The sequence below is a fragment of the Haplochromis burtoni genome, unplaced genomic scaffold (assembly GCF_018398535.1).
Source record: "Haplochromis burtoni strain Fernald_Lab_line unplaced genomic scaffold, NCSU_Asbu1 Contig_152, whole genome shotgun sequence".
NCBI lineage: Eukaryota > Metazoa > Chordata > Actinopteri > Cichliformes > Cichlidae > Haplochromis > Haplochromis burtoni.
Window position 1 is genome coordinate 775182 of NW_024582513.1, and position 144179 is coordinate 919360.

At 39.8% G+C, this 144179-nt stretch overlaps 1 protein-coding gene across 2 annotated transcripts; it reads right to left on the reverse strand.

The window, feature by feature from the left end:
• Nucleotides 1-1355: 1355 nt before the first annotated feature.
• On the reverse strand, nucleotides 1356-105522 carry gabra3 (gamma-aminobutyric acid type A receptor subunit alpha3). Of its 2 annotated transcripts, XM_005931930.3 has the most exons (11): nucleotides 104900-105522; nucleotides 75433-75530; nucleotides 49215-49336; nucleotides 45243-45310; nucleotides 28516-28736; nucleotides 20449-20531; nucleotides 19512-19655; nucleotides 17217-17369; nucleotides 14592-14797; nucleotides 6841-6879; nucleotides 1356-6695 (listed from the first exon to the last, which is right to left on the reverse strand). In XM_005931930.3, exons 2-11 carry the CDS (start codon nucleotides 75513-75515, stop codon nucleotides 6387-6389), a joined length of 1428 nt encoding a protein of 475 aa, XP_005931992.1. In that variant the 5' UTR covers nucleotides 75516-75530; nucleotides 104900-105522; the 3' UTR covers nucleotides 1356-6386. The 2 variants fall into 2 exon arrangements, with proteins under 2 accessions (XP_005931992.1, XP_005931993.1); XM_005931931.3 differs by lacking the exon at nucleotides 6841-6879 and having other exon boundaries at nucleotides 104900-105520.
• Nucleotides 105523-144179: the final 38657 nt, after the last annotated feature.

Here is a 144179-nt window from a genome sequence, read left to right on the forward strand (position 1 = left end):
CCCTTGTGCAGAGTTGCACGTCTGTGAGATTGAAGACTCCCCTGAGTGGCTTTTGGTGGACTAGACTATTACTTGAGGTTCAGTAGCCTATTCTCTATAATGGTTTTCATTAACTGAAATCAGACATTTATCTGACCAAACACTCAGTCACACTAGCAGAAGCATGAAAGCACTTTAACTTTATTTACTGTAAAGAACAGCGATTCCCGGACAAAAGGATGGAGACAGCTTGTCAGCAGCCCCACACAAACCCTGTGTAATAGAAAGGTGAAAGGTTAAAATAAAAGAGCTTATGCCTAACAGCTTTGCTTCACAAGTAATTAGAGATGAGCGTCCTTTACCACAGCAACCCATTTTTTTTCTTTCTTCTCTTTTTACATCAGTGAGTTCCATCCTTCATCAAACCAACTTCACGTCACAAAAAGAAGCGCATTAGCCCTATTAGCAAGTTAGGTGTCATCATCTACTGGCTTACCATAGTAACTGGTCTCCAGTTTGCATAAATTATACAATAAATTTACTGATGGCATGTGCGATCTATGCAACTTGGCATCTTACTGAAAGAAAAGCATCCTTTGTGTGATGTCAGGTCACTGGTGAAGTGAAAATAAAACTTATCTTTGATGCTTTACTCAGTGTCCTGCTAATTCCACTGGGCTCACAAAACATTTGTGTGTCATCACGTTGTTCCGAGATGTGTGTCGGGACTCTCATTTTAGCAAACGGAGTGGTTATCCCAGTGGAAGATGGTGTTCACTCGACTGAGTGTGAACAGGTCTTTAGTGTTGCTGTAGTCAAAGCCTTTTTCCACGTTTGAGCTCTGGGAGATGAACAAAACAGGCGCGCAGACAATAAAACAAAGAAAAACAAAGCACTTTATACGGGCTAAGAGATTTTTAGTGTTAATGAGTAACTTCATTTATCATTGCACAAGCATGAAAACAACCTTTTGTGTCTATGTCGTGGGCGGGGTGGTGGTCTAATTTTCTCAGGCGTGCGGTTGTAGCTAAATTTAAAGGTTGTAGTTTTACACATGACGCCGTTCGCGTGCAGTTGAAGGCACCTACAGGGCAGTCAGAACTGGACTCCAGCCAGACAGCAACAACTTTCAAAGTCTGTGGACAACAGCACAGCTGCCTTTGTCAAAAACACAAGCTAGTGTTCATCAAATGTTCATCATCAAAACTCTTGTGCTGTGCAGATTTTACTTCATTTTTAATTCCCTGCTGTCACTTCAGTTGCAGTTACTCTTTGTAACACTGATGCCTCCCTCCCCTCTAAAAGCCGTCTGGCAGTTTTTGGCAGTTTACTCATAGTGAAAGGCTCTCGAGGCTCTCGTTGCATTTTTTTTTTTACTTTGTAACGTAATGTGTGTAATGTAATGTCTGGCTCATGTGCCTTCTGGCCAATGTGCAGCATTAAATCAAGTTTTACAGGTAACCTCCAGTGTGTGTACATCTACCAACATTTTTTTGTGTGTAATAGAAAACTGTAATTTCATAAATCCTGACCATTAAAATGTATGGGAATAACACTGCATCTGTTAATTTGGACAATTCATTAATAGCAGGCAGCACATGTTAAATAACCATATAAATGAGGTACAACATTAAATATAGACTATTTATCATGACATATATTAAAATCGTCAGCATACACTTTAAGCCAGATGTTGTGCCCTTGCTGTTTTGTCTGATTTGTGTGTAATCTACAGTGGCTATAAATGTTGTGAAATATAATAAATTTTAGGTGACTGTGCTTTGACTTGAATGTGTGCAATATGTTTGTTCCCTGTAGGATGTCTTCAGGCTGTAACTGAATTTTCCCCTAATCAACCACAAACAAAAAGGACCCGCATGCACAGCACAGACAAACACACAAAGGGTTAAACAACAATAGTCGTCAAATGAGCCTCTAAAGGAGCATCAGGTGAGTCCAGCGTGTTGAAAGCGTGCACCTTTGAGGCTCGGATGTCACCAAGAAGGGCCTTTTAACTCCAAGACAAAATACACGGTCCTTTTAATCCTCATTTCCATTTGCTATATCCCATACAGTAAGCACATGAATGACAGAGGGCAACACAGAGTCCAGTCACTGAGCATATAGAGACCACTTCCTAACAAAAACACAAAGTCCACAAAGTTCCCGGAGCTGTCTTTGTAGAGGAAGTCTTTGATCTCTCAATGCGTAGAGACATGCAGTGAAATTGCTGGAGAGAGAACACAGTGTGTACGACTCTGCTTGCAGACAGCTGCTTATTCACAGTTAGGTTTGAAAAGTGCACACAAGGTACGGATCGTGTTAATAGCTCGATGAGTATTATCTCTACTGTACATCTTTATAATACCATAACACGTAGTGTTACAGAGCTCAATGTAAGACAGCAGTACTTATCAAATGTAAAAATAAATGACATGACATATCAATATTCACAAAAACTATCGGAATTAATTTCACAATATCTACAAATTCACAACTTAGTAGTACTATTCTGAGCAATTAGAATTGTTGCCATTTAGTTGAATCATTTGTTTAGTTTGCCTATTTTATCTACAGCTTTCTACGCATCAGGAGTTTTGCATAAATGCTGTTGAGGTTACGTCGTATAAAACATAGAATATTTAATGCTGTACTGAATAGCATAAATATATTAATATAGTAATATAGTCTTAATATACTCTATCTCATATGGATGACATGTTTCTGCTGAAGTTAACTCTGGCCCTGTGAGAAAAGGATTTACCACGTGACTAACACAATCATAGCAGAGCCTAAATGGCAACAGTACAGTGGAGTCCTGCTCATCGAAATCATCCCAGGAATGTTCAAATCAATCAATCAATCAAAACGAAATAAAACAATTACCACAGGTGTACATGCAGACTCTTCAAAACACAGTTTTTTCTTACAATTTCTAGTTTTAAAAACTGCTCAGATTCTTATTTCTGCACTATGACATGTGTTGGCTGCTATGGTCTTTCCAAGCAGACTGGATGACGATGATTACGCTGTAGTTTAGCGGCAGAGTGAAGTGGTCGTGGTCTTATAGCTCCAGGAGTGTTTTACCCTTGTTTGCTAGTCACAAACACACAACATATGTGGATTTAAATTTTTTTTTATAACTGACGAGGTGTAGAGAAGTATGTTATTCTGTAAATATTTACCTTGATCAGTACAGTCAGCACAGCTTGGCAGTCACACTAATTTCATGTTGTGAATGGGGTTAGACATGAGTTTATGAATGCTGTAGTACACATGAAATCACAAAGCAAATTGATCTTTGGTTATCACATTATACCAGATCCTGACATGACAAGGGTCTTTGGGCATATTAAGTAAAGTGACTGTTTCTGCTTAGAAGTACGTACCTACAGTACATTTATCCCACTACCCAGAAGAGTCATACACAAACATTAATGCTGTTTAGCAGCAGCCAGCAGGGTTTATAAACCCTCAGTGGATGTGTAAAATGGATCATTTTGTTTGAGACTAAATTCTAAAAAAAAAGAAGAAATAAAGAAGAGGAAACAGGGTGTTTTCATTGAAAAGTGTATAAATCAATGAAATGTATCGGATTAAAAAAAGCTATACTGCGCCGGGATGATGTGTGGTGTTCAGAAATATTTAGAGGTAATACGTATCATTAAGACACAGCGACGTGCTTCACCCTGTTTGTTATTATACATTTAATTTGCCCGATGAAATGAAATGAATTTCTATTCCTCGATTTCAGTGCAGAGGTTAGTATCACGCCTTATTTTGCCATTATAGCCACTGTGTTTCTAATGTCTGTATAAGGTTTACAAAGAAATGCACATGCTGTTGCAATTTAGCTGCATGTGGAAGAGAGAGATAGGGTCTAGCTTTGTGTGCATGTCCACATATGTATGGCTTGAAATTAGACGCACTGATTTATTGTAATGGCTAAAAGAGTCAGTGCTCTACAAATAGCCACTGATTACATTTTATGATAATAAAAATGTAAATATCTTATTTGTTCTTTATTTGATTATATATCAGTTTTTAAAAAATATAATAATACATCTTGTGTTAAATTGTACACATAATATATAATATATATATATTTGATAAGAATAGCTTGTTTTCATCATGTTATATGTCGGCTAAATTCACAACTTGTTCGATGTACTTAACTTAATTCTTTCAATCACAGAACAAAATTTTGTATTGTATTGTTGTTGTCCTGTATCTTCATGTATGAACTGGCTTAACATTATTTAAGATGACTGCAGAGCCAGTTCAGTATGTGCGAACTGTGCGTGTGTGACCAAATAAGGGTAAAAACACTCCCAAAACTCTGTACCAGCTGTAAAGCATAAACATTGCATTAGTATGCACAAATAGTTGGAATTATGCGTGTTTATACAGATGCTGGGTTATGAGAGGTTATGAGTAACTGGGATGAAGTACAACACATTGATACCAAGCCCTATTTCCTTAGTGACAAACACCAATATTTGAGGCCAAAGACGAAAAAACGTGTACAGACTTCACCATGCATTAAGCTATGACTGAACACTTCTACGTGGTTTGTATTAACAAACCTTTACAGGTGCCACAACACGGTTCACTCACTGTCCTAAGCTTACCACTGAAAATGGTAAGCTTAATGTATGAAAGAGTATCGAGTACAGTGGTTGTCAGAGCTGGTATTTAACATGATGAAAAACAGTTTGCTTAGCATAAAAAGCAACAGAAATGGCTTTAGAGTTACACCTGCATAAATGCTTAGCACACATAACACAGAGTGTCACAGGAATACAGACACCGCTAAACAAATCAGAGACAAATTCAATGCACGAGCGATCATTGCTCCATCGTTAGTGGCTCTTTGGCGCGATCAGAACAATTTGTTGTTGTTTTATTATTATGAATTTTGCAATGCAACTGTCGCCAGCGATGGCAGTGTCTCCGAAATGTGTTCAGAAATGCTGCATGACTGTGACTCGACTTTTACTACAAAACACAGTATATGGAGACAGTCAAATCAACACCGATCAACTTTACACGATAAAGTATAAAAGGGCAAAAAATACAGCACGAATCAAAACGCTTGTGCATGAGTGTGGCTACGGTGACCGATGGAAACAAAATAAGGGTGAAAAACAAAAACAATAAAAAAAAAAGGTTTCAAGGTGCCTGCTCACAGTTTACTTAAAGGGCGAGTGTCTGCTATGATTTAATGTGTGAAACGTGTCACGTTATTTGCATTTGAATGGCGAAAAAAAAAAATGTGTGAATTCGACTTCAGTCTGAGGTAATGGCGGTAGTTTGTAATGACTGCTCAGCTCACAGAGATGTCAAAACATAAATGGCACACGGACTATGATATATCCTTTAATATCTTTGCTTCAGCTTTTCACTAGTGCTGAAAGGTCTGTTAGCCTTCGGCACTCATGGGAAACATTTACACTTTATACCCATCTCCACCGGCGCGGTGCGTGATGCACAGCCCATACTGCACTACACTGCAGAGCATGGATGCCAGTTTATAAATGTTTGTATGTAATGTAAACACACAGACCGTTGTCTATATGTGTGGAAATGCAAGTGTAAGCATGTCAAAGCCTTTTTTGCTTCGTGATGTGTGTATTTACCAAGGCACGTAGCTTCTCTGTCGTAGGACATAGCCAATTAAACCTCAAAGAGCCACTGAACTAGAAAATGTACAGGCAGCCCAATGAGACGCGAAAGCAGTTGCAGATAATACTGTATTGGGACTGTTGAACTTCACCGCAAGCTGAAGGTCAGACACTGATGATTATTAACGATGTTCCTATGGACCTACACAGGCTGCCCCCAGCTAACAGAATAACAGTAAAGCGACCAGCAAATGGCTCTCTTGGTGTCTTCTGATGCATGTGTTCGTGTGCATGTCTGCATGCATATCTCAACTCAATGCACGTGACAGTCTTATTATTGGTAATGAGCTACAACGAGAACGTTGAACGCATGCTTGCCCTGACTTATCATAAGAAAAGCGCAAACATGTCCAAATTTGGTGGAAAATGCAATTTGACTACTCTACAAAACAGCAAGCCGTCAAAGGTACAGCAAAGATCACCGGGTTACTCACAACAGAGAACAGGGCCAGAGCTAAGTGTGGAGGGGACGAAACTAAAAAGAAATGCTGCACAAACACAGACTGACGTGACAATGTGCTTCCTCCACGGTCCACTACTCTATGTGAATCTACTGTATGGTCAAATTTGCCTTCCATCTATACGGACGTGCAAAATATCAGATGCCTAAGAAAAAACAGACACACAAAACATGCGCGCACACACGTACACACGCACAAAAAAAGATGTAATGGACTTGGCACACCGAAACCAAACCCAATCAAGCCGAGCATTTGGTCAGACTCAGTTTAGGTTGTTTGCCTTCATGATAGCGGGCTTTCTGTTGACATATGTGGCCCAGTAACCCAAGTTGAAGATGAAGAACAAAACTGGGAAAATGATGCGTGATATCTTGTCCACTTTGCTGACGCGGTTGTAGGATTTCTTGGCCTCTATGTAGGGATCAGGCATATAGGGATGCTTCGCCGATGCTCCCGCGCTCTTGGAAATGGTCGTTAAACCTTGATCTTTAGCTACGTTGATGGCGTAGGTGGTTCCGACAATGTTGAAGGTGTTGTTCGCCTTTTTGGACAAAGTCGCAGATTCTCTTCTCTGAAAAGGAAGAAGGAAGTAAAGCAAAGGTCGTTAGGAAGGGGGGGGCACCAGACTCAACCATACTTCCATTTGAACTCATAAAGAGGAAATAGAAGCAACACCACGAGACACGACACACACAAGAACAAAACAAAAGCCTAACCATATCTTTAATCCTGGCCATGTTAGCCTGAAACGGTTCCTGAAAAGAAAAGTAGAAAAGAAAAAAAGTTTACCAATTATATTAAAATTACCCAACTTACATACTGTATTCATCAGTATCTAGCTGGAACTACTTTTGAACATACCGTCAAATCAAATCTGCATCATACAAATCTGGATTGCAGAACGTAAAGGATCAAGATCGAAAAAAAGAAAATCATGATAGGAATAGTTCTGATTTGCATCATTGCAGAACCAGGCTGGACTGGCGTCTGATACTGCTAGCAGTAGCAGTAGCAGCACAGAGCAGGATTAGAAGGAAAAGCAAAATAACAGCGCCTGAAAACATGTCTGACAAACTGTATCAATGAGAGCAGCCAGACCTCTGCAGGCAAACAGATTGCGATACAACAAACACGACAAAGGCTCTGTGTGATAAAGCTGGCTGGAGAGACTGCCGTCTTAGTTCTACTAGAGGGAAATCATTAGACTGTCTTTCATATTGAAGTCGCACAGGGAGCCAGAATTTTATTTGCTAAATTGGTACTGGCTCAAATAGCTAAACTTGCATCACTAGAGGATCCTGTCAGCCTAGCGAAGAACAGTACAGCGCACACAGTAGATGTGGGAGAGCAAGTAGGACACTAAGATTGATTACCAGGCAGAGTTTTAGTTTCCTGTGTGGCATCCAGTGTGCGAGTCTGTACTGTGGTAATTTCCTTCACACCATTCATCCCCACTGTGGCCACTTTAAGAATCTAATTCAGTGCGTGTCTTGTAACAGATTTTCACTTTCACAGCTCCCCCTTTTCACTTTTGCTTTGAGCCCAGTTTTAATTTTTGCTCCACTTTTTTTTTTTTTTAGCTTCATTTAATTTTCCTTCCTTTTTGCTTCTCTCCATCTTTTTAATTAGCATAACTAATGTCCCCTCTACCCCAAAGTGCTTCACGGTGAATCTCTTACAGCGCACAGCTCATCACCAAATATTTTGTTTGGTCTTTATGCTCAGTGTTCACATATACTCACGAATGGAGGCACAGCAATGGTTTTACACGTGACAAGACATGTGCCGTGGCTATGTTCAGTGTCTCGAGTGCGTGTAAATCTCACAGGGAGTCCTTTTTAATGTCTGCCAGTAGGTTTTGCTTGTTTGTTTTTTTTTGACTTTGTACTGGAGGCAGCAGGATTGAGGAGGAAATATATTTACTGTCATAAGTGTTTCCTTGAGTGAGCAGGGCAACAGGATGAGTATGATCCTTCAACCTTGAGGAGAGCTAACAAACTTGCAGGCAGTTGATTGCTTTAAACATAGGAATGGTGAACCGGTGCTTGAAGCACCTGCTATCTTAAGTCAATTTGAACAGAAAAAGAAAGAAAGACAGAAGAGTCACACTCTTGCTCCCAGATAACCAGGTACCTTTCAATGATATTGATTCTAACCCAGAACGAGCTGCTCTATTGGAGGTTTCTGTCAGCAGGAAAGGCAAATTACTACAATATCACGCATCAGGGATACATCAATTGTAGTAACAATATAGCTCAATATGGCTACCCGTCACGCATCTTTAAAGAGCAGAAATTCAGTCATAAAATTTGTGAAACTGGATCGACTGCAAAATGGATGGAACACAGCAGATAGCCATCAGTCACTGCCAGTGGTGAGTGTCATGTCCGACAGTAGAATGACTTGGCTGATGAATATGTGTATCCGAAGTGGCAAACACCAGTCCTGAGAAATGAAGCCAAACCACAACTTGATTTCCTCTAATGGCCACTTGAGACTGGCTCCAAACGCAAGTCCACACAGACTCCTGTGTTTTCACAGCCTGCTACAAAAATCAGTTTTGGCCGCAATAGCTAACAGACACTCAATTTTAGCCTCGATAGCTAATGACCGCTATACCTTTTGCCACTGTACCTGTCAGGCGCTATTGTTTTAGCTTTGATTGCTAGCAGACAGTATATTTTTAGAGTTGATACCTAACAGATGCTATATTTTTGTCCTCAACAGCTAACAGATGCTAACAGATACTACCATTCTGGCCACTATAGTATCTTCACGGAAATTGTATTAGAGGCCTACGGTATGTATGTTTGGAGAGGGAGCTTCAAATTAATAAGTATGTAGCTGCTTTGAATGACAGGTGGGTGCTAACAAAAGATTCTGTAGTTGCTAACCGCCTGTTTGCCTTCCCCTGAGTTAACTTGAATGGCTAACTTGAGAAAACTCTCAAATGTTCCTGCGGTGCTGCCTTTAAGAGCATTTTTAATCAACAGTAATACTATGTTTAGTTCATTTGAGTTCTCCACCAGTCTGGAGAAGAAAGCCTGAATGAAAGTGGTTATTAGCCTGTATTTAGAAAACATAAATTGCAATTTTATGGTCGCTAAATAAGAGGTCAGTTTATGTCTGTTTATAGTGAAACTTTCAGTGAGTACTAAAAGTGTTTGGCCATCTCAATTTAACTTGCTGTACATTATGAAGGCTGTGTACCAAACTTCTAAAACCAATTTTCATACTGATCAGCGAATGTTCTGCACTTACACCTCTAAGCTCTAATAATACCATCCCAAACTGCTCAGTCTTTTAGACTATGGATGCTATCTGCACAGTAATGTAGCAAATTTTCTGTTCTTTTTTGCTGTTCCATTGTCCTTGTAGGTAATAATTTATATGGTCTAATTATTGGGGGAACAGTATGTAGCACTGGGCTGTATGCATGTTTTTATGAACCTTATGTAACAGAGCACATAATTCACTAGCAGCCACAGATTCCTGTGTACTATTCAAAGTCATTTCAATAGCTGCAGGCAAAAATACTCCATGAATACAATGCATCTATTGACCTTGTCTTTGTAACTTCTGAAAATTGTTGCATCAGAATTTCTTGATGAGTGTGTTTAAGTGTCCTGGGGGTAATTGTGCCTTGCTGTGTCCTGCTGTTTGGAGCTCAGTGTGTGCATGTGTGCGTGTAACTGAACCTTGTGACAGTCTGTCCCTCTCTAAGACTGGAGCTGAAGTGTTGGCGTAATAAATAGCCCCAAGTATGTGAGCATGTGGGTATGTGAGTGTGCAGACTGTCTATAGGGAGCCACGATGTCCCTGTTTGTGTTCCTGTGGACACGTTTTGACGTGAGCATTTAAGTGTGTATTTAGGTAGAGGCACTTGCACTATCGAAATTTGGAGGAACTTGCTAGTTGCATGGGTGGCCTCTCTTAATAATTATGTCATTTAGTTATGATATTATATATAAACATGAAATAGACCTTTCTGATTTCACTTAAGGATGTGTTAATGTACACTATATGGAAAAAAAAGGATTCTAACATTTTAATTCAGGTGTTTTCTGTCCTTTTGCCACAGATCTATGAAATCAAACACCTAGCCATGTGGTCTGCCTTTACAAACATTTGTTAAAGAAGGAGTCACTCTAAAGAGTTCACTGATTTCAAGTGTGGCACTGTAATAGGGTGCCATGATGGCAACAAGTCAGTTCGTAAAAGTGGCAAGCTATTCCACAAACAGCTGTGAGAATCTTGAGAACTGGATGAACTCGGGCAACATAAATTTACAGAGTGGGGCTGCCATGTGCTGAGGTGCATAGGGTGTGAAAGCCACCAACAGTCTGCTAACTCTGGCATTAACATCAGCACAAAAATGGTGCACCAGGAGATTCATGACATGGGTTTCTTTAGGAGAGCAGTTCCTGTAGGGTCTAGTGTGTAGGCGGCCTATTACATTTGTTAATATAGCATCGCATGGAAAACGCCAACAACAAGGGGTCAGCAATTTAGTGGTATTTCATGCTTGCTACATCAAAAAACTTGTACAAAAGAATGCTTCCAAGTATCCTCCTTGCAGTGAGGAACACAGCTTAACACCCAAGTATCTCTATCATTATTGGGACTGAAAAAGTACAAAAGTGCACCCCTGGCCTCCAGAAATGTCAACTCACCTTTGTTCTTTCCACCTGAGTGCATCAAAACTTCCAGAATACATTCCACTGACATGCAAGTGCTTGTGCTAATAAGAGATAATGAATTATTCTGGTAAAATGTTGATGAAGTTATTATGTACTGCAGGTGCGTAGACACACACATGCGCACACACACGCACACACGAAACCGCGATCACCCCTTGGCCGCTGCAGAGCAACCCACAGCCAGTGCAACCCACAGCCAGTGCTTCTGCCTCTGCTGATAAAACAGCACATGATATCCAACATAGCAGTGTCCAATCATGTGTCACAGGGTGCCGAGAATATGCAGGCTTTTCCAACCAAACTCCCCACCGGCTAATTTCTGTAATAACCTCACCTTCAGCCGGAGAGGGGAGAGCTAATTAGGCAGATTGCCTGTCACAGAAAATGGTCGAATAAAAGCAAAGGAAAACTACATCGATGCTCCATAACCAGTAAAGTAAATTAGTGCGCACACACTCATCTGTGGATCATATCTGAGACCTAAAAAAAGAAAGCAGCCTAAGGGTGATGAAGTCATCATTTGGTTCCGGTAGGAGTGGTGGCTGAAACCCTAGCTCTGATGGCTGCGGGGCTAGATTTTTAAAAAAGACTTACTAGCTAAAACTTCTCTCCTGAAGAAGAGGTTTTGCTTATGTAGCTCGTGCTCATTAACAGTCATTTTTCTAAATTTGCTAAAAAAAAAAAAGGGAAATATATGCAGTGCCTGATTGCTTTGGATTCCAGTAGCTCGTTCTAGCAGGCAGTGTGTTGGTAGTGCCACGTCTCCCTCTGTGACCCCATTCTATTTTATCTATCATGACAACTGCATGCTCAGCACAGTCCCTGAGAACACAGTCCAGGCTGTTGCCATTAAGACGAGCCATCAAAGAAGAGGGGCGGGGGAAAAAAAGAAAAAGAAAAGAGAAAAAAACCTCCTCTCTGCAGCAGTGTAACGCAGCAAATTATCCCCACCAACTGAAAAGTTCTGTGGCAGCAATATGCATTTCTGCCAATCGCTCCAAGGACCAAATGTCAAACTATAAAAAAAGCGGGGAAAGGCTGTACTGATTGTGTCAAACAGTTTGTACAATGGTAGCAGAAAATAGATTCGTGGCACTGTCTGTCACAGAAGAAATAACTTTCCCTTTATGTTGTGTCTGTGGCTGTGTTTTTATGCGCTCACAGCAATACAGTAATAGCACTGCCACTATTTACCACTGGCACAGCTTCATAATGTTTCTTATATGAGTCTTATATGTTTTTCCAAGCACCCCAGAAGGCTGTCCTTTTAATATAGCTTTGCTTATAAGCCACAGTTAATACTCCTTTTCTCAGTTTGAAATGGACTGTGTTATACATATATCAGGTAAACTCATTTTAGCTGCACAATTACTAACTTATATTAGTCTTTTTATGCTGGTGTGCTTTGTTTTTATTGTTCTAATGTTCAGTTCTATGTACCAGGTCTGTCCTTATTGAACTTAAGCTACTTCTTCATGCAGCCCCCCCTTTTTTAGATGAACTCACTCTGATCATAGACTGTATATAAAAGATGGGTGTAGCCACCAAGACCCTGTTTTGTTTTTTTTGACAAAAACAGGAAAAGTCTGACTGATCACCCCAAAGCATACCCAGCCTTTTGCTCCTTTTTGAGTCTAATGAGGACAGAAAGCTGTAAAAAGAATATCATGCTCATTCAGTATGACTTGGCTGGGGACTGCAGAAAAGTGTTTAGTGAAGTCAAAGTTTAAGTGAGCAGTAGGGTCATTTCCCCAAAGAGAGACTTCTTCTTGCATCCAGAGAAGTTGCCTCCTGCTGGCCACAAGAAAGAATCCAAACCTGAGCCACTTTAGCACTTTCACTTTTCAGACCTGGAAGCTACGTCAGTGTTTTATATGCAGTCTATAGTTCTAACTGGCTGACATGCAAAATGCTCCTCCAAGAATCTCTCCATGGTTCCAATGTCAGTGACTCACTATGTATGTTAAGAGAAATAAAGGTGATGTTCAGTACATGCTAAAGTCTTTTGCTTTTGACTTTCTAGGAGCATTTTTACATATGTCTATCTAAGGCTTTTGTAAAAGACCTAAATAACATGAGAATCTTATATCATAACAGTAAATGACACAGCCTGATTTTAAACTGGTATTTAGTGCCTGGTGAGATTGATGTTAAAAGAAAAGAAGACTATTTTGATATTTAATGTAAGTTTTTAATCTGACTTAGTTTCTTTCATTTCACTATGTCTGTGTGCCTACAATTGTTTTTGATTTAATGCTATCATTTACAAACACATGAAAAGTCCACCAGAGAGGCTCACCCTGGGCAGGATTAACTTTTAAGGGAACAGCAGAGTATTTTATGTGGGAGTAGGTAATAGATAATAGGTATGGATTTGTAAATGATTGGATATAATTATTATATTATTATATAATATTATACTACTGTACATATTTTTAACTAACTGAGCAGATTTTGAGAATACTTTAAACATACGACAAATAACTTCAAAAAAAGGCAGATGTAAAAGTGAGGTCAGAGGTCAAATGTGACATGACATTTAGATGCAAACTATAGTGTTAATATTTAGAACCTCCATATACTGGCAGCATTTCCTAAATCTTCCAATACAAACAAAGGCTGTGAAATTTTAAGCACATAAAGGACATTTTATGAAGGTCTGGCCTTATTTGATGACCATTATTATTATTATTTCAATTATTATCAATCAGTTATTATCACTTTGACCTTCAAATCATTGAGTTAAAGAAGAGGTCAGAGTTCAAATGTGACATGATATTTTAAATCTTTCTATATGTTGACAGCAAACACAACGCTTGCCATATGTTTTAAGTTATAAGACTTTTTGTCACTCTTCGACCAATAAATCACGAGGGTGACCATGAAGACCGTGGTGGATCTAAGACACTTTTTAATGGCTCGTGCTCTACACTACAAAAAAGTTTGATCAGAATTCATTGAAAACTTTTCAAGCTGTCGTGATTACAGACAGAATGATCTTTCCAGTAAGGTAATCATACAGATCATATTGCATTTAAAGGCTGAAGCTGTCATGAGAAACATGTGGCTTGATTTAGGTGTTTTTTTCCTTTTTGAACAACAACTTTTTTGGATACATATCTGGTTGTTCCCTCAATATAAACCATTAAATAGGCTCAGGCACGGAGATCTTTTTATTTTATTTTTTTTGTTTGGCTATTGATAATGTACAAGATGTGATTTATCTTCAACATCACGTGATTCATTTTAAACAATATACTATATAGATGTAAATGCACTATCTTTTCTGAGGAGAATAAGGCTGCATTGACTTTAGGATGAGAGTTGAACATATGCTGCCATCTTAAATCAGGGCCAGCGTCTCTGGGAGTTTACCTCTGTTTTTGCTCTCACTGTTCCGCCCCACTGTCTCTGTTCCATTTGGTAATGAATAAATAAAAGGTCTCTTTACAGGCTTTACAAAGTACTCCATGCTGCATTAAGGATACTTTCTATGTGTTTCCAAACTGCAATTTCCCCTCATCACTCCTCCAGAATCAAGTGAGATTTTTAGCAACTTCTTTTTTTTGGATTAATTTTGAATTTATTAAGCAAAGAAAAGTTGCGTAAGCCTTTCCCCTAAACTAGTTGCCTTTCATTCTGTTTTTGTCCTCACATATTGGTGATAGTTAATGTTGGTGCGCTGCGATGAATCAAAAGAGCAGGCGTCACACATCCATCTTTTTTTTTTTGATTACATGAAACTGTTGCAAATGAGAATCACTCACCCTTATTTCCATGCCCTCTTTTTTCCCATCCCATGCCCAGCTGCGCTTGGTGAAGTAGTTGACTGTGGCAAACTCAATCAAGGCAGAGAAGACAAAGGCATAGCACACAGCCATGAACCAGTCCATGGCGGTGGCATAGGCCACTTTAGGAAGGGAGTTTCTAGCACTGATGCTCAAGGTAGTCATGGTTAGGACAGTGGTGACACCTGAGGAGAGAATAAAAGATCAGCAGATATTTCATTATTTCTGAAATTAAACATTTGCGGTAATTCAATTCAATTTTATTTATATAGCGCCAATCACAACAACAGTCGCCACAAGGTGCTTTATATTAAGCGCAAGCAAGTAAGCAAGTGCCATGTAGTTCCTGTGCATTCAAGAGAAGGAAATTTTCTACCAATGTCTTCAGTCACTGGGAAATTCTCTTCAAAAATTGGATAAATAACAATGTGGCAGTGAACTGTCCCTTTAAAAGAAAGTTACTTACAACTCAGTCATGGTTTGTTTGGGTTTTGCTATCCTGGCACTAAACTCTCACTTTATACTGACCAACATCTCTTTAGAGATTTAAGAGAAAAGAAAGTTGCACTGCAACATAACAATAGTCTGGACTACGGCTAGAAAAAGAAGTGTTAATGTGTACTGTCTCTTTAAACCTAATATAAATTCACTTTCCTGGGTTTGCTATTAGGTGTAAGTTATAAACTAAAAATGATGGTGTAGTTCCCTGCATTGCAGAGCTTTACATAATCTACTGTATGAAATCAAAAAGTCTAGCCTCATACAGCTGACATAACTCAGTGGTGCATAAACATTCAAAGTACACTGGGTCAGTCTTGCAAGTTCAAACAATGAGAATGTAGAATCTCTGTAATGACCCACTACGGAGGATTTTTCAGGCTATGTTCTTCTGTTCAAACCAGTCTGATGAATGTATTTTCTTACTAGACTTATCTACAGTACAACGAATGAAAATGTTGAAAGTTTCCTTTAGCTTATACACAAACAAAGAGACATGCCATTGACCTGCATACAAAAAGCACAACCTGTCTAAGCTGCAGGATTGCGTGCAAAGGTAAATCGCTAAATGACACCACTTTTGAAAAATGAGCAGCAGATCTACATCTGCTAAAATTAATTAAGGCGAAAACGATGTCTTAAAACTTTCTAAATTTCGCAGATCATTTCACAACCTGGCCTTTACAGTCAGGGCGAATGGAAATGAAAGGTGGCTCGGACAATGTTCGCCCATCGAAGCGCATCGCTTTATCTGTTCCAACCTTTCTCATCTGATAAAAGACGGATACAAAGGAGGCTTAAAAAGGCTGCAACAAAAGAGTGATACATGGCTATTCATGGGCTGATTGATTTGCAGGTAATGCATTTCTAATCTTGACTTTGTTCCACCATTTACATAAAATTAGAATATTCATCTGTACAAAAAGCAGTCCTTATTACAACAGCAATTAACTGGTGTCAGAGACGAGGACATCCGGTGCTTGCGGTAACAGTGAGTAATGCTCTTATATAAAATGCAGGTATAAATCAAAAAGTATCGAGTCTTAACTAGAAATATAACTTGGAAGGTGACTGAGGATGCAAAAACAAAAAAGATAAATTAGATAACGCAGGTAATGACAGCCACATGCTCTCACAAACCAAGGGACTGTAAGCATGATGACGAGAAAACTAAAACCAACACAGCTTGAAACTGTCCACTGAGAAAACGGCACTGATTAAAATTACTATCATAATGTGAAGGAAATTGTCCCCTAAAAATTCAACCTCTTATGGGGCTGAAGTGATTCTTAGACGACTGTGTAAGAAAAATCTAATAGTGGGTGTATTTGTGCAGAAGTGAAGGAGATGTGGTTATTCAGACTGCACAAAGGGAGCTGGAACAGTTTTTATCTTCTCAGCAACGCTTTGCCTTGCATACATTTTTAAAATCTTTTGCGCAATGTATGCTTCTGCATGTACCTGTCTAAATGCAAAAATGCTAACCGTGTTTAGAATTACATAAGACTACTCATATTGATTATGCAGCGCAATAACAACAACAACTGCAGGAGAAGGAAAATTACATTCCTTATTTGAGCACCTTTGAGTTGATCACATCTGACGCAATGTTCTTAGCATGAATCGAGTTGGATGGACAAATTGAATCTATTATTATTCATGGCTTAAAGGGAGAAAACACAGTCAATTGTCGCGATGGCAACTGGGAAATGTCTCTATATTAAAGAGGAATTGTTATGAATAATAAAGGAAAAATATGACATGTAAATGCTTTAAATCTTGTTTTATGTTCTCTGTATTAACAGTGAACAGTTTCCTAAGAATACGTAGTGAGGATGTTAGTGTCTGTAGCAGAATAAAGTCAGAACTGATAAAATAAATTATTTTCAGTGCTCCTGTGCACCTGAATGTACTAAGCTAACTAAAGCTAAAAAAAGAGAACTTTTCATGCTCAAACCTTTTCAAACCGTTTACTTGTTTGCCAAGTCCTTAGACAGTGCATTTCTGTTACCTCATCATTTAATAGCCCTCTGATTAACTAGCTTCTTCAATGAATCATTTAATGCATTTATTTGAGCTGGATTTAAAACACGAGATAGCACTCACCGAATACTGTGCGCGCCGGAACGGATTCTCTGTTTAGCCAGAAGGAGACCTGAGACAGTATGACAGTCATGATGCACGGAAGGTAGGTTTGAATCACAAAATAGCCAATTTTCCTTTTCAAATGGAAATATGTTGTCATCACTACATATTCGCCTGAGGGGAAAAGAGACAAACAGAAAAAGATGGAGAGACACAGACAGGGTCATGATTATTAATATACTTGTTCCTCGCTCAGAGCAACACAAGGAAAAATATTTGAAAATTGATGCATTAATGTTTGAACATTAATGTGCATGTGACAAGACGTGAGCAGTACTGAGACAGAAAATGCTTAGATGCTTAAAATATTCCAAAGATGTTGATGCACACTTCCAAACCTTAAGCTACAGACTGTATATAAAAGATGGACACAGCCACTGTGTCAACACCCATTGGCTAGTTTGGCCTTAATGCCTCAAGCTGAGAATGCTAGGTCCTAATGAGCTGAAGGACTGCATTCTCAAAGGTTTCTATACCACATGATTTGATTTTGGAACAACAGGAGTCGCCACCTGCTGGCTGATAGTAAGAATGTAAGTTTAAGTAACTTGCATTGGCTCAGATGAGAAGCTATGTCCATCTTTTACTTACAGCAAGAGTTTTTAACCGTAACAGACAAAAAAGTATAATAATAACTAAATAATAAAGACTGTAAACAAACAGACTGGCAGATGACATCACATTGATGTCATTAATAAGACATATACAAAGTGTCACATTCTTTTAAGTGCACATTTACATGTTCCTTGGGATGTTTTTTGCTGTTCATATAAATATGTCAATTATACTAGCAAATGGATAAACTCACATCTTCTCCAACTGCCAGCTCTCAGTGCCATGTTTGCAATCTGTGTTACGAAGATAGGACGAAAAACAGATTTCCATCCCTGAGGTGTTTTTTTGGTTTTGTTTTTTTCTGAGGAGAATCAAACCAGAGCTGAACGGGCTCAAATCCTCCCATCCCCCTAGATCACTATAGTCCATTAGGTTTAAAGTCTAAGGAAATGAGCTTTTCCAACCGCCATAAACTGAAGTGGTTTATGAAAGAAATCGCACTGACTCTATCATGAATCTTTGGTACTTGTCAGACTTCTGTTGGTCTTCTTCCATCGCTGCAATTCTCCTGACTTACATTCAACCCACCAAACAGCACAAACAATAAAGATACTCTCAAGGAACGCATCCTCTGTAGAGTTAAACAGGTGCAGTTATTTAAAGGAGACACACACATACACACACGCACTTTTATTTCTTGGAAAACAGGAGTGCCATCTAACAAAGTGGATTCTTGGTGCTTTAGTCTCCAAAGACAACTGAAGTCTGACAGATATCAGCGACTCTGTGGCTCACCTCTTGAAAGTTTCACAAGCAAACAGCTTGAATGCAAAGGTTAAATCTCTCAAAACTGAGAGCAGCGTGGCTCGCTGGTAAGCTGTTTTACTCTTGTGATTTCCAAATGCCCCACTAAAGCAACTTTTTATTTTTAGCTTTACCATTACAAGCTCTTTGGTACTTTATCTAGTCCTATTACACCATTAACTAAAGCTGCTGATTGATGTTAGCGGTACATGATAGTGACTGATAAGTATAATAAAAATGCAGCACATTCTTGAAGGTGTTTGAACTCAAATGATCTATTACCAGTGAGATGCTGCTGCTGTAAATATTTTCAGCATATGTGAGTACCCTGCCCTCACCGTGCTATTTCATCCCTTTATATTAAATTGCTAACATAAGCTTTAAGCCCTCCAATGGGGAAATAACAAAAAAATGGATTTTTGTGTGACAGATAAAAAGGATTCTGCAACAGTTTTGAAGATAAGATTTTAAGATCAAATGAATATGCAATCAAAAGAAAGGGCTAGACGATGGTTATTATAGTTGACTCTTGGCTGAACCCCAAAGGAAAGTGAAAAAACCCAAAAAAACCTTTCACCTCTGGCAAACGTCTTCATATTATCTTGGTAAATATGCTGAATAGTTTCAGTCATCATTTTCTCGATGGAGCCAAACAATGCAAGATGAATTTAAAATGACAGAAACTGTTGAGAAACTGCAGACTGTTTATTATTTTGGAAGACAAATTACACAAGAGCCACTATATCTCAGTGGCATAGATTATATGCAGTTTATTTTTCAAAAGTGAGAATTCGATCACTTTTGAGTACTCAAAATCAACTTTTTGCCTGTTCCAGACAAACTCTGATTTACCTTACAGTGTATTCTATGCTGCTGTCTGTACCCAGAATGGCATACCTGTGCTGGAACTGATGGTTTCTTTGCCAATAACATGTCCCAGTAAGTCATATTGGTTCAGCCTGGAGCCGTCCTCTGCCACAGCGACAGACCTCTCGTCACCCTGGGTCCACAGGTAGATCACCTCATTATTTGTGTAAGCATCTGAGCAAACAGAAGACAGCCCCCAAAAAACAGACAGCATAGGTGAGAGATCAAAATATGGGTGCAATATTTTCTGTTTTTCTCCTACCTCTGCACATTGTAGGATTATCAGCATTTGCTTTGGCAAAAAGTTAACTGCTGACTTCAGGATCTAAAAGACATTTTTCCTAAATTCCAGTAAGTCATTCATGATAATACGCAGCGTCCATCCAGTATTGATCGGGCTGATAGACCTGCGGCCGATAATGATATCAGGTTTCACAAAAAAATTCCTTTTACTGTGTTCACCACCCTGAGATTTAATCCTCATGCTTCAGGGGATCACTGACTTTTCCTCCAGTGCCACTTTTTTAACTAAATGTATCCAAAATGAATGCTCTACCTATCAGCATCATTTTATGTTGAGAGATATAAGCATTGCTGCTAAAACATCAAACTATATCTAATGCTGTGTCTGAAACAGTAAATAGCTTATGCTTGTGTATGGATGGTTACATGCCCCGCACTATGAGCATACTGAAAGTAATTTAAGCACATTAACTGTCGCTGTGGCGATGCCTAAAGGGTGCAGCCCAAAGAGGGAGAAGATCTTTATTAATAAAATTTTCTCTTAACTGCTTTTGTTATATTACCAAACATCATACTGCAGTGTAGTTTTAGCCTTTGTTTTGTTTTTCTTCTTTTTTTATAGTTCAGGAAAAGGTTCCTAACACCTGCAGAGAACCATCCCCACTGTTTCAGATGTCTGATCTTATATAAAACACTTTTGTTTTGATCATCTGGACTGACTTACAACTTCCAAACTTCAGAGGACAGGCGTGTGCATCCATCGGGAAATCCTCCAGGTGCATGGGGCACTCGGCATGAATGGTCAACCTGTGGGGGCAGAGGGAAAGAAAATGCATCACTGTTCAGTCTGCAGGATGGTTGAACAGGTCATTATAAACAAATGATGATGCATAATGATGTCAAATATTTCTGCAGAAACATAATTTGGAGCATTTTCATCGAGATATGTGAGACATGTTGGGAAGGTCTTATGCAAATTGCTTTATCGTGCATCAAAATTGGCTTTCCCACAAATCCAAATGTAGACCAAATAATGCTTTAATCTCTGAGTTTATTTCAAAACCAGGGATTTGTGTACGTGTGAATAAAAACTGAAGGAGAACAGATTATATCCTCTCTCTCTCTCCTCCTTTGCATCACCACCCTGTCAGTGGTAATTAGAAGGCAGACATGGACTAAATCTCCAGAGAGCACCCAAATTTGTTTCAGTTGGTCAAATGGCCAGGCCACAAAAGGCACTCTGCAAGTAAACAGAGAAATTGTGCACGTTATCTCACTCATACATGTTTAATCAACGTCGGGGCTACATTTGCCGAGTTCAAACAACGCAGCAACTAATTAAATGCCATCCTTTGGTGCACTAACTCACACATAAACCCCCCAAACTGGGTTATTTAAACTCAATTATACCATATTTACCCTGTACATCCATTGAAAACTGGGTTTTTACTGGGTAGATTCTTTTGGTCTCACTGTTTAATGTTGCAGAAAGTCCCACAAGTTTATTTGTAGCCACAGCCTTAAAATGTGTAACATCGCGGGCTGCCTCCACAGACAAACTTTCTGTTTCCAATTAGCTCATTGTGTTGTATTTACAACAATGCCAAGCCTGTTTTTGCCTCTAACTCGCTTCTGTGCTCTCTGTTGCTGCCTCATTACTGATAAGTGGCTCACTATCTACACAAGCTAATGCTTTACAACATAAATGTGAGAATCTTTTGCATCACACGGCACTTAAAACCAACATTCACGCGCTGTACTTATACTCTGACAGAAACAAAGGCTACAAGAAGACAGAATGGTTTTGATTAAAGACAAAAAGGCAAGCTGTCTTCATACAGAGCTTACAACTATATCATCAGCCTTGCAAAGAAGCGCTTGGGCACAGAGGTACCTTACACAGCATGTGTCAGCAATTTATGGTACTCACAATGACAATGCAGACATGCTGGTGTTTTTTGGGGAGGTGAAGTCTGATAAACTTTGGCAACGTTTACAGAACCATAAAACACCAATGAACACACATTGAAACCTCTAAAAAAAAGGTTCCTTTTTCTGTCAGCCACTTCTCCTTAGCCACCCTTAGTAACCTAGTAAATGGTATTTTTTATATTCTAGAGGTGTTTACATTTCAGACTCAGGATTGTAATCAGGTGAAATGGACCACATGTTCCAATATATGATAGAGAGAAAAAAATTAACGAAAATAATAAAATTGCAAAAATAAAATTAGTACTAGTAGTTTTTTGGTAGGGTTGTCTAACATTACAGTGTGATTGCGTCTAAAAATTAAGTTAAATGTATTTTGCTTAATGTTTCTTTGCTGCCTTCAAGCCGCTGAATGGAATTCTTGTCTGAACCGACATTTCTGCCTTTCTTCTCTTAACCCTTCCTCTTGCCTTACAATTTGTTCTGGCATTTTCTCTAAAATAATATATTCCACTTTAATGTATTTAAATAGACCTAGCTTATTATACTTTCAAAGCCTTATTAAACCTCTCATGCCTAATTTTAGTTTTAGCATATATATATTAAAATATATGTATATATTTAAAATCATATGATAATTAAATATATACAGAAAGAATTGGCCACACTTATATGTGCAACCGGACAAAAAAAATAAAATGTATATATATTATAAAAAAGTATTATTTCACCCATCACTTATGCTCTGTTTTATAACCCGAGACTTATCAAATCAAACAAAAACACTTAACTGATTGACAGTGACTGATTACTCAAATTTAATTTAACAGTATTACTCCTTCCAGTATTAGTTTATTAAAGTACTGCTGATGACGGGTGACAGGAATTGCAGCACTGTTCATAAACCAAAGCACTGGGCAATTTGAAATTGGATCTGATGACTGGTGCAAGTTAAGTGATTGTTATTACAAAGTAAATATTGATGTGCAAAGTGAATGACAATCGACTGAATAGCTGTTAAAACATGTTACTAAAATATTAGTATAATTTGAGTAGAAAGCTTCATTTGGAAAGCATCGTTTTGATCTGCCCCCACAGAAATTCTTAATTTCTTGAAGGGCTTGAAACATTTGCAGGCATATGCAAGAACAGCCAGACTAGAACAATAATAAAGGAAGACAAAGCAAAGAATTAATGAGGCGACTGCTACCACTGTGCTCTTTTGAACAATGTGAGACATGATGGGTACCACCCAACTATTTTCTAATCCAGGACTGTGGGGGCAGCAGTCTAAGCAGAACCCCACCACCTCCTCCATTTCTTGTGTATGTGTGCATATGTGTGTTTCGGATATCAGAAAGCTTCCAAACCACCAGGGAGTAAAAATTTCCCAAGTGTGTCCCAGAACCTCATCGGAATCTTCTCCCTCCTGAACTCCCTTCTTAGAGGGAACCCAGACATCCTTCAGGAAAAGCTCATTGTGTCGGTCCTTTTGTTTTGCTCGCTACTGACTGGTTGTGGCCATAAGGGAGGGTCTGAACAGTTGCTGCCCAGAAAATCAACAGCTATGCCTTGTGGCTGTTTTCACCACAACAGACCTCTATAGCTGCACTGATCCACTGATCAACCTGCTCCTTCAAGGTAGAGTGATCAGTCCACCCTCTTCCAGCAGAGAACCATGTCTTCAGACTTTTAATCCTCATATTGCTTAGCTGCTCTGCAGTGTATTCACTGTGTACAATAATACAACACTTGCCTTCACAGATACCAGTTTTTCTATTTGTTTGATGCCTGTCTTTATTTGTTCATGTGGATCACACCCACTGCCATCACTGAAGTCTTTCTTTAGTTAAATACAATTCTTTCGTTAAAGTAAAAATGTATTTCACTCTGGAAAGGGGGGGGGGGAGACACATGAGTCAATATACCAAATGTTTAAAGACAAGACAAAAACTTGTGTCTTAGCAGCATTGCTTTTGTATTGTGTTGCTTTTATAGTCATATAGCAGCGTGTTAAGTGAAGCATTACTTCTCAGCTTTGGCCGTGTTGAAAGGGCTTTCTGGCATTGTAAATCCCCAAGTACGGCTGTACAGTTGTATTTGTTTTTGGTGGTCTCTAAGCTGTTAAGTCCACTTAGTAAATGATACATTCGCATACAATAAATTCTTGAAACAGCTTTTAATGACAAATATAAACCTGCATAAACCTCTCTCTCTTTAAAAAGTACACCTGAGTCTTCTCACAAATTAATATTAGTGAGGGAGAGAGAAATGCCGAAGAAGAAGCAAGGAGGTTGAGTTAAAATGAGGTGAACTGTAAATGAGTGACAAATGCTTTCACAAAAAATAACCGCAGCAGCGCTGGCAGACAATACCAGCTCTCTAAATTCAGAAATAATGATGCAATCCTGCAGAGCCGAGGCCTTCATAGCATTTGTCAGTTCAGATCCTGTAGACGTGCTGATTAAATGGATTTAAGCAGTTGTTTAGTGAGGAATGTCAATCAAAGCGGGGCGCTATGGTGACGCACTGTGCACTAAACTTCCCGTGAGACAGATTTATATTCTAAAGCCTAATACCTGTGCAGTATGTGGAAATTTAAGGTATCAGTCTCTCCTTGGGAGTGTTTTCCAGTACCTCTAATAACACAGCAATATTTTCATGCAGATCCCCTTCAACTAATCACCCAAAGCTTAAGATAGATGAAAGGTAGCCCTAAAATTGAGAAAGTTCTTTGCCAGTGCTTTCAAAAATACATTCCATATTAAGTTTATGATATGAGTTTTATGATAGAGTCAGTAAAAGTAGGGATGGTCTAAAGAATACTTTGCAGTTTTTCATTAGGGCTTGGCAAGATATCAATATATTTGACAGAATTTTATATAAGACATGACATTATTGATGCTGTACATTGAGCGCGCAGATTTTCACCTACATGCATTTTAGCGGTGCAAAACAGTTAATCTCTCTCGCCGACTGCTCACACATTAGAATTCCAGATCTTAGTGTTTTTACTTTTTTGGCTCAACTCTGCAATGATAGAGGGGGATGCAATTGTAAATTTGTGTTTATTTTCTTTATTCAGGCAGTAAAGATGGTTCACAACATTTGGATTTATGTAATAACACTATTTTTACTTGAACTATTCAGTTCATTTCCATTTTATTTATATAGCACCAAATCACAACAGCAGTCGCCTCAGGGTGCTTTACATTCTTAAGTTAAGACCCTTTAATAATATAGAGAAAACCCCAACGATCAAATAACCACATTTGAACATGCCCTTGGCGACAGTGGGAAGGAAAAACTCCCTTTTAACAGGAAGGAGGGGTAGCCATGTGCTGCAACCATTTGGGGATGATGGGAGGACAAAAAGCACACTGCGGAACTATGGTTTTAATGCTAATATTATATAATGTAATAATATTAAGGTCTCTAATGTATAATAGTGTTAATAATATTAAAGTATGCCATACCCCCCCCCAAAAGCATTGCAATGGGAAATACAGAATTCCTATAAATGAGTTTTATTTGCTGGTGTTTATTTTAGCTCCATAATACAACTAAGCTGGTTCCAAAAATGCTTTTGGGCCTCTAAGGATTATCAAGGATGCCAAGGATTATCATACTTAATCATGCAACTTTTTCATCATCTTACAATACATTTCCCTGCTTATTTAAACATGTTAGTCCTTGTAATACTACATCAGAGCTCAGGGATCTTTGTTGGCCTTGGCAGAACTGCCACAGCATCAGATCTACTCATGTGGGAGCACAAAATGATTTTTTCACCATTTCATTTTCACCCCTAAAAATCTATACTGACCTTGTGCACGAGCATCATAAAAACATTTCTGCAGCCTTTTCATGGCCTAGTGCAAAGCTGGTGAATGCTGATCGACAGGTTCAGTGTTTCCAGCCAAAGCAATCACAGAATTATTTTTGCTGTTATTCAGTACATAATGGTATTCAGTGACTATGACTCTCTTGCTGATGCTATTTACAGTGTACTTTACGCATGACATACACACAATGACACTCCTTTGATCAAGTGAGTATTATTCACTCGGCTGTCTGCGTGTGATACATATATGGGCCAGACTGGCTGCAAGTCAGCTATCTGACTCACAGACAGGTAAAAAGCACAATTTTTATTCCTAAGATGTTAATTTTCACCCTAGTGCCACCACGGTGTTTGCATTCATGCTTTTAAATAAAATGTCTCTAGCTATTGAATTTGCTGATATACACACATCATCTTGTAAAAGCTAAACTAGGTTCTCTCATAATCTTCTAACTTTTCTTTGGAATCCGGGACTATAGTTTCCAATTTTCTTTCTATCAAATGTTCATGTTCTAACTGAAAAAAATATGACAAACATTCCGATTTCATTTGATGAAGGATGAGAATTTTGTAAATTCTCAGCTTGAAAAATGTTTTCAATGATTCAATATTGACTATTATTGCTGCTGTTCCTCTAATAGCCAGTTGAGGCAAGCTGGGAAAGTGAGTCAATAGACTGCCATGTTCAAATATCTGTATATAATGATTAGAGCATATTTATGTAAATATGCCTCTATGTACCCTTAACATTGGGCCAATCTGAATGAAACTTTGCATGGACATGGTGACACATACAGTAACTTCCAGTAACTTCTATATGATCTTTAAAAAACCCATTTATTATAAATCAAAACTAAGTTTTTAAAAATGTTTTAATATTGGCGACAGAATTTTGCTTGACTTGACTAAATACAGGATGATGAATTTGAAAAACCATTACAGGCCTGGCAAAAACTGCCCACAGGCTGGAGTTTTGTTAGTCCAACAAAACAACATTAAGAAGCATTTTTACACACTGATACATAAACTACTGGTCAAAAGTTTTAGAACACCCCATTTTTTTCAGTTATTTATTGTGATTCAAGTTTTTTAAGTCCAATGCATAGCTTGAAATGGTACAAAAGTAAGTGCTCAGATTTAAAAAAATAAGGTTCAACAGGTTCAAGCACAGCTTAATTGTGGTAACAACTCTCAGTTTTAACTGTGAAGAGAAGACTTCAAGCTGCAGGTTTGACAGGACGAGTTGCAGAAAGAAAGCCATTGCTAAGACATCAGAATAAGACAAAGAGGCTTGCCTGGGGCATGAAACACTACCACTGGACTACTGAAGACTAGAAGAAGGTACTATGGACTGATGACACAAAATTTGAAATCTTCACTTCATCACGCAGTATCTCAGTATGCCATCAAGCAGACGAAAGGATGGTTCCACAGTGTGTGGCATCAACTGTCAGACATGGAGGAGGAGGTGTGATGGTCTGGGGCTGTTTTGCTGGATCCAGGGTCGGTGACTTGTACAGAGTGAGAGGCACCCTAAACTAAAACAGCTACCACAGAATTCTGCAGTACCCACTGGTTGCACCTAGTTGGTCAGGGGTTCATCCTACAGCCAGATAGTGATCCAAAACTTAAGTCCAAGACATGCCAGAACTACCTCAGGAAAAAAGAACAAGATGGTAAGCTTGAAAACATGGAGTGGCCAGCACAGTCTCCAGACTTAAACCTCAGTGAGATCGTTTGGGATGAACTGGACAGAAGAGTGAAAGCAGAGCAACCTTTAAGTGCCACACATTTATGAGAACTTCTGCAACAGATATATGAAAAACTTTCTGAAAAACATTTGATGTCTATTGTAGAAAGAATGCCAAGGGTGTGTTCAGCTGTTATATCTGTCAAAGGTGGCTACTTTGATGAGTCAAAAATTAGAAAAATTGGGGTGTTCTAAAAGTTTTTACTGGTAGTGTATAATACTACTACTACTATTACTACTAATAATAAAAATTATCCAGTCGTTAAGTCTGACGTCACTAGCCGTGTCTGGGCCTAAACTCCGCTGCAGGTCCATATATCAAACGATCACTATGGCATTACTGAGAGTTGAAAAACTGTCTAAAGTCTTTCATCTTTAATAAAGTGTGCTCTACCAGGTGTAACAATTGAGTTTAACATCCTGGCATCCATGAAAACGGAATTTATGACATTTAACGGAGTTAGAAGTTAGCAGGAAGTTAGCTTGCTAGCTTCCGTCGAAATACAATATAGCATGTCCTGACTGCGTGGTTTTGGAAACAAATTAAAACGTACAGCTCTGTTATCACTTCAAACATAAATGAAGAAAGAAAACTAAACAGCAGTGACGTTTGTAGGGTTACTGAAGTTTGGCTAGCTGTAGCTAATGATGTGCTACATGACCGCTAGCGACACAGTTATGTTAGTATAATATAAACAAGCTAACTTTTTTTCCACTCGATAAAAGTTAACATGAGTGCTGAGCTGTAGTTACATCCTAAGGTTTTAAAAACTGAGCTTAAATAAATGATTAGTGGTAATAAAAGCCGAGGGAGGTCAACAGTGATTACTGACTGTTTTAGGAGCTTTTTGAGATTAAATAGAAGAAAATACAAAACATTAAACATGTTAACAACACAAAAGCCATATTACTACTTTAGGCCCGGAAGTAGGATTCGTCATGTCATCACTTAACGACCGGATAGTGTATTTGAGGCTTAATGATAGGACAGGAATGCTGTCACAGTCAACTGTATCCCAAGCTTCCTAGCATAAGCTTATAAGGAAGCGAGTCACCCTTTCATACATATGGAGAACTTCTGGCTGTAAAAAGTGCTGAGTGCCAGTGGGTGAAATCTTTTATTATGCTTTCTTTTTTCTTTTAGGAATGTCAAAATAAGGATGCTCTCATGCCAAATTAAGACGGTTAATATATCTACTAAACAGTACCTGCAGATTTTTTTTTCAAGTGATGGTGTTGACCTCCGAATCACCACAAAAAAGGCTCACCTCATTGTGTATAGAAGCGTGCCGTTGTCGACTAGTCGTAGCAGTTTGTTAGGAGTTGTCATGTTGTGGGCTACAGATTTCTTTCCGTTGTGGAAAAAAGTATCAGGAGTCCAGATCTTACTGGCCAGGAGGTTGTTGAGGGGTAAAACCTGCATGGGCCCATCGAACTTCAGCCGCTCATCCCTCCAACTCTGGCGAAAGAAGACATCGATGGTGTACTCCTAATGGGAAGAGAGTTTGAAGAAATAGTTAGCAAGGCAACAATTCACAAAACTGGGAACATGGCTCTCATTCAAGCCTTACGATGCTCTTATTTGTGAAAGCATACACAAAAAAGGCTACATGATGTTAAGTTGAGCCACCTTTTTTGTTCTTTTAGTTCCACTTTTGCTTTTCCTGCTTTAATGAGTCAAAGTGCATTTCCTTTTTTGTGTGACACGATTACTGCTCCGTTAACAATGTTGTGTTTCTCTCACACTTAAGGTGTTGGAGCCTCAGCGAGAAAGCTTGTAGAACATCTGTTTCATGTTTTATTAATGTGCGACACAGTATTTCTGCATCGTCACCAACACACGAAAGACCAAACAAACTAAAACAAATGCGGAAAGTAGCTGTTCAAAATGAATTTATTTCACATTATTCATTCAATGGGTCTTGGTGTCCTAGCAACTGCTTTTCCTCGCCAGCTGTGTACAGCGGCTTTGCAGACAGAGAGCTGAAGCTTGAACAGAGTGAGATGTGGGGAAGCTATGCCACAACAGTGCGCAACAAAGGCACGGTCCACGTGTTGCTAGCCATTTTGGAGCTTTTTGCTTGTTCGCTGAAACAGCTCAGGTACTGTGAACTGTAACTGGCTGCCCCCCTGAGTGACACCTTGATTAAGTCATTTCCCATTGGTTTTAACAACAGGATCCCTTCATGCTCAGTGGGAGAGGGTGTGCAGCTTCCATTCAACACAGCAACAGGTCTCCTCTAAACAGCACAGGATGGACGTCTGTTAATTGATGCGATTGACCTCCTAAAGGCCTGCAAACTTGCAATGCTATACAATAATTACATCGCATCTGTCCTCACAGCAGTGCTCTAAATAAAGCCCACAGAGAGCTTCACAGACTGATAAAAGCCAGAATGTAACTAACGTGTGCAACCCTCAATCACTTTATTTCATCTTTGCCCCATTTATTAATTAACTGCAGTCTCTGGTTCTTTCTTTTTTTAAAATGGTAAATGGTCTGTATTTGTATAGCGCTTTACTTGGTCCTTAGGACCCCAAATCGCTTTACACTATACACAATCATCCACCCATTCACACACACATTCACACACTGGTGATAGCAAGCTTCAGTGTAGCCACAGCCACCCTGGGGCGCACTGACAGAGGCGAGGCTGCCGGACACTGGCGCCACCGGGCCCTCTGACCACCACCAGTAGGTAACGGGTGAAGTGTCTTGCACAAGGACACAACGAGAGACTGTCGGAGCCGGGGCTCGAACCGGCAACCTTCCGATTACAAGACGAACGCCCAACTCTTGAGCCACAATCACCTACTAAAGAGTTCAAAAAGTAAATCGTTAACTGTTTTTCCCATTAATTATGTCAGACTGATTCCTTCATGCATTAAGTTCTCAGTGCTGTCATCAAAGGACTCTCCAGGTCACAAAAAAGACTAATGACCAAACACATGTGGACAGTAGGGCAACCATGACACTGATTTATTGTTCTGTCCTGTGCATCTTTAACAAAAACTTTCCTGCACAGTCTAAGAAAGTTTGCTCTATCTTGGCATACAAAAAGGGAACCCTAGTAAAACATTTAAATCCCCATCGCCAAGGTTATCCTTTTGTTATGCATGTTAATCACGTCTTTATGAGATGCCAAATCAGGCCTCAATTAGTGTAAAACATGCAGTGATGTAAACTGACAATAGTGAGCTTGGCCCAGCTGGGGTGAAGCCATCATTTGTTTGTTTCTTTTGGACAGAACCTTCTGTAAACATGGGGAATTAATTTGAAGACTGAAAGACAGAAGTGAGGAAAAGTATAGTCAATCTCCACAAGGCCAAATGGCACAAACCATTCAGATGCCAGCTGGTGTTCCTCCAGGGACTGAGTGATTGATTTCTCCTTGACAGAGGAGACAGAGCGGAGCGTCTACCCAACAGTGGCTGTCAAATATCTTTTTTTACAGCAGTCAGAATCATGAATAGATTAACTATGGCAAACAACTCTAATTTAAAGAACCCCTTTAAACACATGACACAAGTATTGCAACTGCATTCATTATTTGTCTTCACATAATACACAGACCATTTTTACAAGATTGCTGGCATCTTGCCTTTACTAGAAAGATGGATATTTGGGGTGATTGATGTGCCCTGGATGGATTCAAAGTGAAAGGTGCAGATGCTCTGTCTTTTTTTTACCCAGACAGCCCACAAATAAGTACAAATTCCATAACTGTAAAAACATATTTGCTAAGGATGTATGTTTATTGCTGCAGTTAAAAAACCAATGACATCATAAAAGTGGCAATGGGATCTAGACTACAAGAAAATTTGTGGAGCATGCTGAGCTGTAAATTAAATCATTTGATTGGGCTCTGATAAAAAAAAATGTAAAGATTTGCATTTTATGGGTTGAAAATTCCTCAACAGGATGGATAAGCTCACCTTAAAACAAAAAGGTGCCTTTAAATGTTATGTATTGTGGACATGTATATATAACCTGTGAAGGACTGCTGACCTGTACAGGGTGTACTCTAATCTGTTCACTATCAGCTGAGACTGAATCTATTTCCCTGGAATCCTAGTTGGATATTCAGTTTTGAAAATGAGCAGATGAAGGGTCACCTTGTAAAGCTAGTGCTGACATAAAGTCAACAGCTTAGGACAAATCAGAGGTGGGCGGTCCACTTTCTTCAGCTGCCCATCCTTCAGTGGCAGGTCTGTGAAACAGCGCTCATTTTCAATTAATCCTCAAGGCTCCCGATTCACAGGAGTGATGTTTGGAGCTATAGTTTAAACTTGGACTTCTGATGTCTGTAGAAGCATCACTGTACATTAACCCTAGACATTAACCCTAACCTAGACTTTTAGATGACTTGGCAAAGGTAGCAGCTGGCAGGATGGGCTCCTTGACTCATTTTACTCCTCTCTTGGTCTCGCATTGACTAAACAATAAAAAATGTCCCTGCTTTTGACATTATTGGGGGTATAGCAACAACTCTAATTGATAGAGATGTAGTTTTCCGCAACAACCAATTTTTAGCCCACTGTTTGCGAGCAGATCTATTAAAAAATTCTAAAGCAATCTGCATGAAACTGTTACTTTTGGAGTTGACTGAAATTTGGGTTCATGAATTTTCAGTAGGATTAATTACCGCAGCAACACAGGAAAAAATGGGAGACATTCTCTTGATGACATACTTCTGGAAGCAGGAACTCAGTTCAGGCATGATGTGGAGGGAATAGTCAGCCTTTGTGTGGGTGTGCAGTCTTGGACTGTTGTTCTTTTGTAATTTAGCAGTGGGGTGAAGTTACAGTTTAATTACTATAGAAAGTAATTATCTAAGGCTACCCTTATTATAGTCATTACTTAATGTGAAAAAGAACTAAAGAAAGGTACTTCACAACAAAATACCGTAAATGACTGCTATAATCAATATTAGAATAACAATTAAACCAAGACTAAAGTAAACTAAGATGAGCTCACTGGCCACTTCACTGAATGCCCCTTTTCTTTCAGAATTGCCTTATTTCTTCATGCCATAAATCCACAAGGTGATAGAAACATTCCTCAGAGATTGTGGCTGCAGATGTGCCAGCTGCATGTTTGCAACCCATGATATGAATCTCTTGTTCCACTAAATCCCACAGGTACTACTGGATATATATCTGATGGTCATTTAAGTAAAATAAACTTAATAATATCGCGTTGAAGAAACCAATCTAAGATGATTTGAGCTTTGTCATATGGTGGGTTATCCTGCTGGGATAATGCACCTTTGTCAATGTGGTTATAAAGGAACGGACAACACCAATACTCAAATGATGCTGATTTGGTACTAAACACCCAAAAGATGGCAGGAAAATGTTCCACACAACATTACATCACCGACAGCCTGAATCATTGATACAAGGCAAGATGGATCCATGCTTTCTTGCTGTTTATACCAAATTCTAACTGAATGTCACAAGACTCAGACTCATCAGAAAAAATCAGGACTCGTCATGCTTTTCAAATCTTCTATTGCCCAATTTTGGTGAGACTCGCAAATATAGTTTCCTGTTCTTAGTATACACAAGTGGCAACTGGTGTGGTCTTCTGTTGCTGTAACATATTAGCTTCTGCATACCTTGGTTGTAAAGACTAGTTATTTGAGTTAATTTTGCCTCCATATCAGCTAAAACAACCATTCTCCTCTGACCTCTCGAATTAGCAAGGTGTTTTTGCACAGAGAACTGACACTTAATGGATATTTTCTCTTTTTCAGACCATTTTCTGTAAACCCTATAGACAGTATATGTGGGAAAATTGTAGCACATCATCAGTTTCTGAAATTTTTAGTTTAGCCCATATGGCACCAACGACCATGTCACATTCAAAGTCACTTAAATACTGTTTCCTCCCCATTCAGATGCTTGGTTTGAACTTCCAAAAGTCATCTTGACCATGTTTACATGCCTAAATGCACTCTTACTGCCATGTGAATGGCTAATTATATTTGCATTAAAGAGAAGTTGGACAGGTGGACCCAAAAAAGTGGCCAGTGAGTGTATTTTATGAAAGGATTCAGTCACAGTTACAAAGTCACAAATTATCTTTCAAGCCCTTAGTTGTTTCGAGAAGCAGCAATTTTCAGCTACGGAGCTTTGATGAAGCCTCTGTACCCTCGCTGCTCACCAAAGATAGCAACGAGCTGGGATGGACAGATAGATTAGACAGACATTTTTCTCACATGTTGTGAAAGGACCACAATGTGGCTAAACGGCGAGAAAATCTGGACTTTGATCTGATAAACACAGCGATGACTCCAAATAAATGCTAATAATGACTTTTGAGTTAGATGTGTAAGTACAAACAGTTTCCATTTGATTTTTTTCTCACTATATCATCAACAGATTTATCACCAGCTGCAGATGTTTGATAATAAATGTCCTCTTTTAATGGGCTTAGATGTAAATTAAATTCCTCCTAAACTGCCTGACTGCACCCCTCTAAGACCGTAAAAAAAAAGAAATTTCATGAAGTGAAAGCTTCAAAGGGCACAGCTGGGGTTATGTCTGTTTCACCATCTTGTGAGAAGGTTTACTGGGGAAATCAGATAAGGTTTCATTTTATTTGTTGCGTATAAAGAACACAGTGCATTATGGGAACAATTCTTAATAAAATCGAGCATATTTGTGTTCATGTTTTTTCTGCCTTGGGTACTGCAGAACCAAATGAACTAAAATGAATTAGGTAAAACCAAATCTCTGCCACTCTCTCACATGCCACAACTAAATGGGTCTCTAATGTTTTCAAGTTGGGTTTAATGGCTGAGAAATTTCAGTAGATACTGAAGGGCTCGCCACTGCAGTAAAAAAAATAATTCACATTAGTGAATTATGGAATGAAAGGAAATTAGGAAAATATGAACAGTTGTTGAGGTAGGATGTACACGGGACTGGGCTAAATGAGTCTAGATGTTAAAAAACAAGATCGAGTGTCTGGATCTCTGGTAATGGCAGGAAGGTTGTGTCTAATATCTGATAGAATATTAATGCAGCCTTTTATCATAAATTAATGAGTTCATTAAATTCTAAACATTTAATTATTACATCCTCTTGTGATAATGTCACTACGGCTTTGTTTCAAAATGTTTCTTTTCTTTTTTTTTCGTTTCAATGAGTTCTTTTTATCAAACGAAATCAGTTTTTAGCCAAAGCAACCTGAACAAGCCGTTTATGCCAGGAAATTTCCACTCGGTAACCCATGCTACTGTTATTCGTGGCTACAACTGGAGACATTTTTTCTTTAGATTAGCAGACTGGTTTGACAGGTTTGATTTAGTGCCTCTGACAAGATAGCATATTGTGCACAAGCGCCGTTTCCCCAATTTACTGTGCAGAAATGCTATGCGTGGTACACAATATGTCATCATGTCTTGTTTTTGACAGTGCACAGCAGCCCAGAGATAAGATACTGGTTCGCTGGTGTGGTAATGATACAGAATTAACACAGCTTTTGGGCCCAATTCTTCTCTTCTGTGGGCATCGTGTCGATCAGTCAGAGGCTTGATTAATAATTACAATTTCGCCTTTCTCTCTCCCCTTGCCAATTATTCTGTCTCACTTGGATTCTTGTTTGCTGTTCACCTTTCCCTGCTGAGAGTAGAACCTGCATGAGACTTGCATTGAGCTGTGAATCCCATACCAACTCCAATTATTGTCAGAGCTCACAAGCTTCTGCAGCTCTGAGCCGTAAACATGTTTTAGCACTTCACTGCATCACACTTCAAATAGGAACATTTTGTTCCACGAATATAAAGTCAAGTATGTAGCAGTAATCACATAAAAGCAATATGGAAATGGGACTCATTAGCAAATTATGACTGTTTGGAGCTGCATGCAGTGATGCAAACATGAATGAATTACATTTAGAAAGGAAATTTTGGTTTATCCATCATCACTACTACAAAAATAGAATAAATCCATGCATGCATGTTAAAAAAATGCATACGTAGTGTCCCCTGACAGTGTTTTCACAGTCCGCAGTAGAAAATGCAAGAAAGATTTATGAGAGATCAGGGTTTCCATCTTGTGTCCAATGGAAATCACGTGATTTAGATGGAACATATTCAATTCAATTCAATTTATATATCACCAAATCACAACAACAGTTGCCTTGAAGTGCTTTATATTGTAAGGTAAAGACCCTACAATATCAGAGGAAAATCCCAACAACCAGACATCTGTCGCTCTGAGCAAGCACTTGGCCACAGTGGGAAGGAAAAACTCCTTTTTAAAAGGAAGAAACCTCCGGCAGAACCCAGCTCAGGGAGGGGCAGCCAGAACAAAGGACACACTAGGGCTGGGCGATATGGCCTAAAATTCATATCGCGATATAATTTGAACCATGTGCGGTAACGATATATATCACGATATATTCTTTTCTTCTGTATAACGTATTTTTTCTGCACTATAAGGCACAATTAAAATCCTTTAATTTTCTCAAAAATCGAGAGTGTGCCTTATGTATGAATTCTGGTTGTGCTTACTGACCTTGAACCGATTTTGGCGTGCAGAAATCTGTTAAAAAATGTTTTAGTACAACTTTGGTAAGCCGCACTGCTTGATGGATTGTCAGAGCATTACGGCTGCCGTAGTGAGGAGCTTCGCGGAGTAATCTGGGTCCAAAACTCCGTCCATTTCAGGTCCCAAAGTCAAACGAACACTGAGAGTTAAAAAACGGTCTAAATTCTTTCATCTTTAATTAAATCATCAGCGTTGCTGCTTTGTCGGGTGTGACAATTAAGTTTTAGAAGTTACAGGAAGTTAGCTCGCTAGTTTACACCTAAACATTTCATACCATGTTCTGAACGAGAGATTTTTTGAAAATAATTAAAACGTACAGCTCTGCTACCACTTCCAACATAAATGAAGACAGAAAACTAAACAGCAGTGGCGTTTGCAGGGTTACTGAAGTTGGACTACCTGGTATATAATGTTGTGCTACATGATTGCTAGCGACACAGCTATAGCATAACTTTAGCACAGTGAAGCTGGAGGATGAACGCCAACTTTTTTTCCACTCAATAAAAGTTAACGTGAGGGATTCTGGTGGTCAGGGACAAATGCAATCGCATAGCAGGATGCTATACACGGGCCAAACTTCAGTCAGGAGAACAACTGAGATTATTCATCCACAATACGAGGTTAGTTATTGATATACTGCAACAATATGGGAATAGAACAGCTGCGAGAGAATTCAACATTAATGAATCAATGTTACGGAAGTGGAGGAAGCGCAGTTTTTGGCTTTCCCCATATTTCAAGAGTGATTAATCTCTTTGCTATGACTGTCACCCGCCATAATTTGCAGATGATAATGGTTGTAACCGCTGCGATGCTTTCGACCAAAACAGGCGCAGCTTGATGACATCATCAACATGCGCTATCGCGATAGAGCGATATAGTCAAAATCTCTATCGTTGGCCAAATTTAGATATACGATTTATATCGTTTCTATCATATATCGTTTCTATCGCCCACCCCCAGGACACACTATGGAATATATGTAAACTGATGTGTGGCATATGTATAAAAACTGAATACCATTATAGTAGATCTGCTATATTAGATTTATAGTGGCTCTGCTGTACTACTTTAACATGGATGTTTTTTTTTATCCTTGAACTTCCCTTGAGTTCTAGTCTGTATTTATCTTACACTGCCCTTTGGTGCAGTCCCTTAATTCATCCTGTTTGAAAGAAGCTGATTAGCTTTCCTCTATTTAACCCTCAAGCAACCAAGCACTTAAATGTAAATCTATATGAACACATTTACATTTAATTACAGAATCTAATGCTACTTGTTGTAATACTAATAATATTTCATTTTTAAAACCTGAGGTATGTTTGAATCAGTAATGCATTGCAGTATTCTGGTATTTTAAATGACCAGAATACAGTTTTCTCATCCTTTATAAGTGCAAACAAAGATTTTTTTCTGCAGATTTAACCTATTTTGTGCAGAAACATTCAAAATATTTAGATTACTGAAATATCTAGAAATATGGAATAACTGCCTACAAGCTCGAGTAAGGTTTCACTGGTCAAGTTCACATCTTGCGTGTATTTATGTTTTAAAAATCAATTGCATAAAGTATGACTTGTTTGTGGCTTTGCTCTGGGCTGCGTTGGTGAAGCGTTGCTCTGGTTCCATAGGCAGATTCTGTGTCAGAATGGTTGGACATCTCAGGGATACTACCTTCACTATCCGGTGCCAACTCATCTCCGTCCTTGAGCTGTGTTCACTGTCACTTTGGGCACTTTCAGCACTTTGGGAAAGTATCTGCCTCAAGGCAGTAAATTTTGATACTCTGGGTCTGTCTGAATGTATGAGAACAGGACATTTAGAGCTATCTGAAGCCTGTGCTATCGGCTCACTGCAATTTCAAACAATACAATGAGCTCCTTATAACTTTTCCAGTATTTAACATTAGATTTCCCTTAAAAAAAGAGAAGATGGCTGCAGCTGCAAGACTCAAAAGCATAGAAGCCATACAACAGTTTTGCTTGTAATCAAAAAAACGCAAGCCGCCACTGCTATTTACTTGCTAAGGGATTAGGATTAGGGATGGGAATCATGGGGTTTCAAGTTAGTAGTTCAGTTCCTTGGAATTGGTAGTCTGCTAGCCTATCGATCCTGCTTATCTCTTCCACTTTCACTTGCGCTACAATCAGCTGATTTCAGTTTGTGTGCTGAAGGACGACTATAGAGTTGCAGTCTACAGCGTGAACATGGACATTACTTTTATTTTTACTGGACAAAAAAACAAGAGTGTTATGGTGCAAAGTGCATCGGGGACAATTGCACTATGCGGCTAACACAACTTTGGCTCTTTGCAAGCATCTGCACAGACATCATGCTAACGCTAAGCTAGCCAAGAACCCAAAGTGACGTTAGTTGAGCCAACCCCCGCCCAGCAGGCAGACCCTAAACCTCAACAGGTATCAAACTGATAAGCAGTCAGACTCTAGCCTGTGTTTCTACCTATTCATGTTTCTAAGGTGAATCGCTGTGGCGATCACTTTAAAGTCTCTTTGTACTGGTTTTTGTCTTTGCTTTGTGTTCATACCTAAATACGAGGAGAGAGATCATATGTGTAGCCTCATTCAGATAATGATTTGTCTCGGTGTATAGATCTCTAGCCACATTTTATAGAGAAAACTTTATTCTGGGAGTATTACTTTAAAGACTTCTGTTCTGTGGCATATTTGTAATACATTACTTTTTTGGAGTAATGACTCTAATGCTGATCACAACAAAAAGGTGAAATACCTCCAACATTCACAAAGATTTGACCACACAGCATGCTATCAAGTTGCACGAATGTAATGTCTTGGATATGCTTCGTAGCGATGGTGTGTGGTGACATCGAGGCCAACGAAAACCCAGTGAGAACCGATAAGCAATTGAATGAATAAGTGATATCGATAATGGAACTGGAATAGCTAAATTCTTATCACTTCCCATCCCCATGAAGGATGTTACAGCCTTCTTACTTCTGGCTGCTATTAGAAGAAAAATATAGGCTTTTAGGTTGCAAAAAAGTCTTCCTGTTCTGCTTTCAAGTTGTTCCTGTCCGACACATGAATCATGCCGCGACACTGGGGAATACAATGACCTGTACAGTGAGTGGAAAAAAGCCCTATTTTCAGAGTAAAGGGGTTTTTTTTCACTTTTTTTTTTATAAAAGGTGGTGGTGATGACCAATTTAAATTTGGTTTATTCTCTAAAAATGGCATAACTGGGTTAGCAAGTCCTTGAATAAGGACAACATGATTGATACAGATTCCAGGAGTTAACCTTCAAATTTTAGCAGCACAAAGATTCATCTGTTCTCTCCAGAATTTTAACTTGTAGGGGGTTTGTTTTTGGAGCAAATTTTTTCTGAATTGTAAACATACAAATATAGGCTGTCATTTTTTCACATAACCCAGTAATTTTTATCCCCAGAAAATTTTGCAGCCCTGGTGAGATCGGGCCATCACTGCCGTCTTTGTCAAACCGAGCCTCAGCACAGTGCATGTGACAGCCTAAATCGCTTCCCATTTCATCAGCAAAGGCCTGTCAAATCCCACCATGAAACAGGTACATGTGCTGTGACACAGCATGCATGTGGATACGACGTGACTCCATTGACTTAGCGAAAGGGCAGGAGAAAGACACAAACGAAAGACAGAAAAAAATCCACCGGATCGAGTGAGAAAGGGGGAGCTCGGGATAGAGAAACACACCAACCTACTTACTAGAGATCAGTATCAAGATCGTAACCTACATTCTGTGTCTTAGTGTGACAAAGTGCAGAAATCTTCTCTTAGTCAGACATAACTGTACAAAGTGCCCTGCTACTGGCCTAATATTTGAATCAAGCACGATGAATACGCAGATGTGAGCGTTCCTCTTCTTCCAGTATGGGACACTAAAGGTAGATGTGGCGGAAAGGGGTACAAGTGACGTCTAAATGTGTGGCCCCAGGGCGAGCAGACATTTCTAGGACTCTTGATGTTACGGAGATCGGTAGTTGGATGTATACAGCAGAAGATAAGATTAAGAGGTCATTGAGTGTGCTCTGACTGTGAATTTCTTGTAACAGTTTGGAGAGAAATATCTCTACAAGTATAGTGTTTGTTTTTTCATGATCCCACATCAACCTATTGCCTGATCTGATTTCATGAGACTTTGTTTGGTGATATTGTTCTTCTTGAAATTGTTTGTTTCCCCTTATACACATAAGAATGAGGTCTAGTATGAGAACGCTTTTTTTTAGGAGACAGCGTTGCACGATAAGATACTTTAATGGCTAATTCAAAAGATATCTTATAGAGCTGGTTTGCCTTTTTGTTTCAGTGACTCTGCAGCTGCCTCAAAGTAATCAGTTAAACTGCGGTTAGCTGTAGACAAAACAAAACTCTCTTGTGTGAACACATCAAGGGAATACCTCAAAAAGCTTCTCTCCACCTCTGAAATACCTCCAAGATTAGCCGTTTCCTCTTTTTTAACTGACCTAGAAAAATGGTTCAGGCTTTTGGTTCCCCAGTACTGTTTACTGCAATGCCCTACTAAGAGGCTGTCCTGCTCCACGCTCATTCAGCTTGTTAGCCTGAAAACTCATCATCCAGAAAACACGATCCCGCGACCTCAACCTACTCTAGAGATGCCACCGTCGGCTCTGACGAGTGTCTTCAAAGCTCAAATATACAACCATAAAATAACCCACCCTATAGGATTATATATAAGACAGCACTAATTTTCTAAATTTGAAAGAAAAACTACGCCAACTTCACTTGTCCTAGAAGGCACCCGTCGATGTGGAGACAGGCACCAATTTCAGACAACTCCTTATTAAAATGCACAATGGGGATTTTAACCCAGCCTACTATTCACATATTTTCCTTGTACAGCAGTTTCTCTTGTCTTGTGTTATTTCTTCCTCTGCTTAAAGGAACCGAAAAAGCTCAGAGTGCTGATCTATGACCAACATTTGATTCATGCAATGCTACACAATACCTTTGAAGACAGAATTTAGTAGATAGTGTAGGAGGAGATTACTGGAGTATAAAAAAAAAAAGAGATGTTAATCTCCATAAAGTTGCTATCTGAACTGGACCCTTGCAATGTATGCACAACAATGCAAACACAACACTTTAAGCAGTTCACTGGTACAGACAAGATGCAAGCAAGCGAGAGGAACAAAAAGAGCGTCGGCACTACATATGCAAAAGATGTCCTATAAACACATTTGCAATGCAGATATTCAGACACTTGACTTTCGACGTCAGTTCCATTGTGGGATGCCTTTTGACGGCTTAAGCCTGATCATCTTTTCAGACTAGGCTGTGGAAAATCTTGAAAGGAAGTACTTGGAGCCGTTATGCAGCTTTCATGGAGCAAGAAAACCCAGTGTAGCCTGGGGCCAAGATGAGTCCTTCTTGGGTAATGACCTAAAACTGACAAGACAATGAAGAAATTAAAATAATAATAATAATATGTTGATGCTGTGTTTCCCAGGCTGCTACTCCACATACACTGACAGCAAGACAAAGGTGCCAGCGTGTGTGAACCAGCACTGACCTAGCTAACTGCAGCTCTGACCAAAGCATTACCACAAGTGGGCTTCTGTGTCCTGTGGTGTTTTCTGTTGATTCATGCAACTGCCAAGTGGAGCATGTGAAGAGAATAAAAGACTGGATCTAGAACTGAGCTCTGAGAGACCCCAAAGGTGACATGTCCTGAAAAAGAGAAAGCACTGTCTTCTGTACTAATGCAACAGAGCCCTTCTCTCAAAGCAGGGAAACTGCTGTCTTTCTCATATTAATAATCATACTCACCAAGTGTCACATGCAAACATTAAATGAGTAATCACTTTTTTTAGGCTAGTTGTAGGAGGAACATTGATATGTCATTAACTTTTAGTTGACATGGCACAGTTGTTAGCATACGGGTACTTATTCACATATAAAAATTTCCTCTTATTTTGTTTTATTTGTGTCCATATAGTGAACATTGATCCCAGGAAACTCTTCTAGCACTTTATTTGGTGTCTGCCAACACATGAGCCAAGTGTCTGCTTTATTGCTTAATGTTATGTTCACGAGCTAGTTACTGCCTGCCACTGGATTTGGAGCAGGCTGTGTACAGTGGGACAGATGTGTTCTGTGGCAGCTGGAATGTGGCATGTGTGAAAAGGTGGCTGTGAGTGCAGGTGTATCAAAAGGCCTGCGATATGTTGAGAAAAAAAATGCAAAGAACGAGTCCCATATGGAAATGCAGTATTTTACATGTGAATTTGATGATCATTGAAAAGTTATGGGCCTAGAGTTTTTGTTTGAAAGATACAGAGTTGTCAGCAGATCTGCACTTTATGAATGTTCACTTTTGCTCTGTGGTTAATAAACAAGAGTTTGCAGATGAGTCTTCCATGCAAACTAAAGACAACTGTGGCAAACTGCTAGCAACCAAGGAAACGGCAAGGAGGTTTTTGGTGCAAAACCCTCTGTCACTTGGCAACCTTCAGCAACAACTCATCAATTGGCCAGGGAATGCACATTTTTCCCTAGCGATCGGTTGTTGACAGGGGGCACCTGAATGGTCTCAGTGAAACTGAGGGTATTAGCGATCGATATCACAATGTCTGCCTGCAATCTCCAGCAACTGGCAGGGGAATATTCCTGTAACAGTTGGTGGTTGCCAGGCTGTTGCCTCTGATCTCTAAGCCCGTGTGACTGGAGCCATGGATAACCAAGTCAGTGTGTTAACAAAGAGCCTCAAGCTTTTCCAAGACGTTTAGAGAAGATTTATCAAGATTTTGATGTGAGAGTGTTCCTTCTTTACAACAGTTTGTCAGCATGTTCATGTACTGAAATGATGCCAGCACTGTTTGCAAAATACAAAAGACACAGCTGTTGTATCAGCCTTACATGACAGTCACATAGCTCATAGAGCACATACTTATGGATATGCTTATTTAGATCGACATAGAAATAGCTCATGAAATGAACTGTGTTTGATCAGAAGCTACACTATCATTTCATCTGTCAAATAAGCAGTGTGTTCACACTGTAGCTCACATTATGTTGAAATAAATGTTGAAAGACCGCTGTTTGAACATCCAATCAATATGCTGAATATTTATATATTGCAGGGCAGCACGGTGGTTAGCACTGTTGCGGTACAGCAACAGCAAGAAGGTCCTGAATTCAATACCACCATCAGGCCGGGGTCTTTCTGTGTGGAGTTTGCATGTTCTCCCCGTGTTTGTGTGGATTCCCTCTGGGTACTCCGGCTTCCTCCCACCATCCAAAGACATGCAGCTTGTGGGGATAGGTTAATTGATTAATCCAAAATTGCCCATAGGTGTGAATGTGAGTGCGAATGGTTGTCTGTCTCTATGTGTTAGCCCTGCGACAGACTGGCGACCTGTCCAGGGTGTACCCCACGTCTCGCCCTATGACAGCTGGGATAGGCTCCAGCGCCCCCCGCGACCCTGAAAAGGATAAGCGAATGGGTGAATGGATTTATATATTGCCCTTGTTATGTATCCATGTATATTGTCATTTTGTTGCTTAAAAGAGAACAAATCAAGCAAACAAACAAAAAATTACAGCAAAAAGAACAACTGGACCGACCCCTGGATGTGGAAAGGTGTTTTTTCATCATTAGACCACAACCTTTTTTTGACTAGTGACACATCACTATGCCGGCACTATACAGTATATAAATGGGTAAGTGCATTATACACAAATAATTTGTAGTCTTTTCAGGTATCAAATTTGGGATTAGAAGTCATTTAACTACCATGATTACTACAGTGGCAACCCTATTTTAAACACTAATATAATGAAATTATTTATTACAGTTACAATAATTTCTAATTATTAAAAGTCAGGATTATCGCTCAGTCACAGTAGAATAAGAACAGGATGGCAATTTTCTCGTGACTACCAAAAGCCAGTGCCTGCCCAGTTATTGCATTACATTTTCGCATTTGACAATCAAAAGTAAGTAGCTGAAACAACCACAGTTGACTGCAGAGTTACTGAACAGGTAGCAACTGGTCTCCAAACAGTTGAGTCCCGACTCTGGAAACATTTGCAAATAACTGTTGTCTAATTTATAAATGTGGACAGATTTCCAACACATCTGAATCAATCTCAGACCCCATTCAACTGATAGAGAGATAGATTTATCCATCCTGAGACACCAAAGTTGCTTGAAAGAAAGCAAATGACTGCAAGTGGTTGCAGGCCTGGTCTTTGAATCTAAAGTATTGAGATTGCAAGCTGACTGCACATGATTGCAATAACTTTGGATTGATTTAGGCCATTAGAAAGGTGTGTGTTGACTCAGGGATTGCATAGCATAGGAAAATAAAGAAGCCACCAACCACGTAGACTAATATCATTTCTGACTTGCATGGCGGTACCTCTTTTGTCGTCGGTTGGCTGGTCTCCTCCTCTTTTTGTTCTTTTTTTCTTTTCACTAATTAATTAATTTTCTGATTCTTCCAACAAATCTCTTCTTTTGTGTACTAATACTGACATTTAATTACTTCATCTCATTTAATTATATTTCATTTACTTATCTAATTATATACAGATATACACCCACTCATTTTATTTGTGTCTTTGTTACCCGGCACACTTAACCATGACAACATGAATATTTATGTGTCTCTGTACTCTACAGTTGAGTTAGTTAACATAAAGAACATCTGTCATATACCATTAAGGAAGTAAAGCCGTTCACCTTTAACATCCTCTGTAACCGTCTTCACACAAGTTTATGACATCCTCAGGAGATCCTCATCGACTCGCGTTCGAGTCTGACAGTGTGAACACAAGCTGCTGTAGAGGAGCTACGCTTAGAGCCCCAGAACAGAGTGAAGCAGAGCTCCAGTGAGACCGAAACACTCAAAGTTTGGCAAAAACGCACTAATCTTGCTATGTCATGCAGGCTGTCAAGCCAGCTCTGTGCTCAGCCTCGGAAACAAACCCAGAGCTCAAGGCGGTCAATTAGAGCTGCATGATCAAATATGTCAAATGCTGTACAGGGTCTCAAGACAACGCATAAAAATTCTCAGGCAATCGCTGCTTAAAGAGGGTCATCTGAGGCTTTTAAAGGCTGTGTTTTACAGGGAGACCACTTTGACAAGGAACAGCACCATCCGAAAGTTGTCTGCTAGTATATAACATAAATATATGTACACAAAACCATTACTACTACTACTACTACTACTACTACTACTACTACTACTAATAATAATAATAATAAAAAATGCATGAATAGCTAAGACCAACAAATCCAACATCCTCTACAAGGACCTTGAAGCAAAGATGCTTACACAATCCAAATGCCACACTAAGCACCTCTGCCAAACAGTAACAGGTAAAGGGATGAAAGCCTTCTTAGGTTTGATGATTCTGATCAGAGTGAGGAGGAAGCTGAGGAAACTGATACTCACCATGTCTGTGTCTGAAACGGGTCCAAAACTCGTGACATAGATGTTTGTCCTCACTTCTGTTACGCTCTCTGAGGAAAGAGACAACGAGGACCAGAACACATTACGGTCATTACTCAGTCTGTACACAAAAAAAGCATTGCTGGAGCTCTGTCTTTGTTAAGCTGATTGTTTGTGTGCATGACAGTGAAGTTTGCTGGTTGGATTTTAACTAAGCTACCTTAGAAAAAGCCTAGAGTATTAAACGGTTAGAGAAACACCTCAATTTGAAGGAAAAAAATAAAACAAATGCAGAAGACTTATGCATGCTCAGGGAGGAATTTGTGTCCTCCTGGACGGCTTAATACCTGGATTCAAACTGTCTTTATGGATCATTTCATCAAATCCGTGTTCTTGTAGCACAGGCTGCTGGTTTAAGAACATAATGCTACACCAATAATATAAGACATTTTCTAAAATACACACAGCACTGGCTATAACAGTCCTAAGGATTTGGCCCAGGAGTTGTTGTTTGTTTTTTTTCCTTCTTCCTTGACCTCAATTCGGAGGCAAAATGTTGCTGCGAGCAGCTTCACAGATGCTTCTGAAAGTTATCCATTCAGTAAAACTACCATTTGTTTGGCTCAAGCTCGTTTTTGACCACTGAAGCATAAAATTTGCTTTGGGCCACGCCCAAGTCTGTATCTTCAGAGATGAGATTCCCTTTTGACCCAAAATGATTTTAGTCAGCCTTAAAGGACTACTGGCTCAGGAATAATATGCAGCAGCTTAACATTAAGCATTTTTAAACTCAGATAATGAACACATGTTTTGCAGTTACACACACATACAAACACTGAGTCTGATTCTGTCATAACTCTATAAGACTTTCTACTGTGTCTATTCCTAAGGAAGATGTATTTCTTCAGTTTTAATGACATGCATCCTTGCATGTTATGTAACAATAAAAGCCCCATAATTGCTTTTCTGTCATAATGATTTATAGATGATTCCTGAATTTGCAACACCGATCACACTGATCATTATACGGCATGCTAGTGCAGACCTTTAATTGTGATATGAATTATGCGATGTGGAAGGATTGTTTCCAAACACGTCACTAATGATTTTAACATCGCATTAAGTAGGGCATGAGATGAAAGTCATGACAGATCAAAATTTGCCCTCTTCAGTGTGGGCTGAATCAGCTCCTCTGGGGTAACCGTGTAAAGCAGGCCCTTGGGCCGCTGGCGAGACAAATAGCTGCTCCTGGTGGTGCAACGACTAGAGAGTGATGAGGCTTTTCTCCAAAAGTGAATGGATCCTCGCTCTAACTGTGTCCCAGATCTAAATGGCCACCCACAGGTGAGGTCTTTAATCCTTTAGCAAAGACCCCCCCCTTTCCATCCCAAGGGAGGAGATCCACTTCCACATTAATCATTTCTGTGACTCAAATAGCTCTCACAAATACACGATTATCACAACACCAAGTCAGCAGTTTGCATGGAAGACATAGGCAGGGGAACAGAATGATTTGCCCTGTTTCTGTTTACAACAAAGCACTGGAGCATAGGGCAGAGCTAATAGATGCTGCTGAAAATAAAATGAAATGGCATTTTTCCAGTTTCTGCCCAGTCTGCTTGTCTGAGATGGTCCCACATGACTGTTTTTTCAGAAGGCATGGGGTGGCCAGCAGGAGGAAGATTGGTGCTTTTCTTCTTGTGCAGGCAGCAGCTTTAGACATTAAAGCGTCCCTGCTATACAAAAGCGCGGCGCCTGGTCTGTGTGAAGGGCAGATGCTCCTAATCTAATCTGCAGATTTAAACCTGTGTCAAATAGTTTTACAATACTTTACATTTAAAATACATTTTAAAATATATCATAAAATGTTAAATTTAAAATTTATATATTTTATACATTCCATATTTTTGATGAATAAAGAAATAAGAGGATAATAAATGTCACCACCTTCCTGTCTATTAAATATCAAAGAGGATTTCAAATATGAAAAATTCAAACAGGTCCCCATTCTGTGCCTTCATAAAAAGTAATAAAGCTATGATACACCAGTGCATAAAGCAACTTTAGAAATGTGTACACATATGGCACCCTACTTACATACAAATAACTGACATATTTTAACCAATCAGAATCATTTCAGCTTCAGTCCTACTAATTTGCTTTGCTTAGTGACAATTTTCCTAAAGAACTGTGAGTAAAGAGGTGTTGATAGAATTGTGCTTTAACCTATAGGCAGTCACTTCTGTACAGAGAGACACCTGATCATCTGTTTTGCCTTTGGAGATGGGAATATAACACGAACAACCTATGTTTGGTTCCTTTTCCTGGTTACTGCCACAGAGCCCGAGTCATCCAGCATGGTGGGCCTGTTGCCCAGTAGGTATGCTCATGGCATGTGAATCAAGCAGTAGAGCAGAATTGGACATTCCAGCTGACTGGCTGAGAAATGGTAAAGCACGTTTGAGCATGTGGGCTTGCTGTTGTCCTTTAGGGCACGGATATTTGGATGAAATGGCATCAATTAGTGGGATTTCCACTGACGTGTGTGCTTATTTGCCATTTGGGCATGATTGAACAAAGATGTTCACCCAAGGGAACGCACTTTTCCACAAGAGTGATGTAAAAAAAAATGCTCCGTATTGTCCACTAGCAGTGCATAGTGTCAGTTTGGTTTCATGAAGCCAAAAACCTTCAGTTGAGAAGAAAATTGAAGTTTCAGCTACACTAGTCTAATATCTGATATTTACACCACAAAGAAAATGTCAGTAGTTTGTTTGAATATATACATTTAGAAAAGAGCAACATGAAAATTGCATAAGGATATATAAAATAACCTGCACCCTGTGCATGTTGGGCCAATGGCACCTGTAAGTATGTGTGCTGATGAACAGGAGTGTGCTACAGGCTTGGAAGTTTATAACCTTCATAAATATGTGTCAGGCACTGCTGCAGCAACTGCTGACTGTGTTGATAAGGGGCCAAATTAGCCTTCCGACCTCACCTAACCCACTTCCTCAAGCACCAGTTTGAGATGTAGAACATGACACATATCAGTTATGTAACAGTTTTTTTTAAAAGAAAAAAATATATCAATTCTATTTATAAATAAATGTGTCTCCTATACATCTGGACTGAACCACAGTGTTCAGTTGGATCAATAAGTGCCTCAGTGAAGCATAGAAATGCTGCTCCTTAGACCTGCTCTTTTGACTAAACATAGTCAAAAGACATACAGTAATTAAGATTATTTTTCGCCAACCCTAATAATGGCTAAAGAGCCATAAATATCTGACACCTTGTAACCCATGCATTTAAGTCACAAGTTAAATAGATGGATTCATGCTTCACACACCCCTTGATTACAAAAACGCCAATAATTCAACTTCAACATTTTCTTTAACAGGACTCATATTCTATTACACAACTATGTTAATAAATTTTGCACTATAGCACTTTTTTCCCACTCCCTTAGGAAGATGTAAGTAATTCTATTCTGAAATGAAACAACATAAACTCCTGATATTTAAATTAAATGCGACTGTTACGCTTTATTCTACTGTACGCAATGATTCACGCATCAGGACGACAGCTTGAGGTTTACATCAAAGTTCTGTCTTTGCACAGTAAACATCACTCTGCAAAACACGATGATAATTTGCTACTTAAATCCAGAACTTACCCAGCACACCCACTCTATATTAACTAATATTAATGGGAAAAAGCCACAACAGTGAAAGAAAAGTATGAACATAAGTAAAATGACTTAATCTCACTTAATCTGCAAAAGAAGTTCAATTTAATCAAAAATAATCCATTTCATTAACGCAACAGGAAGGAAATGACATAGGACCTCCAGGACGAGTTAGTAGATTAATTAATGTATTTAATGATTTTCAGCATTTGGGATTACAGTGTGATTAACATTTTTGTGTATCCATCATCAGTACAGCTGTTTAGGAACTAAGCACTGCTTACCTCCCAACCCGGGACGGAGCCTGTTGTCATATCCATCCAACAGCCTGTCTAAGATTCGGGTGAAAATGGTGATGTTGTCTTTACTGTCATCAGGCAACGGCTCTCTGTGTCCAACTACTGCCCTGCAGGGAAAAACAAGGAAAAGAAAGTGGAGTTCAAGAATAACAAAAGCTGTCAGATTTAGCAAAACCACTGATGTGCTGACACTGCGTACAACAGTGTGAAAGCCTGCTGTTTGTTAGTATCTCCCACTGTCTCGACTGGGTGGACTCTCCGTTTTTAGAAAAAGAATACATTTATAGTAATGAGTTGTTTCCCAAAAAGAAAACACTCAGCAGCATTTTGTTAGAGAATTCATCATATGCTATCAACCATTAGTTATTAATTTACACGACCCACAATCCCCAACATAACAATACTGTAGTGAAATGAAAAGGCTACTATATGTGGAACAGTGATGAGTTAATGAGTACCATCTTTAATTAAGTTAAAATCCCCCTGGGAGCTGACCTATAATATAAAAGTAATCCTCGTCAACCACCCCTCCATGCCCACATGCACTCTTCCACATGCAGCCCTTCACACTTCTGTAAGGAAGGAAACGAATCGTGTATATTCCATGAAAGATCCTCAAAGGAAATCCCAGAAAACTGGGAAACTGTGTTTTCTCTTGACTTTCTGTAGCTTAATGCCTGCTAAAATAACAAGTCAATATAAAGAGTCCACTGGAGCTACAGCATTATCCATTAAAACACTTACTGGGTGAAGGTCACCTCTTTAAATGTATGCAATTGTAATTATTATCAGCTCGGGGAGTTAAGGATCTTAAAAATGGCATTCCTACACAAAACGCATCATAATTTTGAGGCATCTGGGCAAAGTACTTCAGTTTAGCTAAGTGGCCATTATGAGGGCATGTGTGGGCAATAAAAAATATCAATTAAGCATCAGGGTTCCTTCGTGTTCTAGCGATTATTCCCTCCTTAATGTAGTGGCACTCGTGTTGTACAATACACCAAGCATAAATGCTTTTAAAGCTTTAAAAAATGATAAAGTGCTGTGTTTATATTAGGCAGGTTGAAATGTGTAAACTCTGCCAGTTATACTTTATTCAGTGTTAAATTAAACATTAAAACCCTCTGGTTTATATAAAGGATACTGTGCTGTCAATATTACAGGGAACTTTGTATTTATATTGATTATGAAGGTAATGTAATGCGGCACAGTTAGCACTTCTTTTACAATGTGTTTTTTATTGCTTCTAACTTTCTTTTATGTTCTGCATTAGTAGAGAAAGATTGACTGTTTACTAATCGATTTCCTAACACTGTACTGGGGGCTGCGTTAAATTGTTGGCGCCTCACAGGGAAAGCATTTGGGTTGGGTGACTTTTACTGTGAAAAGCTAATGAAGCAAGATGGTTATTGCATAAAATGCATGTATGAAATAACATTTTATTTTCTTTTTTGACAGTGGATCAGTTTTAATTATGGACGACAGTAATAGAAGTTTAATGGGGTGAGCTCTTAGATGAAGAGCCGGAGGCGAAAGACGGCACACCTCCACTGTCTGCAAATTACACTTCCAATTATTTGTGATTGACTCTTTGAAACATTGTTTGTTGGACTTCACAGTAAACAGAAACAAGTTGCTCTTGTGTGTTTTAAGTATTTAACTAATCTGAAAGCTGCTCATTTTGAAATAAGAACACTGGGGGCCTTCTACCAGTACATAACTCTCACACAACACTACTGAGAAAAGTACCTGCAGCACTCAGTGATTTGTGTCTTTAATAACATAGCATTCAACATGTGCTGTAAAATCTTCCACTGAGGTCTCATACCATGTCTACAGTTAGGTCCATACTTTGTTTTCTGTTATTTTGAACATCACCAAATGCTGTGTTTCCTCCCTCGAGGCCTTTACTGCAGCTGCCTTCAGTTGCTGCTTGTTTGTGCTTCTTTCGGCCTCCAGTTTTGTATTTAACAGCAGAAAAGCTTTATTGGACTGAGATCAGGTAACTGACTTGGCCACTGAAGAATTTCTCATTTCTTTGCCTTGAGAAACTCTAGGGTTGTTTTTGCAGATTGCTTTGGGTCAGTATCCATTTACAATGTGAAGCCCTGTCAGTTTTACAGCTTCTGGTTGAAAAGTTCATCTTGGTTTTATCTGTCCAAGAAGTTTATTTTTTTCAGAACTTTGAAATGTCTTGTTCGAGAGCTGTTTGAAACCAGTGGTTTCACTTGGGCAGCAAACAGCTTACAGCCAATTGTCCGACTGGTTTTGAGCCTGAGGCTCAAGTAAAAATGGCTCCAATTACTAAACAGTTACTAATTTGTTGTAAACCCTTAAATTAAAGCTGGAAAGTATGCCCTTCAATCACATCTTGGTTGTTTGATTTAAAATTCACTGAGGTTGTGTACAAAAGTTGTGCACCTGGGACTAACTGTATGACCACGACAGGTTCACAGGTTTGGCTGTACCCCCGAGTATTAACAGCACATGCTCAGAAAGTCCCAAGAAAGTCGGAAACTTTCAGAGGGTTCATATCACTTCCCCGGGTGAAAACCTTCCTCAGTTATGAAACTTGTGCTGAAATGCTGCTGGTAATTTTAGCATTCAGGGTGGCAGCAGAGGGACGAGTTGAGACTTCACAATAAAATCAAATAGGGCCCAAAAAAGTTGTCTACCCAGAGGAAATATGTAAAATGGAAGAAATTGCCTCTGCAGCAATCTCCCTTGATGGACTTGTTGATGCCAAGCAGGCGCAAGTACACCGAGTTCACTAAGTGCACGTTTTGTTTGAACAACGACAGTGGTGTTTTTGTGCATTTCTGCTGTAACTGCACAAGATTTTAAAAAAATCATTAATTTTCTTCTCGTTTTGTTGACATGACACAACTGGAATTTCTGTTCGTCTTTTCTTTTCATGCCCTCATAAATGGACACTCTTTTCTATGCTGTATATTAGTTATTGTAACAAAATTGACTCTTCTAGTATGGCTCATCATTTTACCATTAAAAAAATATAAAAAAAGACAAAATCTGATTACAATGGATTTCTTTTTACAACCGCGTCCATCAAAATGACAGAATCAAAACCTAATGCCACCTCTGCACCAAGGTGAACATGGAAAATGGAGAATGCAACTTCCAGAACCGAGGGCAAGTGATAAGACAGATGATGTCAGATGTTTGAGGCTTCGTAACTTGTGAGTGCACTCCACTGAGACCGAGCCTTTTAACTCCAAGCTCACGACTTGAACCCCATCGAGCAGGGCATGGTTTGATATATTCCAACTGTCAAATAAGCACCTACCTCTATAATTATGCTCTGGCAAAAAAATATATTAAAATATGACAGCATAACAGTGTACTCATAAATATTTGAATGAAATAATACTGGATAATTCTGGATTTTCCATTCACGCAACTTATCAAAAATGGACAGGCATGTGTGTTTGAAGTAGCTCAGACACACCGAAAACACCAAAATACAAAAAAAGCTTTTAGAAATGGCTGGGAAGAGTTTAACTGCAATAGGTGATATCTCACTTAACATGAATCATATATCAAACAAAAAGCCTCTGTGGCCTCTCAGACGGCACCGATGGAAATTCAAAAATTAATGAGAACCCCTTAGTCGCTAAGAAACCGTTCGAGCAACATCTGCTGCACAAATATCCACTTCAGAAAAAAAACAAAGCAAATGTGTGGCGTGTAGCATCTGCATGTTTAACTGAAACACACACACTTTCTGTGACACACACACACACAAAAACACACTCTTGTAACCTCTTCCAGTAGGCGCCAGCTGTTTAAATTCACTGATGAGGACTAAAGAAATGGGACATTCCCTCTGTATTTGACATCATTTTTATTGAAACACGGAGGTTTTATAATCGTGCCAGCTGCTGTGTTTCACTCCCTCAACCCCCTTCATTATTCACACCATCTCAACACAAGTGCATGAATCCAATTTTAAAAGAAGCACAAAGAACCAAACAGCCATTATATCTGCACATAACAGGATGTTTGAATTTCAGGGGGGGGGGGAGTTGCAATAGGAGCAAAAAGACCCCCGAAAAAAACAATTACTGCTGTATGTCTTAGTTTCGTGTCAATGCCAAATTTGACAAATACTTTCTTTTATTAAACATTGATATTAGTCATAGGCTCAGCATATAAATACTGTTAATTATTAATGACTTCCAGGATGTCTGATCGCATTATTCTGTGTAGCTACTCTAAAGTTGGACTTTGATGGTTAAAAGTGAATTATGAATATTTGAACATGAGATGAGTGATATTTACCGATGCTGTGTGAAGACAGCCCGGAAAACTATCAGTAAAAGGCCCCAATTCATCATCAGATCAGTTTGCAACAGAATTGTGAGAATTAATTAATTTTCATTAGTGGCTGCAGGAAGACATGGAAAGATTAGTTGGACCTCGTACTTTTTAATTCTTATTGACCATTTTCATATCAAATGAGTGACTAACACAGACTAACACGACATTGAACACAAGTGGCTCGTGTTTTATTTACTGAGGCAGTGACTGTAAATGAAACCGATATGACTGCTCTAAAAAAGGTGCAGTGCGCTAGCGCACCGAGCTTCGGCTTGTATTCTTCTCCAGCCTGAGCAGGTTTAATAATAAGGATAAGTGGAAACAGCTGTGTGTGGGTGTGCAGGACCTTTAAGCTAACAATGGGCCCTTTTTCACAGTGGGTACTTGACTTGTATCTAGGAAGAGCACAGGTGTTACAACTAACTTTAACAATGGCTCTGTTATATCGTGCTGCAGAAAACGGCATGGCAGCAGCAGGAGCCTGAAACAGGAGTAGATAAATGGTATTCAATTCAAAAGGATAACAAACGTCTGTGCTTTGTAGTTCTTTGTTCAATTTGCAAAATTATCCATATGAAAAATGCATTTGAAATTCTCGTTATCCATTTTATTTTCCTGGTTGCTTCACTTCATTTGTAACATCGCCACCTGGTTCTTTGCTTTGTTTTGTCTGTGGGAGTGGACTGTACCAGTTTCCGGGGGTGTCTAAACCCACTAACTTGACGAAAATCTGACGTAATATGTGCATTTGAACACATGTTCATTTATCAGCAACACTAAGGCATTAAATGTTAACTCGTGGACTGGATCCAAAGGCCAGTGAAGTTTTGTTGATGAGAGGACACAGAGTAACCTTCAAAGCGCCCACCTTGAGCATGTCCTCTCTTTCCACACCGCAGAGGGTTTGAATATATTGTGTATTTAACGATCCTTATATCTGAGTTACAATGACTAGCTACTGCTAGTTAAATGAATAGACAGAGAAATGTAAGTAAAGACTTGTTAGTTGCAGTCTATTACTGCCTACATGACAATGGTACAGTCCATGTTTTTTTCATGTAAAATATCCATTTGTGTATTTATTTAAAAGGGTGGTGTAAGCCCATTTTTATGTTATTTATTTTGATGACACAAATTAAAAAAAGAATCGAACTGTGAAGTGTTACACTGAACGATTACTTGTTAACAACCATTAACAGGAGTCACTCTGTGCTTTTGGTCCTCTTGATAGCCGATTCCTACATATTTTCCACAAAAAGTCTCAGTTTCCCCACACTGCACAATTGCTCACTTACATGAAAAGGCAGACAGTGAGCTGCTATATCTCAAAATCCAGACAGTAATTAATATTTGTACACAACAGCACTACACTCCCTGTTAAAGTGATGACGACTGACTATTTTCTATAGACAGGAAACAAACTTGCATGGACTTTTGCAGAGCTTTATCCTCGATGTTTAGGAGCAGCAAGCACACAGTGTTGCAGAAACAGATTATAGTAAAGCATTTTACAGCCCTGAAATTAAAAACCCAACGCTGCAGCATTTGTCACCAAATTAATGATATCAAAAACGCCGACTCACTGGAGCGGCGAATGGTGCACGCCGTTAACCTGAGGTTGGTGTTACCATAGTTTTAAAATATTTAAAGCCTAAATTATAATATTTAATCACTTTAATTTAGTTTGGATTTTTGGCTTAGATTTTGACTGAGTACTTTTGCAGAGAAAGCTTTAATTTGGAATTTAAATTGGCTGTTTTGTCACTTCCATGGTTGCAGTACAAGGCAGGAGAGCGCATTAAAACCAAGCTGCTGGTGGCATATTTTCTGATGGCATCATTAGATGGGATAAACACGGGTATTAAATCAAGGGTATTCTGCCTCCTGGAGCACAAGGAAAAGTTTCTAACCTAATCATATATGCACAAACTTTTTGGGAAGTTTACTTTCTGTAGTAGACACTATGGATTTAAATGTTATCCTGTGAAAGTTTCTTAATTAGCAATGTTCTGTAAAAGGCGTCTCTTTAATGAATTATTACTTAGTCCCATTTCTGAAGGGCATCCCTGATTTCCAATATTCCTCAGCTGAAATGAAAGGGACTAAACATCAAAGGCCTTTGATACCTTTAGTGGCACACCATATTGTTTGTGAAAGCTAACCTCGATGTGGTCACTTTCTGCTGTAGTGTTAGCGTCTTACATGGATGACTGACACCCTGAGAAGAAGAAGCAGACTCGCTGGGCTGGTGGTGGGAACAAAATGCGTGTGGGCCCAGCAGTCTGAGTTAGTGGAACGGGCATGCACTGAGTGAGTGGACTGGCGCCAATCCAAGGTTAGTGCGCTGAACCAGTCTGACAGGTGAAGGATTGCACTCTTGGCCGGGGAAGAGATGTAGTGTTGGTCTCCCAGGGCATGCTGGTGCCTGCTGGCAGCCAGAAGGTGTGGAATGAGCAGCGAGGCTGGAGGGAAGTGAGCGGTAATGAGAGCTGTTCGGGTGGCAGGAAGAGATGAAGGTGCTTCATGAGCTGACAGAGTGATGGCAAATAAACCTTAGTGAAGAGGAGTAATTGTGGAAGCTAAAGTTCAAGTGTGCTGTTGTGTGCAAATGTGTGCTTCGCTCGGTGACGGATCTGCCTCGTTTTGTGGGGCCAGTTATTTTATCCCACAGCCTCAGGATGCTGAATATATAAAGCAGTTTCAAACTATTTGATTAAATCTTCGCTGTACACACAACAGGGACTGAATTTCATTACCAGCTAAAGGAGCTCTGAGGTTACATCGGGACTGGCCAGAGGAAAAGGTAACCAAATCAGATTTTAGAGAAAAGTTGTGATTGGATTTGAAGATTTACTGCTATACAGCTACCACCGACTTAAATGTCCCGTCACTTCCTCAGTGTGATGCATCCTCATTTCAAACAGGATGTCTGTGAAGACAGTGAGGGGCGAATCTCAAGTGTGAGGCAATGAGCTTCGGTGGTTTTATTAGAGAGAAGGGTCAGAAAGGTGAGGCCGCTGGAAAAGTTGTGAGGATTTTATTCATTGAACCTTCAGGTTACACCCACTTGTGCAGCATGAGTCACCTCTGAAAATGCTTTGTTCTCCTGAAGGTTCTCAGTAGCTTTGACCTAAACACAGCTAAACAAACCAAATCCATGTTGAACCCCATTTAAAAACAAACAAAAAAACAGCCTTTTCATTAACAAGAATGTGACTTGTCTAGCAATGAAGCAGAGTGCGCTGAAGAATACAAAATAGATGGACCTATTTGCTTTTCCTTACTGTCATCGATTCTGTTACAATGGTGGATGTTCATATTAAACACAGGCAAAATTTAAAGTAGCAGGTTTTTCCTTCCCACCATTCCCAAATGCTTGCCCATAGGGGTTCGTCTGATTGTTGGGGTTCTCTCTGAGTCTTAGCTTTACAATATCGAGTACTGCAATACAAAGGTGGCTGTTCTTGTTTTTTGGAGCTGTATGAATAAAATCAAATTGAATTGCTCTAAGGAACTACTTTCCAACTATTTTTTTCTACTTTTGGCCGTGGCTGATATTAACTGGCAGGGATTTCCTGATAGTCTTGGTAGCTGGGGATCAGTCCTGGAGAGTGAGGTCTGGGCTTCTCTGCTTAGGCTGCTGCCCCTGCGACCCGGCCCCGGATAAAGCAGAAGAAGATGCATGGATGAATGGATGGATTTCCTGATATGGTTATCACAGGCACAGCAAGAGGTGTAGATATGAGCACAGCAGCTTCTTGGTTCTAAACCAAATTTCCTAAAGAGCAAGGCACAAGGCAACAGTGGACCCAGTTCCTGTTAATGGCCAAAGTTTTTGTCTGTATATTTCACAGACATCAAATTCACCCCAGAGCCCAGGAAGCAGTGTGTAGAAACGTTACCTTGCTCAAGGGTACCTCAGGGTAGCCGTTCAGTGGATTTGAACCGACTAACTTCTGATCATGGGGCAAACACTATACCTACTGAGCTATTCTGGAATTTTGAGGTAGAAGCAACATTAAATCACTTAAAGACAAATGTCTTGTCTTGATATTCAAACCCAACTGCCAGTCCTGTCAGCTAAAAACAGGAAACTGAGGCTACCGTTCACACAGTGATTCCACCAGAATTGGATGATAGAAGATGTGAAAAATGTTGGTCTGATTTCTGCTGCGACATTGAGATGATAGGGTCAAAAGCTAGGTGTAAATAGCATGAAAGCATAGATCTATCTTTCCTTAACAAACAAATTAGTTGCCAGGAACAGTTTGAAACCTCCACAGCAGCAGGAAGAGGAGCCTCTTTTTCTGCAGTCAGTCAATCAGAAGAAAGTCAGCTTTTAGAGAGATGCATAAAGGGCCAGTATCAGTTAAATAAAAGGTTTTTCTTTTTTCTATCTGCAGCTTTAAAAGTAAATTATGCAAAGCTACTCTAGTGGAGTCCCAAAATAAAAAAAATATATTGCTGGAAAAGAGCAGAACGGGTCCCCTTTAACATTTGATGGAACAGGAGGAGGCAACAACTTGAAAGATGTCACATAGATGCTCATTCCTGGTAGATTACATTGTAATAACAACAGTGCAATGCTTTTCACACTAGTACTTGCAATGGACTTCATAAATTGTGTTTCATATGTTAATCCCCAACAGTGTGTGCCCTTGGATTGTTTTTAAATGAAGAAAGAAGAGCATGATTTTTGTTCCTGTGCACATAGTGAATACATACTTGTACACTGGAGAATTACAATATATATTGGACAGTAAATGCAGCACTCTACAGCTCATATTAAAGCAGTACATGTGGATTTGACGCACCTATTGTAGTGCTGCATCATTCGTATATTACCGAGAGCACCCTTTTAAAGTTAGCGGCTTGAAAAGCTGTTGAACCCTGATAATAGAACAGGAGAAAAGGAAGGAACAAACAAACGGTCTCGTTGATTAACTTCCATTCCAACAAATTTTTAATCTCTTAAGCATTTGGCTGCTGCTGCTGTTACTGCTCATGCAGTCTGAATTCCAAGTGGGCACCTCAGGAAATGCCACAGCATCCTCGTCCAACTACCTTGTCTCTATCTCAAATGTGCGTCACCCCATCTGAGTTGACGTGAGAGCTGCCGGATGACTGATAAGAATCCTGATATCCAAAGTGGCCTGACGACGCACCCGTTGAACTTCTCGCTGTCTTGCCGCTGAGAGCCAAAGGCGACTCAAATCGAATGGAGGGGATTAGTGAAGCTGCTTGGAGCTTTGGGAGAAAAGATATACTGGAAGCTGATCATTTTTCTTGACTGCAGCTATGGGAGGGACTGATTAATTTATTTATTTAAACATATGAAGACAAATATGTCCATCTTCCTGGGAAGAAGGCATGATGGGAAGAGATTTCTACATTGCTGATTAATAAATTTTGAATTTAAAGTTTGCATTTATGCATGAGATAACCTTTACATTCTTCATCTTCATCTTCCTCACCAGATCCTCCCACTCATATTCTTGCCACATCTACCAACAATATATTGATAATATTATCCGGCGTGGCATTATGCAGTATATTGTCCCTTGCCTTGTATCATTCATAGCCTTTTCAATGTGACTGATTTTTCTTTGTTTGCGTCTTTATTCTGTCATCCACTCGCCTGGTTTAAGCAGATAATATGCACCAGAGAGAAGCTGAAGTAGGAGGGTGGGGGTGAAGTGCTTTGGGTAATATCAAACGGTACCTTTGCCCGACTGCAAATGTCTCATCTGCAGTCATTCCTCTAGGCCAAGATTTCTCACATCTTTCACTCACTGTAGTTGAAGTGTTTGAGAGGAGCTAGTCAAAGAAGTTCAGAATCTGTTGGAGTGGAAACTGTTTGAAAATGTGATAAACAGGCGTTTAAACACATCAGAATGACAAAAGGCCTTATGGCCGTGCTAACGGTGTTCTTGTTGTCCATCACTTTCTTTGGGAGCATTTTTCTCATTGTGATGGCAAGCCACACATGGTAAGCTCCACACCTCACCGCCACTTTAGTTTACTTTGCAGTCACTACTTTAAATATATTCTACTTATTGTTCAATGTTGTTTCTTTATTAAATGTATTTATTTTTCCATCACACCTTCCAATGTTTATATGGTGTGCACACATATTAACACTGCAAGGTCAAAGTTCTGTTTTATGTTATATTAATACATCTTTCTTTGTTTGAGTTACCTGGGGTTTGGCTTCTCCTCCTGTCTGGCTAAAGGTGTGGCAAAGGACTGGGAGGCTGAAGTACCACTGACAGCCTAATTGGATAGCACCACATGCTTCATTGCCTGGGGGGTGTTTCAAGTTTGTTTAATTGTTTTGTATTAGTTGGTTATACGGCAGCCATTTTGTTTTCCCCCTGTATGTGTCATTTGGTTTAGCTAAACCAGTATTTAAGTTCCCCCTGTGTCATTTCAGCAGGTCAGTTTGTCTTATGTTTGTTTCAGGGTTTGTTAATTGTTATCTTGAGTTTAGTTTATTGAGTTGACCTCTTTTATTGGTCTGCCTGTTTACGTTTTTTGGCTTTGTTAAATATATTTTCATATTTTGGGGTCAATAAAACCCCTTTTTTTAAATTAAACACCTGTGTCCTTTATGCCTTACTGCTTGGTCCCTGATACTTATCATTTCAGATGCTGTGAAATTGTTGTGCACACACTCACTCCCTGTACAAAGAATCCATTTTACAATAACACCTTTTTTTTTAATGACATATTTATACTATATAAGTACCAGTCCATACCATCATTACAGTTATAAGTGCGATCATATTGTGCATCCAGTGCATTGGTTAAGATTCAAAGAAATAAGAGTGTCGGACTTAATATGTGCTAAATTCCTAGATTTTTTATACCATGCAGCCTGATAAATTTTCCTCTTACAGTCCATCTCATCCAATCATCTTTCTACTAAACCTTGAATCTTTCCCTATGCAGTTTCTTATGGCGCTCTTCCCACAGGAACTCCAGGCACTCCCCTGGCAGCTGGGCTGGAGTCCCTCCAGTATTTTCTCAGTTAGCCCCCCCTAGGCCTTTTACCAAGTATGCCACACCTGGCACTCTTTTTAAGGCAGGCACCTCGGGGACATTTTTAGTACTGGACATACTTTCCTAGTGTGTGTTTGGAGTAGATGCCAACTTAGGTTATGTGTCCACTGGGAACATTTCCTCTGAGCTTTATATCACTGTATTGACTTATGAGAAACTGCTACAGATTTCATACGATGTCGGGAGATTTACATTGAGTTTTTCACTCAGAGCAGAGGAGTGAAAGAAACCTTTAGAAAAAGGTTTTCAATAATTGTTCAGCATTAATGACAGGCATGTCCAGCAATTCTTCCCAACATCTGTTTAACACTAAAGAAACAGGAGCAGGCCAATTTGGAGCCTCCTCAGCCCATTGATTACCATTAGGCTTAAAGTTGGGGACTGTGGCACAATCTGTTCAGACAGAAGAACAAGAAGAGGAAAATAAAATCAATTGAAAAACGTTAATTTCCAGCTGTACTACCATCAGATTTGTCGAACATTGTTCTGTCTCTTGTGGTTGCTGTGTCATCGGTATTTTTGGAAGTTTGCAGTCCCAGATTTGCACAGAAATATGTATGTGACATTTCTGTCACCAGAAATAAAAGCTACACGTATATTACACTATGATAGGAGTTAAAACCATTAAAATGTAATTTCTTTAAGTGTACAGCAGGTGTATGTTTCAGCTCGTAGTTGCTCATTCTTAGAAAAACTAGCTCCTCTTTCCATTCAGTACACATATTCATCTTGCATGGTCATCCCACACACAGTCTGAATTCCCCAGTCCATCGCTGTAAAAGCCTCTGACTTACTTGATCTTGGAATTTAACAGTTTTCGCCTCTCTTCTTGTCCTTGATCTGTAACTAGCTTTAATTCAGTGCCATGACAACCAAGGTCGGCGAGAGGGCAGAGAAATGTCTTTCTGGTGTCCGTTCAGCTCGCAGACAAAAAACTGACTAATCAGAAATGATCGAGTTGCAGCGAAAAAGAAAAGCCAGAGAAATGAAATCTCAAAAATAATGAGAGCAAGGTCAGCATAGTTCAGTATTGCTGTCATAACAGCTATTTGAGTCTAATCAGATTTGGACTCCATGCAGAGATCCACAGCAAGGTTATACCATACTGAATTTAAAGTAACACGTGCTTTAATACTCCAGTAGTGATGAGACATTGCAAGAGGAAAGCCTTGGATGCTTTATTTGGAAGTATGCCACCACAATAGATATATGCTTTGGTGTAACAACTCCTTACAACAGGAGGAAATTATCTAACGTAGAGATATGATCTGAAACGTGTTGCGACACCAATCTGCTTTTGAGGCCCAGAGTTTCACCTGCACTACTGATATCATCGGGGATTACAAAAGCTCTACCAGCACCATCAGCAGCAATGAAGATATCAATTACAACTTTAACCCTCTCACATCTAAGTAACCCTAATCCCTAACTCTCTGCTTGCAAAATATGTAATATCTGGATTTTGCAAATTACTCTCCAAGAAAAAACATAAACAACTGACAAACTATTAGTCTTCATTATGAAACATGATTACAGCAGTCGTGTGAAAAAGAGAGATCTCGGAGTCTAAGCACATCATTTCTGCTTCCATGGGAATTAAAAACAGTAAGTAGCAGCCATTGCAAAATTCACCTGAACAAATCACAAAGCTTCTGGAACAATGTCCTTTAGGCAAGCGAGACAAAGTACAGATGTTTGGCCATAATACACAGCACTACAACTGTCAAGCACAGTGGTGGAGGGGCTATGGTTTGGGCTTATTTTGCATTCACAGGAAAAGAGTCGACCATGAACTTGTCTGTATACCAAAGTGCAGCCGACTCCCGAAACTTTTGAGGGTTACACTTAGAGAGCACCCGCGGAATAAAAAACGGCAAATTTTGGATGTGTTTCCTCCACTTCCATACCATTGATTGATTACGTTAAATTCTTTCGCAGCTGCTCCATTCCCATGTTGTTGTAGTACAGGGGTCGGCAACCCCAGGCACGCGTGCCACAGCTGGCACGACCATAGCTGGGCTAATGGCAAATGCCCGGTATGCCCAATGGTGATTTTCCGTTTTTATGGGCCGATGATTTTTTTTTTGTAACGGTATAAACAATGAAAGGTTGTGGATTGGCCAGATGCTGGCCGGTGTGTAAAAATAACTCAGTTGTTTGGTGGTGGCTATCGCGGAGCTTCCACAGATTCAGTAACATTAGCAAGTGGTGGAGGCCAGAGGTGGATGAGGGAAAGGGGAGGCAAGAGGAGGAGAGACCCGAGGCGGCCGCCGGTCCGAGTGTCAGGTGAACTGAATTTCAGGTAAGAGGTTATGTCTGCAGTTTATCTGGGTCAGATATAAGCCAAGTTTAGGGGTAGTTTATTTTCATTGTGCTTACAGTCAGTTACAATAACTCGTACTGCGTACTAGCTAGCATGATGGAGTTTCTATACAGCTGGGTGGGTGCTATGATGTTACTGATAGTGAACTTTATTTTATTCATAAGGTTAGTTAGTAGAGTTGCCAACCGTCCCGTAAAAAGACAGAATCGTCCTGTATTCAGAGAAAATATTACGCGTTTCGTCTTGACACAAAGCTGGAGTTATTCTGTGTCTTTACGCTGCACAGCTGCCTCGTCTTCTCTCATCCTCTCACCCTCCCTCTCCTGTTTCTACTTCAATCATGAAACTGTTCAATGATCAGCTGATCGGCTTTTCTCTCGTTTGTTTATCGCCCACTTTTCGCCAGAAAGAGGAAACCGCCGGAGGTCGCGTTAAACTACAGCAGCAGGTTTAAGCTTGATCAGCTGTTGTTAGAATTTATTTAATATTAATTTCCAGTATCAGTTGATGTTTGCTGGAGCCACAGCTGTAAAAGCTGCTGGTCATGATGTTGGTTTGGTTATCAGGTGGGAGGGAAACATGCAGATGAAACCAGGAGATGTCCTTACTGAATCATCAGAGCTGAACAGGTGATGGAGAAACAGGTTTATGTGTGTTCATGGAGCTTGCATTTTCACCTGCTGAACATCACTACCTGACAAGTTTAACTGTCTTCAGAGCATTGCAGAGGCCTTATTGACAGTATTTGGCTCTACATATCTGTGTGAGCAGATTTTCTCTCACATGAGTGTCTTCAGGTAGCCGTCTGAATGCTGGACACTCGGAGACCTGTGTCTCTCAGTGGGAGACCAGAGATCCGAGTGTATTAACAAACATGCCATATTGGCTCAGTTTATTTTTCTTATGATTGTTGTGAGGAGACCATAAATAGCATTTGCATTTTCTGTTGTACAGTTCATTTGCTGTTATGGAATTCTTGTTATGGATAAAAAGTGTCTTTCTTTTGTTTCAAAATAGCTGATAACTTCGCTGATAGCTCCCAACATCTGCAAATAAATATAATTCTATAAAGTGGTTCTCTATATTGTGTAACTGTTAATATAGAGTGTTATTAAATTTATTGCTAATGCAATCATATGACACACTGACTTCTGAGGAAATTTTAGATGGCACTCATCATCAGAAAGGTTGCCTACCCCTGTTGTAGTATATTAATGACTAACCTTGTATTGTGGATGAATTATTTCAGTTGTTCTCCTGACTGAAGTTTGGTCTGTTTACAGCATCCTGCTATGTGATTGCATTTGCTCCTATCTTAGTGAACCCTTATGTTAACTTTTATCAAGTGGAAAAAAGCTAGCTTTCATCCTCCAGCTTCACTGTGTTTATGTTATGCTAACATAGCTGTGTCGCTAGCAATCACGTAGCACATCATTATATACCAGCTAGCCCAACTTCAGTAACCCCACAAAAGTCACTGCTTTTTAGTTTTCTGTATTTATTTATGTTGGAAGTGATAGCAGAGCTGTACTTTTTAATTTTTTCAGAAATCTCTCAGTCAGAACATGATATATCATGTTTAAGTGGAAACTAGCAAGCTAACTTCCTGCTAACGTTAACGGATGTTAAAATTAATTGTTACTCCTGCAGCAACACTGATCATTTCAGTAAAGATGAAAGATGAAAGACTAAACATTTTTTGACAGATTTTTGACCACATAAAATCGGTTCGAGGTCAGTAAGCACAACCAGAATTCATACATAAGGCGCACCGGATTATAAGGCGCACTGTCGATTTTTGAGAAAATTAAAGGACTTTAAGTGTGCCTTATAGTGCAGAAAATATGGCATTTTCATTTTATTTTTAATCCTAGATATGCGTTTTGGTGCCATCTAGGATCTAGATGACAATTCCCACCTTTAAATTCAGAATTACTTCACAGTTTCTTTCTGAATATATTGCAGCTACAAGAGAATTAATTTCATGGGAGCACGCTTTGCAGTAAAGTCTACACCTAAAATCTCGGTCATACATGTCGCAATCCATGGAATTTCTAGCAAAGAAATGGGTGTCTATTTCTTTTTACGTTTCTTAGATTGTCATTATTTACTGATTAGGAATCCATCTTTAAAGAGTATACACAGCAGAATCTTGCAGCTTTTATGACCAACATATGTATCTCCATCTGACGGCGAGGTGAAATCACTGGAACGGCACTTTTTCTCTTCCTTGACAGAAGTGTTATCCTTTCATCGTTTTCCATCTCAGAAACACATGTTCTCCCGCCTTACTCTCTTTTCAACTTGATATCCCCCTCTCTGTTTTTAGCTGCCTCCAGCAGAAACAAACATCCTCCGACCTCTAAAAATGTAAATGTTATTGAACTAGTATATACTATTCACTACTGTGTCATCTATTACAATATATCCAATCATGTGTTGAAGGTAAATGTGTGAAGCAAACATTTACCATCTGACGTGACATTTTTCATGGGTGTTGGCAGAATAGCTCCTGCGGTAAAAGCCTGTGGTCAGTGAGTCAGTCACAGCAGCTACACTGCAACATCCAGGACATTCAACTGACCTTCCATGCGCACAATCGCACATCTGCAGTACTCAGATCCATTTGAGAATTAGAAATGAAATCATGGACTCTTAATTTGAAAATCAAACTAATTTGTCTTTAAGAGTAAGATGAAAAAATGTCTCATTATTTTTTTCTGAAGGAGGCCATTGATGTCCTGATGTTGGCTGAACTTAAACATGTGATGCGAGTTTTCGAAATAATGCTACACCCAAAGATTATCATACCTTTATTAATTAAAATGTCCATTATGTACTTTTTTTCAGTATTCAATTAATAGATCGATCAAGTCCTGTTTTATTTAGCGTTTGTACCAATAAACTCCAACATTAGAACCACTGACAGCTGAAGTGACCCTGATGATCTCATTAGAATGCCACCTGTCAGGGAGTTTGATATATTACATAGTTTTTTTTCTCATCTTTGCCGTTTCTGTGCATGAAAGCCTGCAGCATGCCACTGGAGTTATGTTGGCTTGCAATGTGCCTGCAAAGTTTTGCAATCTGTCACATAAAACAGCCAAGTGGGCTGGGCAAAAGTCACGAAGCTGTAAGCAAGTTGGTCTCAATTGTGTAGAATTTCTATGATGTATCAATCCAGGAGCACAGGTAGTAAATTAGGTAAATCCCAGATCTAGTGTAACAGCTGTGAAAGAGGAGATGTTCTGCAGAAAACTATAGAAGAATCCCCATAATTGTTTTAGTTCCTGTTTTAACCCAAGATGAGTGGTTGGTACAACAGAAAATCATTCCTCAAGAAACTGGTCTGGGTGGCAGCACGATCAAGCTCCTTTGGCATGTGCACAAAAAAGCAAGTTGGATCCCTACAAGCCCTACTCTGCTGCTAGCGTCACAAGGAGGACCTACCCAATGTAGCATTGTCCAAAAAACAAACAAACAACAAAACACAACTTGATACCAAAAATTCAGATTAGATACTCATTTGCAGCAGTATTTATACCAACAACTTCTTCACGCCCTCCAGTTGACAACTTCACACACAACCACTGCAGACAGATAGACACACAGCTCCGCCTCTCATTAGCAGCTAAAGTTGACGTCCACAACACTGAACAACATTTTAGGAAGAATTTCAAAAGTTCAGTAACATTGAAGTGTTAAACACTTTCCATGACCTTGATGGAATACTGACCTTAGTTGTTTAACTATTAGTAATAACCTGGAGCTATATTAGTTTTCTATTAAGTCATCTTTAAGGCACTAGGTACTGGTTAGGGGCTTTGGCTAATAATAAAATGATAATGTTTGAGCTATGTTATCAAGCCTGAAAATGCTGCATATTGTCACCTGTAAAAAAGTACTTCAGATACTATGAAAACTTACTTGTATAGTAATTTCTGTTGGTTAACTTACTGAATTTGTTAAGAACGTTAAATAACTATGTAGGTTAAATCTGCACTATGAGCTCTTGAATGTGATAGGAAAAGAAGTTGTACATATCTTGGTTATAGAAAATATTCAGCCAAATAAAAATATTATGTATATGCATCTATATCCACGCTGTAACTGCGCCACTATTTTCCTCCCCTGGGACCCAAAGTAAAATCAGCTGATTCTCTATAAGAACCAGATCTTGATTCCCATCCCTCTAAATGAATTATGAAGAAGTCTCTATTCTTTTCGCTTAATGCTTAAAAAACAAAAACAAAAAAGTCTGTTTCCATCTGCAGTACAAAGTAATTTGTACAGAAATATGTTACGTCTGAAGAATGGGCACCAGCTGGTTAATGAGAGAATTAGAAAAAATGGGAAGTGGACTGTAAACCCAGATCAACTGGCACACCTGGATGCTGTCTAAAGCTTCCAGGCAACATTGTGCTTGCCGATTTCAATGAGATGTGACAACCTGGTGGTGTACATCACACCACCACCTGCGACACCACATGTGCTAAAGCTACCGGTACAACTGCAGCTGAAGGAAGGAAGGAAGTACTATGTAATCGATTAATAATCTAATAGTCAGCAATATGTGTTTTTTCACTCTTTAAGGAAAAATTGCTTCCTGCTGCACAGCTTTAACTAGCCAGTCACTGTAATTTCCCATATAGTCATTGAGCCCATCATGTGGATACAAAACAGTTAATCTTGACCACATTTAAATCTGCAAGTCATTTAAAAAGAAATTCCTAAAGACATGTAGTCTCCCATAGCTAATTATAACCAGAACGACACCGGCTCCCATATTTTATGAATCTTTTCCTGTGATATAACAAGAATAAATGTGCACAGCTCTGACTGAACGGAAAACTGAACACACAGATGTTCTCGTCTTAAATTCAATTTCAAGTGTCGTATCGTATCAGCCTTATAAACAGTCAATATATTGAGATGTCTTGAAGGTGTAGGGCTGTGGTAAAAATAGCACTTTATTAGTGGTAAATAGATGCAAGATTTTAAATATTACACACCTTACGCACATTCTGTTTGCCCCCTTGTTGGCTGTTAAAACGGATTTCACTACAATACGTAGAAAAGACAGACTCAAAACACGAAAAAATATGTACATTTATAAGGTCTTCATGCATCAAGTCCAACCCACATATCAAAAATGCATTTGTAAAAACCACACACTGTTCTCCAAATATACAACTGTAATGCATAATGACAGCATAAGGCACCTTGGAATAATATTTCCACTTTATTCCAGATCAACATGACCTCGTCCAAAACATTATAGTGAAGCTCATGCATAAGACCTAGTAGCACCATTGTATTTTGTTCATCTTTCTGCAGACTGTGTTAAACATTTTTACCACGTTTAGACCAAAATTCAAGTGAGCTGCAGGAATATTTCAGGAACACTAAGGCTACGTTCACACTGCAGGCCTTAATGCTCAATTCCAATTTTTTGATCAAATCCGATTTTTTTGTCTGGTTGTTCACACTGCAAATAAAATGTGAAAGCAAACAGCTCTAGTGTGAACGGTTCACGTCCCTCAAAGCGGCCCCGCATGTGCAAAAGAAGACGTCGCAGACAACGCGCTCTGTTTCCGGAAGTAAAAATGGTGGCTACAGAGCTATTAGGTGTTGTTGCAGCAGTCTATCGATTTCTGCACAGTCGTAACCGACAGAATTTTGACAAATTAATTAGAGAAAAAAGGACACTGAGAAAAAAAGAGAGCCCGTGCTTTAACAATGGCTTTGTTTGGAGTAGTGGCTGCTACCTCCGTGCAGAGGTATATATGGACACGGAGTTGTTTAGCTTGAATAGAACTGTCTCCCCATATGCTAATCAAGTCCACTGACTCGCTCCGTCTCCAGTGTCCGCTGCCATGCTTTCTTGTTTGTCTTCTCCGGCGCTGATAATTGCCTTTTGTCTTGTGTCAGTGACGTAAAAGACGGATTTAATGTTGACCATTCAAACAGCAGTCGCTTTCTAAAACATCAGATATGTATCGGATTCATTACCACATACGAAAGTGACCCAGATCGGATTTCAAAATATCAGGTTTGTGCTGTTCAAACTGTCATACCATGATCGGATATGGGTCGCATAGGGTCAGAAAAGCCGGATTTGATGCACTTTCGCCTGCAGTGTGAACGTAGCTTAAGTTTTACTATAAGGTAAATATCACATTAATATTACTGAGAGTAAAACTTAATATGTGAGCAAGTTATGAGCTTGCTGATAATTATTTTTAGATAATTAAAAATGATTCTGTGGTAACTGAATTTGAAAGCAAAAGATACTGTGCTCCCTTTGATTTTGTGATAAAGAAATATCACAGACATCCTCACCACCAAACTGGACCACCTTCAGATCCCCCCGCCACCTGATCCTGGATCAAGGACTTCCTAACCAACTGGCCTCAATCGGTCCGCCCTGACTGTACACCAACCCATCCAACCAATGTCATTGTCACGTATGCCGATGACACCACTGTGGGTGGGCTCATCTCCGATGGGGATAAGACATCATACATGGGAGGTAGAGAACTTGTCCCACTGGTGCTTAGAAAATAACCTGAAGCTGAACGTTCTTAAAACAAAAGAACTCATAATAGACTTCAGGAGGCACAGACAGGTTCAATCTCCTCTCATTATAAATGCCCTGGTAAAGAAAGCCCTCTGCCATCCCTGGAGGCCATCGCCAGCTCCTCCTGTCTTGTTTGCATTTCTCTTGTTTTTTATATATGTATTTCTCCCGATTGCTATTTATTCCTGCCTCGTTCACCATAAATTATTCTTTGCATTAGGTTTTTTTTTTTTTCAGTAAAATGTTTCCCTTTGACTTCCACATACTTCTCCCCTGGTAGCCAAACCCTAAAGCTGCTCTTCTTGTATAAAGTCTTTGGCTGTTGACCAAACAGCTATTTGAACCTGTTTGCTTGTTAAATTTCAAGCAAATAATGTGTAATTCAGTATGTAAACTGTAATACTTCTACTGTGTTTTCTACTAAATAATAAAAAAAAAAAATCACTTTCAAACTGAAACAGCCCATGTACTCTGAGGAACAGAGTTCACAGATGCAGTTATGATGATGATCTAAAAAATAAACTTTGATGCATATCACTTGATGAAAAATACAAATTAGCTCATAAGATGTAAAAAAGTGTTTTTATACACTTTTTTTGGTATATCTACGTCTATATAGTCCATGAAAACCTATTGCAATCTTTTGTTCACAACACTGGAGTCGGCGTGACAATTTCAAAGGCACCGCTACGTTTAAGTATTTTAATCTGTACGGCTTGTTTATCCATAGCTTTACTGACTCAGACTCAACTTCAGAAGGGGTCGGGGGTGGATGTTGCTGGTGGCAAAAAATATGGGATGCACTGAAAATGATTGTGCTCCACTGAAAGTGAGTCAGAGCTTTTCCCAAAAAGAAAGGAACAGAACCCACAGAGTTATGTTAAAACAACAAAAGCAAAATTGAATCCAACAAGTCTATAAACTGGTAATATCTGAGGGACCATTTTAACAAGGATCACACATTATTTTCAACATTTGTGCATTTTCAGGAATGAGCGGTCTGTGTCTAACACCCAGCTGCACAGACACTGGGAAATCTATTCTGTCTTCATTTTGATTCATGCCTGCCGGGGATGTCAGCTAATTGGTTGCTTGGAACATTATTGACCAGATCTTCAGTATATCAATATAAAATTGACTGAAACTTCAAAGTAATTAGAGCACGGATCAATAAATTTTTTTCCCTTTCATGCCGTACCTGATCTAACTGTATATTTTGTCCATGATCCCTGTTCAGTTCTATATTAGCGTCTTGCTGGTGCTCTTAAAGGACCCAGTTTGGCACGGTTTGTGGTTGAGCTGGTTTGTGGTCCAAGTGACCTACAGCCCTGCCCCTGCAATTTTCTCTCTCTCCCTCTTGAGCCACGCCTTATTTTTTTATATTTTGCTAGGAAAACTGGAACTAGGTGAAGAGATTTTCAGGAATAGTTCCCCAGGCTTCTAGAAGGACATTCAAAACTCGTCTTTGGGTGCTGTGTGCTTTTTGTTCTGTTCTCCATCTAGATGATCCACTGTGTGTTTTTCTATCTATTTATCTATTAGTTCTTGTATAATTTATCATACATTTTTTCCCTGCTTCCTTTCCTTAAGTATGGCTTCTTGACAGCCACCCTTCCCCTGAGACTACTTTTGATGAGGTTTTTTCTGCATGTTAGATGGATCTGCAGAAGGCCAAGTTACACCTGTCAAGTACTATTGGTGGCTGTAGCTCAGGAGGTAGAACAGGTCATTTACTAATTGGAAGGTTGCTGGTTTAATCCCTGCCTGCTCAAGTCTACATGCGAAGTATTCCTGGAGGCAAGATACTTACCCCAAAATATTCGTCTATGCATCCATCGGAGTGTGAATGTTAGATAAAAAGAACTTCTGTGAAAGACGCAAGCTGTATAAAGCGCTTTGATTACTCAGCTAGAGCAGAAATGTGTTTCAAAAGAACCAGTCCATTTATTGTACCATCTATTTCAGACTTGAATTTTTCATATTTCTTAACAACGTGACTTTCAGATACCGTTTATCTGCTGTACATTGTGTTTCTTTGGCCTGACACTTGTTTGTCCTCCATTTGTTCAGTTTCCTCATATTTTTGGAGGATGCACTGCATATCATGCTGAGATAAATCAACTTCTGGGAATCAGCTTGGTGCAGAATTACTACTTCATGTCAAACTCTGCTATTTTTCTCCTTTTTAAAGCTTCAGCTAAAGAAATTGGAAAAGAACTTGTGTGTTGCAAAAAGGCTTCAGGTAAAAAGTGCCTGAGACGTCATTGGTTCTTTGCCAAGTTTTCTATTATGTGTAGACACAACACTGTTTCATCCCATAAGTGCCTTTTTATGGTCGAAACTTGAATGGCTCATAGGTCAGTGTTAAGTTGCTTAACAAACAAACTAAAAAAAATCCCCTGAATGTGAAAAAGGACGTTAATGTTCAATGAAAAACTTGATTGAAAAAAGATCTGTGTGTGTGTGTGTGTGTGTGTGTGTGTGTGTGTGTGTGTGTGTGTGTGTGTGTGTGTGTGTGCTCTTTGACCACTTGACCAGTGACTCAATTGTTCAAATGATTGAGGCCCCTATAACACTGGCTAAGCCAAAATAACTGATCAGCCAACTAATTAAATCAAATTAGAAAGGAAACGCGGTGTATACAATTGGCAAATCTTGACAGGTAACCTATGATTTGACATTAAGTAGATTCTCAAACCTCTGACTTTCTATTTCTTTTGACTCCTCTGAGAAACTATTTGGCTGGTCATTCAATCAGGAAAGCAGTTCCGCCATGAATACCTTACCCTTGTCCAGACCCGTGAAACATTAACCTTGACAACACCACTGAAACAGAATGTTAACTGTTGACCTGGTCACTTCTCAAAGTGATGCCCCTCTCTGCCCTGCTGTAAATAATTCATGTGGGATGAGCTTACAAAGCCAGCAGAGCCCAGGCAACTTCAGAGCCAATATACAGGCAAAGTGTACATATAGCACTTTCATTCTTATAGCTATTGATTATGTGCCATGTTATCCAGAAGCTTGGCAATAGATTACAAACAAAACAGACAACAAGATGGCCTGACTGTCGACACTTGTTAAGCGTCGACTTTATAAGTGGAAGGCAGAGTGGAAGCGAGGCAAGCTGAAGGACTGATGGACCTTCGCCATTATGCAGACTTCTCATTTATATGTGGTCCATGGATTGCTGGGAATAACAGCTTAATCATGCCCTGACTTTCAGTGTGGGGTGGGGAAATTTGTTGATGTGCAGAATGACAGATCCTTATATGGAGGATTTGTCCGTTACACCTTAATCCATTAGGAAAGTCTCCTGCTTCAACTGTAGTAAAGCCGATTTGGAGCTTGTTGATAGCATCAGTGGGCATCAGGGAGGTGGCAGTTCTCAGAGAGAAACAGCTTTGCTGATATGCAGATATTCTGGGAGCATGTGCAAGCTCATGGTCTGAGGATTATACCCAAAGTTTGATGGACAATTAAAATATACTTTTACTTTCAGATGCAAAAAATTCCATTTTTCAGTTTAGGTTTAGATTTCAACACATAAAAAAAGTCTTTATTCAAATAAGCAAATGTGAAGCCTCGTGTAGTACAAGTTAAACCAAAGAAAAATGTTTTAAGCAGAGACTGCTGTGCTACATTGCGTCTGAAATAACTGGAAGATGATTTTTAGTGAGTCCCTGTCACGTGTCACATCAGGCACATGCATTAAAACTTTCTCTGACTGCTCGGGCAGTGCTGCAGCAGCATGTGGGTAGGGCTGCTGTGCTCAAAGCCAGATGGCCATGCAAGGGATATGTGCTCTCATATCAGATATGTTAGAAACTAAACGTTAGCACAGTCTGCAGCCTGAGCTTTTGGATCATAGAGATATGGCTGCCTTCACCAGATGCTTTTAAACTGAAGTAAACCTTAAAATTAGATCAGTCTTAGCCAAGTACTGCAGATGAAGGGAACACCTTGTTTTCTAAGACCAGGGGAGTTTAGTCAAAACTTCGAGAAGAAAAGGTAACACTCTTTCTAAAAATGTGTGTTACGCCGGTGTGCTCCTGTTTGACTGAGTTATGGTACGGATACAAATTTTGATGCAAACTCTAGCTCGAGGTAGTGTGACACCTCCAGAGATCAGCTGTGAAAAACGTTCAGTGAAGTCACTGAGACACTGTTTACTGGAGACAATAAGTTTGCAAAATAAGAACTGTGTGCATGCGTGTGTGTTTGGGCCGGCTGAAAGAAGTAGGCTCCAGAGCTTCATGAAGAAGAAGAATGTCTTAAATAAAGTAATTTGCCTCTGGTTCTGCTGCATCTATTTAGATAAATGTCAAACCTTTTTTTATAAATACAACAATGTGGCACAAGTGCAGCTGACTGTTAGAGCTAAGTTCTGTCTTATATGTCTGGACACTTTTTCAGTCAGTTTAGTCTGTGTTCATCACTGACTAAAGATCTGTTGATCTACATACACTGTATGAACCTGGCTGAATTGAAAGCTACTTTAAGACCAGGGCACAGGTTCTTGTAAAAAGATGTCTTGCCAGGCTTGGCCAGCACCTTCCCCAAGTCACACATTTCTATTTAATATATGTAATTACAAGCACTGTGTGCTCCTAATAAGCAAGAAGAGCCAAGTGGCACAGTGACAAAGCAAACTGGGCTAATCCCTGTCACAGTGTTCTGATTTCCTTCCCCGACCGGCTTTCTTCCAGGTTCGGCAAGCCTTTCCTAGCGTGTAAAATCTTAAAGTGATTTACACTCCGTCGCGTCTCCCTGCCATAACATCCTACCTTATCAACAATGCAAACAAGGCAACCTGTGCAATCTCTGCGTTTGAAATTACAAGGAGTATGATTAAAATGACTCCTAGACATGCTGGAGTTTTATTTTTTCGCTGACTCGTAACACGCAGCCTGAAAAAATATGCACAGGATGCAGGAGTGAAAATGCTGTGAATGGACAATCATAGCTGTGGTGTGCTGCACAACGCAAATTAACTCAGCAGTCAGTGAAATTTAGACGAGTGGTGAAGACAGCACTAGGTGCATTTAGATGGGAGGGTAACTCACTTTATGTCTGTTCTGTTCTTGAGGACACATGTCGTGTATTCTATTTTAAGAGTCACAGTGCTCTGAGGTCCTTGGGTACAAAAACTTCAATATGTGCAAGGACAAAAGAAGATGAGTTTTTCTCTATACACTGAATTATTAAGCTCTTGCAGAACTATATACACAAGAATTGAGCCATAATTCTTAACATCTCAATTCAGGTGTTTTCAGTCCCACTGTCACAGGTGAATAAACTGAGCATCTGGCCTTGCAGTCTGCCTTTACTGTAAAAATATTTGGGAAAGAATGAGTCGCTCTGAAGAACTCATTGAACTCAAGCGGGGTGCTGTAATATGATGCCACTGTTGCAACATTCACTTTGTGAAATTTCTGCCTTCCTGGATGTTCCACTACAATCTCAAAGTGGTAGTATTGCAAAATGGAAGCATTTAGGAACCACAGCAACTCAGACCACGGAAAATTAAATGAAGACTCAACAAGTTGCCAATGCTCTGCGGACGGAATAAGTGCAGAGTAACAAATTTCCTCTGGTGTTAACATCAGCACAAAAACTGTGCAACGGGAGCTTCATGGCATGGGTTCCCATGGCAGAGCAGGTGCAATGTATAGGTGGTTCAGTAATCCATATAGCATTCCAGTTATTGCATCTGACAGTCACAACTAAGATTCTAATTTCATACATTTCTTAAATTTTCCATGCAAATAAAAAAGTTGGTTAGGCTGCAGAAGCGAGCCTGATCAAACAGGTCCTAAAAAAACCCCCACATCAGCAGCAGACACCCGATTACTGAACTTGAATGGGCATTACAGCGTGACATATATATTTTTGTGTACCTGCATTCAGGAATGAGGCTGAGGAGCAGGAGGAGCCAAAAGCCAATATCCACTGACTGAGGCTTCCAACGTGCAGCAGCCATAGTCTCTGCGCAGGTCTGCAGAAGGAAAGAGGAGACATAAGTGGATGGTGTTATGTTTGGAGACTCAACCAAAATATCCAGTTTTCCATTCCTTATTTATTCCATAATTTATTTCATCTTCGCACTCTGCACCACTGCACATATCAATATAAATATGCTATACATGTTGTTATTGCGACCTGTCCAGGCTGTATCCAGCCCTTTCTCCCTATGGTAGCTGGGATAGACTCCAAGCCCCTCGCGATCCCGAATTGAACAAGCGGAAGAGAATGGATAGATGGATGCTGTTCTAGTCTGTCTACTCTGCAAAATACATTGAGAGCAAAGAAAATAACAAGGCCCAATTCCCTGTATTTGTGCACATACTTGGCCAATAAATGTGATTCTGAATTACTCAGACTTCTGAATGTATTACTCACAAAATGTTGTCCGATCTAAGTCACGATTATAAACAAACAACATGACTACGCTATGATGAAATAACACAAACAACTGGACTAAATATAGTAACTCAGAACGTCTTTTAGTAGAAACCGTCCTCATCAGTGTTTTCTTGTAGCTGTTTAAAAGCTCCGGATAATAATGTTTTTTAACCCTTTTAATGATTAAACAGCCCTCTTTAAAAACAGACCTGGGCTATGTCTATGAAGAGGTAGAGTGGCACCACTTATTGGAACAGGCAAATGCAATTTAACATATTTCATAGGATATATTACACCCCTTACATACTACATAAAATTGATAGTAATTATTCCCCCAGATGCTTGAGATAAATAATAATCAAATAATCTCAAGGGTAATGGGGATCCAAATTGAACTGGACCCAAAACTATGGATTCTAGGTGACAGAGGTTCTATTAACGTGAATTACCATAGGTGATGCCCCAATATCTAAGTTGGATTATGTTCAGGAGTCTTGGTCTGAATTCCATTCTTTCTCAACTATTCGGTTCTTTATTTGTAGGTCTCAGACTGCCCTGACATACTTCTGTAACACTGTAACACTGTTTAATTCAATTTACTTTACAGTCTACTGCAAACTGTTCAGCCCTTGAGGTCAAAAAGCAGCTCCAAACCAAGTTGCTCCCTCCACCTTGCCTCACAGTTGGGGCTAGTTCTTGATGTCGATGCGCAAAGTCTCCTTTTTCTCCCACTCCAAAATACAAAACGATAGCAGCGCATGTATTTGATGAGGGCCACTTAGGAGAACTCTTTTGTCTGATCTTTTCAGAAAGGCTCTTGAGGCAAAATTGAGAAAATAGAGAAGATACTTCTAAAACAAAGCTTGTCTTGCAATTTGGACACAAACCCAAATCTCCTTCTTAAAATTCTTGCATGCAATGCACCAACAATCGACACCAACAAGCAAAAATATTTTCTTTAGGTTTGTAATAGCAATTGACTGATTCTACTGTGAACAAATATTTTAGCAAGTTGTAGAGATTTCTGCAGGTGTTTATTCTTTCTATTCTTTCTGTTACGCTTTTAAAATTACACAGTGTGCTCTTGGTGTGCTCTTAGTAGGACGCCCACACCTATGGAGAGTAGCTCTACTGAATTTCATCCATTTGTTGACAGCTTTTCTTATTGTGGATAAAGAAACAACAAAGTCTTTAGAAATGCTTTTGGAGGATTTCCAGCTTCTTCTAAGGTGTGATGAGAGCGTTCGTGATTGAAGCATGGCTGCACGAGTCATTCTTTCTCAAGAAAAGCAGACTCAGCAACTGGGTTTTGCATGGCTGAATTCACAGGGCAGGGCACCTCTAAAACTCACACTTCTAATCTCATCTCCTTAATTTGAATGCCTGACTTTAAATAGCTTTAGCACAAAGGTTCACTTATTTTTCCCAGCCTGCCTTTTGAATCATTACAATTTGTTCAGTGAAAATGTGAAAAGTTCAAAATTTTTCTTGCAACTGTAAGTACAGAATTGATTACTGATCAAACCAAACCTAAGACTGCTTTTCTTTTAAATTACTCACCAAAGCCTCAACAATAACCTGCCTGTTCTCCTGTGCTCGATAAGTTATATTCATGGTATTTATGGTGTTTTTCAGTCTTAAATTCACCCCAACACATAATACTGTGAGTCTGTCTATTATGTGGGTTAAAATCAAAAGACGCTTTATGTCCACTCAGTGTTTAAATGATCAGTGTGGAAGAAAAAAATGACACATTGTCCAAATAATACTCAGAAAAGCAATGTGTATAAATTTCCTCTGTGCTTAACGGGGATGGCCTGACTTATTTACGAGAGCTGGCTTCATTTATTCTGCGCCTTTATTTTCTTATCATAATAATTTCTTTTAGGACACTAGTGATTTGAAATGACATGGGCTTATAAGGTTCTTTTGCATCACCACAAAAACAGAACAGGAATGAAGACAAATGTGTCAAAAACAGTTAGATTTCACAGTATTTTTGCATTTTGCATCTCCTTGCATCAGCAGGTGATCTCAAAAGACACTCTTTGTATACATGTGTAACCTTGCAGAAGTTTTGCAGTTTAATGCACCAACCACACAAAACTGCAGCTTACTGGTGCACAGAGTAAGAACACAGACAGCTGTTCCCCATCAGCAAAGACTTCATTTTCTTCCGTGCTGGAAACAGTCCCCTCTGAGTTTCCGTTTGCTGATCCAAAACGAGCCTGGTTAGCACACCAGACAATGAAATAAGGCACGACTCTTTGCTAAAGATGTACACTTATGGAACTGAAATTGTAACCAGTAATAATTATTTTTTCTACATAATTATTTGACTACAATAGTCAGTAATAATACTGTTTATACAGCCTTCAGAATCCCTTTAAGCACATGCTTATTGTAAACTGCATGGTTTAGTACTTAATATATACTTTACTTTAATTAATGATTAGACCTTATCTCTTTAACAAGCATGCATAGGCTATATAAACAACTTTGCATACTGTGCGCTAATTAATGGTTGCCCAAGGGTTTTGGCTATCTGGGAGAAGAACTCAGGCCATGCAGTAAAACTGTGGCTGCCAGTCTAAGTGGGGCACAGGATGGGGAAAAAAGTCTTCAAGACATTGTGTGCATGAGAGGATAACCTAAACGGCTCTGTGGCAGCCTTCATCCTCTCCTTCATCTTCCTCCCTTGGGTTCTGCAGTGAAGTCACATCATCTTCCTGACTTCAGCAAAGTTTAAAATGTAGCTCCATAGGCTCAGCTGTGAACACGCAACATGCACTTGTTAGAAACTTGCTTTAAAATAATCTGCCGGAAAATGTGATGAGGTTTAGATAAAGACTGCTGTGGTAATTATCAAAGACAGCTTGTTAGTTTGTTGTTTTGCCACCACAGGTTTATATTCTACTTGTTCTGCAGGTGTGCAACACGACAGAGAACAGAGTTTAACACTCAACTCAGGTTTCAAGTCTTTGCAAATTGTTTGCAACAATGCTTCACTTTATCAAGAATTGTTATTGACTGAAATTCTATTATCGCAACAGTAACATTCATTTAATTTTCTGAATGTCTTTTTTATCCCTTTACTTTATCCCTTTACTCCACATCCAATTTACTTTATGATTTGAGACCTGACTGGAGTGATATTATTGGGCTCAAGCCCATCTGTAGACAAAGAAGTGATGCATGTGCTTAGTTAAAATTCAATTCATTGTTTTATTGTTTGTCATGAATGTCTTTGGTGGCAGATATTGAAAGTAATAGTTCATAATTGGATTAACAGTATATAAACACATGGTTTCCAGAATGAGCAGGCCCATTAATTCTGCTGTAAAAATGTCCAAACATCAATTTTACAAGGACATGTCTAACTATATTTATCCATAGTATTTAACACAGCACAAACTAGAAATGTACAATGACGTGAAAATGATTTTGTCCCCTGTTAATTTCTTAGATTTGTTCATATTTCTTATACATTAATGTTTCAAAATGCAGTCTTCAAATGATGATTTCATTTATAAAGGAGGAAGAAGTCCATCCAAAACTACCTGAAAAAGTAACTGTAACTGTGATTAGTAAATTCGTTTTTGGAAAGCTGAGTTCAGTTTCAGCAGCCACACCCAGGTTTGATTACTGCTACACATGTGGAATCAAGAAATCACTTAAACAGCCTCACAAAGTGAAGCTGGCTTAAAGATCTCAAAAAGAAACAAATCGTACCACAGCCTAAAGGAACTCAGGAACAGATGGGAAACAAAGACATCATCTGTGGTTATAAAGCCATTTCTAAGGTCATCGGACCTCAGCAAACCACAGTAAGAGCCATTATCACAAATGGAGAACTTAAAATAGTGGTGAACCTTTGCAGGAGTGGCTGGCCTACCAAAATTAATCTAAGAGCACATTCACGACCCATCAGGAGGTCTGAAAAGAACCCAGAACAACAACTAAAGAACTGCATCCAAAAACCAAATAAAGGACTTGGATATGCATGTAAATAAAAGCTCAAAAATGGAGATCTCTTCTCTCTGGGCCTGTCTGTGAGGGACATCATATAAACGCAACTTCATAGTGAAATCACGCACATACTGTGACTCTTTCCACAGCTGTTAGGCTAGAGTAAAAAAACGACCCTTTATTTATGCCTTCATGTCTATGTAACTATTACCTACAGCTAAACTGAAACTAAATTCATAAAATTCTAAATACATATTCTCAAAACAAATGATGCTGAAAACATACAAGCTATTATTACCACTCACTGCATGACACACATGTTCAGTTTGTTGCTTCATGTTAGGAACTTCTGCATTTGCTGTTGCACTCAAACAAACAGATTAGTACATGCACCTACATAAAACAGTTTCCCTTATACAGTATATGCGCTCTCTTTATGATGCAGAACAACTGCTATCTTAAAATTAAAACTGTCATTAATAATGCAGCTAATAAGAAGCGGGGCAATTTACAGAAAGGTATTACCTTGCATTAAAAATGAATGCATTCAAAAATTGGCAAAGCTGCTACTGAATGCAGTCTGAAAACACTGAGAAGATGAGAAACAAGAAGCCCGATGACTGAGGTACAGCAGTCACGCAGTCACATGAATGCACGCACACACGTGAAGCAGGCGTGTGGCAATTTCAAGGCTTTCATCATGCTTTTGTGAGATTCAGCCCTCCCTCTCCATTGCCACCGTACAGAGAGACTATCAAACCCTTTCCTCAGGGGAATCACTGATCTCTATGTTACCTTAGAGCACTGACCATTACAGGAGGAGTAAACAAATGAGTGGATGCAAAAATACAACTCGGGCTGGTGTTCAAACATGCAGTCGCATTAACAGTGTTCCAACCTGTGACTATCTTCCTACACTATATCTGCGATGGAGCTGAGGTGAAGTTGTTTCAATAAGGGTGTCTTAATATTGACTGAAGTAGCTAAGCACCAAGATAAGCCAAGATCCACATCTACTTTAAGTCTTTATACTGGCAGCTGTGCTTGCGAGAATTGGCAATTATTTTAAACCGTCTTTGATGCTTCTTGGCAGTTTGTCACCTAAATTTTTCCAAGACCCGAAGTAGCAAATAAAGAGATGCCTCAGTGTTGCTGCTGGTGGCATTTAGGACAAGCCTTCACAATTTCCTTGTCAGATTAAATAGCTAAGACCGCATCACAATGCAAACTGCAATGAACAAACTGTTTGATAAGTAGCAAGAAATCAGGCTCAGGTCAAAGTGGCTATGCTGTACTGACAATCACCTGATATCAAGAATAGCAAAAAAGTTTTCTTTGTTCCTTATGATTGAGTATAAAAAGTACCCAAAAACTGCTTTGTAACCTTTTGACTTGTTTAGGATGCATCCCACCTTTTCTCCAGTGACACGTGGGATAGTCTCCAGCTGGTTCAGAACATCTCCAAAACTTACCACTGCAGCTCTTGTGGGATGTTCCCGGTCTGCAGTGGTCAGTATCTATCAAACGTGGTCCAAGGTAGGAATAGCGACAGGGTCATGGGAGACCAAGACTCACCGATGCACATGTGGAGCAAAGGCTGATCCGTGTGGTCCAGTCCAATAAATGAGCTACACTACCTCAAATTGCTGAAGACCTGCAAAAACTGCTGGTCTGATAGAAAGATGTCAGAATACAGTTTGTTGCCTGCAGAAGAGACTGCAGACCAAACAGGGTGCCTATATGACCACTGTCCAGTGACGAAAACGCCAACAATAAGCACGAGCATCAGAAGTGACCCCCGGAGAAATGGAAGAACATCATGTGGATCGCCAGCTGCGTCGCTTACCTGGGGAACACCTTGCACTAGCATTGCCACAAAGCAAGAATGGCTCAGGGATTGTCTGAGGAGCACAACAATGAGTCTGAGGTGTTGACTTGGCCTCCAAATTCCCCAGATCTCAATCCTATTAAGATGACAAGATGCCCCACCTTGAAACTTACAGGACTTAAAGGATCTGTTACTAACATCTTTGTGCCAGATACCACAGCACACCTCCAGTGGTCTAGTAGAGTTTATGCTTCGACTTCTCAGGGCAGCAAAAGGGGGACCAAAAACAATATTAGGAAGGTGGTCATATATGCCTAATCGATGTATGCTTACAGTCTCTGTTACAAACCAGTGGCTGTCATTGTTAAATAAAGCATCACGTATACCTTTGGATGAGAAATATTACAGTGGGGCTTTTTTCTAACATGGAAACGCAATCCTGATGGTCTCTTTAAAGAAGAAAGAGACGGGATCTGAACATGTTTCCATGCCCACCTGTCACATAATCTTATCAGGACAACTGAACCAGAATTCAAGAGCACTCTCATTATTTCACATGAATTCACCCAAAACTGGGTTACTTGAGCAGCCACATTAGGAGGTGAATTGTAAATGTAGCCATTTGAATTGAGCTTGGTTCATGCAAATCAGCTGAAATGCTACTTTTAATCATTTCAACACATGTCATGCTTGAGGCCATGCCAAGACCCAGTGTCAAATTATACCAATCTTGTACTTAAGAAATGCTGTTCAAACAGGAAGCTGCAGTCTGCCATGCAAGATTTTGTTTTATTCTTTACACACATCACATTCGGTTTCCAGGCTCTGTCTCTCTCTTTCATTCCCTTCTGCGCTGTGTTTTTGTTAAAAATAATCCTGGCTCGTTAGCCATTAAAGATTTTATGTTCCCATAAAAGCTACTTGATGCCCTCTGGTACCAGAGGTATCATTTCCTTGTCTTCTAACGTCTGTCTGAAAATTGCATTGCTAATTTCCTGACATATATTACCACCTATTCGAGTCACTTCCACTCATACTCATCACTGCATATGTGTCATCTTTAAGGCTTCAAATGTCCGGGGTGAATAAATCTTTTGAAAATATGTAGACATTTCTGTGCCCTTAGGCTCAGTCATAACACGGTTTCACCACAAGTAGTCTTTGTAATTTGTGGCTGAAAAAGGGGAGTATTTTCTAGTTAAAAAGATGAAAATACAGAATATTGACTATTTCAAATGACTACGTTAAAAAAAAAATGATGACCTAATTATTTTCATTAGTCAGCCCATAAATTCCATAATCTATCTGTTAATTCATCTAGAAAGCATATGAGACAGCACTCTTATTAAGTGTCCTTAAGTCCTTTCCAATAAAAAAGGCAAACAGGCACTAAAAGGCTGGCTTCTATTCACTGTATACAATTCTGCACCAGATTTACCAATACCTGTCATGTAAATGAGGGCTCCAGCCGTCCCTGGGGCTCAGATTGGGCTTGAAAAAGAGAAAACGAAGGAGGGGGAATAAAGACATGGTGCTTTTGTTGGCAAATTAAAAATAGCTCGCCTAAAGTGACAGTAGACCTAAACCACTTTCCATTTCCTGCTCTTCTAACATTTGTTTTCAATTCTGCTGTCAGTCTATTTTTTTCCTGGGGATAAAAGCATATGTTATGAATAATGCAATCACATTTTACAGAATTAAAGGCTGTAAATGCCTTTGACGCAAAGGAGGTGAATTATCTGAATGGGCAACTATGCTGAGTGATAATAGGTGGTAAAATAAAAAGTGTCAGGGCCTAGTTTCCTACAAGCGAAATGTCACTCTGAGACAAATTTGTTTATTGTTCGTAGTTACACTGCCAGTTGGAACATAAAAGAAAGTGAAATTCAAACTGAAGGTATTATACAGGCCATTTCACGGTGTGCAAAATACTACCGCTGCAGCTACTGCACAGCCGGGACGACGAGGAACATTTAATAAAAACAGGAAATCTAATCAGCCAATAAATACCAATCACTCCAGTAATTGTTGAATTCAGGGCACAGCTCTATAGCTATCTAATCCATGTGGCTGTTAACTAAAAATAGCCCCAAATCCTGTCATATTTGCTTTGATGCAATGATTATGCACTGTGCATCTATCAGCAGTCTATTATTTACAACATACATCAAAAAAGACTCATTGCTTCAAAGTTGAGGGAATCACTAGTGTTCAGGATAGCAGGACACATTAATATCGTGGGGTTTGTCTAAAATCATATTAAAGCACAGAGAATTAAAAGCGTACATTCATGTGGAGCTACTCCCAGCTGCAAAACCAAGTGACAAGTTAGGAATTGAAAATAGCTTCATTCAGTGTAGTTAATACAGAGAAACCCACAGATTTAGAGTCGTAAGAAAGCACAAGTACTGAAACTGAATACGTTTCTTTCTCTTGAAACAGATCATTGACTAAATAAAACAGTCCTAAAGTAATGAAACAAAACAATCATGTCATTGGTAATTAATAGTAATAACATGAATACAAACACGAACAATAATTAGAAAAGATCAAGAAAAAACACATCGATTGGTTTGCTGAAATAACTCCCTACAGTCAGACCAGTGAAAACATTAACTGGTTATCAACTGCTGATATCACCAAGTGCAATGAACTCATGATCTTGTTGCCTTTGAAATGGTTGCTCTGGAAATGGGGACCAAGTCTGCACTCACTTTCAGTCTGTGACTGTTTTCAAAGTTGAAAGGAGGCTGCCAACGTACTTTTGCTGTAGTGTGATTGAGCTATTAAGAAAATAAATGAACAGTTAAAATAGCTTAAAGTAAACAACAGGTGTTTAAGTAGCTTAATGTAGCCTCCTGGATAAGGAATTCAAATAGCAAATGCTAGTAGACAGTTGGAAAGTTAGCAAAAATAACTTGATAAATAGTTCAAAGCGTTAGCTTAAATAAGAGCTGAAACAGCGTGGTCATTTGAAATATTAATGGTAAAACTTTCAAACATTTATGCTCTTTTGGCAGCTAAAATACTAAATAACGATTAACTGTATTTGCAAAATATAATGAATGGTTGAAAAAGTACAGTGAACAGTGAAAAATGGGTTTTGGTTATTATTTGCTATTAAGTGGCTTGAGAGTATGAATCCAGCTAAATGCAAAATGTGAAACTTTATTAGATATTGTGAAATATGGCTGAAATTTGAAACTGGAAAAACCAAAATAAAAACCATAAAATGCTTGAGAGTAAACTTTGCTGTGCAATCAGAATCAGAATACTTTATTAATTCCTAGCAAATGATGTATTATGTGTATTAATGATATGTGGTCCAGTTCATAATAACCTATTTGGAACGTGGAGTGAGTTCATCTGTCTGTGGCCATGTCTGACACATAAAAAAGTCTGGGAACCACCATTGTAAATGATTCCTTCTACAAAGCAGACAGGTGGAGCTCTAATAAGGGAAGAAGCACGATTTTTCTCTCTGCTTTGGGACTGTGTGTGATATAATGATCATCAGACTGTTCTCAACCAAATGATCAATGCATTGGGCTGCAAGGCAAAACAGTTTCTACTGGGACCCATCACGATTATGTTACGCCAGAGATAATTTGTCAAGATTTGGGTTTCTTCCTCACAGACATGTAATGAGAGTAAAATGAATCCATTATGAACACAGCGCCACATGACAATAAGTCTATGTTGCTGTTTTTAGGGAGGAGAGAGAACGATATATTTCATTCAGTTATTTCCATCTCAGTGCTAAGGCTTGGTTTACTCATTTGCAGAGTTGTTCACAAGTGGTGAAAGGAATGATAAAATTATGGCGTGAAACAGCTAAAGTGGCCTGATGGTCCAGTTTAATGAAAGCTAAACATATTTAATCGTGTCTGAATATAAAGCGAAGTGACTTCGAAGAGGTTTTATTAGTGCTGAACTTGGCAGGAATCGAAGTCTCTCACTTCCTGCTTTTACCGAGATCTACTTAAGGAAACATCCTCTCCTGACTGAATGTTAACAGGGCCAGAAAAATGTATGACATCAGTGGTTTATTAGCATAAAGGACATAATAAAAAATATATAACAGATGGAGTTATTTTTATAGAGACGGATTTGGACTTTTCATGCCGAGCGCACACATTTACATGACAGCAGAGAGGGAAAAACAGATATCTGGCTTCCAAAAAAATGAGACCAAAGTGGTTGAAAGCAAAACACTGTCACAGCCCTTAAACCTTTGTCATTTGATGTTCAGAGAGTACTCGAAACTTTTTCGGAAATAAAATGTACACAGTGTGGTGACAGTACGTGCATGTGACATCAAATGAGATTTGATATTCCACAAGGCAAAGCTTTCATGGGATTTAGCTTCTCTCGAGGAAACAAGTGATAAAACAGTGAGAGAAAGTGCAAATTCCTGTACATACTTGCAGCTACCGCACTGTTCAAATGCACCAGTGAGCCATATAAGGCCGCTCCCCGGCCAGTTTGATCAATTACGACCCATTTTTACTTCCCCTTTCACATGTAAGAGTGAGAGAGCAGAATACATTCACAGCCAGATTGATCCAACAGTCCCTTCGGTCTGAATAAAGCCGATTTGGCTAACACCTTGATTCAATATTTCTATACACCATCAAAAGTTCTCACCTGTCAAGCTACAAATGGGAAAGATCTGCAGCATAAAGCTTACCCAGTTGAGCACATTTGCACACATGGAGCACAGCTTCTCTATAAATACTGCTGAGTCGACTATATTTGAGATCCATTTATTAAATCTGCAAAGCATACAATAAAGAAATGGCTGGAATTTGATTCCAAAAGAGCTCAACAAAATGCATTCCCACTCTAACCCAGCAAAGTGAAGAAAGCTAATATCTCATAGAGAGCATCCCATTATTCACAATATTTTCCAGTCGCTATCAATTATTTGTAAAAGTAATTCCTATTATAAGAGTGGAGCTGAGAAAATAAATGCTGAAATCAAACATGATTATAAGGATACTGTAATGGGGCAATTTTGCCTGCAATAACATTCATTACTGTGCTGGGAGGAAGAGATTTCATCAGATAAATAGAATAATCATGTAAATCAGTGTGACTTTTACAATTATAACTAAACTAGTGCGGCTCTGCACACAAGTCAGCGCCGCCACAGCTTGAAAAACTGGAAAGCAGATGTTAAACCGGAGACAGGGTGGCTGCCTCGTAGGTGTAATCTGTCAGAGTTCATCAAGGACTCCTGGTGAAGAGCATTACCTTTTCTAGCACTGACCACCTGTGCACATGCGTTAACGCTGGCCTTGTTACACTGTGTGCAGCTCAAAGCCTGAACAATCCAGAATGAAGACCTTGAGTCTTGACATTTCCATTCTGCACCTTTGATAGAATCTCACTGATACGTCTGCTCTATCACAGATATATTTATCGCCATATGTTGTCCAGAATCTGCTGTTTATGTTTTTTACTTTTTACAAAAGACAAAATATTTCTGTCCTCTATGGTATCGTTGAGGATGTAAATGCTTTGTGTGAATAATAGAAAAATATGAATGACAGAAAAAGTTAATCAGTCATCCATCCAGCCATTCATCTTCTTAACCACTTAGCCGATTCAGGGTTGCGGAGAGGCCTATCCCAGCTGTCAGCTGTTGAGAAGCAATCAAGTAATTTTCTGCTAATGCAGTTTTAACACCATCATAAAATAAATAGAAAAAAGTCTTCACAAAGCTTTTTGGGATAACGAAACCAAGTCCCTGTTTGTCCAAGATCAGAGGTTGTTTAAGAGAAAAAATAACCTTAGATCACATAAAGAAATGAAATTTCCATCTGGTGTCCTTTCAAAAATGCATGAAATGCTACATGTTTTGATCACTAGAAGACTGATTGTCAACTAATATTTCCTTGAGCATTAATTTATCAAGATGAAAAAAAGAAGATTTTGTCTGAGGCACAAATTTTAGATCTACTAACAGACATCGAAAGTACCACATTTGGATCGTTTATAGTTCCTAATAAAAGCCACAAATTTTTTGCATGCTACTGGAAACGAAAACACGTGAGCTTTAAATGTGCTGCTCATTGTAAATAAGAGATGTTTTTTCTCTGACCATTAGCACAAATATATTCTTAGCAGAAAATAGATGTCAAATGGAGTATTTTCACACGGCTTAAGCAGGCAAAATTCCTTCAAAGCTGAAAGCATTACATGGCCAGCAAAGCAGGTCCCCACATGGAGGGAAATTAATATCCCAGTTCAGACTGTGACAAGTTCTGCATCTCCTCAATGGATTATGATTACAGCTGGAACAAAGTCTTTGCCCAGTAGGAGGCGAATCAAATTGGCTGACAATCAGAAGAAGTAGGCACCAGAAGGAAGGGATTGAGAAGATGAACAGTTTAAAGTATTGACTGTTTACAGAGTTCCCCCACTAATGGTAGATTTCTATTAGGCTGGAGACACTTTGATCATCTGATTTTTTTTGTGTAAATGCTTTATTTTAAATGCTGCTTTTTCTTTTCCTTACATATTTCTAAATTTTAAAAAATGGTCCAGTCGCAAAAATGGAAGAACCAATTTCATCATGGTGGCAGTCCACATCTGAGACTGTGTACGTCTTCTACTTCAATTAAAACATCCTTGCAGAAGCCATTATTGACGGTGGAGTAAGAAAAAAACCCCATATCTCTTTAGATGTATGTGAAAGCCGGACTGATAGATTTGCCGTCATCTTACTCTGAAGCTATATTGATGCTGCTGCACAGAACTAAGGCTGAACACAGTGAGACATGTTTAGCCAATCAGTTAACAGTGACATTGCTATGGGAATACAAATGAGCGTTGCCTGGCAAAGCGTGCAATAGATACGCCATGTACTGGCTCGCCAGAGAGAAAGGACATGTGAATTCAGATATAATGAAATGGGGAAGATAACGTATACGGTAGAAGATAAATTGCTCTGAGGCAACTCTGGGCTAATAAAAATAAGCAATAAGGCTCAAAGTCTGGACCCAGTTTCGTTACTATAAATCCATTTGCATTTAAATTATCACGTGAGAAATCAGATTTAGGTGACGATGCACCCTGCTAACTGGCCTGGGGTGGGGGTAACCTGCATTATTCATGTCACAGCATGCTCCACTTGTTTGGATGGCAGTAATTGTTATATGATTAACCTGCTGGCTGCTCGCTTGATACATTTTCTTAAGCACCTCGCCGATGTCTGATTGTTGGAGCAAACCAATCCTTTTATCGCGGTCCTTTGCCAATAAATTCAGGGGAAAATGAAATCGAAAAACAAGTAGATACAGATACATTGAGAGAGCGCTCGCTCACCTTATTACCGTCTAAAGTGTTGGATTTCACAGCAGCCTCAACACACTTGGTACCTGGAGGGGATGCTTTCAAGGCTTTCATCACTGAAAGAAATTTCACAATGAATCCAAGTTCATTTTTCTTCTCCATAACCCATATTAAAAATTACCATGCCAACAGTTGTCATCAAAGATTCGAAGAAATCAGATTAATCTCATGGTCATGTTATGAACTCAGAATAATTAACTGTAAAAGGCTTTCGAGGAAAGAATTTCCATTACTCAGCTATGAACAGTCAGTTGTTCACCGTCAGATGCCAAGTCACAGCTCCATCGAATACGCTTCCCAAAAGAGCAATGGCTGCAAGCCAGAACACAATAAATCATGAACAAGGAATCACTCTGTACAGAGTAGCTCACAATCCTGTTAATTTTTATCTTTCACATCCAATAAAGTATACGGCTAACAAGACAATTTTAAGATGAGGCCAGGAGCAACAGCAGCTCAGCCTCTCACACTTTCACACCGTCTAGTTTTGTTAATGAGCTGTACCATCCATACCATATTGAAGTTTTCAGGCACTATGTAAAATGCTTTTTCCAAGTGCTACTTCAATACATTCTGAAACACTAATGAACCATTACTTTAATCTGCCGTCACATCACAGCGGATTTCATTTTGCCAAGCTAGGTGTGCTTTACTAATTGGTGAAGGGCTGAATGGCACCCACGGCCTGGTTGCCGCAAAAAGGTTAAAAGAAATCATACGGTCACTATCACCGACACCTAAAACGAGTCACAATGTGCCACCTAGGAAACTTTTCTGCTTTATTTTTAATTATAACAATAAACGTGGATTGTCCAGTCTAATGGCTATAAAATAATGACATCGCCTGCATTTAGACTTGGCTTTAAATCTTTTACACCAGCTTGTTTTACATACCTGGGGAAATGAAGACTGAGATGCACAAACACGAAGAGGTAAGTGCTTTTATTTTACTCTGTAGGCTTTGTTTGGTAGCTTAAATAGCAGCTAGTGGAACAACTGGTGTACCTGTGAAAAAGAACCTCATTATCTAAGGAGACAAAGAAGGTGAAGAGGGAAAGTGAAACAAGAGTGAGTCTTGGACAGGCTTGCACTCACTAGAGAGAGGCCCTAGCCTGCAAAGGCCAAATGAAATTCAGACAGCATTAAGTTGACTAGTTATGTAAGGAAAGGTGCCTACTTATGAGCCTAATACGACTGGGTGTTTTAAAAGAGGACGTGACCTGGTCTTTTAGACAGCAATACTGACAAGTTGTCTGTTACCACTGCAGAATCATTTATTTGTTGGTCCATTAACCTAGTGCACCCTGACTTACATCAAAGCTTTCTAGGACATAAAGTGAGTCTGGAAAATGCAACAGCATTAATATTTCAACATAAAAGACCATTCATAAGAGTGACAGATAGTCCCCCAAAGTCATCAGTTAAACAGGGTCTGAAGAAGCAGGGCACAGCGCAAATATCTGTCCAACTTCATTTTGTCCGTAGAGTTGTGTGGTTCTTTCCATGTTTTCAGGTGCATGAGTGCAAAAACACGACTCGGGCTGTTCATTCTCCAGTGGGTCTTCCATGTCATTGCCATCAATCAAATGCTCTGTATGTCACTTTGAATCACTATTGTAGGAAAGACGGTCCGTGCATTAACATGTCAGGGATTCTTCACTGCTAGCTGCAGGGTTTTCGGAGCGGCAGCGTCAGTTTGTCAGACAATTTGCTGCTCCGGACCAGACCAGAATATTTCAATAACTGTCCGATGGATTGACGTGAAATACTGGACAGGCATTTGTGTTCCCAGAGGAGCGAGGCTGACTTTACACATCTTCTGACATTTCCTCTACAGCAGCAGCAAGTCAAAAGAGCAAATGTTGTACGGACGATGAACTCTAATGACTTACAAATCCTAAAGCACAAACATGAGGTTGACATTTGTGATTTGGAGCTAAATGTCTATTGAACTGGTTGCTAAAAATTTTGAAAGCGTACATGCCCCGTCCTCAGGATCAAGTCCAAAAAACTGTGCTAAAGCTATGACGTAATAGAGCTGAATTATTATATTGAGTCATCAAATTTAGATGCCAAAGACAGATGGTCGTGGTGAATCCAATATCGAGATAGACCTCAAGGTAAATACTGACTTCTGCAATGAAAAGAAGATCAATTTGGAACATACATAGCAAGGTTTACAAATTAAATCCCACTCTTCTTTGTTTTTTAAAATAATTTTTGAGAGCTAAGTCTTGTAACTTAAGAGTATCATCGATCATACTGAAAGGGAAAGTACTCACAGGCAGGGTTAGGATTCAGAGTAAGTAGAAGCTATAGTCATTACTAACATGAATGACAGCTATATAGCCCAACTGTAATTGGAATGCAAGGTTTCACTCCCAGGTAATAGCCATACAAAGAGCAGGAGAGTTCAGTACACGCACTATACTGGCCCAACAGAATAATTTGAACCATAAATCAAAAATCCATGCAGCAGTTCACCTTGAAGCTCTACAGGCTTGTCTTTGCCACTTAGTGCTAAATTGTGTTAAATATGAGTTCTTGTTTTTGTATCCTACCTAAACAAGGATATACTGTAAGGATTCAAGGATGTATTATATAACAATACACAATATAAATGTGCAGCAGAGTGAATGGGGATAGTTTCAAAGGCGAGACAGTTGTTTCATTTGCGGAAATAAATTGAATGTGATCTGTTGTTCCAGTTAAGATCGACCTAAATTTCAATTTGAAAAGAGCATTTTTAACATTAGAGAAAGTCTATTAATATCTTGCAAAGAATTAATTATAAAATAAGAAAGGAATAAAACATCAGTCACAACGCTTTACCTTGATGAGTATTTGCAGAAATATGCAATCTTAAAAATTCAACAATTTCCACTGAAACCTGAATAATTACCTTAATCTGATACAGATTACCCAAGTGAGCAAGAAGAATATTATTTCAAATGGTAATGTATTTAACAAGCACCGTCATCGGACTGAATTTTAAATAGGCAATTCGTATTTAGACTTATCGTCAGTCAGCCGAATACATTATGTAGGCTCTGGCTCTGCCATAGGCAAGAGCTGGCCACCCATTTCTCCATATGACACAGAGAGATATTACTGATGGTGTTCGTCCATGGAGTACATTAGGCTTGCAAGAAATAGCAAATCTTATCTCAAGAGCAGATGTGCTGCATCAAAAAAAGGCCTTACGTTGCAAATGTGGATCCCACAAATCTAAAGTAGCACACTGAGTTTCATTGCCTTCTTATTACACCACACAGATGGATGGAAAGACAACTTTGATCCAGAGACATTGCTACAGTGCACAAACGCATGTACAGCAAGTTATTCGCAGCATTTCCAGTGTCTCCTACCACTCCATGTTGTCTTTCCCCGGACTGGATAATAACTGTTTTTCTCTTCAGCTGGATGAGGTGCGTGTGAATCTGAACAGAGCTGCGATCTGCTTTGGGCCCTGCTGTGAGTCTCTGTGGATGAGCTGTTTACTGGCGCTTTTTGTGTGGCCAGTAGGATCCCACTTAGTGTGAATGATGGCAGCTGTGAGGGTGCCTCTGGCAAGTGTGACTCCGACTATGGCTGCTCGGTCTCATGTAGAGTATAACGCCAGCTGCTCAGGCTGAGTAGCACTCCAGTGAGCACGACCGATTGTGGCTGAGGTAAGCACGTCTCTGGCGAGAATGATGCTGAACGCAGCAAGGGGTGAGCACAACCCTGACTGTACCTCACCAAAAACATCATCTTGGTGCATCTGGATGCTTGAGATTGTCACTGCATTAGTCCAACTGTGGCAAGTGCGACTGAGTTTCTGTGGAAGGCGTAAGTGCAGGCTGCTGCCACGCAAGCTGGCAAACTGGTGAGGGTGATTTTGTGATCAAGGCAGCTTTGACTGCTGGAGCAGCAAGTTATCACTCTGGTGGAGTTTGCTGGTTGGGCAGAGGCTGCGATGAACACAACAACAACAACAACAACAAGTGTGACTGCAGCTGTGGTGAATGCGACTCAGTAGAACATGGTTCAAGCTACACTATTTCAAGCACAAATGGAGTGGTGGACTGTTGGGCTCCAGCACCTTCAGTCTGGACACACACAGTTGACTATTATTGTGGTTACAAAGGTAGAAAGCATCCATTAATTTACATGTGGCCAAGATCACTTGAATTTAGTTTTAGGATAAAACCAGAGGTTAATGTAGCTATGGCAACTGACTAGAAGATAGTTATCCTGACTTTGAAACATGTAACTTAAATAACAGATACAAGTAATTCATGAAGAACACTGGCTTTAATGGTCTTGGAAAAGAACTTATCTAATGCACACCAAGGACATCTACACAGGGCTCAGTTATCACATATAACATCACTACACTTCATAATCTTTGACTGGGACTTTAATCTTAACAGAAGTAACAGCTAACCTGTTTTAAAAAAGGCTTATATATATTTTTTTCATACAGAAAGAAGACTCCTTGTACTCTTGCTTTATTCAGGGCCCCAAAATATACACAACTAACTAAAACAAAAAAAGAACAAAGTTTTTCGCCAGCTTCATAAATCTTGGACAGCACCATGGTCGTAATTTCCTGACTTGTATGGTTGCCTTCTTTTCTTTCTTTCTGATAGAAAGTAAACTTGTGAGGTTACAGTCTGGTCTTAAAACAGCAGCCAATGTTCCCAGCAAAGCTGTGAGTGCTTCCAATTCCCGAGGCACCGCTCACAATGACTAATCTTTTCACTCGTCTATCAGTTCAAAGATGTAAATGTTTCAAAGTTCATCTGCTTCACAGAATGCACCTGAGATATACATAGTAATCGTACTATCAGCATTATGGAAAATGACAGTATAAAACACCGCTATTTCTGTCTACATTACCTAACATCATCAAAATTAAATATAGCTTCTACGTGTAATTCTTAATAACACTCAAAAAACCCATCGCAACAAAAACGATATCGTGATTGAGCGTGATTTTCCGCTCCTTCCTTCCTGCCTGCATTATTTGGTTACTGCAGCTTACTGCAGTCAGTCCGTGTAAGGTCACACCGCTTTAGTCTTTTGCTTTCAACACTGAGCAATCTAATTCACAAAAGCAGCCTTTTATCATGAAAAGTACTTAAAAAACATTTGCTGCAAAGTGGTATTTACCCATCAATAGAAAAATCCAGCTAAGCACAGAAACATTCAATCAATTAGTCAAGTGGCAAACAATAATTGTAAGCATTGATTACTTGGCATTTTTTAAATTATAGCTCAGTAGCTGCATTTGAATTGACGTGCATCTTGAGTACATACAATTTATTTTTGTGCCCTCTCTCTGAATAGACTTCAAGGCCAGCAAAACTCCCAACAATGGCTTCCAGTGAGTTTGTATTCACTAAAGCTCCCCTGCTCTTTTTTCCTGCTTTCCTCATCCATAATTGAAAACTTTTAGACTTACTTCTTGAAAACTCTGACCGTAACTCGTCACACAACACTAAACACAGACCACTGGGCAGTTTATTGTGTGTGTGTGTGTGTGTGTGTGTTGCAGGTAAAATTCAAGTCAACTACATAAAAAAAAAAAATAGGAGTGAGCTCATGAGGGCAGGAACGGGCAATATTAAGAGAAAAAGACGGCATTCTTTTTTATGATACGCAAGCTTCCAATTTCACTTCATCCTCATTTTTTTTCTACTGAAAATGTAATAAACCTGACTAACATCTGAATAAGCATGTCATGTCATCCAAATACTTGTGCAATACACAAATGTATAGAATAAGAGACGAAGCCTTTGTTTCAATAATAATTACGAAACTATAGTCAGTTAATAAATATGAAGAGGATAGCTCAAAAGGTCTGAAATTTGAAAATGCAGGTTTAAAAAACATAAACATTCTGCATTAAAATCTACAATATACAGCAAGCTGTGGGTAGAGAGAACCGGTGAGGCGATACATTAATGATTGACTAGATGACTCAAAATAGCCAGTATATCTGTGGTTACTGTGTGGGAAGGACCTGGCAAAAAGGAGCAGTATGTTATGGAGGTTATGGGCTTGTTCATAGGCATTGGTATTCACAATGACGAGGAAAGACAGACCTCAAAAGGTTCTGTAGCTTCAGTCTTGATGCCAGATAACATAGTGCACCTTTAGAGCTCTTTTCAGTCCAGACTTAGGCAGCGTGTTGACCTTTCACATGGAAGCATGTGAAAGGTCAACAGCACATTAGATATGGATGCTTTTGGCTCACTGGAGTATGTGATTCATAGAACTTCATGGCAATAAAATATAATGTGTCAGAGGTGTTCTATTGGATTGAGGACAGGTGAGCCTGGTGGCTAGTCAATGGTATCCATTCCAGGAACTGTTTGCACTCACCATAAGAGGACAGGCACTGTCATGTACCAGGAGGACCCCGGGACCCAGAGCACCAGGTAGGATGTGTAGGGACTGACAGTGGATCCAAGATTACATCCCAAAATGTAATGGCAGTCACAGGGCTGTGGCCCAGCCTATAGAGGTCTGTGTCCCTTCATGGATATACCTTCCCACACTACCACTGTCCCACCATCAAACCGGTCATGTTACCACGTCCTCTCTGGACCCTTTTTTGTCTGTCACATGTGCTCACGGTGAACCTGCATTTATCTGTGAAAAGAACAGGGCACCAATGGTGGGCCTGTCAGTTCTTCTATTTTCTGGCGAATGCTAATTGAGCGTCAGGATGCTGGGCAGAGAGCACAGAAACCAATGGAGGATGTTGTGCCCTCAAGTCACCATGTTTGTGATTTTTTTTTTTTTGTCAGACACATTTACATCAATGGTCTGCTGGACATTGTTGCGTAGGGCTCTGACAGTGCTCATCCTGTTCCTTTTTGTACAAAGGAGCAGATTGCAGTCCTGCTGATGGGTTAAGGACCTTCTGTCCAGCTCTCCTAGAGTAACTGTCTGTCTCCTGGAATCGCTTCCATGTTCTTGAGACTTCGCTGGGAGCCACACCAAACCTTCTGGCGATGGCATGTATTGTGCCAGACTACCTGTAGAGCCTCTGTACGGTCCAGGCATCACCTTATGCCACCGGTAGTTACACTGACCCTAGCCAAGTGCAAAACTAGAACAGTCTGAACAGTCAAAAAAGATGTGGAGGGAAAAAATGTCAATGGCCTCCACCTTTAAAACTATTTCTGTTTTGTGATTATTTCATTGTTGCCCCTCTAGTGGACATGTTTTTAATTTCATTAACACCAAAGTAGCTGAAACTGATTAACAAACCCCTCTGCCAACTCTATCCCACAAGTTTAACTGTGAATATGCATCAACAGCCCCAATTTGCTTAGACAATATCTTGAGAGGAAGCTGTACCTGGAAGAAACCTTTGCAGGCACAAGGAGAACAGGAGAAAAGTCCGCCTGGTGGGGTTTGAACCAGGAACCCTCTAGGGATGAGGCAACAGTGTCCTCTCCACCACTGTGCCACCCAGTTAAGACAACAGAATCATTGAGCTATATAATTCCACTGACAGAAAATGTACTGCATCTTTGCAGGACTGCCAGCTCTTCCTATTTTAAACACGTAGCAGAAATGACCACGTTATCTGGGGGTCACTCACGACAGGTTTTACAGGAGGACAGAATCACCACAGCAAGTCATTCTGTCCTCCCAGGGAACTGTGTTCACATTCTTGGCAAGAAGTCAGGCCTATTCAAGGTGGGCGTCTCAATCCAGCAAAGTTGTCACCTTGCCTGTCTGCGGTTTTCATTGATATGTGTCGAGGCAAAGCCAAGGTCTGACTCCACAGCTCAGGGACATTACAGTGGTATTCTTGCTGATTACAGAAAAACATCATCTTTTCATCATCTTTTCCACAGTTGGGTTTGCTACTCACATTTGTGCACATCGTGTGTTAAAGGCTTTGTTTTATATAAATATCACTACCCTCCCATCACTCTTAGAGGACAAACTGACACTGCTGACAGCTGGGATTGCTGTTTGTATAGCCCTAGTTTCACAGTGAATAACCCTTCACAGGTCTCTCCTTTGGCTCTTGTATAAAGGTTTCATAAAAGTGTTTTTAGTGTAGTATATATTTTTTATGCAAGATGCACTATCACATCAATAAAAGCTTGTGGCAGGCTGCAACCAAACAGCGAAAACCTGAGATATAAAAGATTTTGTTTTTGATGTATATTGTGTCTACAATGCACTTTCATGGGCAAATACAAAATCTAATAAAGTGGCACTGTCTCTTGATAAAAGTGCTTGTTAAGCCATAACATTTTAGAAAATCCATGCTTGCTTTTTTGTTGCCTCTCAGTAAGTTTTGAATATTTATAGCTGCAATAAAAAACACAGCAAAATGATCTTTCAAATATCTAGATAGCATTTTAAGTGCTCACAATGACTGCTTTAATATTGCAGCGCCTGCTTTGTCTAAGCTGCTTGAAAGCTTTTCACTAAAGTGAAAGGACAGGAGCATCCCCTCTGTTTTACCATCTCACTGGACGCCTGTTTTAGCATTGATTTTTTTTAGAGCTCCTAATGTTTAGTAGTCTTTGAATGACCTAGCCCTGGCTTGTCTCTGAACTTAAGCTGCCTTATGGCTCGGTGTGCAGCCTGAAATCCTCAGACAGCAGCAACCTGACAGTTTTTCTGTCAAGGTTAAAGACTAAAGGTGACCATGCTGTTGTTGTCAGAGCTCCGAAAACTTATGAGCCACTTTCCAGCAAGATCATGTCACAATTACAGCTTTTTTCTTAAAAAAAAAAAAAAATCATCTTTGATATTTATTCTTCTTGCATCCCTGCTGCTTTGACGGCTCTCGGGATGTCGCATTTCTTATCCCTAAATGACTCCCTTTTTTTAAGGCATTTATGTTTGTCAGGCATTATAACCTAGACTAACAAATTTCCTGTGGCGAATGGCGAGAAATCTCATAGTCACAGTTGTTGACAGGAACACTTTATGTTGTAATATAAACTGTAAAATCCCCTTTTGCATCTTAAAGATATGTTTCAGCAGCTATAATGACACCTACTCTATGTTTGTGCACGGCAATGCAACAGTGATGTAAAATAATCTGTGAAGAATACATTTTTACTGTGCGGTACCTGGTGTAATACAGTGTGGGCTTAGATGACATGAAGGCGGCCAAAAGCTACACACATTAAATAAAACCAGACACAATCATCTGGCAGTTTGTGATAAAAAACAATAAACACTATGGTTTCAGAGAGCAAAAAGACAAACTGTCTGCATGCAAATATGCTTTGAATCACATAGAAATCTCTACAGTACTTTGCATAGACTATGTCTTAAAGGGACAGTTCACGGTGCCAAAATGATTTACATATTTTCCCCTCGCCTTTAGCGCCATTTATCCATCGAGATTGTTTCGCTGCAATTTGCCCAGTTTTGGGTCTATCTGTTGTACAGATATAATGGGATGTGATGGCAGTTGCTTGGGGAGCTCAAAGCACCAAAAAGTTACATTTTTAAAAACTCAGCAACAACGTCTCTTTCCAGAAATCTTGACCTAGTTTCTCAAAAGACCACAAAGTTGCAGTGAGTACTTTCATGTATAAACTACTGAACTACAACACTTTTGCAAACAATATTGCTCTGGAGAAGAAAGCAATCATCAACCAATGACAAGATGCTCATGCTTCGACTACTCTGACAGGATGTAAATGATGAGTGTGTCTTCTTTGACTGAGCTTTAATGTTAGCTAAGTGTAAGCTCTGCTTGACTGCCAGATGTAGCTCCATTTAAATAAAATAGTTCTCACATGAAACCACCCATGGAAAGGTTTGTGGACTTTTTGAGAACCTTGATCATAATTTCTAAAAAACAGATATTACTGCAGTTGTTGCTTCTTTTTTAAAAACTTACGAACACCACAAAAACATGGCACCCAGTTCCATTATAGTCTCCTCAATAGGGCAACACACACCAAAACAAGCTACAGAGACAGGCAGAGACAGGCTACAGAAAAGAATAATGTATATTGGACAGTGAGATGGCTGTGTGAAAACGTCATGAAAACTTTTGAAAATGGATGATAAGTAAAGATTTACTCTTCAACTTTGTTATGAGTTTTGATTAGTCGCTACCTAAATAATGTTTTACATATTACTCCACATTTAATGCAATAAATTACTTAATTACTCAGCAGAAAAAGTCATTTGTTACACTAGTCATTGGATTACTTACACATTACTGCATTATTTAAGTATTAGTTGATATATCTGATTTTTTAAAGGACCAAATATCGGTATAACTTTTAAAAATCTTATATCAGTCGGGCTATATATTCTTGATAAATCAAATTTTAGTGACACCTGAATGAAGCACGCTGTATCTTAAAGCCCAAGATGTCATCTTAAAACTGCTTGTTCTGCAACTCGAAGGTATTTTACTACCACACTAAACACAGGCAAAAGAATTAAGTGAGAGGATAAAATACTACTGTTTTCCATGCTATTCAATATTCCAGCTGAGACCTACAGTAAGTGTTATCTTAAGGGCAGTGCCAAGCCTCGAGTCAGCGAAGGGTTAGATAAAACGTCTGTGGGTCATTTGCACGTACACATTTTTGGTAGATAATATGAAGCCATTTAAATTGGTTCAAAGCCCAAACTCAACAGGCACCATCTAGATGAAAGGGCACAGTCAGATTTTGCCCTTGCTCTTGTGTGTTTGATTATTCTGCTTTTATTTTTTATTTTTTATTTAACAGCTCAGTCAAAAATATGCATAAAAGGACTGCCAGTAGAATTACAGCAGCAAACACCAGGATGTTACATAATAATGAACAAACGTGCATGCCCCTCACATTGATCTCTTGTATCTTGATGTTCCACACACAGTCCCACTTGATACAGTAAAAAAATAGTCAAATACTTAAATATAATACTTAAAAGAAAGAAAGAAAGAAAGAAAGAAAGAAAGAAAGAAAGAAAGAAAGAAAGAAAGAAAGAAAGAAGAGACAATTAAAGCATCTCTCTCTCACCCCTCAGGACCTTTGGTTCCCAATAATCCCCACTATCTTCAGCCGAAAACACTATGTTACCAGGGCAACAGCTGCATTGATGGTGTAGCTTCATGGAAGCGTGTGTGACAAAAGCGGTACCTGAAGCATCACACTTATAATTGCAATCAAGGCAGACCTGTGGCAGAGATGACTGGGGCTGAATTATTTCTGTGTCTCTAAGTGTGTGGTTTAAATTCCATACATGCACGACAGGAGACAAGAACTAGTGTGCAAGAAATTTATGTAGTCATGTAAATCTTTGCCCGTGTGCCTCCACTCCCTCTGCACACATTACACTTCACTGCATTTTTTACCAAGCACCTTGATTCATGAAAAGTACACTTGCCGTCTTTGCCAATAACCTTTAAGCAATGTTTCTCAGCTTATCTGGATCATAACCAAAAATCAGGCTACTCAATGTCTTTGCTTTAAAAAGCCAAAAATACCTTTTAGTCGACTGCCAGCCTCGATCAAAAGCCCCGATTTAATACTTTAAATCCCTTCCACTGATAGATGATGAAATAAATGCATGACTTAGGTAATTTCTTAGCGGACACACGCATTTTTAAAGTTATAAAGAAAGAAAGTATCCTTCTTTAAACACCATTTCAGATCCTGAATGTCTATAACAATCGCTGACATTTTATGAGTATCTCAGGACCTGCAAAGACAGTCTGCCTCTCAGGAACAGGCGGTCCCAATATGAAGCTTTAGGCTCTTAGAAGATTCTGACATTTGAAAGATTTGACTGTCAATCTTAAAGGTCATTGACAGTGTGAAAGACGCGTGGGGTTTTGAAGAGTGGGTGAAAATAAGTCAGAGCAAGGTGACGCTATATGTTATACAACCTTCAGCTTCTTATGCATTCAAGTCCTTAAATGACAATTTTATTCCAGGGATTACAGCATACAGATTATATAGAGACTCCAAAGCTGAAGAACGTTTCATTTAACTGTAACTGTGTGCCTGACACAGACTTCATTTGGGTGCACTGCTCAGATAAATTAAAGATCACTCATTTGAATGTTTTGTGTTTTTAGTATTTTCTCTGTCTTGTTGGCCGGGTTGCTGTTGCAGCTGTCCTGATATCATTCGAATATTTCCTCAGAGAAACATACTCCAACTTCAGCATCTTTGACTGCAGCTGGTGATAGCGATCCTCCACTCATAGTTGGAGAGCCACTTTAAGGCCAACCTGCAGCAGATGGGTGAACTGTGGCGAATATCATCACCAGCTGCAGTCCAACATGGTGGAGGTGGAGTCCATCCACAAGATAAGAGACTCACTGGAGAGGCAGCTGATTATATTGATTTGTTGTGCGTACATCTATATCCACCACCCCACCCCACCAGTACAAATCCATTCAGCTGGAAACACTGAAAAAAATAATGAATTCATTAAAGATAGAAGTGTACCGAATCCTGCAACATGCTGAATGTTCGTCTAAAGGTTATCTTAGCCTTTATGAAAAACGGCTGAATTGAAAGAAAAAGAAATCATCCAAAAAATAAAACATCATGTCTGACCTCTGATGATCTAACAAGAAAAGTTGGAATTGTTGTTGGCGCGTTGCGCAACTACAGTTCGGGCTCCTGCAGTCTTTTATCAAACAGCAGATGATAATTTGCTCTGCTCATAATGCACTTGTTGAAAATGCTTTATGCAGCCTTGGCAGGCGGTTCTCTACTTCCTAAATAAATGACTGGGATTTGCGTTCCACACATGATCATCCTCGTCAGGACTGTTCTGTCTCAGCCAAAAATACAGTAATAAAAGTCACCGCACTGGCGGAGGCTTTAACATAAACTACATTTAAAGGAGCAACTGCTCGCAGGGTGAAAATCAGTGACAATCATGGGAATTAGCATAAATCAGCGGGCGTCTGGTGGTAACGTTATTCCTGTGTGAACGGAGCTTCTGTGATTAATCGTCTCTCGTGCACAGAAATGGGGAAATGATTGGATCTCACATTAAGGGAAAAAGACTAAGGCAAGTGCAATTCTTGGAAGCTCCAAGTATGCAGACAAAGAAAAAGAAAGTTAAGACAAAAGAAGTCAGCAGCTTCAACATACTGCATTTCTTGACTTCATCGAAAACAACAACATTAGGCTTTTCCTGGATGAGGAGAGCATCCAGAATCTGTGTGCTAACCCTGCTCTGCCTTCCCATGGTCCTGCTTTGCTCCACCTCTCATCATCACTGTCACTCTGTGGAGCCAAGCTGTAAAATTTCCCCTCAGAGCTTATTGGTCGTGACTGACACTGTCCTGGTCGAGGTTTCGGTGTATGTGGATGGCTCTGATGATTACCTCTTGTCAGCTGTTATCATTATCATTCTCTGAGCGTTGCATCATGCCTGACTCCTGTGCCCACTTGACCTGTGTGGTGGAACCTCAGAACACACTGCCATCTCAAAAACAAGACTAACTTGTACGGAAATTCAGTGAAGTGGAGGGTAACGCCATTATTTATGCAGGAATTATTTTCTTTCTGCTCACAAAATACAAACTCACAATTATATATGTATATATATGTATATATATGTATATACATATATATAAATATAAACACTTATACTACTTTTCCCTGGGAGCCATTACCCCCATTTATTTTCTAATCACTCAAGATACTTTGCATTTTTACTGCATCACGTCTTACGGTGCCTCGAGTAACAATAATGCAAATCCCTGCAACAGTCTGCCTCTGTCTTTTATTTGCCTGCATCTGCACGCTGAATCCCAACAATAGCAATTACAAAACAGATTCTCTAATCACTTCAGATGCGACGGGTTCACACAAGTCTCACACAAGCACGGCACATCCATCTGTAGCTCTCGGATGAGACAGCACCTTCTCCTTCAAACAAAATCTGCTCTGGCTGACACATTCCCTGCTGGACAATAAATCTGAGTTTACTTCCTTTTTCACCACACACCCATGCACTGCGAAAAGGGTTCTGTGTGTGTGCGGAGACTCTCTCTCCGTATGTCTCAACAGATGAAGAAACTGGCTGAGAAAAGTCATTTACTTGTGGTCACACTCACGGGCGTCATCGCATTACGAGCCCTGTAGCGTGCAAGACTGAGAGCCGGATGACTGTGCATCAGATCAAAACATGAGGTGTGGTAGGAAGAAAAAAAACATTCATGCATGATGTTGCAGAGGAGCAAACGCCTGAAAAAACGTGGCAACATCAGGGTGAGGGAGGGAAAGGATGAGCACCATTCAGTGCTGTGCTTGAGCGACGCCTCCCAGGTCTGGCAATTAAAACCAGCTCCTGGCCTCTGACACAGGCTGGATTCAAGCGTGGAAAAGATGAATGCAAGGATTCATGCAGGTGTACCACAGCTCTTCCTGACGTGTGTCTGCATATGGAGCCTGCTTGTTAACCTTTTCACCGTGACACTAAAAAAAAAAGACATGCAGGAGCAGATGTCTGAAAAGGTGCCACACTGTCTATTACAAAAAAGGAAAAGATCAGAACCAAAGGACTACCCTGTCAGGGACTCCATTCAGCACTCTGACAGCATGGATACCATTTGTTGTCACCCTTGTCTCAGGCAGCAAACAAACAGGAGATGCAAATTCTCTAATTGTGTCTTGTTTGTGTGTGTTGACCCAATTTCACATGATTTTAAAGAGGGGCTGGGATTGCTGGATTTACTTGTGCACTTGGGAAGCTCATGTCATTATTACATTTGCATCATTCCAGCTGGACATCGCTCAGCATGTGCGCCCACTGACACTCCATAAGCTACACCACGCGTGGCTAACTGACAGAGAGGATGACGAAAGAGATAGTCGTGTTCCCTCTCGTGTTGCGCTACGGCAAAAGCACACAACTACGCCGAATTTAAATGATTAAGAGCAAGAAAATCGTTTAAATAAGAAATAAAAAACGCGCATGCACATGGAACTGTTTTTCCACTGTCGTCATCTCTTAATCTGCTTTTTTTTTTGGTAAACTTGTCAGTCCCGGTGAATTAAAGAAAAAAAAAAATACTGATATTAATAAAAGACAAACCGCAGTGGTGTTTATTTCACTGGCGGTGGAGTTGAGACCCTTCGCTTTAATGGAAGACGGTTTTTAATCCAAGGTTAAGTTAGCCTGTGCTCAACAGTCTTGTCACAGGTTGCGGTAGCTCGTTCCGAACACGATTCCCAGCACGCGGGGTCAAAGCACGAGCCCGGAGTTCCTGTGCAGGTGCGGCTTTTTTTTTCCTTCTTTTTTTTAATCATTACCAGAAACGTCTCGCGCGTCTTCACCGCTAATTGCCCATTAAGGGAAAGTAACAGCCGCTCAAGCAGTAGTGTCGCATTGTGCTGCTATTTTGACTGTCCTTAGAAGTCGACCTAAGCTTTTAAATAAACAAACAAATAAATAAAATTCAACCACCCCTGTGACAGGTGTATGTCCACAAAAACAACCCCCTCACATTTGTTGCTTACTACTTTAATTCGCGGGCGAAATCGTCTTGGTTGAGCAGAGCCAGAGCTAGTCGCATGCAAGCCCCGCATCCCCCTCACCGTGCATCCTTTCCACTTCAGCATGCGAGGGGAGACCTGTTAAACCATCAATTATACTGCGGTAGCTACACAAACAGCAGTTGTTGCATGTGAATGAAACATTGCCGCTGAGCCCATTTGCAACCGTCTCCGGCAATTATCCTGCCGGCGACGTGTGCGAGATCTTAACAAGAAGAAGAAGAAGGAAAAAAATCGCATCACAGAAGACACAGCAGAGGTAATGACTAATAATAAGAAAAATAACAACAGTCTCACCAGCAGCAATGAGGATGATGTTCCTGCTGTTGTGTGTGTGTGTGTGTGTCTTCTCTCTCTCTCACTCCTGGCTTTCCTTGGAGTTGATGAGGTTCTGCCGTTTGGTCCGACTGATTTCTCCCTCAGCTGTTACCGGCCACTGGATTTGGATAATTTTTCTCTTTCTTTCTTTTTTTTAATCCAGCGGTGAAATAACGGGGGGAAGCGGCGTCCTCTCGCAGAGCTCTGCCCTCTTCAAACTAACCTTCCCGCCCCCTCCTTCTGCCCATCTCAGATTGGCGCTGGGCGGGAGGGGCAAACCTTGAACCCGGGGGCTGGTTTAGGAGGGGTGATCTGTCGCGCTGATCAAATCCCGCGTGGATGTTTGCGGGAGGGCTCACTGTTAACTGATCAGCTCGTCACTGATCTTCCCGACAGCTGGAAGGGGGCTCTCCCCCCCAGCCCCCCAAAACACACACCGCCCCCCACCGCCCCTCTTGTGCAGTTATTGCACAGCAACCTCCCAGGCGAGAGGCAGCAGTGAGTGGGCCCACTTACTCCGGCGGATTGAGCACTGACGCAGGTGCCCAAGGTCCAACCGCGACAGACAAGAGATGCCAAGCCTAAGAGCTGCTGCTGACAGTGATACAGCAATCTCATCTGAGTCATTGCAGTGGTAGGAAATGGGAGCAGATCATCCCCACTCTGTGACCTTGGAGGGGGGATGTTGTGGTCTGATCAAGGAGTGGAGATGGGAAAAATCTGGGCAAGGCAGTAGGAACACAAGACGTCTCAACCTCTGTTTGAACAAAGTGCCCTTTTTGCATGGCGCGTAATGCCACCTCTAACCTCTGCTCAGTCAGCAGCAAATAGTACAAGACTGCTCTTGTACTCTGCAACTCCCGGGTGTGCCGTGCCATACACAAATCTGTCAAGAACAGACAAAACTGCTGCAAGTGACCTGCCAGTGAAGCCTGCATTTTAAGTCTGCAGGCGATATAAGAACCTTTTTTTTCACAGTTCACAGTACAAATCCGCACACTTCTGTATTTCTGTCAATAAAAAAGACCACAAATTGTGCCTCCTGTCAGTCTTCATCTACTATCTGTTGCTTACATCAACTGTGCAAAATGGAAACAGTGCAACACCAAGTCAACAAATTGTTATTATTATTATTTTTTAAACGAAATACACTACACAAACTTTCACTACATCCACCACTGCTTTCCTGGAAAGAGGGGAATTCCTCGCTGTGTGGTCCAGCCTAAGGCATCTCGCATCTTGTCCCTAATTAGGTTTCGTTGAAAGGCTTTTCTCCCCGCTCTCACTGGGGGTCTAAGGTTGGGGTGGTGTGCCTTTTTCATTTATCATTTTCATTTATTGTTTCATTGTGAAGCCCTTCGAGACTGTAATTGTAATTAGAGGCTGTAATAAACTTGATTTGCTGGGAGCTGCTGTGGGCGAGGGGAAGGAGAAGGAGAGAGAGGTGCTGGCCAGTTCTTCAAAGGAGCATGTGAGCTGAGGAGAGAGAGCGCTGGTACAGGATCCAGGCTGCTTCTCAGCCACGCATCCCAGAGCTATAACGTTCCCCACTCGGGTGTCTACATCACGGACGCCACAAGCCGCGGAAGCTTGTTTGTTTGTTTTATGTGCGCGTAAGAGTCGACGCCTCGCATAAAAGGGGACCAGCCGAGAACATTTCACATCTGCTTCACTTCTTTCCCACGGCGATAAAATGAATTGAGCACAATGTGCCATTTCCATGCTTTCTGCAGTTACCAAGTGCTTTATAGTTCGCCTTATTTCCCTCCCCCCAAAAATTCCTTGAGCCGGCATAATCATGTCCTCCAGCTAATAATTATAAACTCTGGAAAGACCGACACTGAGGTGTGTGTGTGCGTCTGGGCTGCTTTTCTTAATTAGTCGGACAAAGATGAATCAGCCTTTTTTTCTTTTGGGGGGGGGGGTATGCAGAAATAGGACCACAGTGTATTTAAAAATAGATTTGACATGTTTTGTGTCATTTAAAGAGGAGTCACTGTCCATAGTTTAGTCGCAATTTAGTAACTCTCATTGCTTGATAACAACAGCTTCTGGGGTCACCCTGAATGTGGCACTTGTGCCTCAAGAGGTGCTGCTGGCCTAAAAGTCTGCTCTCAGCATCCCATGTGAAGGATGTGAATGTACATAGCCAATATGAATATGTTGTTAAGCTGTCTCATTGTTACATCCAACCCTTTGCCGCACCTAATGAGTGTGACCTTTTAGACATTTCGTATTCTCGAATATGAGTCTCCATGCTGTGTTTTTTCTACAATAATGATCTCATACTGAAAATTCAGGCAAAGGTGGCTCACTTTCCATTACGCCGTGTGGATGTGTGTGTATATGTAGCCAGGTCTGAGCCACAGGTGCACAGGTTTTCAGAGGCTCCGGTAAACAAGTGATTTGTGGAACCTGATGGCTTTGCTGTCATGAAGATGGAGCAGGGTGTTGTGTTCTTGCAGATGTGTGCATTGCCCTGTCAGATTAGATCATCACTGTAACTAACCAAGTGCGGAGCCCCCTTGTGGCATCCTTGAGCAGCTGCTTAAGTAAATGAACACTCCATTCCATCACCATTCATAAAGCAGGAGCGTGTGCGTGGTGCGTTAAATGTGAGGAAGCGGGGTATTTAGAGATGAAACCTTCCGCGAGTTTGGGCAGGAAACAGAACGCATCGACTTGCCATCATCTGATCCTTATTAGCGTTAATTACCTTCACCATTTAGTGCCAAGCATTTCATTGAAGCTTTCAGCGCTTCATTTACGGCTCACCCCGTCTTGCGGCGGTTCTACAACACCGCCCGGCCACTTCCTGTTCTATCTCCTCTGTCAGTAATCAAATACAGTAGCTTGTGGTGTGTTTCTGCAGACCTGTCTCCTATGACGATGACATTTGCAGGCATCTCATGGCACCCTGGTCGTTTTCATCTTGAACTGTGTGTTATTCTCATGGGAGGAAAACCCCCCCCGAATGGAAAGCAGAATCTATATAAATGGACATTTGACACAAAACACCACATCCAACTACTGCATGATGCCTCAGCTGGAGTGACTGTTTACTGAGGAAGTGCTGGCATCATCGCCTCGAAATCAAGCCACACAAATCATTGTCAGCCCTGCAATTAACTGAAAGATATTGCTACTTCATTAATATGTCCTCACATCATCCATCAGTCTATTTACTTTCAGCAGCTTTGCTTATCTCCAGCAAGAAACAGATTTTTTGGTGTGTTTGTGTGTGTTTACGCGTGTGTGTGTGTTTCTTTTGTCAGAGCGCTGGGGTGGAAACATTCAGTGTGTGTGTGGGTGGGGGGGAAGGGGGGTCAAGAGGTCCTCCCCCAGGACAATTTGAGCATCAGACTTTTCATTACCTACATTCTGGTGAATTTTTATGCACCACTCTGTACCCTTTCTGCTCTTTCTGTTTATGGTAGAAATGTCCGGAAGTCTCTTGGCCATTCTGTGTCGTTTTCAAATAGTTATCATCGACTTTTCTCGTGGAAAACCTCTCAACACACTTATAGACACATGCTTAGCTCTTCCACCCTGTTTGCAAGACTCCAGATGTGACAGAGAGCACAAAGAGTCGACAGTTTTGTCGGATATTAGGCTCCGTTTGCTTTGGGGAAGTAACCTGCTTAAATCTGCATGAGTCACCAGTTCACATCAATGATAAGTTAATTTATTTTAATTTATTTTAATTTATAAAGCCACAATATCAGACCTCCTACTCCTACTCCTTTTCTTTATGGCCCCACTACGATTATAAAGCTGTCTGCCCTGCTCTCCAGAGCAGAGTGAGAAGACACTGTGTTGCTGCTGCTGCTGCTGGAGATCAGAGCACTGCGTGTGCATGCGGTGAGGATAATTAAGTTTACCACCAAACATTCAGTGGTGGTATGAACTGATTTTCTAGTTGTATTTTGGGAGTGAAAAACAGACCCACTGTTAAAGAAGAAAAAAGACACTCAAATACAACGGAAGCAACGGAAGCCCAAATGGCCAGCTGCCCATCTACAATTCCAGTTTCCACCTACTTTCTTTCCCTTACACTATGCTATAAAACTGTTGCATGGCTTCCCATTAGGCCTCATTGATAGGGCCTGTTTGCTGTGTGAGTAATTTTTTTTTTCTGTGCCCACATTCGTTTTGCAGTTTCATTTAGTTAGTGACTTTGCTGGGGTGAGATTTAAATGTATAATGAGGCCATGACTACCACTTGCACAAATAAAAGACTCGGCAGCAATCTGAATTCAGACCATTTAGCTCAAAATAATCCCAGATGGGACTCTGGCATTTTCTACACAAGATGTGTAGCTGCTCTGAGGACAAGAGGTGCTTAGAGCCAAATGCACTACAGCAATGCTTCTCAATCCGGTGCCTGGCGCTTGGGCTACAGGCTGCTTTTCTGTTCCATCAACTCCTTAATTGAAGCTCATCGCATTTTTCTTAGTATTCTGGTCCTTAATCAGTCCTTGATTAGATGGCTGAAAAGAAGGCCAAGAACTTATTTAAATAGAAGCCCGTGCGCAGTCGTCCCCAGATGTATATGTAAAACAGGTCTCGTGAGACTACATAAGTATTTCTTGTCCCAGAAGTGTGTTGAAGCCTATTTGATTGTTGAGCACAGAACAGAAGTTTATATTTGGTCTCAAAAACAGTCCTCCAGAGACCGCACAGTTGAGCTATTGGATCAGACTGACTTGAGTTCCCAGTAGTGAATCTGTGCTCTTTATTTTACAAAGAATTGTTCTAACTTGCCATGATACAGCAAGGCTTAACTGATACATACACAGATACAGTAAGTATTTTTATATTTATGTACAAATGTACTGTTTATTAGATGAGAAGTTATTATTACGACCCAGGCTCAAAAGCTGCAACATAAGGCAGACTAAAGACTCACACAACGGTTTGTAGAAACATTGGTTTTATTATATATTACTTAGTAATCTAACCCCCCACCCACCTAAAATCTTCATCCTCACCTCTTCAGTTATAAACAATCAACAGCTAAGCCTTAGCAACACTCAGAGTCTCTTACGCTGTTGCTGCAAGGCATGCAAGGGAGGCAGAATGAGTGTGACAGCGTGACCAGCCTATGTCAAAAAAGCTGTGGTAAGCAAAATTAATATAGAGAATCTGTGAACTGTGTCATCCTCATATTTACCAGAACACTTATGCATTTCTTCTGCATTTGGAATAACTAGAAGTGTCTAGCTGAAGCTTCAAAAAACTTAGCCTCTCCAAGGCTGTCTGAGCTGCTGGGGAACGCTCCGACACTGTGAGAAGGGTCTGGATGTTCACTGCTGCATGTGGCAAAAGGAGGAAACTAATGTTCAAGTGGCTGAGCGAACTTACATCTCAGACCTCTGACATTCTGACAGGAGACAAATGCTCAAATGAGATTTTGTGTTGGCGCTCAGTTTACAGCACTTTGTACTCACAAAACCCTCAAAAGTCTGACGTGCAAAAAGGCAAAAAACACGAAGCAATTTCATAGAGTAGAAAAGATCAATTCCAAAACTATCGAGATATGGTTAATCAGCTAAAAATGACAACATCTGTAAACAGCCATAAGCATTCATTCATAATCATTCATTATCGCTGATTATTACCACTAATAGCTAAGGCTACTAATGGACATCTCCAGTCTTATTTTACTACCAAAAACACTCAATCAGAATCACATTTTACAAGTCATGAACTAGGTCTAAGTATTGTTAAGCATGGCTTTGGAAAAATATCTTAATAATTAATAATTATTCTATAAATCCTTGGACTTAAATGTTAAAAAAGTTAAAAAAAACAACCTTTCCTTAAATATGAAATGGTTTGAAGTGAATGTGGAAATTCGTAGAAAGCAATAATTTTCCTGACATTTTACTGGAAGATATCAAAATTTTTTTTTTAGGAAACTTGTATCATAATAGATCCCAGGGTTCAAACTGGATCACACAGAACTCCTTCTGCGTAGCTACAGCAATCGTAACTGCTAGCTCTCGGTTTAAGCTGCTGTTGCCAAATAGAATAATAAGGACACGATGAATAATGCACATTTAATGTTAATATTAAAGGAAAGACATTCAGTAAAAGCTCAGTTCTGTACGAATGCCACGGTGATAGTGATACAACGATGAATACTATTGACAGTGCTCATAAAATTCTAATAATGTTGGAAGAGCAGCTGCATTCTAAATGTCTCTTTCTATTCCAAGAGAGAATTATGACACACATGCTTCGTATTCTAGTAGTGAAATTGGTAAAAGAGTTTGAATCTACGAGTAGTGGTTTTTATTTTATTTTATAAATCTCTATGAATCAGGGAGATTTAGAAGGAGGACAAACATCGCAGAGGGTCCAAATTTTGAAAGTCTGCACGTTGTAGCGGTTAGCCTTCTGCATGTCTGCTGCAAGGCCACTTACATTAGAGCCCTGCTGTACATTTTGCACTTTTTTTTCTTAATCTTTTTTGATGATGCAGATGCATGCACCCTGACTGGATAGCCTTAGTAAGATTGTGATTTTGAGCACTATTTTATTCTCTTAACATAAGGTTTGATCTTTCACTTGTAGACTTCACATAGTGTCTGTTTCTTAGATGTGCATCTTCAGACTGGCCCTGATGATTTCAGCTACATGGAGCATCACTGAAAGAGAACCTGCCTGCCAGTCAGCTCTATAGGCTTCAAAGAGTTTGCAGTTGTGATTTGGATTTTATGAAGCAGAAGCTATGCTTTCATGATTTTGGGTGTTGGAGAATACCCAGAAGAATGACTTCTTATTTCCTGCAGCAGTCATTCTGACACAACAGCTTTAGATCACTGAATTACACCGTGGATCTGACATCACCCTTTCATTTGAATCAAATGAATTTGTTACAAGTTAACAAAACTCGTTTGTCCATATTACGTGAATGTAGGGTTTTATCTGCACAGATTTCCTTTCGTGATTCTTTCCCTCCAACGTTTCATGGCAAAGAAAGTTTTTTATTTAACAAACATTGCTTTCTACAAATCCCTTGTTGTAGACAAGGTTTTCCATGTTAAGTAGGAAAATGTTATGAATTCTGAAAATGAAGAGGAAAAGAAGCTTATCTAGAAAAAGGGGAGACACATGAGAGCTATCTTTTTGTAGATACAGCTGGCGCTGGCAGCACTGGCATTAGCTACGCAAGGATGTAGTAATTCAAAGTAAACCAAGAGAAATTAATTATTGATGTGTTATGAGAGACAACCATACATCATTATGGCGTTTTAGATGGAAAAGCAAATAAGAAAGAATTATAGAGTAGGCATTAGTTAGGCCAGCCACCAGGGAAAGGAAAACGCGAGTATTAAAAACATCAACTTGCTATCCTGCCCATCACTCAGCTTTCTGTTTACACTGGAAGGCGGACGCTTTAGATCAGGCATATGGAAGAAAAAAATTAGAAATATGACAAAAACTAAACAAACAAATAAACAAAAAACACGCCCTGACCCTGCATCCAAGGCTGAACACACTTTACATCTTAAAAAAGATGTGGATGTGGCCGGGCCTTTCATCAGCAGCCAAAGGCATCTTCAGAGGCAGATACAGAACAGAAAAGCGGGTGGCTGAAATGGAAGAGAGACGACTTTATTGAATCTGGGACTCAAAGTCAGGAAATTTATCACGAGCAATGGATGCCTTACAGGAATAGATAATGTGCTATAATATGCATTTACCAGTCATTGTATTTCTAAATGCATTCATCTCTGTTTGTGGGAGTGGTGGAAAGTTTATGTTTTTATTAAGATGGATAACCTCGACATAAATCACTGTTAGCTCTTTTAAGAAATTTAATGAATACTATTATTATTTCCAGGAAATAAAATAAAATTATTGATTATTGCCCATTTTCTGACAATCAATAAAACCTGTCTGATGGCTGGAATTGATCAACGTGGCAGGAAAGAGAGGCTGACAGGAAGGGTCGTGACCTTTACAATGACTGGAGGAGGCGCGGTAATGAAAGGCACAGAAGCAATTATCTCGTCAGCTCCGGGTTTCTCTGTATGATCAATGAAACAATATGGCTTGATGTCTACATCCACCTTAAGTCTTCGGCGCACCCCTGAATGTACCGGACCTGTCAAAGTGAGCAGTGCTGTATTTTACCCCGAGGAATTTGGGTGACTTTAAGCCCAGATTCAAATGTCACAACTCAAAGCACATCAGCAAAGCCTCAGCACATACTAAAGGACAAAGTTACAGTTATCAAAGGGAACACTTTCTAGCACACACACACATATACAGAGATACAAAGAAGCGCTGGTTTGAGAAACATTTGTGTGTCTCAGAGAGGGATGCATAGGTGTGACAGAAGATAGCATTTGTGTGCAGCCAAGACTGTGGCTCGTCTTCCAGTGAAGCATATTAAATCAACAAAACCAACTCCATGGAAGGGCTTAGTCATCCTGTGCTGCCTGTTTGAATAAAAAAGCCGAGCTATACTTGGGAACACTCGCTGTTCTTACTCCAAATAATTGTTCTACACTTTGGAGTTCTGCACCTGTTTGTGGGTTTGGCTTTTAATGTCATAATTTTTTTAATCAATTTTTATTGTTTACATATGGATATCAAAATGAACAATGACAACAACGAGATTCTGATTTGTTTTTAGAATCAGAATACTTTATTAGTCCCAGGGGGAATTGCTTTGTTACAGACGCCCACTTGAAAGTATAAATATGAGAGGTAGGACACGTAAACCCTATCCCAAAAAATTAAGCAAAACTAAGGCGCTAACTAAGATAAAAGAATAATATGTAAAGTAAGGACAAGATATTACAAGTGAAAATAGTCTTAAGGTGTCATAAAGGGGTCTTATGAAGTCTTGTAAGGATTTTGTGTCCTTTTGCAAGCCTAACAAAGGAAGATCTCTTGCAACATGACTAGAGTAAATCACAGAAACCTGCATATTAACCTGTTGCCAGTCTAATAACAGTCGTGAATGCCAAGACTTGCGGAAAAAATCTTCCAAATCCCCAAACAGAATTAGGGTTTGACTTTATTTGCAGCGTATTTTCTGACAGCACTGAGAAAAAAAAGAAAAGGGGGAAAAAAGGACTGTATTATAGAAGTGAAACTATACAAGAATTAATACACAAACAGCACCAGTGATAGAAAAAAAAGGTGAAAAAGCTCGATACCCTCCTCGTACATGTAAGACTGAGAAAGCCATCCCAAGAGCTGGTTAGCTTTGCTTTACAAAATAACTGGAAACCTTTTAACACTGTGTTAAATGGTGAACATTTGGGTTGCTAGTGAATGCAAGTTGTGACCTTTAGATGAAGCCAGAGCACCTGTTTCTCTTTTCCCCCCCAATATTTGTCCTAAATTATAGCCTACCTCTGGTTGTAGAGTCACATATAAACATGTTTAACAAAAGCATCCAAACCAACAAACTATGTTCTTAACAAAGAATATATTTTTAAGTATTAGATTCTGTTTCACTGGTTCTGTCCTGATATAAAGATTTCTTTGTCTGCTGTGAAAATCTCCGAAGCTGCTAAATTATACAAAGGCTTATATTGCTGTTGGACTTTAGATTGCTATTGACCCGAGTGCTTCTTTTATTTTAGTGGATCCAAATGTTTAAATTTCTCTGATTGCACTGCTTCACAGAGCAAAGATACTCTGTGCACCGAGTAAAAAACTTGCATGCAATAACACTATCTGGATATAGCAAAGTGCAGCGGAACTGTTATTTCTCTTTCGAAACTCCCATGAGGGATAATTACCAGAAAACAGAATCCGTTTTTTTACTGTTACTTGTGCGCACTGATAATGTGCACATGGCCTGACATTTAAGGAGCCTATGTTGAATTTGATAAATGACTATTTTGATAATGAGGCGGCTGTTCCATCACACTGTGGGATGCTGTTGTGAATAACATATACAAACAAAATACCCACTGTTTGATGTGAGCACAAAGTAGGAGTACAGCAGTGAGCTGATTTGCTATACATTTAAACCCCTACCACTGGGACAATGGAGCTCAGACATCAAGGTGGGAAATGCAGACTCACACCCTGAAGATATCCACTACCCCACTACTGATCGGATTCTGTGTGGAGGAGAGAATGAGTAACACTCTACCTTAGGTAACACAGTGGGGAGTTTTCCCAGTGGCACGCACTCACGCAGTCACACAGTCAAGAGTGGTCTTGAACCCACACTGAAAGCAGCATTATTTGGCAAGCAAGAAAACAAAAAGGGATAAATGGCTGGTTTTTGCTCTTATTTTTGATGGTTAAGGTTTCACTTTTTCCTCCACAGTTGAAAATATAAATTGTGGGGGTGGCTACGCACCTCATAATGCAGTTTATTGCTTACTTCAGTGGTTGGTACAGTTAAAGTTCAGAAAATCAAACCACAAATTTATATAATAGCAAAGTACAGTCAGGTTGTACTGGTCCTAATGCTTCTGGATACTGGTGTATCCTGCTAAAATAACTCTAAAACCAATGCATAACATTTTCTACAAACATTCATGAACCTCTGAGGATGTCAGTAAATGTTCCCCAGAACTCTAGGTTCACATTTATAGTTTAATGTCTTGGAAAGTGTTTCAGTTTTAATTGCAGTGATCCCTGTGGTTTCATAACACCTTCTGGTTCACATTTGTACAAAGTCATGTTCTAGTTGCTGGGTTGGAGGGTTGCGCTGTTTGATCCTGTTGTCTACAGCAACACATGGCAACAAAACTTACAGTCTGACCGCAACGTTAAATACCCAAAGCTATAAGGTAGCACTTGACAAATCTCAAACACAACAGTTTGACCTGCAAGATCCAAAGTTCAAACAATTAATCAGTTTGATCTTATCTTGCAATTAAGAAGACCGTGTGTGATTCTTAGCCATGGTCCGATACTATAGTGAGACCCCTGTTTGCCAAAAGGTTTCTGAGGACACTGAGGTCTTGATTTCTGCTGTTTTGACTGTCCCACATATCACTGAGCCTCTTTTCATCTTTTTTTTTTCCAACTACAAATGCATGCTAACAAATTAGGCGCTGGGGATGGTCTGCTGCAGATGAAAGAGACCGCAATTGACCATGTAGTTCGTCTTTATAGAGAAAGTTTAACTCTTACCAGTCAAACTATTTGATTGCAGAAAAAGAGGTGCTGTCTCTCATTTGGGGTTTTGCAGCATTTTCAGTTGTATGTGGAGGATGGTAGCAAATATCCTGTGGCATGTACAGAACACAATCCCTTCCAGTGCCTCATTTCATTGTGTCTTTGTGTACTCCTACATTTTTATCTTAGAATGAGTATGTTAGCATATCGATCACTTATTTTTAGCTAAAAGAAAGATCTTACTAGGACACCTGTAGGCTGTTATTGGGAATCCACATCAAATGTGGCTTAAAGGAAAGCAGCAGACTTGAATCATAAAAAATACATGGACTGCTGGGGTTAGGCTGGATAGATACATTTGATAAAAAAGAAAAACATCTCTTGTGAGTGCCTGGCAGGTGAAGGATGTCACAACTATACCTTTGGTATGTGGATCCTTTAGTTGACATGAATGCCACAGTGTGACATTTACCTGGCCATGGCGCTTGTTATCAGGCTTAGTTTTCATTAGACATTAGCTGTCCTAGCCCTACAGTGTCTTTCTAGTGTATACAGATGACAAAGAACGATTGACTTTGCACTGCACAGCTTCGTTCCACACTGTCTTCCAAATGGGACTTTAGTAAGTTCTTCTGACAGAGGACAAAATATGTAAAATAAGAAATATGAAAAATAAATACATATGGTAGAATTTCTGCCTTACAGTGTGCTCCCAACACATCTTTCTCCTGTTTGGAATAAAAACTGACATGTTGCAGTGCACTTCATCTGACAGCATACTGTAGGTACACTAGGCACAGCAGTGCAGATGGTGGAACAGAGTATAAATTGGGAGAGCTTGTCAGGGATCTTGCCACAGACATCAGTGCAGTTAGTGTGGAAGAATATAATGTGTAAATTTTGTTTTCTGCCAGCTGAGAATGTTCATCCCCACAGTGAAGGTTGTCTTTAATTTGAAACTGCACATTTCCTGCAGGATCTCAATCTGTTTTATAACGTAACATCAATTTGGCTTTTATTATAGAGCTTAAAGTGAAATACACAATGAAATGAGAGAGACAGGAGGTGGTCTCATATTGGATTTAATTCAGTGATGCTGCTTTCAGGCTAGATACTTCAGTGACCTGACCGGCAAGAACGCTCATTCTATTCTCTCTTTTTAATGATAACATGAAGAGGATGGTTCGTTCTTTCTCCTTCTCCTTTATTATCCCTTGGTGACCTCAGGAAAGCAATCCTTGCTTTCATCTATTGTGGTCTAGATTAGTTGAACTTATCATGGACTCTATTCTCAGTGATTCAAGATGCCTTATGCCAGAGCTTCCCAAAGTGTGGGGCCTGCCCCCTAGGGGGGTGCAGAGCCGTATGAAAAGAAAAAAAAAAAAAGAACGCTTGGACAGGAGATGAAGCATAGCTGAATATGTTTCCAAACCAACTTCCTTCCAAGCCAAAGACTAGAAAATATAGTGAAGCATATCTTCCCTGTGGATTCACCTGCACAAGTGCCAAGGAAGGTCTCCCCTGCAGAATTGGTTTTCCCTGCGTCGGGAGCACGCGCTGGGCTGTCCAAATCACGGACAAACAGTATCCCACAGTTGTTTATGTTTTTAAACCCATTTTGCACAGAGAGGCATTTTTTTGAAAAATGTATTGATAGCAATGTTGAATATTATTACACAGGAAAAAAAAAACAACTACACGTAAAACTAGAAAATGCATTTTCTGAAGAAACTGCAGTGTGGATGCTGATAGCTGAATGTTTTGAGCTGAAATGAAATAATTGCTGCATGTTAAGTTAAAAATGTTGAATGAGATGAAAAATACAGAAATTTTCACCTGAAAACAAAAGTTCAGAACTATTGAAAGCTGACATTCTAACAGAAGAAGTTAAAAAGTAGGCGAACATGTTTACAATGTAAATTAGAAAAAGCTGAGTAATGACAAAAGAAAATGTAGAGTCAGAATACATCTGCATAAAAAAATTGAAACCTCATATTATTTTAATCACTGAATGACTGAAATGTGGGAAAACAGACAGCTAAATGCCTTAAGTCTTAATCATTCAGTCAGAAAAAATGATTCTAAAAGTCATCATCTGACTCCAAATGCCCAGATCTGAACCACCTGCGTGCGGAAGAAAAATCCACCAATGAACAATAAGTTTGAATTTAACAGGCCAATCAGAATACCCTATTTAGTTGGCCTGCTAAAGTTGCCCACTTTTGCTGCTTAAAATGAACAGAAAAGTCAGGCGGAAACAAATCGTTCCCAAATGAAAAGTACAAGTCGTATTGACAAAATTCTTTCACCGTGAGCGACAGCAATTTCTAGTCTATTGAATTCTCAGTTTTCATGCCTGTGGAGTTTATTATATGGACGTGGTGACAGTGGAAAGACACCATGCTCTTCTGATTTTCAAACGAACCTTCTAAACCATTTAACATTAGAGTCCATGGAAGAGTTGGAGGGAGGAGGCTGTGCATTGGTGACATTTACGAAAGAACCATAACACCTAGTACAATAATAAACACATTGGATGAAAGAGGACAGCGATGGCTACGTTTTGAGGGTAAAATCATACCTGTAGAGCAAACGCTGCGGACACAGCAGCAGTTTTAAAAATGATTTTAAGATTAATTTTTTTGCTCCTCTCACTCTAGCAGTTGAGCTGTCTCACTCTAGCCCCAACATTCCGTCCCATACACACCAATTATAAACTCTGAAACGGGTGAAAAAACATCATGAAACTTAAACTGGAACTGAAGAAAAAGTGTAATAGATATTGAAAAGATAAATACAAGTTGAATAGTTGAATGTCTTGTCTTCGTTTTAAAGTTTGAATGGTGGCTCTACGTCAACGTATGTGGAAGTAGTAAGAGTTTAAAAATGAGTAAGTTGAATGAGGATTTGAAGGGTCTCTCCATTGAAATACATGGGAAATTTTTGTTGAATAAAGTTGAATAATTTAAAAAACAACATAACAACCAAAAATGAGAAAAATACAAGCACACATCTCCAAAAGAAGAGGAATCTAATGGTGCTTGAATGGTTTTTCTAAGTTGAATGGTGATAAAGGAAATAGCATACAAAAAGCGGGTCTACTCTGTGACCAGTGTTGCCAACTTAGCGACTTTGTCGCTATATTTAGCAAGTTTTCAGACCCCCTTAGCGACTTTTTTTCTAAAAAGCGACTAGCGACAAATCTAGCGACTTTTTCTGGTGTTATTGGAGACTTATTTATGACGACTTTTTGACGTGAAAGCGGGTATCGCTTTTACTCTCAACAAGCAGCGGGTGCTGCCGTGGGTACCTCGCCCGTTCCAAAGTGCTCACGGGCGGAGAATAGTCCCCCCCAGCTGCTATCAGGGCAGAAGATGTTCACACCTATGCCTCCGAACTGCAAACGAATGCTTTTCAAGCATTCACACTAAATAGAAGAAAGAATAGAAGAACAATACTGTGGATTCTTAATCAACATCCACACTAATGATTACACCGTGAGGCCTCTGCCTTTCTAAATGGAGGGACAGTAACTGTGTGTGTATATGTAAGCAGGTAAAACCTGCAGATAGTCAGATTAACAGTAACAGTATTTTGTCTCTATCTGCCATTCTGCAATTCATCTCATGTAAACAATAACATGGCGCACAGCGTGACGTGAAAAAAGGCACATACCTTTGATGTTGGGTGACGAACTCTGTATTCCTCGTCCACATGTAAACGCAAAAAAAGAGTTTAAAAAAAATCTCAGTTTTCGGTGATTTGAAACGCCGTTTACGTGTAAACGAAAGGCCCAAACACATAGAAACAGCTGCGTTTTCAAAAATACCCGTGTAGGTGCGGATGTAGCGTAAAAGAGTTGTTAGTGTATTTTATTACTACCTGTAATTTATTGCAGATTACTTGTATTTGTTTAATAGTTTTACTAAATGTTTGAGGTGTGAAATAAACTGCAGTGGAGTTTGAAAACTAAATATGGGTGTATGTGGTTGGAGGATGTGTTTGTGCAGAGGAGGGGTGGGGTGCTGCCACTATATGTTTAAATGAAAGCATCAGGATCATATTGTTACCATATAAAGGAGCTCCCGGTATGCTCTGAAGTCCAGTGTTAAATTTTTACTTCTTGTTCAGCTGTTTTCTTTGCCTGATTTATAATTTTCCTGTATTAGATAGAAAACACATTTATATCAAAGGTTCCTGTAAAACATTTTTCAGTTGTTTATTCCTTAAAAAATATCTCATGCCAACTGAGGTATGTCGTGGTAAAATGAGAGAGCTGAACCTTAGCGAAGGCGAACGCTGCAATCAGTTGATTTCTTCATGTTTGATAACCAAGGGTGGGGATAATCTACTTCTTAACTTCTAGCCCCCAGTAAGCTCTGTGGAATTGTTGAGCACTTACTTTCTCATCTGGTGTCCCAGGAGCGGTGAGCACAGCTTGATAATGCAGGAGGATGCTGCTCAAACTCCACAGCATGTATCTGCAACACGATCACAAATTGTAAAGTGTGATTTCATTAAAAAAAGAAAAAAAGGGGGAAAAAAAAGCAAACCTCCCATAGTTTACATCACAAGGGTGGCTTAGGTGTAGCCGTGCATGCATGACTCTCCCAGCAGCATTACTGAAGCATCAACTGCCAAATGCCAGAATATGTGTTAGACATTTCTTTTTATCTAACTGGAACAATCCCCCCAAGCCTGAAATACAGCTAAACTTGGCAGAGAGCGGGATACAAAAAACTGCAACAATCATTGCAATCATTATAACTGAAATTATATTAATTTTAATACTAAACTGATCAGGTTTTAAATCACTGATGACTGTGATGACAAAAGGAAAATAAACAAACACTTGGTAGCATGTCTATACTAGGAACACACAAAAGCCATTGCTTGTTGATTGTAAAGCCACGCAATGAAAAGACTTATTTGCTTTAGATATTCTGCTTTTTCATAATTAGATATTCAAGTAAAGCCATTCGGAACTTGAGTGTCAAGTACCTTGTATACAGTATCTCACTTTATAATTTACTATTTTATTTTGTAGTCTTTGGTACTTCGTGTCTTGTCTGTACTGTTACTGTATATCTGGCATTTTCCTTGATTATGTTCAGCTGTGTCCTGTTACCGACCGTCCTATTCCCTTGATTAGTCCTCAGTGTGTGTGTCTGTGTGAGAGTATTTTTTTTTTGTCATTCTTTTGTATTCACTGCCTTTCTTTTTTTGGATGTTTATTTATTGTATCCACATTATGTGCCTGTAGCTTTCTGTTCTTCATCAGGTGGCATTTGGGTCTTAAGCTCACAATTCATGATAATTGATGCAAAGTGCTTAAAATTTGGTGGTTTAGCCTACTAAATAAGGTTAACTCACACGTGAACCTTATTTAGTAGGCTAAAATATTACATGTGCATTATGGCTTTGTTAATGGCTCAATCCTGGGTGCTGATATGATCATAGTCTTTGCTCATCACATCCCAGCACTTAATAAATGCTTTGCTAATTCATTATGAATCCAAGTAAGCTACAGGCCACAGTTTCCTTTGAAGGCATACCTGTTATTCAGAGCAGCCATGCCTCTATCTTTAAACCTAAAAAAAATCCAAATGGGTAAGCTATAAAATAAATCCCTCTCTCAGAGGTCATGAAGGAAGAAATGAGTTATAAAGCCCAAAAACCATTATTTGTTGTTTTGCTGCCAGTTTTTTTTACTGGACATTTTCACAAAAATTGCTAAATATCAGTGAAAATAAGTTAATTACACCTTTAAATGAGATGTCTTAATATAAGAAAAAGAAATGTAATTTCGACAGTATGTCTTAGTTTATCTACACGATAAAGAAATGCTGCTCGTAAAAAAACAGAAACTTCTATAGCAGATGGTGGAAAAACCAAGAACTCTTCTGTCATTAAATTGTTTATCTATTACTCAATTACTTTGGTATAGCATGACTGAGTTTCACAAGTTTCATTTTGCATTATAATAGGCTTTTATGAGTTAGTTTATTACATGTGCTTCATGCTTTTTTTTTTCTAATGAAGCAAGAAATGCAGAAAACATTTCTTGCTTTTTAAGTTGTACTGCACTTGCATACTTAAAAAAATAAAATAAAAGGCAGTTCACTGAACTCCAGATATTCATGGCCCAAACTATGAATATTCTTCATTAAATGCTTAAAGGGTTTCACATAATCTCTAGATCCTTCCATGTTTAAAGAACTGCAGGTCTGCTAATGTAAGAAATGTAAAATCAAAAAGGTTAAATCAGGGAAATAATATAATTTCGTTGACTTAAAGGCATTTTACTTGGTAACCAATTACTCCAGCACCACATAATCATATGTTGAGCTGTAAAGTTGGGGATTAGCCTTGGCCCATTTTTCCCTTTCTCACAGTACACAGAAGCTTTTCTACTTCCTCATGTGTCTTCCTTTCCCCTCTTCATCCTGTTTCTTTTTGGCTCTTTATTACAGTACCACAGCCCTCAGTGATCTCACAGGAGCCCAACACACACATGATAATTTAATCGTGCACTGGTGCGGCTTTAACACTAAGCTTTGATGGGAAGCGCTGCACAGCAGTAAAGCAGAAGGTATTTTAGTGTGTGTATGTGTGCTGTTCTTAGCATTTTTGTACACTTTTACAATTTTCTACACCGTTATCATTTCAGTATTTTAGCATTTATACAACCCAGTGTCTTTTTACCTTTAAAATATACTAAGAAGTACTGTGTTAAACTGGTTCATGCGACTATAAAATATAAGCCTTATAACGAACAAGAAAGTTTATAATGGAGAGGTGAGGTTTTCTTTCTTACTGCCTGTAAAGCTCTCACTCATAGTACTGTGGCCACACGGGTTCATTGGTCTGTCCTGTTCACTCTGGGACTTATTCATTGGTACACTCTAATCTGCAGTGGCAGTCTGGGTCTGTTTCCTTGCTATTTGTGCTCTTGCAGCACCAGAGCACTCAGTGAAATCACTTCCCATAGCTACAGTAATTGTTTTTGCTATCAGCACCTACCATCCAAACTGAATTAGGGAAAGCTTCTGTGTAGTCTGCTCCCTCTCTTTTTTTCTGACAGCTGATGTGACAGCAGTTCTTTGTGATGCCTTTCTTCCATTATTACAATAGTGGTGTGATGGATATTCTCATGTTGTGTTCAGGGCTACGATGCATACATTCACCAATGCCTTAACAAAGAGGTTGTTAGTGAGTGCAAATAGGTTGGAAGCTCATATGATGCATTATGTAGCAAGTTGTACAGGTAATCCTCTTAATATTGTTAGTTACACCTCTGATTTTCGCTGTATGATAGGTGAAAATATCCACAGAAGACAACTGCAGACATACTGCATACTGTACAGCTTTCATGGACAAATACAGGATGAGACCTGGAACCAACTTGTTGTCATCCTTCAAAATAAATGGCTGCAATATTTAATGAACCTCAAGGGGAATGGCTGTAACCAATCTGTCCTGCTTTAGAATTCAAACAGAGAACACTCACCCTATTTTAATTTGATGCTCTTTCATTGGTGAACTGCAACATATCACCACAGTCTCCAGCAAGTCAGCTGGTGGTGCAGCAGGGAACATGATGGTGATATAGTGAAAAGGGGTAAATGGAGATGAAAGATGGAACAACAACAAACATTTAATGTCAATTTAAACAATACTGTATTCATGATATGTCATCACTAGAATTAAAAACTGTTCATGCTTCTTAGTTTTTCTTAAAGGGCAGCAGATTTTGCACACAGTATGCTAGTATTTGGCAAATTTTTATTGATTGGTCCTTTAAGGTTTTATGACAGAACAGCTTGATGCCACGCTTGCAATATCACAACAGAAATGTATGTGCACAACATGTAGAAGAGGCAGCTGGTTTCAGTGGTCGAAAGAGTGCTAGTAGTATTTCTCTCCTGGAACAAACTTCTTCCCTGAAATATTTTTTTCATGTCACTCTTTACTGCAACTGTATTAAGTTTTAATTAGCTGTAGTATTGAAAATGTTATCAGTGCTTGCTGGTATTTAATAAATTGATTCATTCAATTCAATACACTTAGGGAATATTAAGCAAATACTGATGAATGTAAAACTGCCTGCCTAGAGACTCTGGGCAGACATAAAGTAAGATGTTTCATCCAGGACAGAGCAGCAGTATATATATTACAGAATCGGCAGGTTTAGCCAAATTTAAAAGATAAAGCATTTTTATGGACTACGTAAAGAAATGCATTTATTTTATAAACAGGGAGCCATCCTCTCAAGGCTAGCCATTCATGATTCTATTCAATGTTCAATATGTTGCAATTAATTCACTGTATTAATACAAGGGGGAGCACTGCTGTTACATACTAATCACAATCTGCTATTCCAGTGTTGCTATAATAATGTTGGTTCAGGATCATGTATAGGAATTTCTTTTACTTATGTATTAATCACATTATTTTATTGTATAATGCCTTGGTGCCACTGGATTTTAACATGTCTGACACCCATACTGTAAGACAAATGGTGGGGGTGTAGTAAGGAAGTTGGGGGAAGCAGACTACAGGAAGAGTCTTTTGTCTCTTCGAGGACTCTGGGAGGTAGCAAGGGAGTGTGAACCTTAAGGTGTGAAGCAGCTGTGTACTGCCTTTTGTTCCTGGAGAAGGTATTTAACTGAGAGCCATGCTAGGCTCAGTGAGAACTCTGCTGACCGTCTGTCCCGCGGACATGCAGGGGCTCCATCAAGCTTGGTTGTCTGTTGTCTTTGTGTGCTTTGATTAAAGAATGTTAGCTACCGCTCACCGCTCGTCTGCAGGCTTTATTTTAATGGAAAACTTCCACAACAATCAACAATGATGCTGATCAATGAGCTTTCAGTTAGCATTAGTCAAGAAGTTAGCTGATATTTGGAATAACTATCACTAACAAACCAATATGAGTAACCTAAATTTGGCTAATAAGAAAGCTAATATATTTATTATATTGTATAAACTAATTAAGAAATAATACTAATTAAGACACTTAAAATACTTACTACTTGTTTTTAAACACAGTTCTATATGAACAAAGGTTGCCCCGCCCATCACTAGTATCACCCGCATGATTGGTAAGTTGCTTGTTACCAGTCATGGGGGTTGATCCATGAACATTAATATGTCAAGGCAGGAATAACACCCATATGTACGGTGGCCCTGAGAGGCCAAACAGACTGCAACTTAAGAAAACACCAGCAATAAGAAAAACGCTGCAAAAGCACACAAAATACAACAGAAATAGGAAAAACGACAACAGAAATAGGAAAAAAATGACAATGGGAATACGAAAAAAGAAAACAGAAATAGGAAAAAACACAAGGGAAGTGTTTCTGGGGGAGACAATAACCCGACAGACCAGTTGCCGGAACTGAAAAAATGGTAGGTGTGTTTTATCATGATTCATATAATACTGATGACGGATTTTTAGGCTAATAGTTGGGCTAACACACTTACCTCTCGTCTTTTCTTTCCTCACAAAACTAATAGATACTCCACTTCTTTTAAGTGTCTCCCAGCCCAATTCTTAGCATATTTTGGTTCCTGCAACTGGTCCGTCGGGTTATTGTCTCCCAGGAAACACTTCCCTTGTGCTTTTGGAAATCTGTTTTTTCCTATTTCTGTTTTCTTTTTTCCTATTTCCATTGTTGTTTTTCCTATTTCCGTTGTATTTTGTGTGCTTTTGCAGCATTTTTTGTATTGCTGGTGTTTTTTTAAGTTGCAGTCCGTTTGGCCTCCCAGGGCCACCGTACCTATGACATGTTGCATGTTTAGAGCTGGAAATACGAGTCCGTCAAACAGAGACATTTCAAGTTCTAGACTCAACACTTGAAGAATAAGTAATTCTTTAATCATTGAATGCTATAACACCAAAGATAACAGTTCAAGGACACACGTTCCCCAAGACATGAGTGAACGTGCAGCAGAGTAAATGATTATCTGCAATAACTGCAGAGACTTTACCAAAACGTTTGCCAAGTTGCAAGATTTGCCTTGAAATATTTTGGTCAATATACTTAGTGATAGAAAAGTAATTTTAGCTATTTCAGTTATTTCTTTTATTTTCAGACAAAGACATAAAACGCCTGCTAATCCAAACTTCTGCTTTCTACTGTCTCACATTGCTGCAAACTATTTCTATTTTGTTAAGCAGAGAAAAGCTTTGGAGGACAGCACATGGGTTGAACAAACTCTTTCAGCTCTTTGTATTTTTATTGAGGAAGAAGAATTCCCCACACTGAAAAATGTTATGCAGAATAATAGATAATAGAAATGAATTGCTGCTGACCTGGTTGCTTTGCTCGCTTACCCCTTACCACAGTAAACATCCATCTCCTGCAACACATTGCTTATTGAAGTAATGAGCACAGTACAAGAGAGAAAAGAAAATGGATGGTTGTATATTTTTCTTTGCCTTTAATTCTCTTACAGCAGTGTCCAGAGCCAGATTCACAAAAACACACATCCATTGTTCAAAGCTGCTACTTCTTGGCACAGTTAAGTATGACTAATTTGCCATGAACACTATGTAAATGAATACTTTTTTTAGTCTGAAAAATATATAGGAATCCCTTTAAACTGTTTAGCTCACTCGAGCAGAGAATATTTGCCCCCCGCAGAGAATGCATCAGAGTTACAGCAGAGCTCAGCTGCAAAGGATTCGCGGTCTAATGAGGGTCAGTACAACAGTTAACTTGTAGGTTATACGCTCAAATGACTGATAATGTTTTCAGTGTATATTCCCTGCGTAGTCACCAAAAACTCCCTTCTCATGCCTTGTTTCTCAAACTTGTTAGGGAACACCAAACATGAGACACATGTTCCTCTTTTTTTGATCCCATGGTGCAGCTAATCAGCAGGAGGCACTTACTGTTACCATGGAAAACAAGGCTTTAGCTCTGATAGACATGCTAGCTTAGGTTGGCCTAAAACGGACCTGACACGACAAACAAGTATTAATGCCTACAGAAATATCAGAGTGAAATTAGTCCCATTTCATATCTCATGAACTTTTATTATATCTTTCTGTCATTTGCATCTATAACACCTAATCTATGCTTCAGACCATCAGGCTCCTCAATAATTCCAGCTAGGATCTGATTAGACAGGTCCAGTTGTTAATTATGTTTAACATAATTAACAATGTTAACAGTGTTGTTAAATATCACTGTGTTACATAAGACTGTCATAAATTAGATGGTAAGAAAATACATTATGAATCCCATTTCAGTTTAAGAGAGAAAGGGGCGAACAGAAGAGCACCAAATATTAACAACAACTCTAATAACTAAGACTGAACTGACAATCTGTTGGATTTGGGTGCCAAGTGACCTTGGCTATGTCTGGAGTGCTGATACATGAGGGGGGAATTGACGTAAATGTAAATCATGTACCCCTTTAGCTGATTAGAGTGCCAAATGCAGTGTAACGGGACAAAATATGGAGGACCACCCTACTCCTAGGGTGCAAAAAGCACCAGAGATAATGAAACCGCCCACCACGAGCAGGTCTCCAGAGAGAGTGACAGGTTTATGTGCGGATTCTAAATAGCATGTGTCCTCTGTAAAGACAGCGTGCATAAAGTGCACTCTGAATGACTTGCCCTCATAACAGTCCGACGGACTAAGGCGGCGCCTCATAATATCAAATGGTAGAAAGGTCAGGCTTTTATCAAACATGTAAGAGAGTAGACACATCTGGATACTTCATCTATGGATATTGCGCCTATCTCTAAAAACGTCCTCATATACTGTATATAAGGGCCCAAGGGAAATTAGAGTGATGAGAGAAGCTGCGGTGTGGCTTTTTGCAATGTAAGCTGGGAGATATGCATGTGTTGCATGAATAGGGCTTTGGAGCGTGATGTCACGGGGGTGGGCGTGGAAAGGATTTTGGCCCGATCCGCCATTTTGGGGGTCTAAGTAAGGAGCGAAAGCATAGCCATGGTTCGTACTTGCTGTGTGGTCGGCTGCAATGTTCGATCTTACGACCGGCACGGGAATAAGTTTCGATTGTCTTTTTATGCTTTCCCAACCTGGAAGCAACATGAAGGAGCTCATGTATCGGATATTACCAAACGAAGGCGTCTAGCCTGGATAGCAGCCGTGAGACGAGCTGATATCAAGTTCTGTTACGTCTCCAGATATCAGTTGGTGTGCTCAAGACATTTTCATTCCGGTAAGTTCTAAATATGTTCACATCACACTTTATAGCTGAATAATATCATCGTTGGTGGTCTCGGAAGTTATAGAAATTGCGATCAAACATAGAATGGAGTGACTTGATTGGTTGATGTAAAGACAATAAATGAAATGAGACAGGAAGGACACAAATTGGCGTTAATAATTTACCCGATTATCAATGTGTTAATTTACATGTACTTTACAATTATGGGCATATAATATGATAATGATATTTTAGCAGTTCAATGATAAATGTGTAACATTAATTATGGTGGGGGGTGGAAAATGGCTATTTCACTCGGTGCACTCCAGCTGACTTACTTTGACCACATACTCAGAGTTTGGCGGCTTGAAAATAGCCAAATCTTGCACCCAGCCATTTGTAAATTGGATGTGCGCCTCCAGTGACTTGTAATTACGAAACTGGTTCGCTGTGTAAGCGCTTACTCCACAAACAAGATACGTGAAGATATCGGGGTAGGACAGTGGCGGTAAGTCGTCTGGGTCTTTACTCCACTGCCGTATTTCATATGGGTCCAGATTTGCGATGCACTCTATTCTTTTTCAAGTACCGCTGCTTCGCCTCTCGACGCAATCGGTCTCTATACCGTCCGTTTTCTTTTGAGCTGCTTTTAAGCATGTTTCTTGTCGTCGTCGTTCCAACACAGTGTGTTTGTTTTGATTCGTAGACCCCGAAAATGGAGCTGCGCTCCCACAATGCATTGCGGCGTGACGTCAACTCCAAAGCCCTATAAGGGCTTTGGAGTTGACGTCAGGCCCTCGGAGGTGAGGGTGGGCTCTTGTGTATCTGACTAGTGATGGAGTTGTTTGCTCTTGCTCTTAACTATGGAGCGTGTCTGTGTGATTGGTAATGAGGCCGAATTTTTAGTTCTTGTTTTTTTGCAGTCATGATCAATTATGGGGATAAAACGCTAATAAATGTAATGTTGGTGCTGCAAGCTTTTTGTGTTTCTATCTAAAGTGCTGGAGTTGGAATGAGAAAGCAAGTCCATAAATGCCCAGCCACTGTGACTCCCTTTCTGCTACTGTGGATTTCTTTAAAATCTTTAAAATCATATTTATTTCCCTTGAAGCAAAGCGAGCGAAATTGTGGCTCACAACTGATATTAAAATCAGAGGTTTCATTTTCTTCTTTAAATTTCATCAACTCATCGAATAAATTTCTAGTGAAGATTATATAAACCTCCTGCAGAAACAGACTCAGGGAGAGGCAACCATCTGCCAGGACCGGTTGGGGGTGAGGGGAAAATTATTTGTTGTATTCTATTTTTGTGGATTTGTATAAAAGAAATATGTTGTATATAAAATTACATATACACGTTGCTGTAAAACCTCTCTGCATATGCTTTATAGTTTAGCAATGGTTTATATAGTCAGGCAAGGACAAGGACAAAGTTGTGGTTTACGTCACCCTCTTTTTAGATTTTGTGAAAATATTTTGGTTTAGCTTACAATGTACCTTTCATGAGGTTAAACAGACAAACTTCTACAACATTTCCATGATTAGCAAAGTTGCATGTGTAGTGATAGCGTTGGTCTCATGGCAGTCTTATCTTGCACAATGAAAATGATGCTAAAAGAATATCCAGTGCATTACAATGTTTCAGAAGGGGATGTATTGTGAATGAAAACAGGTTGACCAGGCTACAGCAAAAAAGGTACTTAAGCTACTAGTTGACACAATAATGGAGCCTTCCTAAGTCTGTATATAAAAACAAACTAGCAAAAAACAGCAGTCTTTGGTATAAACTCCTATTCAGATCACACAACCTTCATAAACATTTGCCACGTTATAAATTTGCCCCATACTCTTTGATAAATTGTGCAACTGAATACAAATCAATATCTAATTTCAATGAATTGTCTTCTATCTGTCTCTAAAGACAGATAAAATGCCTTTAGCGAGGCCTCTGTTCCCTGAGGATGACATTTTTTCATTTTTATTTTTTCAAACTTTAAGGTCCTTTCTGCCTTGTGTTACCGAGAAATGTCAAGCCAAGCTAATTTTGTCTTGCTGTAAATAAACACAAGTAGGTGTTGCTGAATCCTGTGAGTCTCATATCATGAAGGAATTGGGCAAAAACCATCACACGCTGAGAATCAGAGCACGCATGCTGTGGGTTAATAGGTTACCAAAGTGATACACCTGCCTTTGTGTAATCTAATAATAACCCTGTTGCTGCAACACTTCATTAAGTACACTCTTTAATTGCAGTGACACTGAAAGCCTGCTTCTAACATCACACAAATAATCTTGGAGTGACACCTTCTAAAAATGATTTTTCATTGTTTTTCCTTCAGCAGCCACACATGTCTTTGGATAAAAATAGCTTGGCTTGCCTTAAAATACAAACAGCATACAAATACACATGCAACGAATGTGCTGATAATGAGCCATTCCCTACTGTGTCTGAACACTGCTTTCTCGGGAAGAGCTCTGTGGGCAAACATTAAACTTACACGCTGATCATATCCTTTGGTTTCCACAGGCCTGGGAATACTTGATTTAATTGCAAGCCACTCCACTGAAAAAACAAAACCAAATCTTTATGTGTGCATGAAAATATTATGTAGAAAATCACTTCCACAATTCCAGTAGCCAACATCAGAGTTGCTGCTGTCATCACAAGATTATATATATATTATATATATAAATCATATATATTAGGGGTGGTGGTATTCGGATAGGCACGAATATCATGTTTTTTACGAATACTTATTTTGAACAAATACTTTAAAAAATATTTGTATTCGGGAACAAGAAAAAACATTTTATCAAAAAGCTGAGTTTCCTTATTAGACATGCATGCCCAGATGAGTGAGTGACGTGTAAGAGGTGAATGACACAGGCTGCTGCACACAGTGAGGGAGAAGGCTCGGCTGAGCCATAAAAGTCGGGACTGCATCGCTGTTTTTGTTGAATAGATTTTTTTGTACCTTAACTGGGTTCCAGAGGCAGTTTATAACTTTTGTGAAGATCTGGAGATTATTCCATTACGCTGCATTACCGACGTCTACAGTCGGGTGTTCTCATGTTTGCTCTGTTTATGTAGCTCTGTTAGCTCGGTCATTTAGACCAGCGGTCCCCAATCCCCGGGCCATGCACAGGTACCGGGCCGTGCGTGTTGAGGTTCGGGTGTGAAATTTATGGTTTACAGGGTTTTTATTCGTTTTTATCGTTACCTCAGTTTCCCTGTGTCTTTCCCGTGTGTTATGAATACATTTTACTTATTTATTTTTGGTACCGGTACTCGTTTTATTTTGTTTTATTTATCCACGACACCTTAAAGGCCGTCCCGTAAAAATATTGTCGGACACAAACCGGTCCGTGACGCAAAGATTGGGGACCGGATTTAGACAATAGGCTGTTGACAGAGTAACGTTAAAGTCCGGTTTGAAAGGATATAACAATGCTTGTGTAGTTGTGTCGAACTGTATGCACTTGTGGGAGTTATATGGTACATATAAGTTACTTTGTCTTGTGCAGACAGCAAGATATAGGCTATAGGGTAGTTAACCTTAGCATAGCTTTCCGTCACTCATTAACTTAGCTGAAACTCCCCACATGGATTTGGTCAACCAAATGGAAAAGAGTGTTGCTGCTGCTGAGCCACCTCTTGGTCCTCCACCTGTTAGGTGACGGCTGTGTGCGGACAGGGATAGGACCCAAGATGCAGACTCTAGAGACAAACTTAAACCAAAACAGCTTTAATGCTGAACGCAAACACAACATAACTAGGGAAAAACTCAAAATAAACTAACACCGGTGGACTGGCAAAACACACAGCAAAATAAACGGTAGATCGCAACATGGACACAGAGAAACACAGGGCTTAAATACACAGAGGGAGCAATCAGGGAAAGGGCAACAGGAGTGAGACACAGCTGGGGCAAATCAGGCCTAACGAGACCAGGGGAAGCAAAACCAGACACATTAACATCAGACATGGACTTTCAAAGTAAAACAGGAAACATAACACAGACTCACAGGCAAGCACTAAAACAAAGGGAACAGAGACGTGGGACCAGGGCAGACACAGACACTGACTAGACGTGGAAATACAGCAGACAGGGAAGACAGCAACAAAGGAACACAGACAGAAAACCAAAACACTAAAACTCTAACCAAACCCCACCCAGAGGACCTTAACTTAAGAAAAACCCGTAAAGCAAAGCTAGAATATAAAGAAATAACAAAATCAAATAACCAAAAACACAAAACACTGGGTCACCGACCCAGGAACCCTAACACCACCAGCCAAAACAACTTGATCAAGTTCTGTGTGGAAGCATTTTACAGTCAGTGCTGTACCAAAATAATATGAAATGTGTGCAAAAGTCAGATCAGCAGAGGCAGTTATATCAAACATCTGTCAACATCTGTTATGCATAATCACATGCACTTAAAGCATCTTATTCCTGGTACTGTCTGCCAACCCCCACCAGAAGCACCAATCCCCCACCAGCACCAATTCATCATCACAGCCATGTTCTGCCCCTCCAAGTCAGTTTCACTGTTTGTTCAGCGTCCTTGGTGGGGGGTTCATAATGTTCACAATGGTATTTTATTAGTTGTTGGTTTTAACCATGGATGAGGCGATGGCTGTTGTTATTTTCTTTTCAATGATGTTCCTTGTTACATGTTCATTGCTGGATTTATGCAAAAACATCAACTAATATTGCATATCCATAATTATTATAATGGATATAATGAAAGAATACTTACACTATAACGTTAATCAGAAGTGTAATGCAAAAAAAAATAGATTTTTATGCCTATTTTGAATTTTACTCGAATACAAATACAAATACCGGCTGCTTTGCACTTCTCTAATATATATATATCAGGCCGGGGTCTTTCTGTGTGGAGTTTGCATGTTCTCCCCGTGTTTGCGTGGGTTCTCTCCGGGTACTCCGGCTTCCTCCCACCGTCCAAAGACATGCAACTTGTGGGGATAGGTTAATTGGATAATACAAATTGCCACTAGGTGTGAATGTGCGAGTGAATGTGAGTGTGAATGGTTGTCTGTCCTTGTGTGTTGGTCCTGCGACAGACTGGCGACCTGTCCAGGGTGTACCCCGCCTCTCGCCCTATGACAGCTGGGATAGGCTCCAGCGCCCCCCGCGACCCTGAAAAGGATAAGCGGAAGCGAATGGATGGATGGATGGATGGATGGATGGATGGATATATATATATATATGTGTGTGTGTGTGTGCGTGTGTGTGAAATCATAGATTTCATAAATAAACTAAAGTAAAAAGTCAGTTAACATTACCAGAAGGGGGAAAAAAATCAGGATCATTATCTTTAAATATAACGAAGTCCACATTTATCTCTTTAGCACTCCCTGCAGAGTTAACAGCTGGGGGGAGCAGATGAGTTCATTTGTGTGTAGCAAACAGCGAGAGCTTTAAAAATAATGCACCAATATGAATTCTTATGCTGGTTGTCTGTATGCATGTCATGAAATCCCTGAACTCTTACAGGGGGAAAGAAAGCATACAGGTTACAGACACCATCCAGAGGATCAGAGTGGTATTACAGGAAGTGAGCACAAAATGAGTTGCAGTTGAATTTCTGTCTTTGCTCCCCCCCCCTCCTCTCTCTCATTCATATGTGAGAAGTTTCCCTGAATCTCTGCAGTCGTCACCAGATGGTGCTGCAAAGGCAGGTTTGATCCATGTGTTGCTCACCCAGGCAGGAGCGTGAAGGAATGAGGAAGTGCAGGGGCGCTCGCATCAACGTAATCATCATAACTCTGGCGTCTGGCATGCAGACAACTGACTGGTCTATAAATCCAGACCAGGAGAAAAGAGGCTATTATATATGCTGTGGAGGAGAGTGATGCGTTGCACTTTGGAAATTAGAGAGGTCCAAGGGGGGCATGATGCTCCTTACTTCCTAATGGAATACCCATGTCATCACCACAGACGCTTCATAATGTACTTGTCAGCTTGAGCAGCTTGAGCATCAAATGAATGGGGTGTTGTTGTGCAGCACACCACATCTAAGATGGAAAATGTGCCTGTGCTTTAAAGGATCTGCTTTTATTTACAAATGTGGTGAAAAGTGAATTAATCCTAGGCATCTCCATAGTTTTTTTTTTTTTTTGAAAGAGCCATAGGAAGCAGAAAGCAAACTTACAGGACAAAGAGGCTTTTTTGTGCTAAAGGTAAACATGAAAGCACCGCCTGAATGTTGCTGGTGCCATAATGTGGTTCAAGGGTAGCATTACATATTGAATATAGGTATATGAAATGTACTCCCTTTGCATATTTGAGTAAGATGTCAGCCATCCGGTATATAACACAATACACAGTGGATTGCTGGTTTCATCAAATCTGATCATTTGGTCTTTGCTTTCATCCACCACAAAAGTTGGAGTGTCACTGTGCATGATAAATACTGTCATGATATGATGAGATGCCATTTAGCAGCGGAGCTCAGGACATTTTCTAGAAGCCCAGAGGTTGGAACAAGGATGGGCGGCAGGCAGGAAAACAGGAGCAGCAGATGGAGTGTCCCATTAGCAGTTGTCCTGTTAGCCACGGCCAGCTGCCACTCTCTGGGTCTCTCTCTGGGCCTGTCCTCTCCCCTGAGTCAACAAAGTAAAACCTACTTTCATTTCAGGTTTGTTGCTTTTCATGGGTTACTAGTTACACAACATCTGCACGTACAAAACTGCAATGCACGGAGAATTATGATGTCAATTTTACAGTCGTGTACCTTGCTTTCACATCCTGGAAAAGAGTAGTTTAAGAAAGAACGAATGCATGACACGAAAATTGCACAGAGCGAGAAAAAGGCAAAGTCCAAGAATAAAATAAAGCAAACATGTGGAAAAATTCACATTAAATGTGGCAAATGCCTTTTTTACTTGAACCCACAGATTAGTAGGAACCAATTTATCATCACTCACTTGTTCTTTTTAACTTGTTCGGTTTTTTTTTCTTTGCGCGTTGCATTATGGGAGCATAGAGTCAAAAGTGCAGTCAGAAATCAGCCATATTGAATATGCACGGGGTCTTTAATGTAGCACATTTCTACTCAGAAGCTGTCAGGTTTGTGGTATGAAATCACATGCCACGAACACAAAGCATGCCACATCTAATACAGACACACAAATGCAGACATACTGTACAGAATGAGAATACGAGCAAATTGTTGCTTTCTTGATGTCATTTGGGAATGATGGGAATTTCTTGCTCAGACAAGCTGGCTGTATCTTTCACTAACTCCACTCCAGTGTTTAAAGCATGGTCGTGTGGTGGCTTCACACCTTTTTCATTCACCAGTCAAAGATGTACACAGATAACGGAAACACTCATGCCCTTTTATACACACACGTCACACTTTTTCCCCCCCACAACCTTTCTTCTTCACTACTCTTGTCTTCTTTTTCTTCTTTTTTTTAATAGCTCTTTGTTCTCTGCCCATGTCTATTTTTATCTCAGCGTTCACGGGAGGAGTCAGAGAAATGACGAGGCTTGGGAGACTTGCTCATCTCCATGGCAACTATATTGCAAGCCTTTATTGTCTAATATAGTCCCCCCCCCCCCCACCCCCACATTGTATACATTTGTAGCACTTATCTTATTATCAGATTTGTTCAAGTCTCTATTTCGGCGCGCTCCCTCACCGGAAGATCTGTGGAGGTCCTTTTTCTTAATTATTATTTTTTTTCTATGCATGCTTCCTCGCTTGGATCCTCCACGCTGTCCACCTCTCACCAGCCCCTTCCCCCCAGGAGCGGATTGAGCTGTCTTTTCCTCTCTGAACCAATGGGCGTGCTGTTGTGGAGTAATTCTGCACTAACCCATGCCTCACTCATGAGACACACTTTGGATGCCATTTGTCTTGCTACCACTGTGAGGCCTGCTTTCATGAGACTGAAAATCTCTGTGGGTTTTGTTCAGTTCATGGGGGTTTTCCCATACCTCCCTGCCCCACCTCTCCAAACTCCAGCCCCCCACCCCTTTACTGGATCCTGCTGAGACAGCAGATTCACTGACACATTCCCCAGCCAATAAGTGTGGTCTGACACCGTCTTTTGAAACACTCGCCATTCCACGGACCTAGTTTATGATTCGACCAATTGCAAACATCTATCACTGTGAAGTCCACAATGCTTTTTAACATTGTAAATCTACCTGGGGGTATGATGATGGACCTTCTAGTAATTTAAGCAGTACAAAAATATATCTACATTTTTTTTCACTATGGATTTTCCCCTTATTAGTCACCTCTTCAAAAAATATTTTCAGCTGTTGTAACATCCTGTCTCTTTAAAAAAAACAGGACATGCATTCAGTTCCACATGTGGGATTCCTTCTTGTCACGTGGCTAGGCAGTGCAAACATATGCTATCAGCAGAAGCTTGTGTGTTCATGGCATTAGGTGCACAAACACACATAAGGGAGAGAAGTGGAGACAGTCTTATGAGCTATAATGGTACAAACATGAATGGGGGTGGGAGCTTCTGAAGGAGGCGCTCAAACATGAGAAGGAGACAGAAATATACCTTGGAGGCGAATAGATGACTGATGCAACCCCCTCACATTTAACACAACCTGCGCCACCATTAAAGCATTAAGAATATGCTAGCAGCACCCAGACTAACAATGCCAGGTGAGATAATGAAGTTAATTATGTGTTTTCTTTCGTGCCAGTCCACAAGTGCCAGCAGATGCCAGCCCTGAGGATCTAAGTGCTCACCCATGGTCCTCCAGATTGCCCTCTGAAAGAAACCCTTTCACCGGTCCGCCTGTTCCCTATAGCAGCAGTCATCCCCCTCTGCGTCACCTGCCAGCCAGGGAGCAGGTGGGCCCAGCGGGGCCAGGTTGAGACTTCACCTGTCACACTTCCAGAGCTGTCCCACGCATGCCAACACAAACATGAACGGAGGCACAAATAGTCCCAACCTGCAATATTTCAAGCAGATTTTATTATGCAAAACACATGGAAACAGCTGAGCACACACCAACACATGTAAACACACACAGGCATATATAAATAGACGTATCTACATGTGTTTAGAGCACATATAGTTGTCTTTAAAGGTGTTTTTTCCCCAGAGGCTGTGTCTGAATGAATCTGTGACAGTGCATCTTAAGGCCGGCCAAGCTGAGTCTATTTGGATTTCACAGCTAATTTAATTTGTGAGAATACTTTTGTTTTATTGCAGCAACATATGTTCTTCTGCTCCATTTTTCACCCAAACAAGGGCTGTTTATTTGTCCTGTTTCTTCTGCTTTAAAAAAATGTGGTGGAAGGAAACTACTGTAAGTACAAGTTTATTATGCAAGCATCATTAGATGTGCCTGCTTTAGTATAGTAAGGCAACAGTTCCCCCTGCCTTTAGGACCATATATGTTTTAAATGCAAATTTTGTCCAAACAACTTCATGACATGCAGCTGCAAGGACTTGTGTTCATTTAGCATGTGACATGGATTCCAGTTTTTGTGCTGCCTAGAACAGTTTTAAAGTTTAGCTAGCAATGAGCCACCAAGACTCTTGTAGCCATTAATCACATCCAGCTAATATTCCCCTTTAGTCTGGTGGCTAAATATTTAGTACAGGTGTATTCCCATTACGCTGCTGTACAAACACAAGTGGAATTCTGGGAATTCTGGCATTAATTTAATAGCTTTTACTGAGACCAAGCATTTCCACCACTGCAATGTAGACGATAGCTTTGCACATGCACAGCACCTTAAGGTAGTAATCAGTCAGAGTGCTCTTCATGAACAATAGAAGGCGTGAGCTTATAGGGGTATGGCAGGGTTGGGCGAAGGCTGTGTGTGACCCTTGATGTGAAGGAAGTGACAGTCAGGCAATCCACAACAGTGTCTGAGGTCAGAGCCCCCCACCCTCAAATACAGCACGATCAATACCAGTGATGAGATATGGTGTGACGAGTGGTCTATCAATACTGCAAGGCAGAAGGAGGTACATTCATCAATCAATCTTGTCTTTCAAGTTCTGATTGCACAAGAGCACATTTAGCAGCAGAACAGAAAAGGGATGTCAGCAGTTTACTTGTTTTTTTTGGTCAAACAGAAACAGTCCTTCCAAGCAGAAAAAATGATAAAATAACATAATTTATTACCTTCTATATTGTACATCTCAGGTATCTTTTGTTCTTAGTAATATACTATATAATTTTTCATCTGCTTATATAGTATTCTAGGAATGAAAGAAGAATTGCTGAATGGAGAAAATGAAAACATTACATTGTTAGATTTTAATATATCTTGACAAAAAGTGATGGAAAACTCCAGGTCCAGAGAACAGCACTTGATATTTTAATATGGACAATGTAAGTTAAATCCAAGTGCCATTAAAATTACATGTTTTTTTTCTTCCTTCTTTTTCAGTCCCTGGCTGGCCTTTCTTGTCCTTCACTGCTAATGGCATGATAAATATGCAGGGAGACAGTTGCACGCCACTTCTGGGTTGATAGTGTGGGACGAATGATGCAGTGGCTTCCAAAAGAAACCTATAGCTTGTCCTGGATCAACCACAGGATGAAGTAGGCCACATCTGATGCAAGTCTTTTACAAGTTTTTTCTATTTCTTTTCCATATGGGATGAGAGCTGACACTGTGGACAATCTGATATTAATCTCAGTTGCCTACTAACTGGGTACATCTTATCCTCCTAAGAGGGGGAATATCTTTGCAAGGGCATTAGGGTCTGACCTCTGCTTCCGCAGTTACCATCAGTTGGGAAATCAATGAAGCGCGTGTGCAAAAGGGCTCCCATAGGACTGTTCGCATCTGCACGAATCAGCACTGTTTTGTCGCCACCATTTTTTCTCAACTCTGTCAGATGAGATCAGAAGGCACAAATGTGGCACATTTCACACACCTACACTGGATCTTCACACATAAATAGGCATGGGATACTCAGGGGACAGGTGATGCTGGTCATATGTCACGCATTGAAACAGTGAGAGACATAAGGCACAAATTTTAAGTTGCTGTGTTTATTTGAATATTTTGATGCACGACTGCAGCATCAACAAGCACCGATGTGCAACCTGCGCTTTAGAACTTCAAGTCTCTTTTCTCCCTTGCAAAAACTTGTATTTGCTTTCCAGGCCCTGTAGTTGGCTCTGGTTTTGTCTTTGCTTGATACTGTACAGTATATGAGTTTCTTCCCTCAGGTCTCTTAGACATGCAGAATACTGAGCCGTGCACATTTAGGTTGACAGATTAGTTTGCATTTGGTTTGACACCACAAGAGAAGGCCTCGGCTTGCCTGCAGTAATGGCTGCTACTTTTCTGGATTGGTTTAGTGTGAAAGCATGGCCTGCCAGGGGAAATATGTAGGTTCAAACCCTGACCCAGTAGGACCTGCCCATGACTTCACAGTTCCCTGTGCTTTGGGAATAAGAGGTGAATCATCTATATGTGAATCCCTATATACCAAGCAAAGCAGACAGAAGCCCTGGGGAAGATTCTGTTTCTAAATTAGTGGCCACTGAAGGCTGCGTTACGGAAGAATGCATAATCAGGCTTCAAGTGCGCTTAATTCAGCACTGACCATCTCAGACAGAGAGAGGGAGAGAAAACAAGTCAGTCAGTCATGTGCTTATTTGTAATACTGACTGTGATTGTAGCATAGGCCTGTGCAACGTGTCCTTAATGACGGCATAAATCATTTCATAACCAACTGAGTCTGATGCTTGCTTTATGAATATTTACACAGTTTTAATCAATTTATGCATTTAGAATCAGATTCGACGTGATGACAAGTTTGTCTCCCTTTAAAAAAAAAAATGTGGCCCATGATGAACTGCCATATCACACTAATATGTGCTACTTATACCTGATTAATTTGTTCCCATCTATGTGAGGCCACCTCTCTGAAAGAGTAGCACAGCTGCTTTGAGATAGCTCAAGTCCCTTAGGTGAAACTACACCACACAAACACACAAATGTGCATGGACAGAGACACACACATGCAAACACATATGCACACACCTTCTTTCCCCTAGTGTGGGCTCTGCAGCTGTTCCTGTTATGATTTGGAACACCAGGGCCATGCTAAAGTCTACAGGAATCTAGAAAAGTAGGAGCCAGAAGGAAACCTGATACAAATGAAAAGTAATGTTGGATATTAAGTAAAACATACTCCAGAAAAAGCCTCACGTTCCTGTGCACTTATACGCCCCAACCGATGCTTTTGAGAATGTCTCATGAGCCACCAAGTAAAGTGTACTCAAAGAAGGCATTTAACCTCAAGATGCCCCAGCAGAGATGCCTTGTGGACAATACATTTGTTTCTGGCTGTATTTGTACACTCTTGCTCTATGGTAGCTGGGCTAGACTCCAGCGACCCTATTGGATGGATGGATAAATGGATAGAAAAGTGTGTATATAAATACAAGACTGCACAGAGTCCTGTTTATGAAAACTTTGTTTTTCACATGATGTTATTAGACCTAGGACTTCATGACCCTGTAACGTTAGCTCTAATGCTAAGCTTGACAAGTTTGAAACTTGAAGATTCAATAAAGAAAGAAGAAACAATAAAAATGGTGTTATAGGATGAGCGTGAGGGTATTGACTTAAACTTATGGTTAAACTAAGACCTGCTTAACAAAACAATGAAGAAATAATGATATTAATTATTTTAATCAATATAATTACTAACAGATACATTGTTATGTCTCTATGTATTGATGTAATTACAATCAGCATGAGTAATGAGGCATAAACAGCTTAGTGGCTGATAATTACTTTTGACTTTCATCCTTTTTTTTAAAAAATTACCAGAGCTTATAGATATTAACAATATACTATAGCTTACTCTGAGCCACCCACAGTGTCTCTAAGCTAATACCTAATTCTATTACAGCAGCAAAGCAATAGCAACAGTGACAGTATCCAATTCAGTATCTATGCAGATGAAGAGAAAGAGAAGAAATCTATGAGAAAGTGTCAACAGCAGAATTGAAAGTGGCAATATGCCACTGCAGCTATGTGTATGTTGGTGTCACATGAAGGCTCTACGCATAGTTAGCACATTGTCAAATGGGGCAGACAATGGTGGCCTTAGTTGTTTTACTACAATTTCTATCATCCAATTATGCCAGGGTAGATTTAGCAGTGGATCTGGATAGTTGAGTGCAAATTGATGATCCAGATGATGTCCTTTAGTGGTTTGGCTTGCACACTGATCTGAATCTTATGGGTGCCAACCGGTCACACTTTGTGTAGTACTTGCTTGAGCAATGTTAGACTGCTGACAAGAAGAAGGTCAGGGGATAGTAAAAGGATTTCTAATCATGCTTGTTGTTCTTAACTGCTGATTTACAAATAAAGTTTGAAAAAGTTGTCATAATGAAGGGTTTAAATGATTTCTAAATCATTGCATTCTTTTTTTATTTACATTTTGTACAAAATGCAGGTCTTTTGGGATTGCAATGGCCGGATATGTTACAGATGTGCATGAAAGGCATACACAGCTAGACCTGGACAGTGGATGGTGGTGTAGTAGGCTTCAATGGAAACCACAGAGTAACCTATGTGAAAACAAAAGTGACACTGTTTTTTTTTCATGGAGACAGATGTCCTATTTTGGAATCCTAGTAAGCAGCATCTAGTTGTCAATGATTTATTTAAGAAATATAATTAGCCATTACACCTGGAGTCAAATATTTTCTATTTTTTTATTTGTTTTTTAATTGGAATTTGATCTTTCAGAGATCCACACAGAAAAGTTTTTGAAAAGATTTGATGGAAGACTAGCACAGAATGTATCTGACCCCCTGTTTGTCCAGCATTGGAGCCCTTCCTTCCTGATGATTAAATCACATACTTTCAACCATGCACGAAATTCAGCCTATTGTGAAATATGGTAACAAAAGCCTTCTAACCTGCTGAAGATAATATCATCCCAGATGGAGCATTTTATATCCATAGGAAGTTGCAGATCCTGGCACAGATGCCTGTTTTGTGCTTTTAAGCATAAAGAAGTTCTTTATTTTCAGAAAAAGAAATGGTTAAATATTTTGGTCAAACTTTCAGACCTGTGCAGGTTAGGATAGTTTGCAAATACATTTTACAATGTATTGACGCATTCACAACAGATGAATAACAATTTGGCAGCCAGTCTTCTTGTAATGTTGCAGGTTTATGTGCTAAGTTCCAGTTACAAGTTAGTAAGAGCAGTCAGTTTTGTTGGTATAAAGTGATATACCACCATATCTTGAAATTTTCGGCTGGTTATTAGCTTGGTTGGCAGACACAGATAGCTAGGAAAGTCCTGCAGGCTTGTCCGTTTAGGGACACATGCAGAGGCTATCATTGTTCGGACTGTAACTGCAGAGAACAGGCAGCTATGTTTTTGATAGTGGTTCATTTAACAGCCAACCTGGACATGGCGGCCCTGGGCTGTCATATTTGTTTTGGACTTTGTCCATGGTTTGGCTGAGTAGTTCTCTCGAATATAGTGCACTCTACAAGACATGATGATAGCGGTTATCGTGGGTCATTATGCATACACCATCTGTCACAATGGCCCACTGTTGATCTCTAATACTCTCTAACCCATTAACTATGATTGCATTAAACAGGTTCCAGACTGCGGTGACCACCCAGAGCTTGCTTTTCTTCTCCTGTGGCCAACTTTTGGTACGGGTCATATTGTAACACAATGTGAAGCTTACACTCAGTATTGGGAAGGTTACTTTTAAAATGTATTCCACTACAGATTACAGAATACGTTACTCAATGAGAGTAACGTATTCGGAATACTTTGGATTACCTATTATATTATCATGCTTTTTACAACTACATGAATGTACTATTACCGTGTGATTTATTACTTTTACTGAAGGTTACTTGCCATACCAATATCGACTAGATTTTTAAATCTTAATATAAAATGAGTAGGGTAGGGTGGACATTAGGTAAAGCTGCACTTTTTGCAGAGATCTCGTATAGAAAACTGTTTCACGCATATATAAAACAGGTCCGCGGCTCCAAACCATAGTAAAGGGACCTCTGGCTAATACGTCGGGTTCCGTGTCGGGTTCCGTGTCGGGTTCCGTGTCGGGTTCCATGTTGGGTTCCGTGTCGGGCTCGTAGACGAAAACTAGCTTTACTTTGTTGTGTCAACTTTGCTAGCGAGAAACAGAGAGAGCGTTGAAAGGCTGCTTCAACAGAACTTATTGTTTTGGAGAAAAACATGAACACAGTGTACAGTCAAGTCTTAATAGCTTACTTACAACTGGGCTCGTCAGTCACTCTTTTTGGCTGCAGTGGTCATTATTATATATGCATGCTTCCATCTCCCGCTTCTGGTCGTACTTTTCCCCTCTCCTTTTTCTCCCTCCCTCGCGCTCACAAACACATAATGGGTATGGCAGTCCATTCTCCCTGCAGCACTACACTGCCCATGAGGCCACATTCTTTAGGGCGATGCCTGTAACACTCTGCCTATTGCCTTCATATTAAATCATTTTTGTGAATACTTTTTTTAAATATTTCTTCAAGTCATTATGCGGGCCACAAGTAGAGGTGACATGGGCCGCGAGATTGAGACACAGGCATCAGAGCCTCTTAATGCGTGTTTTGTTTGGGGCGTGGAAACCAAAAGTAGAGAGGGCATAGCCGAACATATGAAACAGGAAAATACCGCCGTGTAATCCCTTTATTTATAGAGTGCTTTGAGTACTCCATATGCTGCCTTTATAAGTTCAGTACTGGCCCTGTACTTACTTGATATCAAATCAATACTGAAATTTGCAGTATTGCACAGCACTACTGCACAGAACAGCATTTCAGTATAACTCAATCCAATCCAAACCAAGATCACATAACTATTGTCAAGCTATTATTTCCAGTCGACCAGTGTCCGTGTGGGTAACCAGTGAAAAATGTAGGTCCATCCTCGTAAGAAGCAAGT

What these genes read in the sequence shown, in the direction of transcription:
- gabra3 (XM_005931930.3), bottom strand. Translation starts at nt 75,515, where the DNA reads ATGGCTGCTGCACGTTGGAAGCCTCAGTCAGTGGATATTGGCTTTTGG. An exon ending in AGCCTCATTCCTGAATGCAG is followed by an intron (nt 49,337 to 75,432) that starts GTACACAAAAAT and finishes TTTTCCCTGCAG; the next exon opens with GGCAGTAGTTGGACACAGAG. An exon ending in ACGCTTCTATACACAATGAG is followed by an intron (nt 20,532 to 28,515) that starts GTGAGCCTTTTT and finishes CTGCCCCCACAG; the next exon opens with GTTGACCATTCATGCCGAGT.